This window comes from Schistocerca serialis, chromosome 4 (assembly GCF_023864345.2).
Source record: "Schistocerca serialis cubense isolate TAMUIC-IGC-003099 chromosome 4, iqSchSeri2.2, whole genome shotgun sequence".
Taxonomy (NCBI): domain Eukaryota; kingdom Metazoa; phylum Arthropoda; class Insecta; order Orthoptera; family Acrididae; genus Schistocerca; species Schistocerca serialis.
Window position 1 is genome coordinate 892,248,749 of NC_064641.1, and position 144,179 is coordinate 892,392,927.

The window sequence follows — 144,179 nt, forward strand, 5'->3', positions numbered from 1 at the left end:
TTGAATATGGTCACGACACACTACAGATACGTAGAAAAACTCATAAAGTTTTGTTCGGCTGAAGCCGCACTTCAGGTTTCTGCCGCCAGAGCGCTCGAGAGCGCAGTGAGACAAAATGGCGACTGGAGCCGAGAAAGCGTATGTCGTGCTTGAAATGCACTCACATCAGTCAGTCATAACAGTGCAACGACACTTCAGGACGAAGTTCAACAAAGATCCACCAACTGCTAACTCCATTCGGCGATGGTATGAGCAGTTTAAAGCTTCTGGATGCCTCTGTAAGGGGAAATAAACGGGTCGGCCTGCAGTGAGCGAAGAAACGGTTGAACGCGTGCGTGCAAGTTTCACGCGTAGCCCGCGGAAGTCGACGAATAAAGCAAGCAGGGAGCTAAACGTACCACAGCCGACGGTTTGGAAAATCTTACGGAAAAGGCTAAAGCAGAAGCCTTACCGTTTACAATTGCTACAAGTCCTGACACCCGATGACAAAGTCAAACGCTTTGAATTTTCGGTGCGGTTGCAACAGCTCATGGAAGAGGATACGTTCAATGCGAAACTTGTTTTCAGTGATGAAGCAACATTTTTTTCTTAATGGTGAAGTGAACAGACACAATGTGCGAATCTGGGTGGTAGAGAATCCTCACGCATTCGTGCAGCAAATTCGCAATTCACCAAAAGTTAACGTGTTTTGTGCAGTCTCAGGGTTTAAAGTTTACGGCCCCTTTTTCTTCTGCGAAAAAAACTTTACAGGACACGTGTATCTGGACATGCTGGAAAATTGGCTCATGCCACAACTGGAGACCGACAGCGCCGACTTCATCTTTCAACAGGATGGTGCTCCACCGCACTTGCATCATGATGTTCGGCATTTCTTAAACAGGAGACTGGAAAACCGATGGATCGGTCGTGGTGGAGATCTTGATCAGCAATTCATGTGACGGTCTCCACTCTCTCCCGACTTAACCCCATGCGATTTCTTTCTGTGGGGTTATGTGAAAGATTCAGTGTTTAAACCTCCTCTACCAAGAAACGTGCCAGAACTGCGAGCTCGCATCAACGATGCTTTCGAACTCATTGATGGGGACATGCTGCGCCAAGTGTGGGAGGAACTTGATTATCGGCTTGCTGTCTGCCGAATCACTAAAGAGGCACATATCGAACATTTATGAATGCCTAAAAAAAACTTTTTGAGTTTTTGTATGTGTGTGCAAAGCATTGTGAAAATATCTCAAATAATAAAGTTATTGTAGAGCTGTGAAATCGCTTCAATCATTTGTAATAACCCTGTACGTATCTACATCTGTGGAATAGGGTTGAAAGACGGTGAAAACACGATTAGGCGACAGCGTATTGGACGTCCTAGCCTCATCACAGAACTTGTGGGTCGGAGGCACACGTGTTTCGTAACACTCCGTGCTCAACACGTTGTTGAACATGGGGCATCACACTAGACAACTCATAAGACTTCCAGTGTTGGCCCAACTAGACTGTTAATTACGGTAGTAGTGGGCACGGGATCTTCGCAGTTGGACCGTTAATTGATGGACACATGTCACCTAGTCGGATGACCCACGTTTCTTGTCACACCTGTCTGGGTACGATGTCATCGAGGCGAATGGCTGCTTGAAATATGCAGCATCCTACGGACTCATGCCACTGTGGACAGTGTTATGCTATGGAGAACATTCACCCGGATTCCACGGAATCTGTGGTAGTAATAGAAGGCACCATGAGAGCTGTCGACTTCGTGAATGATACTTTATTCCAAAGGTAGACCAAGAGTTAATAAGAAGGCTGTCATAACGTTTTAGAAATGGAGCGTAATCCAAAGCTTTATAATGAATGATTCCAGGCAAGCTACAGATAGTTTAATTATTAGAGCTTCTTCCTTGGTACACGCTTGTGTCGGCTATAGTGCCATCAACGAGAATAAACTGTGTAAGTAGGCTGTTTAGGTTTTCTTATTGGTAACGCCACATAGCGCTCTGTATGAAAAATCACTGGCTGTGCTGTGTACAGTCTGTGGCTAGTTTGCATTGTTGTCTGCCATTGTAGTGTTGGGCAGCTGGATGTTAACAGCGCGTAGCGTTGGGCAGTTGGAGGTGAGCCGCCAGCAGTGGTGGATGTTGGGAGAGAGATGGCGGAGTTTTGAAATTTGTAAGACTGGATGTCATGAACTGCTATATATATTATGACTATTAAGGTAAATACATCATTTGTTCTCTATCAAAATCTTTCATTTGCTAACTATACCTATCAGTAGTTAGTGCCTTCCGTAGTTTGAATCTTTTATTTAGCTGGCAGTAGTGGCGCTCGCTGTATTGCAATAGTTCAAGTAACCAAGATTTCTGTGAGGTAAGTGATTTGTGAAACGTATAGGTTAATGTTAGTCAGGGCCATTCTTTTGTAGGGATTTTTGAAAGTCAGATTGCGTTGCGCTAAAAACATTGTGTGTCAGTTGAAGCCCAGTCACGTGTATAAATTGTTCAAAGGGGACGTTTCAACTGTCAATCTAGCTGTTAAAAGCATTTCATGGAAATAATTCTACACAAACAGAGATTAGCGAACTATAACGATCTAGCAACAAACAGACGGTCGACAGTTTCGTCACTGGTGGAATACCATCGTCTATTACAATTAGACGTAAGTATATGTATGTAAACTGTCCCTTATGTACAACTTTCATAAACGTAATTAGAGTAAGTGACTATAACACCTACACGCTTACTTGACAATGGCGCTATAGCAGAAGCAAGGTTGTTGACTAAAGAAACTATTTGCATTCACTATAAAATATCTTTTTAGGACGTAATGACGTATTCTACGCCTCGGGCCTGGCCGAAAAGGAAATACTGACTTAACCAAAGATTTGTGTATGTAACGCCCTCGAGTTTTACTATTTAATTAACATATTAATTTGGAAAAATGACCGTGAGCATCGGACCCATAGCGCTGTGTTACAACCAGAAGTTTTAAATACGGGTGATAATAGCATTCTGGATTTACGGGCAAAAAATGAGAAACTTAGATACAGGGAAAATGTTGGCGATAACTAGAAGGCTGACGCGGGTATTGCTAATAATATAATATCCTATAGCACTGAACTGCATCACTTTAAGTATCATATAATAATAATAATAGAGATAATATCGATAATAATAATAATAATAATCACTCACAAACCGATTCGCAGGAACTACTGGACTGCAGTGGCTTTGAAATATTGCCAGAAAGATTTTCGAGAAAGTACTCAATCTAAGTACCAATATTAATAACCATCAAAATTATCTTTTGATTTCAAGTGAGGACTGAATTATCTTTTCATTTCAGATAATGACTGCTACTAATTTATAGCGATTGCTTGTGGATAAACTGATTAACCAGAAAGCTAGATCGTTAATCTGGCGTTCAATGAATCACTGCCTAAGAAAAAGTTTGTGCCTACAGAACTGTTGAGAAACTGCCCTTTAGAAATTGGTTTTGAACTTATATAAACTGTTGCAGTGAATGTCATGAACTTACTGGAAGTCTGGCATTTCCTCATTTTCTCCAGTAGTCTGTCCGTGTAATTGTCGCGCTAAAGACTCCATTGTGACAGCCCACGGATCTGTGGTTGGCCACCAATATTTACATTTATCCAGCGTGCTTTCCTCTGAGCACCACAGACATATTAACGTATGCTGCTTCACTCACAAACTAACAGCTAGGGCATGCTGCTGCTCTACCTTTTTAGCAATGACAAATTCGTTAGCGTACTGTTGTGATTCAAGAATTTCCGCATAGTTTCTAGAACCACTCGCCCTTCCACCTTCTCGAACACACGATATTTTAGATTTGAGGGGGAGGAAGAAACCCAATATATTGCGCGTCACCTTTCTATGTGTGCAGGTTTGAAGTCCGTCGTGAGAAGACTGTAGACACGGCGGTCGAACGGCACCGACAAGTACTTGACGGTCGATCCATGGAAGTCGTAGTGAAAGCACACGGAAGAACCAAGGAACTTTTGTGTTATTCTGTGCTGTTTTGTAATTGTGACTATTTTTAGTGACAAGAGGACAGTTGAGAAGACTTTTAAGTAACTCTTAACACAGACTTGCTAGAGGCATGGCATGCTTGTGATTTCTGTGGCTGTTAAACCAACTCTGTTGTAAATGTATCGTGATTGTGTCTAACGTGAGACAACACGGGTGACTCACAAGAAGTCGAATATTTATGTCAGAAATGATAATTTTGTTCTTTGTGGAAGTTGAAACATACCGAGAGTGAACTAAAAGTATTCTTCAAGTACCTACTTATTTCACGAGTAAAGATAGAGTTTTATATGTTCCTTTAACTAGCATCATTCTTCGGAGAAGAAGTTTTTAGAGACGGCTATCCAGAGAAAAAGATCGGCTGTGCATATCAAGCAAGTCGACTCGTGCAAAAGAAGTGGGAAGGTTGCAAGCCAACTTCACACATTCTTGTCGTCAAAAACGTTAGAGTATCCAGTATACTTAACTTTGTCGTATCAACAAAACTGTTTACACACAGACGACCCCAACATTTATTGGGTATTCATTTAACTAATTTTATGTAGAAACTAAAGAAAAGAACTGTTTGCAGTGAAGTGTCGAAAAAATTCATTTTCATGTATTCGTGAAAACACCTTTGAAATTGTGAAACAGTCGTACAAAGAAGTATATATAATGTATAAATGTATAAGTACAAAAATGGCTCAAATGGCTCTGAGCACTTAGGTCATCAGTCCCCTAGACTTAGAACTACTTAAACCTAAGGACATCACATACATCCATGCCCGAGGCATGATTCGAACCTGCGACCGTAGCGGTCGCGCGGTTCCAGACTGAAGCGCCTTTAACCGCGTGGCCACACCGGCCGGCCTGTATAAGTACAGTATCTAGATTAAGGAACATGAGCCTGAACAGTTTGTGTACGCTGGACGCACCACGATTTTGTAAATGTCTCTACGGCAACGCCTCTTCGTACCTTGTTTTTGCTTACAGCCGTTTGCACTTCGCAGTTGAAAGCTGGGAAAAGCGATGTCAAGTGCCAGGGATTTCCTTACGTTGACTCGACTGCAGGAATATCTTAGTTATAAAGAATAAGTGCATTAAAACTTTATGCTCAACGTGGCATTTTTTCACGTATCTCAATGTTTGTGATGTCATATTCCTTGAAGTAGGTGCAGTGCAATGCTATACGTAAACTCAGCGGAATACGTGGATACTGCAGCGAAATACATCACCAATAGAGTTAATAACAAAGAAGTAATAAATTTAAACATCATACACGACGCGGCAGTTTCTTCAGGATATCAGTGTTTATGACGTCATGTCTTCCGGTCCACTTGTCATACAGTGATATAATTTTGTACGTACACTCAGCGGCATATGTGGGTACTGTATGGGAAAGATGTTGCGAATAGAGCTGGTTGGAAAGAAGTAATGAATTTAAATGTCATTCACCAAGCGACAGTTTTTCACGCATCTCGTTGTTTATGACGTCATATTACCAGACGTATGACAGATAGGTGGTTACTTATTGCGACAGAAATTTTTGCCTGACAATAAGGGATATGTGTACCAACTTTGACTGAAAACATTCCAGTGGTCTACGTGGAAGACTCGCACATACAGCTTCCTTTTTCATAACACTCATTTTATGAATTTGAACTTTTAAGAAAATATGTGATGTAAATAATAAGAAATAAAATTACAGTTGTGTGCAGACAAAAATTCAAAAACCACACAACGTGTCTGGTTACCTTCCATTAGTAACGTGGGTGCACTCAGCGACTGTGATATGACTTTCAAATGCTAAAGAACAGCAATCAGTCGTCCTTTTCTTGCAGGTTTCATTAGGCAAATCTAGATTTCAGCTAGTGCCTAGCCATTACCAATGCACCATTTCATAGTACCAATGCATGTTCTAGTACGTGGGGGGGGGGGGGGGGGGACTAGGCCCTAGCCGAAATCTAGATTTGCCAAATATAACCAGCAAGAAAAGGACGACTGATTGCTGTGCTCTATCATTTGAAACCCACACAGCTTGTTACCCGTGTCATTAACAGACTGCATTTCTTCTTACTTTCAGGGAATATTGTGTATACATCGAGATATTCGAAATGAAGTTCATTAAACAAAGTTGACGGATAAAAGAAAGAAAATTACGTTGTTCCTTTATGTCTTGAATGTGGGTGTATATTAAATGTGTGTCAATGTCCTGAATTTACTGTGCTTTACATACAAGGTGCGTCTAAAAAGTTCTCTGAATTTTCTCAGAAAATAAAAGAAACAAGAGTAACAGACAAAATCCTGTTACTGGAGTTCAAATTAATCACCATTGGCTACAACACACTTCTGATATCGGTTGTGAAGCTGTTGCAAACTATCACCAAACGCTTCTTGTGGTATCGGTGGAAGCACCGTGGTGACACGTTGTTGTGTATCAACTTCATTACAGGAGATGGGAGCTGTCCAGAGGACAGTCAGCGGCGTGGTGTCCATCGCTTTGTCCGCCTCCCTCGAGAAGAAATTTATCCTGTAGCACGGTCTTGCTGTCGAGAAAGACGATCAACATCGTCTTATTGTTCTATTCTGTAATCCAACCTTTTGGGTCGGTGGACAGGACGACGAACGCCACGTCACTGACTTCCGCTCGGTATCTGTATCGTGCTAGAAGCTCCTGACTTCATCTTCTGTAACAAAGCGGATATCTAACGACACGTGACCAAGGTGCTCCCGGGAATTCCAGAAGAAGAGTTTGCTGGCGGATTCTAACAGCTTTGCAAGAGATGTCAGATGTATGTTGTAGCTAATGGTGACTACCTCGAAGCCGACTGCAGTTATTCCGTTTATAACAGTTGTTTCCTTTATTTTATGAGACCGTCTTCAGGCGCAGCTTGTATTTCAAACATATTTGTACTAAGACAATACTGCTGTCAGTGTTTGGTGCTAGAAACACGTTCATATTAAGCTCGCTACTGGCTTGTTTGCGGACGCATATTTATTGGAAGATAAGCCTTCCACACAGTCGAGTCACAAGCCTGAATAAGCACCTTTTGCAATGCGCACGTGCAGGAAGAAAGTCAGTGCCGTTCTGGAAGGTATCGACAGGGATGTGGAGCCATGCGGACTCCAGTGCTGTAGCCTGAAGCGCTAGGGTGGTCGGTTGACGGTGCTCGCTGCAAACAGCTCGATCGAGCTGGCCCCACAGGTTCGCGACTAGGTCTAAATGCGGGGTGTTCGGCGGCAAGGGGAGTACGTCAAACTCAACCTAGTGGTCTACGAACGAAGCGCCTGCGCTCGGAGCTGTGTGAAACATTGCACTGTCCTGCTTCTAAATGCAATCGTGCTGAGCAAAAACAAACTGCATGTTACAGTTTTAAAAATGGCTGTCTCTCAGCAACCGTGTATGTTTCAGCATAGGACCCACACAGCCAACCGGTTGCAAGGCATACTTGCCAAAGGTTTGAACGTGTTTAATTAGCTCTTGATATGAGCAAATGTGCTAGAAACTTTGATCATTGCTTTGTCGCAATGTAACTTTACTGTGTCTTAAAATTTCATTCTGGTGATGACATCCTTTTAGGTGTCGAATCCTACATCTACATCGATACTCTGCAAATCAAATTTAAGTGCATGGCAGAGGGTTCATATAACCACCTTCACAATTCTCTATTATTTCAATCTCGTAAAGCGCGCGGAAAGAATGAACCCCTACATCTTTCCGTGTGAGCCCTGATTTCCCTTATTTTATCGTGGTGATCGTTCCGCCCTGTGTAGGTCGGTGTCAACAAAATTTTTTCCCATTCGGAGGAGAAAGTTAGTGATTGGAATTTCGTGGGAAGATTCCGTCGCAACGAAAAACGCCTTTCTTTTAATGATTTCCAGCCCAAATCCCGTATCATTTCTGTGACACTCTCTCCGATATTTCGCGACAATACAAAATTTGCTGCCTTTCGTTGAACTTTTTCGATCTACTCCGTCAGTCCTACCTGGTAAGGATCCCACACCGCGCAGCAGTATTCTAAAAGAGAACGGATAAGCGTAGTGTAGGCAGTCTCCTTAGTAGGTCTGTCCTGCGAATAAAACACAGCCTTTGGTTAGCCTTCCCCACAACATTTCACTTCGTCTTCTTTTGTGAAGCCATTTATTTGGGAAGGCTGTGTTTAGTAAATCCGCTTTTGCAGCACTGTCTTCGATAGTATCTCCATTGTTATCGCGCAGAGAAGGCATAGTTTTTTGCCATGTGGAAACTGCTATAGGTGTCTCGCATTCAACTCCGCGCTAAGTTTCGAGCTTCTGTAAAGGATCGCCAATCTTGGAGATTTTGCGTCTGTTTAAATTTGGCATGTTTGTTTCGTTGTTTCTGCAACAGTGTTCTAACCCGTTTTGTATACCAAGGAGGACCAGCTCCGTCGTTTGTTAATTTATTTGGTATAAATCTCTCAATTTCTGCCGATAATATTTCTTTGAGTGCAAGCCACATCTGGTCTACACTTATATTATTAATTTGGAATGAGTGGAGATTGTCTCTCAGGAAGGTGTTAAGTGAATTCTTATCTGCTTTTTTGGATAGGTCAGTTACCAAACAGTTATTTGTAATCGGTTGGTTGTGTGATTCCTAAGCTGAAACGATGTAAGTGTGGACCTTGTCCCCAAGGATAGGTGCATATTTATGTTGATCCACTGTGCCTTGCAGAATGACAAGATCAAACACGGAATGCCCCACGGAGTGGGCCCTTCCGACGACTGTTGCGGGGTGTTCGCTTTTAGACATTTCACACCGTACACGCCAAGGGCCATCTGTACAACGGGGCACAAAAAGTGATCCATCTGAGAAGGCCACCTGTCGGCGCCCAGTGGTCGTGCATTTGCGGCACTGGCGTGCAAAGTCCAGCATTCGTCGCCGATGAACAGTACTCTGCGTGGGTGCGTGAACCAGGCGTCTGCTGCGAAGGCCCACACGCAGCAACGTTCGTTGAGGAGACACTGTCAGTAGCCCCTTGATTCATCTGGCCAGTCAGCTGTTCAACAATTCCACTTCTATTCCACTGCACACATCTGCTGAAACATTGTTGGCCCCTGTCATCTATGGTTCGCGGTGCACCACACTTATCACAGCGTCGGTTTTAGATACCGCCATTTTGCCATGCACGGTATGTTTTATCCACGGCGCCACGGGAACTGTTTACAAACCTACGCGTTTCATAAATGCTTCCATCCTTGGCCGGAAAGCCAATGATAAGGATCTTTTGGTTGTGAGATAAATTGATCTTTTATCCGCCGCCCCATGTCACGCTTTATATACTCTCGCCGGCCGGAGTGGCCGAGCGGTTCTAGGCGCATCAGTCTGGAATCGCGCAACCGCTACGGTCGCAGGTTCGAATCCTGCCTCGGGAATGGATGTGTGTGATGTCCTTAGATTAGTTAGGCTTAAGTAGTTCTAAATGGAAACCCAGTTCTAACCAAAGAGGGGAAAGCAGAAAGGTGGAAGGAGTAAATAGAGGGTTTATACAAGGGCGATGTACTTGAGGACAATATTATAGAAATGGAAGAGGATGTAGATGAAGATGAAATGGGAGATGCGATACTGCGTGAAGAGTTTGACAAAGCACTAAAAGACCTGAGTCGAAACAAGGCCCAAGGAGTAGACAACATTCCGTTAGAACTACTGACGGGCTTGGGAGAGCCAGTCCTGATAAAACTCTACCATCTGGTGAGCAAGATGTATGAAACAGGCGAAATACCCTCAGACATCAAAACAATATAAAAATTCCAATCCCAAAGAAAGCAGGTGTTGACAGATGTGAAAATTATCGAACTATCAATTTAATAAGTCACAGCTGCAAAATACTAACGCGAATTCTTTACAGACGAGTGGAAGAACTGGTAGAAGCCGACCTCGGGGAACGTCAGTTTGGATTCCGTAGAAATGTTGGAACACGTGAGGCAATACTGACCCTATGACTTATCTTAGAAGAAAGATTAAGGAAAGGCAAACCTACGTTTCTAGAGAAAGCTTTTGACAATGTTCACCGGAATACTCTCTTTCAAATTCTAAAGGTGGCAGGCGTAAAATACAGGGAGCGAAAGACTATTTACAATTTTTCAGCAACCAGATGGCAGTTATAAGGGTCGAGGGACATGAAAGGGAAGCAGTGATTGGAAAGGGAATGAGACAGGGTTGTAGCCTATCCCCGATGTTATTCAATCTGTTTATTGAGCAAGCAATAAAGGAAGCAAAAGAAAAATTCGGAGTAGGTATTAAAATCCATGGAGAAGAACTAAAAACTTTGAGGTTCGCCGATGACATTGTAATTCTGTCAGAGACAGCAAAGGACTTGGAAGAGCAGTTGAACGGAATGGACAGTCTCTTGAATGGAGGATATAAGATGAACATCAACAAAAGCAAAACGAGGATAATGGAATGTAGTCGAATTAAGTCGGGTGATGCTGAGGGAATTAGATTAGGAAATGAGACACTTAAAGTAGTAAAGGAGTTTTGCTATTTGGGGGCAAAATAACTGATGATGGTCGAAGTAGAGAAGATATAAAATGTATACTGGCAATGGCAAGGAAAGTGTTTTTGAAGAAGAGAAATTTGTTAACATCGAGTATAGATTTAAGTGTCAGGAAGTCGTTTCTGAAAGTATTTGTATGAAATGTAGCCATGCATGGAAGTGAAACGTGGACTATAAATAGTATGGACATGAAGAGAATAGAAGCTTTAGAAATGTGGTGCTACAGATGAATGTTGAAGATTAGATGGGTAGATCACATAACTAATGAGGAGTTATTGAATGGAATTAGGGAGAAGAGGAGTTTGTGGCACAACTTGGCAAAAAGAAGGGACCGGTTGGTAGGACATGTTCTGAGGCATTATGGGATCACAAATTTAGCATAGGATGGCAGCGTGGAGGGTAAAAATCGTAGTGGGAGACCAAGAGATGAGGTTCAGAAGGATGTAGGTTGTAGTAAGTGCTGGGAGATGAAGAAGCTTGCACAGGATAGAGTAGCATGGAGAGCTGCATCAAACCAGTCTGAGGACTGAAGACCACAGCAACAACAACAACAAGTTCTGGGGGACTGATGACCTCAGCAGTTAAGTCCCATTGTGCTCAGAGGCATATACCCTCCAGTGCTAGTGCATCTGTCAGTGGTTATTGCACGTAGACATCAGACATCGGGGATTGTCACATTAATGTGACTGGACCGATTATTACCAGACACTTTCGTCCTCGGTGTAACAACGTATAGTAGCTACAATCGGTATTTTGATTTTGAAAGAGTCTTAGTTTTCTCCGTTGCCAAGGTGTTCTGGACCGGCCAGTGCGTGCCCTCTGCCCACGAGAGTCCCACGCCTGAGTTCGGCCACATATGGTGCTCCGTGTTTTGCGAGTCCCCGCTCTGCGGCGAGCCGGCGGCCGGGCGGCCAGGCGCCGGCCGCCGAAGGTCCCCCGGCGGCGCAGCCTCGCCTTGTTCTCTGGCTCTGGCTGTGCCTCGCTTCCCGGCTTCTTTTTGGCAGCACAAAAAGCGGCCCTGGAACGGGACTGAGTCACGGCGCGCCGCCGGCCGGGCGTCCCGTTGCGTCGACATCTGGGTCGCCAGCGCCGCTCCTGCGCCAGCCGCGAGCCGGCAGTCCGGCAGTCCGGCAGTCCGCTCCAAATGTGGCCGCCGCCGGCTGGTCGCTGCTGCTGCGGCGCCGCCTGTTCGCTGTCAGCAGCGGGCCCGCCTGCAAAGTGTTTGTGCGCCTCTGTTCCCTGGAGCCGTGTATACACTAGGCCAGAGTTTCCAATCCTTCCTTAGCACATTACCTCTGAGTGCAATTAGGGATTGGCTAATAAACTCCCCCCTTCCCCGTCCCGCCGTCTGTTGCCCTCCCCTCTCCAACCACATTGTTACCTGCTTTCGCATATAACTAAACATTTTTAAAATGATGAAAGATGAATGATATTTGAAACTTCCTGGCAGATTAAAACTGTGTGCCGGACCGAGACTCGTACTCGGGACCTTTGCGAAGTGCGAGTCTCGGTACAGGAAAAAGTTTTAATTTTACAGTGAACACATAGTGTGTCGTGGGACTATCACTCTGTTTTTAAAATCATTGAAAAGCCACTCTTCAGAATGCTGAAATCGGTCATCTAGTAAACGACATTGAAGCGATCGTGGCATTTCAATTATTTTAAAAGTTTTAATTTGCCAATACGTTTCAGCGCACACTGCTCTGAAAAGTGAAAATCTCATTCTGGAAACATCCCTCACGCAGTGGCTAAGCCATGTCTCCGCAATATCCTTTCTTCCAGGAGTGCTAGTTCCGCAAGGGTCGCAGGAAAGTTTCTGTGAAATTTGGAAGGTAGGAGACGAGATACTGGCAGAAGTAAAGCTGTGAGGATGGGGCGTGAGATGTGCTTGGCTAGCTCAGACGATAGAACACTTGCTTGCAAAACGCAAAGGTCCCGAGTTCGATTCTCGGTCTGGCACACAGTTTTAATCTTCAGGAAGTTTCATATCCCCGCACACTCGGCTGGAGAGTGAAAATCTCATTCTGGAAACATCCTCCAAGTCGTGGCCAATCCATGTCTCCTCAGTATCCTTTCTTCCAGGAGTGCTAGTTCTGCAAGTTTTGCAGAGCTTCTGTGAGTTTTGGAAAGTGGGAGACGAGATACTGGCAGAAGTAAAGCTTGTGAGGAGGACCGTGAGTTGCGCTCGGGTAGCTTAGGCCGCAGGCACGGTAGCTCAGGGTTTTCGGTCAGAGACTTAAGACGCCGTCTGTAATAAAAGAAAAGTGAGTTATTGGAACGACAATGAACTTGAACAAGTGTCATGGGACGTCCGCCGCTGACAAATAGAACGAACAATGACGAACAAAATTAGATCAACACAAAACAGACGGTAGAGCACTTTCCCGCGAAAAGCGAAGGTACAGAGTTCGAGAGTCTCGGTCCGGCACACAGTTTTAATCTGCCAAGAAGTTTCATATCAGTGCACACTCGGCTGCAGAGGTAGAATCTCATTGTGGAAATGAACGATATTTATTTCTTGACGGTATTTTTGTTCTGTCGTTGCAACTATAAGAATGCTTGCGTTTGACACTGATAATTTTGCAGAACAACCGAAATTCTAACGCAGAAAAACAACGATGTGCTAGCAGACGGCATTTACCGATGTAAGCGAGAAATCAAGCGAAAATCACTGTAAGTGCAACTCAACATATTTTTAACGAACAATTTTTCGACCTTAAAGCAAATCAAAATGTAAATAACTTGATTACAGACCACTGATGATGGTTTACCTCAATAAAGCGAAACTCATCTGATGAAAAAATCACGCATTTTTTCCCTCAAGAATTGCAAACTAAGGACAATATAGCCACACAAATAATGAATTCAATGATATTTAGTTTGTGTGTGTGTGTGTGTGCTTGTGTGTGTGTGTGTGTGTGTGTGTGTGTGTGTGTGTGTGTCTGTGAGTGAGTGGGTGTATGTGGGATGGGGGAGGGTGGAGGTGGCTGGTTTTAGAATGAATGACGAGGGAATTATGGTGCACTGCAATTGCTGCCCACAACTCCTTCTCAGATAGGAAAGCTAACTATAGCACAGTGAGGGCAGACACTTGTTACAAAACACTTCTCCTGCATTACTCCTCTCCACTGTGGTACTAGCTTGAGCTGCACACTCCAGCCAAACTTAAAATCAAACGAATCCAGATGCGTGCGCTGTAGTTATTGTTCGTGAATCACTTGAGTGCTGCACTCCTTACTTCTAATCTGGCAGAAGCTGGAAGACTTCAAGCTGTTAATCCATTTGTCTGACCACAGCAAGTAATACTAATGGTAACAATAATACTGTGTGCAGCACTATAGTAGCCCTTATGTAGTTACTGCTGTGTCGTTCTCTCGAGTAATTCATTTATCTGCTTCGAAGCGAGTAATGAAGCAATTTCTGGACTACTGGAGGTGTTATCTACAACTTGGAGAAGACATTTTCTTGAGATATTTGCCATTTGTTATGCATATGTCAGCGATGTGAGGGACAAAGCACAACATATTTGTGTAGTAGATGGACTATGTCAGGAATCTGTAACCTCCGTCGCATTAATGCTACTAGTTGAGAAAAAGTTATTGATATCTTATAAAATCAGTATTACAGTCTTACAAAATTGAGGTATTAGTAATGACCCTTTGAAAATAACTGAATTTCGTGACTCAAACAAAATCGAATCGTTTAGCTTTTACCCCTCATAAAATTTCCTTTTACCCCTCAGGGAGTATTTACCCCCACGTTGGGAACCAGTACACTAGTCCAAAGAATGAGCTAACAGGTTCATTGGCTGAGATTTACTTAGTTTGTACAGGTGGAAAATCGGAGCCAAGGAAGCTTTGGCCTTGGTTGTGGTTCTGCCAACTGGCCGTAACGTCAGAGCGTTGGCGGTTGCCTGGCCTCGGCACCTCTCTCCTAGTGTGGACGCCGGGTCGAATGTTCGTTGGTTAACTAGCGATTTGTTGCGTCTTTAGAACGGATGTATTTAACTTTTTCAGGACAACCAAATGTCACACTTGATATGTTTTGTTTTGGCGCGCTTCGCTCTTTAATATATATAACAAGAGCATTATCAGGAATACTGGACTCTGCAGTTTAATATCCAGTAGTTGGTTCTCAAATTAAAGAGCGGAACCCATCACAAAAACATACTTCCGGCTGTCCTGAAAAACTTAAACAGTCGCTATTTACACTGCAGGCAATGCCTGCTCTCGCTAAGGGTGTGTATTTATTGTGTTTAAAAACACTGGAATGTAGAGGTGAATATGGAGAAAGGCTTAAAACTGCTAGAGTTTTATCGTGAACGGGAATGCTTGTCGGCCTCTACGAACTGACATTATAAAAACAAACTGGAAAGTTTAGGCGCTTTGAGAGGGAATAAATAAGCCGTTAGAACGCAACGTGCACAATGTGGAAAAGAAAATACAGTCTGTAATGATATATTTGCTCCGTGAACGACAAATAGATGCAAACAAAACTGGGAGTAAATATTGATCTTTCTGCTGCAGGTGTCATCTTTGGAAATTGTAGGGCGTACACAATTCAATAATTTGAATTCTGTAGCTTACATTCGGAGAAAAAATATGAAATAGCCCACATTCAAAGTCAGCTTTAAGGTAGCCATTAATTTTGTCCCACCACACTGCTCCATATCATTTGAATGAGAGGTCGTCGACCACCGTTGTTTGTTCTCATTCTTTTTCTGATGATCAGCTTCTTGTAGTAAAATAAATGCTGCCCATGCCACGACTGCTAAATCTTGCACTTCAAAAAAATGGTTCAAATGGCTCAGAGCACTAAGGGACTTAACATCTGTGGTCATCAAACACCTAGAACTTAGAACTACTTAAACCTAACTAACCTAAGGACACCACACACTTCCATGCCCGAGGCAGGATTCGAACTTGCGACCGTAGCAGTCGCGCGGCTCCGGACTGTGCGCCTAGAACCGCGAGACCACCGCGGCCGGCCTCTTGCACTTCCCTCACAATATCGACCGGTGAAATTGTAATTAAAACACTACTTTATAAGAGTTATGAACCGTCCCCTTAGAAAAGTTTATGAATTACTGTGCTGATAAACCTCATACATTATTTGATTTTCAAACAGCTGAGCAGAACTGGACGTAATCGGACATTTCTCTCTTTACTTATTCTGATCAACACTAAACTGACACACAATATTTTTAGTGCAACGCAATCTGACTTTCAATAATCTCTACAAAAGAATGGCCCTGACTAACAGTAACCTATACCTTTCATGAATCACTTCTCTCACAAAAATCTTCGTTACTCGAACTACTGCAATACAGCGAGCGCCAATACTGCCAGCTAAATAAAAGATTCTAACTACTGAAGGCACTAACTACTGATAGGCGTGCTTAGCAAATGAAAGATTTTGATAGAGAACAAACAATGTATTTACCTTAATAGTGATATATATATATATATATATATATATATATATATATATATATATATATATCTCAGTTCATGATATACAATATTACAAATTTACTCTTTCTGGTGGACACACGTCCAGATCGTCCGCTCTCAAAATTCTGCCATCTCTCTCCCCACATCCACCACTGCTGGCGGCTCACCTCCAACTGCCAACCAGCCACAGACTGCACACAGCACAGCCAGTGATTTTCATACAGAGCGCTAGGTGACGTTACCAACATAAAAACCTAAACAGCCTACTTACAGAGTGACAAAACGGATGCAATGTCTGCAAGTACCAGAGCCACTTCGATTCCACATGGCCGAATCACTTGGCCCCAAGTCCATTTAGCGCTAAGGACGTTTCCAACGCCAATTTATTGGTGACTTAACGCTCGACTGAATCCAGTGTCTGCCGTTCATTTTTCGAGTTTGCACGCGCCTTAAGATGTGCGGTGAGAAATACACTGCCGGGAGAAACGATGCCAAGCCTTCAAGGCGTCCCCCCTCCCAACATCCCTCCCTTCCTCCCACCCGTCCACCTGTTATGGAGCATAGCTCTGTGGCCCTTATTTTTTATCCAGAGGGCATATCATTTAATTGGATGAATTTTTACGGAGTTTTAACATTAAGATTATGTTCCTTCCACCTTCCGAGATTAGGGCATTACTCGGCTCTATGAAAGATGACTTGGGGCTTAGGAAAACCGGAGTATGCAAAATTTCGTGTCAGTGTGGGAAGGCTTACATCGGCCATTCGACTCACACAATTCTAGACAGGTGCGTGCAACATCGCCGAAAACATCGGCGGCAACAGAGCGTTGTTTAAACGAGGAACACGGGACTATGACTCACCTCGGAAGATGTTCTCCGTAGTTGAGAACGAAACGTCAGGGAGAAGAAGTTCTACAGATCGACCACGGCAACTTAGCCCGGGAGTGTTTACTGATGGGGACTATGATAGTTGTCAACACTTTCGGTTTTTGGAACAGTGTTTATAAAGAGGCATTTGAAACTACGTTGGCAGACGTGGAATCCGGTACTATTCAGTATCAAAACAGAACGTTTTTCGGTACGGCCAGTCTGTTTTCGAAAATAGTCTCTGAGTGCGAGATATCGTTGACGCTGGTGTTCTACTAGGGCGGCGTCACCTGTCCAGTCTTAGAGGGCAGCAACTTTGGCGGGCTGCGCATGGGCCGTGCAACGTGCGGAGGCCTGTATAGGACGTCCATTTGCAACCCTGGCATCAGTTCTCAGCGGGACTCAGCAGTATAAGCAGCGTTCTCCTGAAGATGGTAAGTAGGCTGTTTAGATTTTCTTATTGGTAACGCCACGTAGCGCTCTGTATGAAAATCACTGGCTGTGCTGTGTGCAGTCTGTGGCTGGGTGGCATAGTTGGAATACTCGCCATTGTAGCGTTAGGCAGTTGACTGTTAACAGAGCGTAGCATTGCGCAGTTGGAGGTGAGACGCCAGCAGTGGTGGATGTGGGGAGAGAAATGGCGGAGATTTGAAATTTGTAAGACTGGATGTCATGAACTGCTATATATATTATGACTTTTGAGCACTATTAAGGTAAATACATTGTTTGTTCTCTGTTAAAATCTTTCATTTGCTAACTATGCCTATCAGTAGTTAGTGGCTTCCGTAGTTTGAATCTTTTATTTAGCTGGCAGTAGTGGCGCTCGCTGTATTGCAGTAGTTCGAGTTACCAAGATTTTTGTGAGGTAACTGATTTGTGAAGCATATAGGTTAATGTTAGTCAGGGCCATTTTTCTGTAGGGATTTCTGAAGGTCAGATTGCGTTGCGCTAAAAACATATTGTGTGTCAGTTTAAGCACAGTCATGTATAATTTTTCTAAGGGGACGTTTCATATGTCGACCCTTAGCCGAGGGTACCTCACTGGAATCTTCTGATTTTTTTCTTGTAGTTTGTGTAATTAGTGCAGCCTTTGTTTATTGCTAGCGCGTAATTGTAGAGAGGATTTCCTTTGCAGTTGTAGTTTTTCATTCTTGTACAGTAAAACAGTTGTGGCATGCATGTAGATTTGCACCAAGTATTTCGCAGCTGTGCTTGCAATTAACGAGATACTATTTTCAATGTTATGTTAATGTGTTTTCTTATTTTGCTCTTCAAATTGTATTTTTCTGTGTTGTCGTGTGAAATATTGTGACAATAATGGCGTGTGAAAATCGTAATACTAGGCTCCAAAGTAAACTGAGAAATGACAGTGAAGACGAAAGCAGTGTGTTAGCGCCACCATGTAATGAATTAACTAATGTTCAAAGTAGTAATTTGGTAACTGTGCCTAGGGAAATGGAGCGGGCTGCACATAATGGTGTAGGCAGTGAAACAATTAGTGAACAGAGAAGCATTATCGATCGATCGGTCGGCAACAGCTCGCCTCAGGATTCCGAAATGACAGGACACAATCTTGCAAATACTGTAGATTCAGGTTTTGCGTCCTCACAGTTTTCTCAAATAAATCAAGACACATTTTCTGCTTTTCAAAATGCGAATATTGCCAGTTCAAATGCACTGCGGAATAGCACTGAAGAACATGTTTCAGATACCAGTGCACTGTTATTATAGTTAATGCAACAAATGGGACAAAGGGTACAAAAGTTAGACACAACGCTTGAACAAAATCAGAAACAAATGGGACAAGATCTTCAAAAGTTAGACACAATGGAACAACACCAGAGACAAACACAGCAACAGTTAGACACAATGGAACAAAATCTTCGGAAGTTAGGCACCACACTTGAACAAACACGTGAAGATTTAACTACTGAGTTACACAACATTGAATCGAAATGTCAAAAAGTCTGTAATGACGTAAAAACACAAATTTGTGAGCATTTCCAACCTTTTTTTTTTTTTTTTTTTTTTTTTTTTTTGCGTCATGAAAATGCATTACAGAATCAGGAAGCAGCCATAAAAGAACTGCAAACTATTGTTCATGAAAATCACGACACCTTGCAAGCTAAAATTGACTCAATTGCATCTACCGATTCGGTTACGCAACTTGCAAAACCTCAGGAAAACTTAAAGGACACAGTAGATACGATTTCAACACAAATGGACACTCTGAAACTTGGTTCAGGAAAACACACAGAGGAAATAATTTCACTATCGGATAAAGTAGCCGAACTTTCAGATCAGTTCACTAACTTATCGACAAAGGTAGATGATGATCTGAATGACACAAAACCGGTAGTCTTTAATGACACAGAAGAGTGCAAACAAATTAGAAATTCAAACAAAATCAGAATCAAATTAATACGCAACACCAAAGAGAAATCCGGGAAGTACAAGATCAGCTGACACAGGTAATACAAGAATTACGTCTTTCAGAGGACACTCGCGCCCCAATACGGGAAGAGGGACATAGAAATACGGAACAGCCACAAAATAATAACACAGGGCATTTGGGAAATTATGAAAGAAATTGGCAAGGTGCACGGAATTTTGAAATGGAACCGCCGAAACGACGTAGCAATGACCGATATGCGACTCGCCGACATGATGATTTTGACTATAAGCTGTTCATTACTACAAGTAAATTTAAAACATTTAAGAATTCTGGCAACGACATTCATCCACAAGCGTGGCTTCATCAATTCTATCATTGTTTTCCTCCCAACTGGTCATTAGAGCACAGATTAGAATTTATGTGTGGCTATTTAGAGAATGAACCTGCTGTAAGAATGCGATCGGTCATTCACGATTGCCACAGTGAAGGAGAATTTTATCATGCCTTCCTCTCAGCATATTGGTCTCAAGCTACACAAGACCGAGTAAAACATAGCATCATAATGATGAAACATTTCGAACAATCTGAATTTTCCAGTCTTGTGAAATATTTTGAAGATATGTTGCACAAGAATCAGTACCTGTCAAACCCATACAGCCCCTCAGAACTCATCCACATTTGCTTAATCAAATTACCTGAACATTTACGACATATTACTTTGGCAGGACGTTGCAAAGACGACATTGAAGCTTTTCAGGGACTCTTACAAGAATTAGAAATTGACACTGACAATCGCGGAACGCGAAAACAGGAACACAACAATTACAGGTCACATCCGTTGCAATTCCACGATGAAAGAAATAATAACTGGGGACGACAAGGCTATTCTCACAACACAAATCGTGACCAAAACAGATATCACCCGTATGACAACCGTTGGCAGAGTAGTAATAATTACAGGGAAAGATCACCTCTCCGTGGTAGTAACTATCACAGAGACAATCAGAGAAACAGAAAATTTTGGAACCAAAATAATTATTATCAAGGGAGACAGAATAACTTTAGACGCAACGGTCCAGCGTGCAGTTACGATTCAGGGAGAAGTTCTCCACCACGTGACCGACAAGAAAGAAACTATGGAATCTACCGACATGACGACAGACGATATGATCGTAACGACAGACCTGAATTGCATCAGAACTGGCGGGATTCAAACAGAGCAGGGCCCTCTCGACATGGTGAATTTGTAGACGTTAGGTCTCCAAATGCCAATAACGACGCACGCCAACAAAGAGACAGCAGAAAATGACTCGCACCGCAGGCAGCCACGTGCGTCCGCTGGCTTCGAGAAAAATAAGACGCTATCCTTGAGAAAAATGTTAGCATTCCTTACCGACGTACGCAACATGATAATTGCGTTGAAGTTGAAACTCTGCGTACTAGGAGGAGTAAAGGATTGCACCACATTTCACATGTAAAACCGTTTATTGAGAGATAATCTGCTTTTTAACTTGGTCTTTGCCATAAAATGTTTCACTTCACGCTACTAGTATAATTTGTCACACTGAGAAACTGTTAACATGTAACAATGTTTGAAGTTAAATATCCAATCAAGAACCAAGAGAACTTATGTAAACAGAAATTACGAATGCATTGTTATAGTGAACAGACGTCACAGTGTTATTGTGTGTGTGTACATTCTTGCTTGTTAGTTGCACGATTACGTAACGACTATAAGGCTTACATACTTAGAACATATACTGGTACTGCTAATGAGATTTTAATGCAACATTTTGGCTTACTTGAAAATAATTCTGGATTTAAAGTGCTTTCTGAGAGATACCAGATGACACAGTCGTTAGTTTATGTGACAGCTACATGACTTTATCACGACACTACTAATGAGTGACAATTTCAGTGTTGCTTTTGCAGTGTTTCTGTTTTATATCTGCACAGTTTTTCTGTATTATTCTGGAAAGTAAAACATGTTTTAGTAGTAACTTTTGTGGTATAGCTAGAATGAGACTGCCTTTTCCGTAGCACAACAATACGTTACAGCACAGTACTTTCTTCATCATGGCAATAAGCGTAATAACTGAGATAACTATACGCAAAGCATTTCACTTTTGTTTATCATGAGGTAAGTACATTGGCTTCTGCAGAACTTAGCTTTCGGAGCACAATAACTACGACACTTCCACAGAGATTATCTTACAGCAAGACGCACATTTAGCGCTACAGGACACGTATTTGAGTGATTAATTTTGCACTTAAATCATTTATTTTTAAAGATATTTGAAGTACAATGATACAAAGGTTTTCCGTGATACATTTCATTCCATTGCTGTAATCTGTAACACCTGAGGGTATAATTACATTAATTCTCAGGGGGGTACACGCTTACTTTGTGTACCATGTGTTTGGCAAGAACAAGGAGCCCTAGCTAATATGGTATTTGCTTATACAACTTTACACATCAGTACCATATTTCTCTAACACACAAATTACACAGCTATCTGATAATTTAACTGAGAGTTAAACATTTTTTCTACTACATCAGTGACACATGTTTAAGCAATTACACAGTTGGGTAACTTCACACTTATGAAACTGTGTTTTGTCTGTACTTTGTGAACTGTTCATATTTTTTTTGGAACCATTGTGATACTACGAGAGCCTTGAATGATGTATTTGGTATGGGATCATGATTTTTAAAGTACGTTTGATGTAGATGACACTTTTGACATGAGCAGAGAATTTTTTTAGGGTTTGAAATTATTGAAGGAAGCTACAACGATTTTGAGATTTGGTTGAGGTTTTATGATGTTATGATGATGATGTGTATTTCGCTGTTGCAGTATGTTTATAATCAATAAGCTGATGCTATATGAGGAATTTGATTATGCTACATCTTTATTAGGATGAAATATTGAAGAAGTGTCGACGAATATGTATATGTGTAATAAACTAAGGAATAAGAAGTAGTGGTTAGGGACTCTGACTTGTGAAAAAGGATGATGGAAACCAAGAATCGTACTTCAAAGAGTTATGAAATGTGTGTAAATGCGTGAATGTATCACAACGCCGACGAAAATTTTTTGGACACTATTATATTTATAGGATTTTGCTTCTACACATTTGCAACGCAAATTCTCGACCTGTGAATTTTTTTATATGAGACTGTCACTGTAATGCAAACTGGTGTCGTAAATGTTTCAATAAGAAAGTTAAGTGACCACCTTCACGTAATGAGTCGTGGGTACTCAGCTGCACGACAGTCGCCTGGAAAAAAGCCATTAGTGTGTGCCTTTCAGAGGAACAGGTGGAAAAAAAAAAGAGAGACCATTATCCCTGCTATTGACATTGCTTTGTAGAAAGCATCGCAAATACTACACGCTCAAACTTGAAAACATATGGTTACACTGTGGAGCTCTTAATTTATGATATTTACTGAAATGCCTAATGAAATGACGAGAAATATTTTATATCTATACACTTGATTATGACTACTGTCTTTCTAGTTGAGAGATTTTTTTTACTACCTTATGAAATGCCATATGGCTAATGAATAATGTTTCATGCCTTCCTTTGTACATATTTGCTCATTTTGTTTAATATCTAGTTTCTAGCTGCACTGCAACATTGGTTAAAATAAAATTTAATAAATGTACTAATACCACTATTTTCTGTCTACAGACCCAGTAAAGAATACGTTTATGATATACTTTCATAGAAAAGGGAGCACAAATAAACATTTCCTTTCAGAGGAATTGCATAAATAATTTTTTTAATGACTTGGTATTCTTGCAGAGTAAGTTTTTGTGATGCATCACTCTAGTGTTAACATGTGACATAGGTATTAAACATGGCCATTTTTACTGTAATATTTTTTTCTGCTTGAGCTATGTCATGTTTAGATATAAGTTATTGCATTTGCTGCTGCTGTTTGCCAGACATAGTGCTACTGAATTTTAATGTTTGTTACTCTGCTAAGCTAGTTTACTACTGATTTATTTTTCTTGTTTGCTGCACATTCCCTTATATTAGTTGTAATATTGCAATTGCTTTGCTAATTTCTATAATGCTGCTTGCTTTGCAAATCTGCAATTTTTGTCATTGCTGTTTGCGTTAGTTGTTTTGTGCTGCTGCATTGCCTCATCCCTTAGTTTAGCATCTGAGCTCAGTAGATTTAAGTTAGCTTAAGAGGGGTAGACTATATAAGAGAATGAGTTGCGATGAATTGGAAGAAATGCATTGGGAAGTTTTACAAACAAAGTACAGAAAGCAGGTATAGATAGCACTTTGTGAAATAATGAAGAACGAAGGGAGATCTCCAAGAAGTAAAGAAAGTTTTGTTTGCAAGACACTGCAGTAAAACAAACCCTGTCCTTTCCTTTCCTGTTATTCTGCTATGTGTTTGTGTACTCTTGTATATTTGTGTTTTTCCTGTCTTTATGTGTTTAGCTGATACGAGTTATGTTGTAGAATTTTTCTAATAGTGTTTAGCTGATACGAGTTATGTTGTAGAATTTTTCTAATAATATGTTATTTTCTTTGTAAAGATTTTTAGACATTATTTATTCTGTTTTGTTTTAATGCTCATGTGTGAAGTTGATGTTTCAAAAGTTATTCTGATCTTTTATGTTTTTATTTATGTCATAATTCCTTTAACACTGATGTATAAGTTTATTTCTATCGTTTTGTAAAGCCTGTATTACCACAAATGTTATCTGTATTATTATGGTTTTAATGATGTATTTTGTACCTTTGTTATTGTATTCTTATGTTATAAAATTGTAATTGACACCAGTTCATCAAATTAAGTAACTTGTAAGTTACATTTCACTGCACACATTTCTGTTGGTCATAGTATATGGACAATATGTGAGAAGTAGGGACTGATAGTGTTTGCACATGTGTTAATAATTCAGCAAGGGACTGGTTAACAGCATTGCTGGTTCTAAGGACAAAAAAAAAAAAAACTTTGTGAGTGCACAAGTGGTGGTTTATGGACTTGCTATATTCTCCACAAGACTCTTCGATGGTGATTGTGCACCTGCACAGTCGCAACAGATGGCTGCTGGCCGTCTCTACATGGACTACTGTGGGTCTGCATCTTTGATGGCCCACCAATACCATTATTTCTACAAGGACTGCAGTGGGTCTGCACCTCTGGTGGCCCACCAATACCATAATCTCTACCAGGACTACAGTGAGTCTGCTCTGTGATGACCTACTTTCCAATATTCTTCAAAACTCCGACTGACTGTGCTGTGGGTTTGCTCTGTTGTGGACCATTCCCTGTCTGCATGTCAAGAGTCAGCACTGTCTTTCTGTTGGAAGGACAACACTACTTCTTCAAGACTACATTGAAATCCACTACTTCCATGTGCATTTTCTTTTACTGCTCAGACTTTCAGGAAAAAAAACTGCAATTTTACTGTGATGAATGATCAGGACTGTCTTTATGGACTGTGAGAAAATTTTAGCTTTTGACTAACATTGTATCAATAAGTGTGTGCATATGATTGCTTTGTTATTGTAATTGTCAAAAAATTTTAACAAATATGTATTGGCCAGTGCCTAAAACAATTTGTAAAATTTTTTGTAGGGAGCATGGGGGCTATGTAAGTAGGCCGTTTAGGTTTTCTTATTGGTAACACCACGTAGCGCTCTGTATGAAAATCACTGGCTGTGCTGTGTGCAGTCTGTGGCTGGTTGGCATTGCTGGAATACTCACCATTGTAGCGTTGGGCAGTTGGCTGTCAACAGCGCGTAGCATTGCGCAGTTGGAGGTGAGCCGCCAGCAGTGGTGGATGTGGGGAGAGAAATGGCGGAGTTTTGAAATTTGTAAGACTGGATGTCATGAACTGCTATATATATTATGACTTTTGAGCACTATTAAGGTAAATACATTGTTTGTTCTCTATTAAAATCTTTCATTTGTTAACTATGCCTATCAGTAGTTAGTAGCTTCCGTAGTTTGAATCTTTTATTTAGCTGGCAGTAGTGGCGCTTGCTGTATTGCAGTAGTTCGAGTAACCAAGATTTTTGTGAGGTAAGTGATTTGTGAAACATATAGGTTAATGTTAGTCAGGGCCATTCTTATGTAGGGATTTTTGAAAGTCAGATTGCGTTGCGCTAAAAATATTGTGTGTCAGGATAAGCACAGTCATGTACAATTTTTCTAAGGGGACGTTTCACAGTCTTGGAGGGCAGCAACTTTGGCGGGCTGCGCATGGGCCGTGCACCGTGCGGAGGCCTGTATAGGACGTCCATTTGCAACCCTGGCATCAGTTCTCAGCGGGACTCAGCAGTATAAGCAGCGTTCTCCTGAAGATGGCGAACAGTTGGTTCGCAGAAATATTCAATCTAGTTGATTTTAGGATCCGGTAGCTAAACCGATGAGATTTTCATCTCGTGAGCTTTTTGGCCAGGGCAGTTGTACACGACAAGGAGCATGTTGCATAGGAACAGTCGCATATGGGCGTGCATTATCCTGCTGAAAAAGCAGGAGGTAGCGGGGATAACAGCCGGCGCAATGTAATGGGCACTGGTTACATATGCCAGCGGAAACATCAAATGTAAACATGTCAGATCATAACGAGAGAAAGGAGTCAGGTTTCGTATGCAAGACGGCCCGTGTGCGTGACACAAAGCAGCCAAACAGGATATCGGGGCAGTTAGCGCTTTCCAAAGCAGCTGGACGCTTCTTCGAGGCTGGTCAAAGACGCCAGCATGTAGTACGTTTGACATATCGCAAACAACGCCGTGTGTTGAGGTCAACTGAATAATAGAAAACTTTCCAAAGCGCGTAATGGAAGAAACCGAATACAGTTTAGAGAGATAATCAATCATTAAAGCAACCGCCCGTCGAGGAAAGGGTCCAAGAGAATGTTCCAGAAAGAGAGCGATAGGAAAAAGAGACATGAAGCGGTGAGTATTGAGTATTATCAGAACCCAGCATCCAGACAGTAGTGACGCTCCGTAGCAGCATCTGCTGGAGCAGTAAACACTTCAACTACCAGAAGATGGTGGTAGACTCTCGTGGACAAACGGTAACTGCAAGCGAGGTTGCGTTTTACAATAGTCATTCTAATAGTGCTGTCTCAAAGAGCTAGAATAACGGAATTTCAGGAATCGCTGGAACAGGTTACTACTTGGTACTTGCCTCTTATACGGTAGCCAAAGTGACGTGTGAGTATTAGTGAAGAAGTTTACAATGTTGATGCTTGATTAGTTAGGCCAGGTGGCTGGTAGTTATCACATTGATTCAAATGGCTCTGAGCACTATGGGACTTTACATCTGAGGTGATAAATCCCCTAGAACTTAGAACTACTTAAACCTAACTAACCTAAGGACAACACACACATCTATGCCCGAGGCAGGATTCGAACCCGCGACCGTAGCGGTCGCGCGGTTCCAGACTGAAGCGCCTAGAACTGCTCGGCCACACCGGCCGGCGGTAGTTAGCATACCGAATAACAGTCAAGCCCTCGTCTCTGACAGAAATCCTTTCTGGTAATTACTGAAAGCATCTGACATTCTGATAAGAAGTCTCGGTCCTACACCTCAGTAAGTAAATGTGTTTTACAACAATAAATTGATTAAAGAAAGAATAATATCTTGCTACTCCAACAAATCTTTCCTGCAAACTCCATCAGAGTTACCAGGTTTCTGTAACCTAGTCCCCTACATCGTAGGAAATTTCCACCATCTCACCTCTGCTACAATAGTTAATAAGAAAGCAAACTAAACCCACAATGTCGTTAACGCCCTGATGGCGCGACGCAGGGGCGCGAAACTTATGCTGGGACTCAACAGTATACGTGTGCGTCGATCACTCACATACAGACACAATATACTCTCATCACTGAAGACAACGAACATCATTGCACTCTCCAGTCAATTATTTCGCGACGCCAGAGTAGCCTTGCTTGGCGGTGTCGTGGTGTCGTTGTTTACCTGGCCAGAGGCACGCGTGATCATAACCCTGCTGCAAGCAGGCGGCTCCTATTGGTCCCTGATGACGCAGCAGGTGCGTCATGCGTTCGGATTTCGTCCGTGGATGACGTTCGGTAGGCCTCCACTGCTCGCGCAATGCGTCGATCCTGACTTGCTTCTGTACTGCGTGGAAATCCAGAATGTGGTCTACAGGTGTGGGAATGTTCTGCAGACCGCTGTTCAAAGCAGCGACACACTGCCGTTACACTGTGCCCACCATGTGCAGTAGTGCTTCGCCACGTCCGTCCAGCATCCCGCAGCCCCACTATGCGAAACCGTTTAGATGGCTGCTTAGCAGGAGTACGTATTCACTCGTAGGGGCGGCTGTACCCTACAACGAACGTTGCAAACACTTGTTCACCTCGAAATTCGGCACAGTCACTACTTGCAGAGTGAAAACAGGGGACGTACACATTGGCATCCTCAGCGCCATCTGACGGCCGATGAGCGTGAAAAATGAATCACTGACATTACATTCTATCAGTACCCTGGTGTCTTGTCCGCCCGGTTAGCCGTGCGTTAGACCAAACGGCTTTCCAGATAGGGAAGGAGCGCCTGGTCCCCGGCACGAATCCGCCCGGCGGACTTGTGTCGAGGTCCGGTGAACCGGCCAGTCTGTGGATGGTTTTCAGGCGGTTTTCCATCTGCCTCGGCGAATGCGGGCTGGTTCCCCTTATTCCGCCTCAGCTACACTATACCCCGATTGCTGCGCAAACAATTTCTCCGCGTACGCGTACACGGTACACCACCATTACTCTATCACGCAAACATAGCGGTTACGCTCGCCTGGTGTGAGACGTTCGCTGGGTGGCAGTGGGGGGGGGGGGGGGGGGGGGGGGGGGCGTCCACTGAGGGCCGACTCGCACAATAACCTTGAAATAGTGGTACGATGTGGGGCAGCGGAGGGCTGAAGTGGACTGCGGTAGTCGTCGTGGGGTTGTGGACCACTGCGGCTGCGGCGGGGACGGAGCCTCTCCGTCGTTTCTAGGTCCCCGGTTAACATACAATACAATACAATACCCTGGTGTCACTTCTTTAGTACCAGCAGCATAATAAGTCTGATAACGACGTGATTATTAGAGTAGATGCACCAAATAGCTGCTTACAATAAGTAACCTTTATTTACGACAAACTGTTTCGACTTTATCGCCATTTTAAAGTACGTCCACATTGACGTAACGTCCGTATTACGTCGTTAGTGGACTTCCTTATAACTGTAACTCTTTTAATAAGATGCTAAATGATGTTAATATGTTGAAAATAAAATGTTAATTCCCATATAACAGTAGTTTGACAGTTCCACTCTTACGACGCTATTACTTATTATAAGCAGCTAGTTTGCGCATCTACTCTAACAATCCTTTTTAGCGTGTTGCGTTCTTATCCTGGCGGTGTAAAGTGTGTACCACAGTCATTATGAAGTAATCAGTGATGAAATAGGCCTACAGCGAACGGGTGATTATCTGCAAAACTGTACCCAAGCTAGACAGCACTTTTAGCAACTGGCGGTATAACATAACTTCCCATCTATGGCGCAATTTTCGAGAGTTAAATTCCCTCTCATAATTCAGGTATATCTTTAATTTTGTGAATGCAGGCATTCTCAGAGAATTTTATTGACGGAATCTTCTCGGAGCATCGATGGAATTTTGGTGTAGTGTCGTCGCAACCTTCCGATGAGTTTCCCACACGTCTGCTTCATGTGAACTTCTACTAATCCACAATACAACTCCTCGACTCGGGTGATAACCCGAGAAGATTTCATCACTCTCTTTGCTGAAATAAGAATCAGTTGAGGCACGTGAATTTTAGTGTACGACTGACACATTTACTGCACTGTATGCTCTCGGCAATTCTGTTAAAATATTTCAAGTAGTCCAAAATTTTACTTACCTTAACTTTTCATTGTGTTCAAACGCAAATCAGTTAAAACGATAAAAGCCTCTTTAAATGCGTGTTCACCCAAAACTTTGCAATGATGACGCCAAAAGTATCAAAAAAGGTGTAACACTTAAATTACACTCCTGGAAATGGAAAAAAGAACACATTGACACCGGTGTGTCAGACCCACCATACTTGCTCCGGACACTGCGAGAGGGCTGTACAAGCAATGATCACACGCACGGCACAGCGGACACACCAGGAACCGCGGCGTTGGCCGTCGAATGGCGCTAGCTGCGCAGCATTTGTGCACCGCCGCCGTCAGTGTCAGCCAGTTTGCCGTGGCATACGGAGCTCCATCGCAGTCTTTAACACTGGTAGCATGCCGCGACAGCGTGGACGTGAACCGTATGTGCAGTTGACGGACTTTGAGCGAGGGCGTATAGTGGGCATGCGGGAGGCCGGGTGGACGTACCGCCGAATTGCTCAACACGTGGGGCGTGAGGTCTCCACAGTACATCGATGTTGTCGCCAGTGGTCGGCGGAAGGTGCACGTGCCCGTCGACCTGGGACCGGACCGCAGCGACGCACGGATGCACGCCAAGACCGTAGGATCCTACGCAGTGCCGTAGGGGACCGCACCGCCACTTCCCAGCAAATTAGGGACACTGTTGCTCCTGGGGTATCGGCGAGGACCATTCGCAACCGTCTCCATGAAGCTGGGCTACGGTCTCGCACACCGTTAGGCCGTCTTCCGCTCACGCCCCAACATCGTGCAGCCCGCCTTCAGTGGTGTCGCGACAGGCGTGAATGGAGGGACGAATGGAGACGTGTCGTCTTCAGCGATGAGAGTCGCTTCTGCCTTGGTGCCAATGATGGTCGTATGCGTGTTTGGCGCCGTGCAGGTGAGCGCCACAATCAGGACTACATACGACCGAGGCACACAGGGCCAACACCCGGCATCATGGTGTGGGGAGCGATCTCCTACACTGGCCGTACACCACTGGTGATCGTCGAGGGGACACTGAATAGTGCACGGTACATCCAAACCGTCATCGAACCCATCGTTCTACCATTCCTAGACCGGCAAGGGAACTTGCTGTTCCAACAGGACAATGCACGTCCGCATGTATCCCGTGCCACCCAACGTGCTCTAGAAGGTGTAAGTCAACTACCCTGGCCAGCAAGATCTCCGGATCTGTCCCCCATTGAGCATGTTTGGGACTGGATGAAGCGTCGTCTCACGCGGTCTGCACGTCCAGCACGAACGCTGGTCCAACTGAGGCGCCAGGTGGAAATGGCATGGCAAGCCGTTCCACAGGACTACATCCAGCATCTCTACGATCGTCTCCATGGGAGAATAGCAGCCTGCATTGCTGCGAAAGGTGGATATACACTGTACTAGTGCCGACATTGTGCATGCTCTGTTGCCTGTGTCTATGTGCCTGTGGTTCTGTCAGTGTGATCATGTGATGTATCTGACCCCAGGAATGTGTCAATAAAGTTTCCCCTTCCTGGGACAATGAATTCACGGTGTTCTTATTTCAATTTCCAGGAGTGTACATTGTGACTTTACTCCGTGAAGTTCTCGACGCTCAGAGAGTTTAACTTTGTACGCGGAGCCTATTTAAAGGCAAACTTAGTGCAGTTTTTAGAAAACTGTAAACCAAATTTCACAGCGACTTAAAAAGGAGTAAAACTAGAAAACAGTGATACACAATAGCCAGAAATGTTATTTCAGTTGCCGGCCGATGTGGCTGAGCGGTTCTAGGCGCTTCAGTCTGTAACCGCGCGACCGCTACGGTCGCAGGTTCGAATCCTGCCTCGGGCATGGATGTGTTTGATGTTCTTAGGTTAGTTCGGTTTAAGTAGTTCTAAGTTCTAGGGGACTGATGACCTCAGCTGTTAAGTCCTATAGTGCTCAGAGCCGTTTTTATTTTAGTTAACAATTACTTTAATGTCCTTGAATAGGTAAAAACCATGGTTCTGTTTTATGTTGTGGGAATTTCGGTGTGCACCAACAGTTAATATGCCCAAGAAAATTTTTATATAGACTCAAATTTTCTAATTAAGTTGTTTCATTAATGTATTTATCGACTAAAAATATACATTTTTTGAAACAAAATTAAATAAATAAAATCATGTCTGCTTGACACTTACTTATTTACAGAATTAGGTTCAAATGGCTCTGAGCACTATGGGACTTAACTTCTGAGGTCATCAGTCCCCTGGAACTTTGAATTACTTAAACCTAACCTAACCTAAGGACATCACACACATCCATGCCCGAGGCAGGATTCGAACCTGCGACCGTAGCGGTCGCGTGGTTCCAGACTGTAGCGCCTAGAACTGCTCGGCCACACCGGCCGGCACAGAATTAGGTTTTTAAAGTCGAGCATTCTGTAAATTAACAACTTTGAATAATGGTTATTTTTCAAAGATAGATTTTTAAAAAAAGACGAAATGCTCTGTTAGAAAATCAGGTTCCCTCCGTCCAAATTAAGTATGTCAACCTTAAAAAAATTATTTGTAGGGTGTGCGTGGTTTTAACAAATCGTAAATTTCGAATATATCTGAAAAATAAATACAATACAATGTTTTAGATAACTCATTAAATTGTTGTTTTAAGAAATTTTTTACTTGCAGCCGGTCATCGTCACTACACTCCACGATATTTCGTGCCAGTCATCCCCAGGTGACCTATGGAAAACTGACTGTCTTCGTTAGCCTTCGATGGCTCGCCAGAGGGTGACTGGCAGATGCCAAGTCAAAATATCAAGGACTGTAGTTGACGACAACCGGTTGCAAGGCTGAATTTTTTTCGAACGCTCAGCTGACAGGGAAGATTTTAAACGCAGTTACAACGTTGTTATCAGCAGGGTGTAAAATACAGGGTGTTTCAAAAACATGTATACACACTTTGAGCTGTCATAGACAATTTATTTCCCGTTCTACAAGGTTAAATATCTGTGAGAAAGTAATGTTATGTTTCTTCGAGGGGTGGCAGCAGTGGCAAGGAAGTAACTGCAACATGGCGGACGTGCGTTTGAGCTTTGAAGCGCGGAAGCAGATAATTAAGCGGTACAGGAAGTTTGAGAATGTAGCTGCGGTCGAAGACAGTGGAGAAGTGAGTATGGTACAGAACCACCTTCTAGGTTAACAATTACACGTCTACGAGACAAATTCGAAATTCATGGAGCAGTGTGTGATGTGCATAAAGGTTTATCAGGGCGACCTCGTACAGCTACAAGTGATGATTCCACAACAGCGGTCTTGGAACTGTTTCAGCGTTCGCCTCAAAAATCTTCAAGGCAAGCGGCACGTGGGAGTAATGTAAGAGCTTGTAGTGTGCTACGCATTCTGAAGAAATGCAAGTTCCGTGTGTACATTCCAAGGCTGGTGCAATAGCTAAGTGACGACGATCCAGATCGAAGGTTAGAATTTTGTGAATGGGTTCAGGAGATGGTGAGACGTGAACCGGGATTTATGGGTAGCGTAATTTGTTCTGATGAAGCCCAATTCAAACTCAATGGAACTGTCAATAGGCACAATTGTGTGTACTGGGCTGAAGATAATCCTCACATTACAGTTGAAAAGGCTGTGAATTTGCCTGGTGTAAATTTGTGGTGTGGTTTGTCTGTAAGGGGATTCATTGGGCCTTCCCGCTTCGAAGGTACTGTTACTGGAGAAACGTACCTAACAATGCTTGCTGACTCCATATTCTCTGCCATTCGTGCATTATACGGTAATGATGAGTTTTATTTCCAACAAGATGGCGCCCCGCCGCACTATCGTAGCGACGTACGGGGATACCTGGATCACAATGTGCCAGGCCAGTGGATAGGACGCAGGGGACCAATCGAGTTTCCTGCTCGCTCTCCATACCTCACGCCGCTGGATTTCTTCTTATGGGGCACAGTAAAAGATGAGGTGTACAAACGTAAACCACGTAACCTGGACACACTTTGGAATGAGATTCAGGCGGTGTGCGCACAAATCTCATTGGACACTTTGGTACGATGTACGGAATCAGTGGTGACTCGTACTCAGAAATGTATTGATGCTGAAGGCCACCAGTTTGAAAATTAATCACGTTTGCAAAGTACATTTATTTTTACAATTGGACTTTAAGCTTCCCATTTCCCGAAATTTAACATTGTAGAACGGGAAATAAATTTTCTATGACGCTTCAAAGTGTGTATACATTTTTTGACGCACCCTGTATATACTGAGTAATAAAATGTAGAAAAATAAGAACTTAGGTAATTCATATACTGTATGTTGTACGACTCTTCGTGGTACTCAGGTAGTGGTTGTGATGGGTGCTGGAAGTCTATTATCTGTTTGCTTATTAGAAAAGGAGAAAATGTGTTACGAAACGACTTTTGACAAATTTAGTTGATACTTACGTAATTAGTAAGGCCAAAATTGGGCTACTCCCAGAGTGTAGAATCACACAGTACTCAATAGTAGGGCAAGCAGCCATTAAAAGTAGTGCACGAATAGCTGTGAAAAAAAGGACGGTAAACGAAGGGCAGAGACAGTTCTGACAAGGGAACCTCCCCATCGCACCCCCCTCAGATTTAGTTATATGTTGGCACAGTGGATAGACCTTGAAAAACTGAACACAGATCAATCGAGAAAACAGGAAGAAGTTGTGTGGAACTACGAAAAAATAAGCAAAATGTACAAACAAGTAGTTCATGTACAAGATAGGCAACATCAAGGAAAATATGGGCTCAGGAGTGTCGTGGTCCCGTGGTTAGCGTCAGCAGTTGTAGAGGGAGAGGTCCTTGGTTCAAGCCTTCCTTCCAGTGAAAAGTTTAACTTTTTTATTTTCAGTTTATGTGACAAACTCTTATGTTTTCATCACTTTTTTGGGAGTGATTATCACATCCACAAGAAAACCTAGATCGGTCAAGGTAGAAGAATCTTTTTACCCATTCGCTAAGTGTACAAGTTAGGTGGGTCGACAACATATTCCTGTCATGTGACGCACATACCGTCACCAGTGTCGCGTAGAATATATCAGAAGTGTTTTCCTGTGGAGGAAACGGTTGACCTATGACCTTGCGATCAAATGTTTTCGGTTCCCATTGGAGAAGCACGTCCTTTCGTCTACTAATCACACGGCTTTGCGGTGCGGTCGCAAAACACAGACACTAAACTTATTGCAGTGAACAGTGACGTCAATGAACGAACGGACAGATCATAACTTTGCGAAAATAAAGACAATAAATTTTTTACGCGAAGGGAGACTTGAACCGAGGACCTCTCGTTCTCCAGTTGCTCACGGTAGCCACGGGACCACGGCGTTCCGGAGTTTACACTATCCTTGATATTGCCTATCTTGCACATGGACTACTCAGTTTGTATATTTTGCTTATTTTTTTCATAGTTCCACACAACTTCTTCCTGTTTTCCGAGGCCTATCCACTGTGCCAATTTATAACTAAATCTGATGGGGGTGCGATGGGGAGGTTCCCTTGTGAGTGGCGTAAGGAAAGTTCTCCGTATCATCGTCGTCACAGGAGGAAGACGACGAGGATTGAACTGATACTGAAATTCTTGGTAAGATGCTTAGAAAGCATCGCTCCTGCGAAACGCAACTCGCCCTTTTTTCACATGATATCTTGCGAACCATGGATGAAGGGTATCAGACGGATGCCATATTCCTTGACTAACGGAAAGCGTTTGACTCGGTGCCCCACTGCAGACTCCTAACTAAGGTACGAGCATATGGGATTGGTTCCCAAGTATGTGAGTGGCTCGAAGACTTGTTGAGTAACAGAACCCAGTACGTTGTCCTCGATGGTGAGTGTTCATCGGAGGTGAGGGTATCATCTGGAGTGCCCCAGGGAAGTGTAGTAAGTCCGCTGTTGTTTTCTGTCTACATAAATGATCTTTTGGATAGGGTGGATAGCAATGTGCGGCTGTTTGCTGATGATGCTGTGGTGTACGGGAAGGTGTCGTCGTTGAGTGACTGTAGGAGAATACAAGATTACTTGGACAGGATTTGTGATTGGTATAAAGAATGGCAGCTAACTCTAAATATAGATAAATATAAATTAATACAGATGAACAGGAAAAAGAATCCTGTAATGTTTGAATACTCCATTAGTAGTGTAGCGCTTGCCACAGTCACGTGGTCGTAAGATTGCAGTCATATGAAGCGGGACAAGCATGTAATGGCAGTTGTGGGGAAGGCGGATAGTCGTCTTCGGTTCATTGGTAGAATTTTGGGAAGATGTGGTTCATCTGTAAAGGAGACCGCTTATAAAACACTAATACGACCTATTCTTAAGTACTGCTCGAGCGTTTGGGATTCCTATCAGGTCGGATTGAGGGAGGACATAGAAGCATTTCAGAGCCGGGCTGCTAGATTTGTTACTGGTACGTTTGATCATCACGCGAGTGTTACGGAAATGCTTCAGGAACTCGGGTGGGCGTCTCTAGAGGAAAGGAGGCGTTCTTTTCGTGAATCGCTACTGAGGAAATTTAGAGAACCAGCATTTGAGGCTGACTGCAGTACAATTTTACTGCCGCCAACTTACATTTCGCGGTAAGACCACAAAGATAAGATAAGAGAGATTAGGGCTCGTACAGAGCCAAATAGGCAGTCATTTTTCCCTCGTTCTGTTTGGGAGTGGAACAGGGAGAGAAGATGCTAGTTGTGGTACGAGTTTCCCTCCGTGACGCACCGTATGGTGGATTGCGGAGTATGTATGTAGATGTAGATGTAGATGTTGGAACTCAGGCTACAGACAGACGACAGCTATGAAAGTCTCCAGTGCACTGTTTAAAACTAGAATGAGTCTGAATAGAATATGGTCGTTAGACTGTAACCTCTGATCACTAAGAATTTCTGTGTTACGTTCAGAACTAGTTGCCAACCAGCCCTTGTTCATGAAAAGATATCGCTGTTGCAGACAGTACAGAAGCAGTTCCTCTAGCTGCCTCTAACACAACACATTACAGTAATGAACTTCGAGTGCTCTGAGAAGTCGAGAAATATAATCGAAGGAGAGGAGATCACGACTCCTCTGTTCCGTCAGAAACAGTCTGGAAAGCTTGTAGCGGTGTTGCAGAGTAGCTTGTGCTGAGAAACAGCTATTAAATTTTTAAAAAATCGACACGTTGCGCTGTTTCCGAGTCAATTAGCATTAAAGTTAGCCAGTGAGATAGTTGCACGAACTAATTCAAGCGGTTTCCCAAAGACGGTGTCTCCAAACGTGTTCTTCGAATGGTTTTCTAAAACCGAACAGGAAAGCGATACAGAAATTGGACATGGAACGGGAATAAGGATCGAACCCGACCCAAAAACTGGGCTGTCTCACGCACTGTCATCTACGCAGTGACAACAACTGGCACTAATTGTGTCTGGCGGGCTGCTTGAATTCGCGCGCAAGGGCCTTGTTGTCTAACTTCAATGCTAACGAAATCGAAAGCGAAGTAACGTATCATTTTTTTTTCCTTAACAATATTTCTCAGCGCAACCTACCCTGCAACACATTAAAAAGCTTTTCAGGCTGTTTCTGACCAACCTGTATACTGGAGTTTGTCTGAAGCAAGAACAGCGAAGTTGCTTACTTGAAGAACTAAACAGTGTAGAAGCCATTTCAGCCCCGTTCCTTTAATTAATTCACCCAATAAAATCAAGTATTTCAGAGTAGAAGAAGACTCTCTATTCCCTAACATCTCCGAAGCCTTGAGAACCCTGCTACTGAACGTACTGTCTACATTAAACTGCTGCATAACACACCAGCCAAAACAGCTGGTCAGTGTAAACCTAATTTTGAGTACGCTGTACCGTCATTGTGACTTTGGAAGTTAAACTGCAGTGATAGTTGAACGCGAGTCTAGGCAGGCGCTGAACTGTCCCTGCAGCTGTTTACGTTCCTATTGAGGAAGCTTTGATGACGACACCCACTCCTTTATGTAACACGCTCAGCGGCTTCGTGTATCGGTATTCTGCGGACTTACCGGGAACATTTCACTGCACTGACGTGCATTACCGCACCAACATAGCCGCTGTTCAATAAACAACCGAACGTGAGTGGGCTAGGATCGAAGGTTCTATTTGTGGCCTGTGTTGTGGTTTCGTGTGGAATGAATTTAGCTTCTGGGCACGTTTCCACCAAGTATAGCACAAAGGCTCCCAAACAAGACAGCGTCTATTTTCGAACAGTCTAGAGAAAACTCACTGGATTGGCATTCCTTGGGGAAAAAGGAAGGAATACCAGAGTTCAGAGTTTGGTCGATAGTAAGGTCATTGCAGACAGTGAAATAATTGTACGCAATCTACAGTTCGCCGTATGTAAAATTTGTGTCTGAGTCATGTTATTGTTTTATTCATTTCCATCCAGGCATGTTTTTTCTTACGGTGTTCCGGCGCTGTTTTAGAGAATATACCTGTTCTGCAACTGATGGTGGGGGCGTTCGCATGTGATAACAAATCAGTTTTACTGCTACCATATTTAGTATGCACCCAATCGTTTCGTTACCTTCAGGCGCAGTTTCTGATATGCTGAAACAGTCAGTGAACATGTCCCAGATTCATCCATGCTCTTAGGCGGTCGGCGATCGGAAAAAAACATTAATTTATTCAAGATTGTATTCTACAAAATTCTGAAGCTGACCAAAATGAAGGATACTGATTCATAACTAGCAATTAAAAATTAATACCATATCTGCATTTGAAAGTTGCAACAAAAACTCAAACTTCTGCTAGATTCAATACTTTTATTCAGATGAAATATAGCAACGAACACACACTGATATGACAATAAAAGCTGTCATTGAAATTTAGTACAGATGCTATATAGAAAGTACATTTTGAATTAATTACAGTTTCGTGTCAACTTTATTTCGTGATGCCGAAACTACACCTGAACTAGCAAAATAAAGACATGTGGAACACTGAGATGGGAAATGATGATTACATCTGAAGACTTAGCTTGTTCTTAAAAAATTTATCAATTGCTAAATCCTTCGAATTCATATATAATATTCTGTTTCTGTTCCCAACAGTCAGTAAAATGAATAACGGAATCTCAGGTACGCAGAAAGAGATATCGGTCTCGATGAGACAGATTCGATGACACACCTAATTCGTAGATCTGAAAACAATAGATGGTGCAGCAGTACATCTAGAAACTGAGATGTTCTGATCATGCAGTAGGTTACAGGTGGAGATCCAAAGTTTGGTTATGTTGTGTCACAGTTTATCACTGCCTACTTCTTGTCCAAGAGATATGATTTCAACCATTCTGCGGCGTTTCCTGTTACATCGTGATAACCTAATTTACTAGAAAGGATATTTTAAGATAGTGAAGACAGCGAAGTATAAGATGGATATGCAATAAAGATACTTTTTTCTTTATTTCTTTAAAGAGCCTACCTTTAGTCATTCTCATAATGTTGATGGTCCTTCTTAAAACAGCCTCCTTTGTATTCGATGCACTTGTCGCAGCGTTTCTGCCAGTCTGGAAAGACTTGCTGGAAACAATTTTTTGAAACGCCTCCTCACCCTACACTGCTGCTTCTGATGATGTATAATGCCTCCCACGAAGTTGTTTCTTCTTGTTAGGAAATAGAAAAAAGTCACAAGGGGCTAAGTCCAGATTATAGGGAGGGTGAGCTATGCACTTCACAGTGACTGATTTGCAAGATATTTAGTAACAACATTTGCAAATTGCGGCCGTGCATTATCGTGTTGTAGCATTCAACCTGTTTCATGGAAGTGTATGCTGTGTTTTGTGACTGATAAGGACTTGCATATTTTTCAGGACATTCCTGTAATATTGCCCAGTTATTGATGAGTGCTGGTTCCAACATGCAGATAAACTATTCCATGAATATCAAGAGGTGAGATGACCAGCAGAAGCAACCACTTTTGTTCTTTTGGGCTTTTCTCATGAAGGAGATTTCCACACTGAGCTTCGCAGTTTGCCCTCAGGATGACGTAGAGTAGTTTCATCAGTAGTGATTGCCTTTGAAACAAACTCCCGATATTCCTCTAATAGCAACTTCAATTACAAGTAGACCTACACCAGAATGTCCTTCTGTTAAGGACTCAAGAGTTTTGGAAATGGCGCACAAACAAGTTTTATGTTTAATTTCAGAATAAAAACAGTCTTGGTTGTGAAATTATTTAATATCAACGACGCCTTTCATCCTTTTGGGGATCATCATATTGTGTAAAAGTAGCTGGATATGTAACCCATCCATCGTATGATGATGCCCCAAAAGGGTGAAACAGGTCATTTACATGAAATAATTTCGTAACCAAGACCGTTTTTATTCAGGAATAATTCGAAATTGGTTGTATAACACCCTGTCACTAGGGGTCGGAATAATTGTTATGTTTAACTTTTCTGTCAACAGCTTGTGGGTAACATCCTATCAAATTTTCTGTATTTCAGAAAGTTTTTGCAAGGTTATTCACCGAACTTCTGTGATGATGACGGAGCAGTGTTGATGTTTTCTTCCGTAAGGACATTAACTGGAGACCCATCTGAAACTGATCGTCTCTTCACTTTACAAAATGTAAACCATATTGTGTAGGCCTCAGCTGAAGATTTGTTGAGACAAAAGCAGGATTCCAAAGCCGCATATTGTTGGTCCCGCTTCACCTCCATTGTTACTGTTGGCGATACTGACCTTGTCTCAGCTCGCCCACCTCTCAAGCGCGGGGGTCAGGAGCGGCAGCGATCAAACGATTATGGTATGTTGGTTACACATTAAGCTAACAGAACATCGTAACACTAGATTCTAGCGAGACAATTTATGACCGTAAGGAAATCATGATCATTGGGTGGCCTCAGCTGAAGTTTGTTGAGACAAAAGTAGAATTTCAAAGCCGCGTATTGTTCATCGCATGTCACCTCCATTGTTGCGGTAGGCAATACTGAACATACCTCATTTTTGCCGCCTCTCACAAACGGGGATCAGAAGTGCCAACAATCAGATCAGTACGGGTGACGGTTAAGACCCCCGTAAAACTCCAACATACTGTCAAACATTAACTAAACTTGCCAAATGTTAGACGGTATACGGTGCTATTTGATGTGTTTGTTAAGCATAGATCATGTTCGAAGTGTTTGCCAGAAATTTTGACTGACGGAAACTCTGACAAGATTGCGGGCGTTATTTGTGACGATGTTTCGCCACATATGTTTAGGGAAAAATAGTTTTATTACAATATATCTTGTTATATCGTGAGCTTCCACGACCACGGAAACTACAGTCAAGTATAAAACCAAAATAGCACTGACAATTACCAGTTTCTCGCAGCGATATATTATGCATGAAAAGGTTTTGAAAAAGTCAATATTTACGTATACAGTCACATACAAGCGGAATTAAATAAAAGAAATCGAAGTTCTCCGGTTCTTCCACGGACGATGTGGGCTGTGTTTGTGCGTTGTGATATTCTAATGAAGTGTCTTAGAGGAAGAAGTATGAAAGGTCTCTGTTGGATTCCTTTCATGTTAATCTCTTAAATCTGTTGTCATTTACGGCATAAATTCTTCTTCTAAATTTACTGTGGTGTTTCTGACTATCTGGGAGGAGACTGAGCAGTGAAACGTGTTACTTTTACACATAAACAAGAACGATCTTTCACACTACTACATTTTAAAACACAGTTTATATGTAATTCATATCACACAGTCTCATACGGAACCTACATCCGCTTTCTTTTATATACTGTATATGATAAAATACTGTCATCCCCCTTCCCTTCTGTGTGAGAGGATGAATGAGCAAATGTATTTGTAGTTGCATGCTGGATGGTAGCAGACAAGCCTGTCTGCTAGAGTACAGTAGGACCAACGTCGGAACAGGTAGCTACGCTTTCTAAAAGCAGAGAGGTTTCTATGCTTAGTATGGTCCTGTCCGTCCGTTGTCATGTTGGTATAGGAAGCTGCCTCTCTGGTCACTTCCGTTTGTATTTGAGAAGCACGCTCGGTAGGAGCGCAGGTCAGTCTGTCCCCGGCGAGCCAATTGAGGATGTAACAACACAAGGGGCGTGGAGCCTTTTGACACATACTGTCCAGAGAAACTGGCAGACTTCAACGACGCCTATCACCATTTCCTGGCGGATGCCCACTGTCAAGCGACAGTAAATCATAGTTCAATATTCTCTGGTTGCTAAGGGTGGCACAAAGAAGAGCCCTTAAGTGTCATCCTTGCCCAGGAATATCGACCTGGCGTGTCGAACGAGGATACCGCATGAAGTTGACAACACAAACATGGAACCAAATCGAGATGTACGTGATACGGGCCACCAAGAGAAACTTCATGGGAGGGCAGAGACGGCGGGATGGCACGCAACAGATGGACAAAAATCCCTACTGACAGCTGTGGCGACGAAACCCAACCCCCCTCCCCTCCCCTTATATTGTGCCACCGAACAGTGGAACTACTGAGTGTGTCAGTAACAGTGATTATACGGTTCTTAGTTCAATGCATATACGTGTGTTTCTGTCACAGAAACGTTGACTCGTGTGTTTTGCAGGGGTTCGATTTATTGGTGTTTATTAGACTCACTCTTGTATTTTGCAGGTGTTCTATTTATTGATTTTTTTTAGACTTTGACTCTTGTATTTTGCAGGTGTTTTATTTATTGGTGTTTTTTTTACACGTTGACTATTGTACTTTCAGAGCTGTTTTATTTATCAATGTTTGTTTTTGTGTGATGTATTAGAGTTGTGATATTTTGTTTCGTAAATTCATTCCTGTGGCATTGCTTCGTTTATCAGTCAGATAGCTTTTCATTCTCATTGGACTGTGATCGATTAGCCTTTTCATGGGGCATATTTATAGTGCGGAACCCCATAAGGGTAACAATCACATAATTAATTGCGGTTTCAGTATAACGACACAGTGATCATTGTTTGCTAATTAACTGAAATATAGCAGAGTGATTAAATTAGTGCCACAAAGTTATTTTAATTCTACAAATTATTAGTTTTATAAGATATAGAAGTTTTTTGTGATAACCACTTTGTAAAACATGTTTTTTCTCTTATCATTTTTTTTTTGCTTTTGCGGATTGTGCATTGTAATGTTCTGCTTTTTAATACTGATGTCATTTTCATGTTCTTTTTTAATTGCTGTGCCACCTTTGCTATTTTCATAAATTTTACTTCTTAATAAACAGTCATAAATTTTCCTGTGATCAGTTGGCTCTTGCAATGAGCAAATACTGGTGAACTCCATAAGGGTAACAACCAGAAATTGTTTTCATATTAATGACACAGGAACCATTGTTTTTACTTGCTGACCGAATTAGGTCTACACAATCTTTTAAATAGGTGTCACAGATTTTTTTTCTCTTACAGATTGGTAGATTCTATAGATGTGTTGAAATTATTGTGTTTTAGCAAGTAGCTGGTGACCTTTTGCCTCTTCTTTACATTTTTGGTTTAAGTTGGGTGTGAGAAGCCTGCTTGGGAATGTCCTAGCATGGCCAGAAAATTCCCTGCACAGTCTTTTCCTGGAGCGATGGGGTTATGAAAGGTCTGTGTTGGATTCCTTTCATGTTAATCTCTTAAATCTGTTGTCATTTACGGCATAAATTCTTCTTCTAAATTTACTGTGGTGTTTCTGACTATGTGGGAGGAGACTGAGCAGTGAAATGTGTTACTTTTACACATAAACAAGAACGATCTGTCTCACCACCACACTTTAAAACACAGTTTATATGTAATTCATGTCACACAGTCTCATACGGAACCTACATCCGCTTTCTTTTATATACTGTATATGATAAAATACTGTCATCCCTCTTCCCTTCTGTGTGAGAGGATGAATGAGCAAATGTATTTGTAGTTGCATGCTGGGTGGTAACAGACAAGCCTGTCTGTTAGAGAACAGTAGGACAAACGTCGGAACAGGTAGCTACGCTTTCTAAAAGCAGAGAGGTTTCTATGCTTAGTATGGTCCTGTCCGTCCGTTGTCATGTTGGTATAGGAAGCTGCCTCTCTGGTCACTTCCGTTTGTATTTGGGAAGCATGCTCGGTAGGAGCGCAGGTCAGTCTGTCCCCGGCGAGCGTATGAAGTGGTAAGATCTCCGGCTATGCACGTGTCTGCTAAGTCCGTAGGACAATGGATTTCTTAAGTTCAGCCTAACTGAAAATTTAATCACCTTTATTTCAGGTTTAGCTCTAAAATATCTAATGTTATCTTAAATTGCAACGCAGTGTAATTCGCGTGTGAAGTAGTTCAGAATATCTTCCAGTAGTTGCTTTGTCACTACTTTGTGAGTAAAGTGGAACCACGTGTTGATCAGAAACTCTAACTAAGATCATCAAACTTAAATGCGAATGCTCGTGTGATTATAACATCTCGACTTGATAATATTTTTCAATATAGCAACTTTTCTTTATGTTCAACCCACGTGGGGTGTACTTTGTGAGACCAGTACCACGTGCTTATACAATTGTTTGACCCATCAGGTTAATAGTAAGACGATAGTAACCAGTTCGAGGTTTTTCTTTTGTAAATTGCTTTTCGATCTAATTTATTTTAATTATCAAAATTATTGTGGAGTTACACACTCTGTGTAAACCAAGTTGACCATGTGAAGCATGTGGTGTAATCATCAAAGTAGCCCTCAGCTATTCTTTTCGGGAAGATTTCACAGAGAGTTACTATGAATTTAGTATACCAGTGTGTGGTAATTACATGATGGACAGGATTGCGCTACGAACGTAACTTCTTTGGGTGAAAATTGAATCGGTTGGTTGTGGTTAATTTCCTCTTGCATATGTTTCAACGTTCTTTGTGTGTTGTTTTATTGAATGCAGTGTTGTATGCAGTCTTCCAATCTTGACTCCATATCTAATGTGTACCGTAAGATTATAAACTCACATTTTCACAGTCCTAAATAAGGCACCAGCTTAGTTATGATTCAAGTTTAATATGCTGAAATTTCAATGATCAATGTTAAAATAAATTTCCAAATGTAAACTGATTTATTTCATTTTATTTAAATTCTCTTTTATATATATATATATATATATATATATATATATATATATATATATATATATCACCGGTTGTCGAATGACTATTAACAGATTATAATTAATGTTAGTCTGGTTGGGAATTTGGTAAGCTAGACTGGATACTTGGTGAAACAGTTGCTCAGTAATGCAAGGTTAACTTCCCCAGACAGCTCACAGCTTTTAACCCGCTTTTATTGTCTATCAGCACCGCTTTCATAGCAAATTAATGCAACAACGTTACAAGTAGAAGAGAATAATTTTTCACATACGTGCGCTTTCCTTTTTAATGTGAGGGCGAAGTAACGGTAAACAAGTTATAGAACATTTTACTGTCCATTCGCAGAAAGTTGATGTAATCATCAGGTTATGAATATAGCGTTTCCATTAGCAGGTTTTCAATTGTATATTTCTTTCTTGTTTTAAACCATTGGCTGGACCAACGTGTTGTTTTCTTCCTCTTTAAACACAGTGCCGGAGTCATTGTTGTTGTTTTTGTGGTCTTCAGTCCGAAGAATGGTTTGATGCAACTCTCCAGGCTACTAAATATGCTTTATCTGCATTTGTAGCCATTCCAGCTAGCACCAAAATGCAGTATAAATCAAAGGCTTCTGCTTCGAACGTAAGGCTAAAATGACAAGCTTCCTTTGTACATGTACGGGTTTGTTTGACACAACCGTGGCAAGATAAGAATCAACTTGCCTGATAAGTTTACTCCTTTAGGAGGGAGGGATTTAAAAAAAATTCATTATTCATTCGCAAAATGTTGATATAATCATCGGCTTCTGAAGGTAATATTTCATTTAGCAGGTATTCGTTGGCAAATCTCTCATTTAAAGCCATTCCCTGGACCACAGTCTTGTTTTCTTCTCCTTCAAACACAGTGCCGAAGTCAATACCAGGACTAGTTTGCGTTTGTGGCCGTTCTCGCTATTGTCGAAATACTTACGAAGACGGACAGCGTCTGCTTCAAAGTGAGGTCAAACTGACAAACGTTGCTTGAACGTGTACGGGTTTGCTTGGCAAACACGTTTGATCATTTACGTAGGGCTTTACATTAGGCTAATCTTCTTTCTTCTTCTTCTTCTTCTTCTTCTTCTCTTCTCCTCAGCGATCACAGGCCGTGTAGATCACGCGCTGCATCAACTATCTGCTTCCACCGCCCTCTGTCTCTCACAGTCTCTCTGCACCCTGCGGAAATTCGTAATGCTGGGATGTCCTTCTCTGTCATCTTTCCACCCTGCACGAGGTCGGCCCAGTGGTCTTGTTGCCCGGAGAGTTCCTTCAAATGCTCTTCTGGTGATCCTGTTGTTTTCCATTCTGGCCACATGTTCAGCCCATTGCAGTCTCCTACTTTTTAATTTCTGGATGATAGTGGGTTGCTCCATTAGCTGATAAACTCCATTGTTCTTTCGAATTCTCCATAAGCCATTCTCCAACACAGGTCCCCAGATTTCGATAATACAGGGTGACACACGGGAGACGGACGATTTTTAATGAAATAACACTCAGCCAACGCAGGCTGGAGTGGCCGAGCGGTTCTAGGTGCTACGGTCTGGAACCGCGCCACCGCTGCGGACGCAGGTTCGAATCCTGAACGGGCATGGATGTGTGTGGTGTCCTTAGGTTAGTTAGGTTTAAGTAGTTCGAAGTTCTAGGGGACTGATGACCTCAGAAGTTACGTCCCATAGTGCTCAGAGCCATTTTTTACTCAGCCATCTTTAAAGTTAATGCATGTTTATTTACACAAAATCAAAACTCATTATTTGCGATTTTAGTTAACAAAGTTATTTCAAATGGTTCAAATGGCTCTGAGCACTATAGCGCCTAGAATCGCTCGGCCACTTCGGCCGGCAGCAAAGTTATTTGTGGAAAATAATGTCTTCTCAGAATCCTCCATCACACGGACTAAAATCTCTGCAGGGATGGCAACAATTTCTTGAATGACTGCAATTTCGTGGTTTGTGGTTATAGACACAGTTCTTAAGGTACCCCCACAGAAAAAAGTCACATACTGACGAGTCGGGAGACCTGAGAGGCCAAGGAACATTGCCAAAACATGAGATAATCCGGCCACGAAACACGCGTCTAAGAAATGTCATTGAAGAGCTTGCGGTGTGCGATGTTGCCCCATCCCGCTGGAACCAAACGCGTTTTAAAGGGATTCGTCGTCTTCTTAGTTCTGGTTTCAAGAATGTTTCAGGCATAGGAATGTAACGAACCGAATTAACAGTAACTGTGGCCCCGTTCTCTTAAAAAAAATAAGGTCCAATAATGCCAACAGAGCCAAGAGCACACCAGACTGTTACTTTTTCTGAGTGTAGAGGACGCTGGTGGATAAGGTGTGGATGCTCTGGAGCCCAGTAGCGTAGGTTTTGCTTATTCGCGGTACTGTTTAAATGAAAATGAGCTTCATTGCTCATCAATAAAATTTCATTTTCATTCGATCCCAAAATCACTTGCGTTCTGTAATGCAAGTACAGCAAAATCAGTTTCCTTAAGTTGTTGGACAATGGGCATTTTATAGGGATGGAATTTTAATTCTTTATGCAAAATTCGTCTAACCGATTCACGATTGATTCGTAACTCACTAGCACGACGTCTAGCTGACCGTCCTGGGCTTCTGACTGCCGCTTGCCTTACCCATTAAACATTTTATGGTGTCGTTACTCTGCGTCTCGGGCCAGGATGCTTTTTATCCAGTAATTTTCCAGTTGATCTGATGTTTTCTACCCATCTGAGGATTGTGTTACGGCTCGGAACAGCTCCATGTCGATCGACATTAAACGGCGCACGAAACAATCGCTGCGTAGCAATAGTAGACTCACCACTTTTCACGAAACTGTCGTAGACAAACACTCGACGTTGCAAGTCCCACTGCTCCATAGTGACTGAGTAAATGAAATGGCGTCTTGTGTGGATCAGAACTATTCCCGCCACGACCGCCTCCCACCACCGCGCCCTCACAAGGGAACCTCCCAATCGCACCCCCCTCAGATTTAATTATAAGTTGGCACAGTGGATAGGCCTTGAAAAACTGAACACAGATCAATCGAGAAAACAGGAAGAAGTTGTGTGGAACTATGAAAAAAATTAGTAAAATATACAAACTGAGAAGTCTATGCGAAGATAGGCAACATCAAGGACACTGAGACTCAAGCAGTGCCGTGGTCCCGTGGTTAACATGAGCAGCTACAGAACGAGAGGTCATAGGTTCAAGTGCTGTCTGCCTTCGGCAGGGCAACAGAGCGGACGCTTACGTGTTGACTTCGTGCGGCGCGCGAGCTCGCCTTGTTTACTTTCTGACGGCCGTTGCTTAAGTGCCGGCTTACCTTCTACGATCCATGGCGAACCGTTACCGTAAATCAACACTCCGATTTACTTTCTGCAACGATTATGCCCGACCCAAAGCACTCGAGGTGGAGCGTTTTCTGCGAGAGGAAGTGAAGATCCCGGCGACCGATATTATCGGCATACATTTGTCCATCGTGAGCAGCACGGTCTATGTGAAAATCATTAACGACGCGGCGTGCGAACGCATACTACGTGAGACCAAACAGGGGCTCCACTTCTGTCGCGCTGATGGCAATGTGGGGGAGATAACCGTCGACCACGCAGGCTTAGGTATGCGAACGATACGCATTTTCGAATTGCCATTCGAACTTCCAGCTGAGGAAGTCGTCGCGGCACTACGCCCATACGGCACAGTCCACGGCCACACTGCGGAGAAGTGGACACAGTTTCGGACGTATCCTGTCCTGAACGGGGTCCGACAGGTCACCATAGATCTCCGAAGCCACGTCCCGTCCTACTTACAGATCGGCGGATGCCGTGCCATAATTATATACGATGGCCAGCCTCGGACCTGTTCCGGGTGCGGCAAAGAAGACCACCTTAGATCCGAATGCCTACAACGGCGTATTACGCAACTTCCAGCTGCCGAAAAACCACCCACGTCGCAACCTACGGTGCTACCGGTGACCTATGTAGCTGCTCTGGCTTCTCCTACCACTTTGCAACGTCGCCCGGTCACCACAAACGACGCCACCAACGAGCCCGACCAGACACCGACGGAGAGCGCCTCGGACGACCCGCCGCCTCGGCCGGCCATTGACGCCGCTCCGAAGATGCCGGCGCATCCCGACGCTGACCCTGGCCTCGGAAACACGATGGAGATCGACTCGCTCATCGTTCCTACAGCGGCCTTTCTGCCAGAACGACGCGACTCCCTTCCGTCGTCGGACACGGAGGGTCGCACGTGGAAACAACGTTCCCCGAAACGTCGCAAGCGAAGATGTCGCACCGTTTCCGGCCAAGAGGAGACTTTACAAGTCGAGGAGGACGTACCCGTCGACCAGCACGAGGCCTCAGAACCCGCTACTGCTGACGAAGACGTAATGAGCGCGGAGACATCTATCGGTGTGCCTGCGCCCCGTGCTGACGCTGAACTAAATCATGAACGTCTCACAGGCGACACTACACCACGCACAATTACAACATCTTCTGCAGACAAAATGAACGATACACCAGTTTCCGCTTCCACGGCGTGGCACGAGCAGGTCACGGAGCAGGAGCCGTTGCGGGACCCTGCGCCGTCACGGCCGCACCACTAATCATACTCTCCCCAGACTCCCCTGCGGCCCAACGGGATAACGTTCCTCTGCGACGCCCACACCCTTGCGCGGACGGCGGAGTGGACCAGCCTGCAGCAATCCGACACCAGGCCTACCGGATAGCAACCATCAACACCAACAACATCCGTTCCAGGGTGAAAATCCGCCTTATGCAGGAGATGTTCTGGGCTTCGGATATTGATTTCGCCCTTCTGCAGGAAGTTCACTTGGCTAGTCTCCCGTTCACTTGGCTAGTCGCTTCCGCGAGTGATCCTATAGGCCGCGGGGTGGCCATCTACGTCCGCCACGGGATTTCTGTGACCGATGTCGCCTTCCTTCCATCAGCTCGGGGCATGGCACTCACTGCCATGGGGACACGCATCATTAATGTCTACGCTCCCTCAGGCACCGACCGACGGCATGAAAGAGCCCAGTTTTATTCCGAGGAAATTGCTCCCCTGTTTTTAGGGCGTTATGACCATTGCCTACTAGGAGGTGACTTTAACTGCGTTCTGCATCCTAAAGATCAGATTCCCCACTATACTACATGCCAGGAGCTACGTATAGTGGTGCGAGACCTCCTGGCCATACCTTTCTTACAAGTCATTCCGCAAGCCGACTAGACAGGATATATGTATCACAAACTGTTAGATCTGCGATACGGGGCGCCGAACGCTGGCCGCTGGCTTTTTCCGACCATTGCGCTTACATCTGTACGGTCCTCCTTCCGCCGCAATCGGTATGGCGCAGACGTGCGCCATGGAAACTCAATACCTCACACTTGCATGACCTGGCGTGTCGCCAACAAGTCACTGAAACGTGGACAGCCTGCGAACGACGCCTTCCCCGCTACCACTCGACATTGACATGGTGGTTGGACTGCGCCAAGCCGGCGATCCGGAGGACACCGATGAGATAGGGGAAGGACATGGCCGACTGGCATCGCACCACTGTTGACTTCTATTACGCGATTCTCCGAGATCTGGATGCTCAACCGCCAACCCCGGACAACCAGTTGGAACGGCAAAGAACTAAGGCGAAGATAATTGCGCTGGCACGCCGGAAACTGCAAGGGGTCGTGATACGGACGCGGCGCCACGATCACGCGGATTTAGAAATTCCATCCATGCATGATATAGTGTCCGACAAACGAAGGCGTCGTCGGCAGATCATCAGCACTCTGACCACGCCTCATGGAACGCAGGTGACCACTCAGAATGACATCGTCCGCGCATTCGTCGAGCACTACCGTCGTACTTATAGTGATGACGACGCTGAAACTGCAGCACACGACTCCATTTTGAATTACGTCACGCGCACCCTCCCCCACACGGAGGCGGATGCTTTGACAGTGGCGGTCACGCTAGACGAAGTCAACAACGCAATCGCCAAGGGTGCAGTCAACAGATCGCCCGGCATTGACGGCTTACCGATTGAGTTTTACCGTACCTTTCGGGACCTCATGGCCCCACGGTGGACGACTACGTATCAAGAACTGATAACATCTGACCAAGCAATCCCACCCGCCTTTGCTGAGGGCATCACTACACCAGTCCACAAACCAGCCCGTGGTTCGATGGTCACGAGTTACAGACCGCTCACCCTCCTCAATGCCGATTACAAGATTTTCGCGCGCTTATTGGCAATGCGGCTCCGAACTACACTCCCTCATATCCTCTCGCCAGAGCAAACGACGCCTGCCGGACAGATTAACATACCGACTGCCACAGGGGAATGCCGCGACTTAATTGCGATAGCGGCGGCCTGCAGGCTCCGGGCGGCGGTCGTCGCTATAGACTTCGACAGCGCCTTCGATAAAGTGCGTCATCGTTTCCTGTTTTCGGTGGCAGCCCGAATGGGCATCCCCCCTCCGTTTCTCGACGTCATCCGGCGTCTTTACGACAGTGCCAGTTCACGTGTCCAAGTCAATGGACATATAGCAGGGCCGGTACCTATCTGCCGTTCGATACGGCAGGGGTGCGCCCTCTCTACCCTCCTGTATGCTATTGCCCTTGAGCCCCTTATTGGGGGCTTGACGACCAAGCTCTCTGGCCTCACCCTACGCCAACACACTTTTCGCTGTCGGGCATATGCTGATGACCTCCTCCTCCTCATTCGCTCCGGCTCTGAGATTCGGGATGTCCTCGAATTGATTACCCGTTATGGGGCTGCCGCTGGCAGTGCCATGAATGTCGCCAAATCTTCTGCAATGCACATTGGACGATGCCTCCAGGAGGGTGAAGTGGCACCACTGCCGCTTGTGCGGACTTTCCGGTACCTGGGCATTACCTTTACCCCCACGGTCACACGCACGGCGGCAACGAATTTCCGTCGCCTGTTACACGTCATCCGCAACGACGTCCGCCAGAACCTCTTGCGCCGCCAGGACACACTTCAAAGGGTTGCGTTTATTAATCTTTATGTGGCATCAAAATTGGTTCACATCGCGCAAGTTCTCCCTCTGCCAACTGCAATTGGGCGCAACCTTCAGGCGGCTTTTGGCTATCATCTCACGGCTGGTTCAATGTTTAAAGTCCGTTATGAGACACTTACCCTGCCCTCACGGTATGGTGGCGTCGGGCTCGTCAATGTCCGTATGCGAGCTGCAGCCTTGTACATGAGTACCATGAGAAAACAGTGGATGGGCCAGGGTACATCTCTAACACCGCAGCTTGCTTGAGGTCCTCCTACCTGCTTCCACCTCACCACCAGTGTCTGTCGGCCATATCGTGCCTCATTTGTCCCATATTTCGACCTTCTTCGTCGACTACAGTTACATACATACCAGGCTCCCAGATACACGCCCACCTAGGACTAAGGATTTTTACAGCCTGTTGCTGCGCTGTGTTCCCCGGAATGTGATGGAGACCAAACACCCCTCCATCCAGTGGCCCATAGTGTGGACTACCGTCCACCAGCCCTTCCTCCCTACGAACGTCCGGGCACTGTGGTATCACATAGTCAACAGGAAATTTGCCACGAAGCAGCGCCTGCACAACATTGGCTTGTCAGAATCCCCTCTTTGTCTCCTCTGCCAGCAACTGGACACTGATGAACATCGTCTGACATGCGCCTTATCGCAAGATGTATGGCGCTTCGTGCAGCAAATCATTGCCTGCTATCTCTGGGTGCCACCAGACACAGTCGAGCCTCGAATGTTTCTATACCCGGAGGAACGACATTTTCCCGCCGCCAAATGTCATGCTATTACGTGGGTCACAGGGTGGGCGGTCGCTTATCTCTTTCATGAGGGACCTAAATCCCGCCTCGACTTCTGGACCTATTTACGAATAGCCCATGCAGCTCTCGAAAACACGCCACGTTACCGAACATTATTTGCTAACTATCTTCGAGCGGTCTTTGTTAGACCTCCACTGAGTTGGGGGGTGCCTGGCACAGAGGGCACCCACCCCTCCTCCCCCGGCGGTGTCTGAGTTTCAACCGCCTACGATCTATTCTACTTCTGACCTCCGCGGATGGGAGAGCGCGTCGCAGATTGCGCGGATTTTATTTCTTTTTGCTTTTCCTTTTTCCTTTCTTTTTCTTTGCCCAGAATTTATATTTCTTTTCTCTTTCGCATATATGTTCCCATAATTTCATGCTATTAGTGAATACTACAAAAACACATGCAAATAAATAAATAACAACGCCTTCCACTACTGTTGATTCCTGTTTCTCCCACTTCCCTAAGCACCACAGGCTCGGTGGTGGTGAGGGGGACACTGTGGCCAGGCCTCAGGTTTCGACCCCTGCCCACTTTGCCCCCCGAGCCCCCACCGGTCCACTACAAAATAAAAAAATAAGAAAAAAAGTAAAAAAATAAAAAAGTTGGCAATAAAAAGTTGGTAGAGCACTTGCCCGCGAAAGGCAAAGGTCAAAAAAAAAGTCTTCCCTCGAGTGAAAAGTTTAATTTTTTAATTTTCAGTTTATGTGATAAACTCTTATGTTTTCATCACTTTTTTGGGAGTGATTATCACATCCACAAGAATACCTAAATCGGGCAAGGTAGAAGAATCTTTTTACCCATTCGCTAAGTGTACAAGTCAGGTGGGTCGACAACATATTCCTGTCATGTGACGCACATGCCGTCACCAGTGTCGTATAGAATATATCAGACGTGTTTACCCGTGGAGGAATCGGTTGACCTATGACCTTGCGATCAAATGCTTTCGGTTCCCATTGCACGTCCTTTCGTCTACTAATCGCACGGTTTTGCGGTGCGGTCGCAAAACACAGACACTAAATTTATTGCAGTGAACAGAGTCGTCAATGAACGAACGGACAGATCATAACTTTGCGAAAATAAAGAAAGTAAAATTTTCGGTCGAGGGAAGACTTGAACCCAGGACTCCTCGTTCCGAAGCTACTCACGCTAACCACGGGACCACGGCGTTCCTGAACTAACGTTCCCCTTGATGTTGCTTTATCTTCCAAATGGACTACTCAGTTTCTATATTTTACTGATTTTTTTCACGGTTCCACACAACTTCTTGCTGTTTTCTCGATTGATCTGTGTTCAGTTTTTCAAGGCCTATCCACTGTGCCAACTTATAACTAAATCTGAGGGAGGTGCGATGGGGAGGTTCCCTTGTCAGTACTACGCAGTTAAAAACCGTCCGTCTCCCGTGTGTCACCCTGCAGTATATCATAAAATTAATTTCTAGTGCGAGAAATTATAAGTCATCCTTCTTTGAATAGGCCTCTTACGTGGTCTGTTATAGTGCAGTGTTCTGCCCTTGAAAGCGCTCGGCCAGCAACATGTGTTCCGTTCAGAAATAATAACACTCTGGGAAAAGGTGTTTTTCACCAACGTAGAGTTGAGGAGTCCCAGGCGGAGGCGGCGGCGGAGAGCTGCCGTGATTTGCACAGGCGCTGCCCGACCGCCGCAGGTGTCTGTGTTGGGAGTCAGTGGGAGGGGTGGATGAGGAGTGATGTTGGAGGGGGCAGCGCCACAGCTAGCGTGAATGGGCCGGCCCCGGCTGTCATAATAGCGGCGGCCGCGGCATTCAGCGCCACAAAGCGCCGCTGCCGCCTTTGTCCGCAGGTGGCCGCCGTTCGCTTTCTTCCTTTTAATTTCCCAGCTGCTAAAAAGCTCATTTGACTTTTAGAAGAGCTAATAACGCCGGGCCGGGCCGTACAGCCGCCGCTGCTTCAAACACTCCTTCCCCCCCCCCCCCCACCCACCACCCACCCCCTATCCCGGCAGCCGCCTAATCTTCCTACAACATCGCCAACCTGCGACAAATTTTTAATTAAACACCTCGTCCTGAGTTGTTTATCTTCCGGAGCGACTACGAACGAGCATTACAGTTTATAGCCCATGGTGAAGAAAAGCGTCGTCTCATTATAATTCAGATATTCGCGCGGCTGTGCCGAAAGGAAAGACGATGTAATTGTTCTGTTATCCCTTACACAGCTTGATCCACACTCCTAAAGTCATACAGATGGCAGAGGCTCCAGAATCTGAGATGAGGAACCAAAAGTGGGAAATTAAGAGAGCCATTCGAAAAGTAAGGTCCGATCGGTCGCGCAGCCGAAACTTCTTCAAAATTAAAAAATATTTTATTTGCACCAGTTAGATACACCTATCGGCTACTTCTCTACATAGTCACCGCTTCGACTTGAGACATCTGCCGTAGCATCGTGCTAACTTACCGTTACCGTCTTCATTTTTTTGCTTCACATTGATCGTTGAATTTGTTCGTGGCGGACGTCCGATGACACCCGTTAAGGTTGTTCGTTGATCCATCCACTCGGTTTTTTTATCTTTTTTTTTTTAATTAGAGAGGGTAGCTGAACCCTCTGACCGAACACGCTGAGCTACTGTGCCGGCTGTCTTCATAGAAGGCAGCCGCTTGTGCTTTCCTCCAATTCTCTACTCTGATCTGCAGTTCGTTGTGTGCCAAAATGTCTCCGTAGCCAACAGCTCTTGTGAGCAGCAACTAAACTCACGGGGAACCAGTTACTGGCTGCAGTGCGGGTGATCAAACACTTTCCATCGAAAACGCTGCAGGAGCATCTTCATTGCCCTGCAGAGTGCGGCCAATAATTGTGTTGAAGAAGGAAACGCATAACACTTATGTGGGCTGCATGACATTAGGCGAAGTCTCTCAGCACGCACACCTACTTGCCGGGAGACACTATTTCCTAGGCATCTTTACGTGCTCAATGTGTGCTCACAACTGAAAAGAAGAACGTGAAGCGATCGACAGGCATACCAGATACACTGCCCAAAACACCTGTGTAAAGCTTCATCGTTGTTTAAATTTCGCGACCGATCTGACCTTGCTTTCCGGGTAGCCCTAGTATTACCATTCTATTGACATGCACACATCACATACCAGCTGTAACTACGGGTTACTTTTAGGTCACAGTTTATTTTACTTGCACTAGGCGTTTCAGAGATTTTAACCTGAAGCATCAAGTGGATTTATCTGCTTTTATGCGAGATGGGTGTTGGAAAACATGCAGGGAGCGACACTTTTGCAGAGGGGCATTTCTGGCTCTTGTTAGACAAGTGGCTTTTCGTAACTAGCACAGAGATACACAAATAATTTGTTTCCTCTGTAGCAGTATAGCATTACATGCTGCAGTCTATGACACACACTACGAAGATTTACTTTTAATGTATCGAGAATGAGTTTTTCACTCTGCAGCGGAGTACACGCTGAAATGAAAGTCCTTGGGAGGTTAAAACTGTCTGCCAGCCTCGGACTCGAATCAGGTACCTTCGCCTTTCGCAGGTAAACGCTCTACCGTTCGGGCTACTCAAAAACACAAAGCCCGTCGTCAGAGTTTCATTTCCGGCAGTACCTGACCACCTACCTTCAAAACTTTACAGACGTTCTCCTGCGGAACTTGCACGACTAATACTCGTGGAAGGAAGGATATTGTGGGTACATAGCTTAGCCGATATCCTTTCTTCCAGAAGTACTAGGAGAAGAGCATTTATCTGCGAAAGGGAAGGTACCGGATTCGAGTCCTGGTCCAACAGACAGCTTCCTTTTTCATGTATATTGCGACCAGTCACGTTTTATGATACTTCATTGTTTTATTTGCCAGTTTCAGGTTCAGAAGACATCTAGGTTGGGTTGTATGTGACAGTTTGGTTGTGAGATGGTGAAGCCATCGAATGTGAAAGGAAAAAATCATGGTACTGATGACCGACTGATGTATAGCTCAGCCCAAAATCTAAGTTAGGATGGAATGTCAAGAACGTAGGAAAAGAGAGATTGCTACTCACCGAGAAGAAAACAGTTCAAGTTGCAGACAGGCACAATTAAAAGATTCTTACATGAAGCTTTCGGCCACTGCCTTTTGCTGATAAAGACTGTGGCCGAAAGCTTACTGTGTCTTTTAATAGCGCCTGTCTGTAACTGAAAGTGGCTTCTTTATGGTAGGTAGCAACCTCTCTTTTCCTATATTATTGACATTCCTACATGGAGTTTCCATTTTCGGTTGGAATGTGATAGTTTGGATCTGAATTGGAAAATCCATCGAACGTGAACGCAAACGCCAGGTTTTGATTCATTGGGAGAGTCCTTAGAAAATGTAGTCCATCAACAAAGGAGCTGGCTTACAAAACACTCGTTCGACCTATACGTGAGTATTGCTCATCGGTGTGCGATCCGTACCAGATCGGGTTGACAGAGGAGATAGAGAAGATCCAGAGAAGAGCGGCGCCACACACCGTTGGGTGGCTTGCGGAGTAAAAATGTTGATGTAGATGTAGAAAAAAAACTTCCTGTCGTGTCTTGGGTTCCACAGAATTGTCAACACTCTCCATATCCGCACAACTTTCGCGAACTCGACGAGACGTACGTGTTGTTTTTACGGGTTTGGCGAGTAACTTTGATTAGCACCAAAAGACAAAAACAAAACACTATTTAAGTACATTACTGGAAGTTTTTATTACAAAGATAAACAAGAATACAAATTCAGAAATGACTCCAGTGATCAGGGGCTCTCTTTTGTGTTGTTCAGATGATTCAAATGGCTCTGAACACTATGGGACTTAACATCTGAGGTCATCAGTCCCCTGGAACTTAGAACTACTTAAACCTAACTAGCCTAAGGACATCACACACATTCATGCCCGAGGCAGCATTCGAACCGGCGACCGTAGCAGTCTCGCAGCTCCGGACTGAAGCGCCTAGAACCGCACGGCCACCGCGGCCGGCTTTTTGTGTTGTGTTGCATAATGTAAAATAATACATACACTTTGTAAATACATAAATAAGGAGAGATACATTATAGAATCTAATAAGTGCAAAGAGCACATAAAATAATAATGCTGCCAAAGGTGTCAAGAACAAAAGACTGTGGGCGTGTTTGGGTCCATAGATGAACAGAAGCGTAAATGGAAACATCTCCAGCGGCTGACCCCGAACTGATTCCGAAACGAACGTCTTGATTTCCATTATCTGCTACCATATTTATCCGACAGCAGAAGTACTGATTTGCATTAGTTGCCATCTTCTTTTTCCACAGCGAATATGATGATTCCCGTTATTGGATACAGCGACGAACGTCTGTAAACCGGAGCCACTAGACGCAGATTTCCCGTGGGGTCTACAGGGAGCCGAGAGTTCGCGAAATGTGGTGGAAAACCTGATTAGTGTGACGTCACAAGTTCGTTGCATGGTCCACATATATCATTGGCCTCGATTTGAAACCGTGTGACGTCACGCTCCTGCGTGGGAGCATGCGGAGAGGAACCCTTACAGCATTTGGTAGCGAGCCATAGTGTGTCTCGGGAATTTATGGAAGCTACAATCCCCTTCAAAATATCTACTACAGATGGGAACGAAACGTTGTTTTCCTCCCAGAAATTTAGTCGAGCATGATATAACAGCTAGGAACACTTCAATAAGTACGAAGCCTCCAACCTTGAGAATTCAGATTGTACAGTCTTTGTGAACAATCTCCGTGTAATTTTTTTTTATCCATTATGAATTGGTTGTTGAAAGCCTATGGCTGCAAAAAAATTGTTTTCTTTCTTAGAAAGCAGTATTTTCCGATGTCTTTCCATATTATTGTATATCTATTTTCAGCTCGACTAATCTCAGAAAATAAACCAGTAAGACTGACAGAGGAAGTAGAGCTGTTCCAAAGAAGAGCAGCTCGTTTCGTTACACCGTCATCTAGTAGGTGCGAGAGCGTCACGGAGTGTGTGATTCAGCTTTAAAGGAGACTGAATGAAGGACGCTAGTGCGACCTACTCTTGAGTACTGCTCGAGACTTTGGAATCCGCACCAGGTCGTGTTACAGGAATACATCGAGACAGTTCAGGGACGGGCTGCCTGGTTTCTTACGGGTGGATTCGAACAACGTCCAGCCATTACGGCGATACTTTGCGAAAGGGACGTTCTTTTCGAGGAACTCTGTTCAGAAAGTTTGGAGAACCGACATTTGAAGCTGACTGCAGAACGATTCTACTGCCGCCAAAGACATTGCGCATAAGGACCATGAAGATAAGATTCGAGGAATTAGTGCTCATACAGAGGCATATAGATAGTCGTTTTTTCCTCGCTCTATTTGCAAGTGTAAGAGGTAAGAAAATTATTAGTAGTGGTACAGGCTACCCTCCGCCATGCACCTCACGGTGTGTTCAGCGTGGATGTAGATTGAGAGATGCTCAGTCAGCTCCAGTGGTACACGCTATTCGAGAGGCGTTCTGCACGTCCTGTGGTTTGCTGTTAGAGCGTGCGTTTCTAGAAGAATCAAACAGTGTATTGCTTCCTCCTGGGTACACCTAGCGGAAAGATCACCAAGGTAAAATTGCGGAGATTCAAGTTTATACGGAGGCTTAGCAACAACCATTCTTCATGCGAGTCATGGAACATGAGAAGGGGGGGGGGGGGGGGAGGACGGTGACAGTGGTAGACAAAGTACCCTCTACCCCACACCACAAGGTGGCGTGCGGAATGTAGATGTAGTTGTAAATATAGATTTCTTCTCAGTAGTGTTCTTTATAGGATAGGTCCATCTATTGTCTGGGCTATTCTAGCCGAAAAGCCAGTCGTACAAACCAATACGAAGCGAAGAAGTGGAGGTCTGGTGCTTTCGCCTACCTGGTTATGGAACACCTGCAGTTATTCCTGGGAGCCGGGCGTTGCCGGATGCAGACGCGCCGCCGGCCCGCGAGTTTGGACAGCCCTGACATACCTGGCGGCGCCAGCGAGGCGGCGCGCCCGCTCTCCATGGGAACAGCAAGTGTCCCATTATGGGATGCAGCCTACCTGCGCCACGGCACGGCGCCAAGGCGAGGCCGAGGCCGAGGCCGGGGCCGGGCCGCACAAAAACGCCCACGGACCGAGAAGGAGAGCCGCCAGGTTCAAAAGGTTGCTGCGCCGCCCGCGTCGACACCCACGACCGCCGGCCTTATTCGCACGTGCGCGTTATTCACTGTGCGCCGCCCGCCAGGGGTGTACGACCGCGAAGAGGCTTTGCTACCAGGCGGCGGGCTGCGCGCGCCAGGCGTGGCGTGCATTGCACGTTGCACGTTCGGCTACTGGGTGCGCACGAAGAACAACGAGATGGAGACCGTCTGTCAAAATTTCTTAAAAATAACGAAAGGAAACTACTTTTTGCTAGAAATATGAAATCTTTCGCCTTAAAAATTTATGGAGGTACGTTCTGTCTTTGAACTAAAAGAAAGGCAGTTTCTTTTTAACCATACACATTTCGCTTTTTTAATTTGTAAAGCATTTTCAGTCGCATGTAATACATGTTTGTCTGTATCTATATATAATAAATGTATTACTTACTAGTTTAAGTATCTTAATGTGTTACATTTTCTCATGTTATTCTCGTGTTTCTGAGATTAGAAACAAATTTTGTGGCATTAGTTTTGTGGAGCTGAATCATCGTCTGGTGTGAAGTGCGTGATCTTATAGGACAACAATCCAAGGATTTCCACCCAATAATATCTAAACAGCAGACTCTGTGCACAATTTATTAAATGGCCAATACTAAACTCTTTTAAATAACAACAAATTCATATAACTTACAGAACTTAACAAATGGTTAAAAGAATGAGCTTTAAAAGGAATAACGGCGGCTTGCATTTAGAGTTTACCCAAGAGACAAAATCCAATAATAAGTTAACTTGGCAAAACAACTTAAGATCATTTACAAAAAACCTTCAGAATGATGACACTTGGCCCCATAAAATAAATTTCTTCTGCAAGAACAAATTGCAATGGTGCTTTAAAAGATGTTCCTCCACAGACCAAGATCCAATAATAAGTTAACTTGGCATTACAATTTAAAATCATTTATATAAAAAAACTTTGAGAAAGATAATGGCACTTGGCACCATAAAATCAAAGAAGCGCAACCCACACCAATAAACATAACAACAAAATAATAATCTGATACAACCAAGGGGCAAGGGCAACTCCCAACCCAATCAAGAACGAGCGACCTCTCAACACTTCGGAGCCTTCCCACTAGAAACGGCCCCCGAAATAAACCGCTGAGAGCTCCCCGACATGCCTCCCACAACTGCCCATCACTTACGCACCTGGGTTATGTTCTGTAACACACGACAGATAATATCAACACAAGATAAAATACAAAAATCAAATAACAATATAACATCCCGACAGCACATGATATCCACGGCCCGTTAACTCGGGCGCTCTTAATATGTGCCGGAAGCCAACATATACAAATCTTAATAAACAATTCTCGCTTCTTAAAACAAAACAATAAAAGGCAAACGCACATGGATAGTCAAACGACGGTCTTAGAAGTGCGTTAACGATACCAAACGCGACTATTCCTCCAAGTTGATAATAACACAGTGAGGTAAAAATACAAAACATACCACTAAATGCTGTTACACAAACCAAAATGACGAGATCGTGTTGTTCAGGTCCCAGTAGACCACATATACCAAGCAGCAGTAATTCACTATGCATATACTGTCCAAAACCGCCTTTCTTAGGCAGACTTTACGTAACACATGAAATGGCAAATATACCATACATGAACGCAACTCTGGGCAGGTATCAGTGACCACCTATGTGAATTCCTTCAAAAAGGAACAAACAGGCACCACCAAAGGTAACGCTGAGCAGACCGGGTGGACAACGACCCACTCAGCGGGATAACCAAAACATACTCCAGTTGAGCAAATAAATTGGTACCAACAAATATCCTAACGTGCCACACACACACAGCAAAAACTTCCAACAAAGCCGTCCCACATAAGAATGAAGTTCAGAAACCGCTGTTGGAGCTTACATCGGAAAATCTGACGAGCCAACCGAGCCCACGCCCTAATCTGGCAGAAGACTCCAAAATTCGGCAACTGACTCCAAAATTCGGCAACTAGTTGTCTCTGGACCAGAGTATCACAGGACCGCACCGGACTTCCACGTCAGACAGGCAGGCAGAACAAGTACGCCGACTCCAATTAATCACCACCGCATGGCCAGCACAGCGGCGAGTCGCCTCCTCCCCAGACCACTCTGCTCATATTGCGAGGCACTTCAGCGCTAGTCACCAGGTTAGGCAGAGCGAACTACACGTTCCGTGCAGTCCCCGGAAAACGACTACCGTCTCGCTTTCCGCCGGCCACCGCAAACACTTCCAGCGACGTAATAGCAAATCACCACCGGAGCGCCACCCGCACCAGAACAGCGAACTATAATCGATTATAGCGCGCGCTCTAAACGAGATCACAGGATAGCGGCGCGCGCCGTATCATGGTGTTTCTTACAATTTCCATTGTCCCTAGTCCATGTGTGTCGTCGTGGAGATGTGTTTACTTGGTCGTCATACTACAGATGGCCGATTTGCAGCGTTTGTTTCGCCCACATTTATGACATTTCACTTGCACTTTTCACTGTGCGATGAACGTGTGTGCATTTACAGTGTGTAGAGTTGCCTACTGTCGCTGCGTGTTTGTTCTTCAGTTATACTCGTATGAATGTGTGGTTTCTGTTCTTCCGGATACATTCGAAAGAACAAGCACCATGTATTCATATAACTGAATGCCCTCGATGGGCAGTGAATCCACTATCTTCAGTTCGGGTGGACAGTTACATCGACAACCTGCGGGAATCTCATAGTAACGAGCGTGTAGGGGACAGCAGGTAGCTGGCCCTAGGTGGGAATGTGCCCCGGTCTAGAGGCGTACCGATTACAGACCACCATAAACTCTGTACACGTGTGGCGCAGAGGTCAACGTAGCCGCCTAGTAACGCCGTGGTTTCGAATCTCGGTATAATACACATTTTCACATGTCACCGCTGATTCAGCTTTAAGTCCCGGTGCAGCTGACGTCAACAGTCCATTCCCTTTACTTCCTTTTCTTATACATGCACGTGTTTAATTAACATAATGTTGATGTCTCGTCTTTCATCTCTAGTTGTCTTATATTTCAGCTTCTTGTTGTTTTAGTGGCTAAGAAGCTTAGTAAGTTATTGCTTGTATTGATTCGGTCATTAATTGAATTGTGCTGTATGGAACTGGGGACCTACAACGACAGAGAGGCTTCGTCCCTGCCGTAGCCCTCAGTGGCTCACAAACACCACAACAGGCTACAGCAGTCTACTCACACCACCGCCGCCCCACACCGAACCCAGGGTTATTGCGCAGTTCGGCCCCCAGCGGACTTCCCCGGGAACGTCTCACACCGAACGAGTGTAACCCCAATGTTTGCGTGGGAGAGTAATTATGGTGTACGCGTACGCGCAGAAAGTATCTGTACTATAACAGATGTAGTGGCGGAGGACATACGGTGCCATATGTAATTTTATTTATGATCGAAACAGGCTTATGTCTGTTGCAGTTATTTTATTTATTTGCTGTCGTAATGTGGAAATGGAGCAATTTATCTTATGTCCAAAAGGGCATGATTGTTGACATTTGGGAAAGTGTGGAAGCACTTCCGAAACGACTAGGTCTTTAAACTGCAGGCGTACGTCTGTGGTCGAAGTATTCCACGCATGGAAAAACCGGCGCTGAAGCAACTATGGTGCACTATGGGTGACAGGGGAGAACCATTGCTGCAGAAATGTGTATGAGACAATAGATGTGAAACTGCCGAGCAACTCACTGCCTTGATGAACCAAGGGGCTACCAACAGTTTCTCTTCAATGACCGTACAACACATGTTGCTGAGTACTGTCCTCTGCAGCGGACGCCTGGTTCATGCAACCATGCTCTTCATTGGCACGCGTGCTGGAATCTCCTAGCCAATTCGGCAACTGGATATCCACTGAGTGGCGACACATTGCCTTTTCAGGTGACAGATGGACGTTGGCATGTACGGCGTGAAGCGTCTGAAAGCAAACACCGCGCAATAAAAGTCACAGAGGTACACGAGGAGGGAGTGTTACGGCCTGGGGATTTTTTTTTTGGTACATATCCTGTGTGATCTCGTCGTCCTGGAAGGCACAACGGATCAACAGAAGTATGGATCTATACTTGGGACTCACGTCCACCCCAACATGCAATTTGATTTTCCTTGGAACGATGGCATCTGCCAGCAGGACAACGCACATTTCAGACAGCTCGCAGTATACGTCGATGGATCTAGAAGCACCAAGATTAGTTTATCGTACTCCCCGTGGCCACCAAACACCCTCGATTTAAACCCAATTGAGAATGTATGGGACCACGTCGATCGCGCTGTTCGCACCATAGGTCCTCAGCCGAGAAACCTTGTTCAGCTCGCAACCGAACACACCGACTCCACATGTGACCGATTCACCTTTGTATTTTAAATGTCCAGGTCGCGGGTAATAGAACTGTTTTTTAACATTATGTACCAGGGAAACGAATACTTTTTAACTACGACCGTGAAAATATTTTGCTGTATTGCCAGTTAATATTGCTTAAAATGGAATTAATAATGTGCAGAGTAAATTTTTTGTTTCTCCAGAAGGCAAAATTTCATGTTGGCGCCAGCCACGGTGGCCGAGCGGTTCTAGGCGCTTCAGTCCGGAACTGCGTGACTGCTACGGTCGCAGGTTCGAATCCTGCCTTGGCCATGGATGTGTGTGATGTCCTTATGTTAGTTAGGTTTAAGTAGTTCTAAGTTCTAGGGGACTGATGACCTCAGCAGTTAAGTCTCATAGTGCTCAGAGCCATTTGAACCATGTTGGCCGCACTGTGGAAAGTGCACTTGGTTGGCGGTCGAATTTACGACACCACAATCGTTTATCGCTAGCTGCCATTACTGCCTGATAAAAGAGAATTTTCGTCTCTTCTGCGCTCCCTATGTGCCGCTTCTCATAAAAATACAGCCTTTAGTTGGCCTGGTAGAGCATTTTCATTACAACCGCATAACATTTCACCGTTTTCACTAACATTAATAACAATAAAAAAAATTTGACGCATATTATCCAACAGAATACGATTATTAGCAAGGCACCTATTTAGGATTTAAAATTCGTTCCAAAGCGAGGTGTGCATAATGGGGCTCGATTTTCACAACTGGTACACCACAAAAGTTATTAGAGACGCAACACTTTATATAGCCTATCCGGATTTGATCTTATCCGTACCCCCATAGCAAGCAGCTTACAACAGATCCACTGAAAGAAAAACTTTATTTACGAAGATGGTCGCCAGCTCTGAAGCAGCAATTTAAATACCTTCTTTCAGTTTATGTTTTTGAATGTGCCAGAAGTAAATTTATCTTAATGACTCATTTAGCAACAATTTTACTTGGAAACAAAACTGAGGTGGACTGAGATATTCTTACACGGCTTAATGGCTGCCACCCTTACCTAGAATAATTTCGGAAAGTTAATATTCTGCTAAAGCAAATTTAAAGGTAGGAAATCTCGTAAAATTGATCTTTACAACGACATATCAAAGTGACCTTGCTTATTATCTCTTCAAAATGAAGGTAAGTAATTACTCTAGGAAATGGCTTTTATCTCTTCAAAATGAAGGTAAGCAATTATTCTAGGAAATGATTTTTGTACGACACTGAAAAATTGTCACAACAACAAAATTAATTAATTTTGATTACACAGAATTTACAAAAGGGACAGGAAACTTTGGATTCTTATGTGACTCTGGGACAACGATTATAACAAATACTTTCAACAAAACTATATTAAAACTTTGGCAAACTATGTGGTTGACTGTAGTATCACGAAACACTCCTAAATATGATTAATACGAAACAGTCTTGCCTTAATGGTTGCAGTCGTATCGATGTTTAATTTGTTGCTTGCTCAACGAAAATTTGAATAGCCTTTCACGTCTACAGTGATAAAATTGATTTACAACCACCATGCACATGCGTTCCGTTTCCTGACACAAAATAAACTGGAGACGACTTCAGGAACTATAAGCCACTGTCGCACAAAATACTAAGCACTTTCACACCGAATGTTTACTGTTTAAGCCTCACATCGTAATCTGAGGCTTAAACATTCCAAAATACGCAATGCCAAGATTAGATTGCAGCTGCCTCAGACTTTCCGTTCTTTTCCTCCCTTGCAGTACTCGCGTCAAGGTCATCCAAAAGACTGGCAGTCGAAAACCCATAGTGGATTTCCTCCCTTTATGATTTCAATTTGTTTGAATGAATAGCATGTTCTACTACCCTTAGAATATTACAATCAGTACATTTATAAATTACATTAATTTCCATATTTTGTTTTCCAAAAAATTATTAATGTTCTTGAACCGTGGCAGTCTCATGTTATGCGTTGGATTAAACCTTGATTGCTATTCTGTGTTTAGTCTCCCGCGGTTATCGCGATTATGCTGTTACCCTCTCTCTCCGCAAGTGGCAGCAGCGGTGTGTATCGATATTCGCACCTTGTACTATCTTTGACCTGGCGCTTATATTTTCCGGCTGTGCTGTGTGCGAGCAGTTGGTCAGTTGGCGTGGAGCAGCGAGGAAATCTCCGCGGCGCGTAGTTTGGCCGAGGCCGCTGGCGGCGTCCACGCGCGGTCGGGGTGTGTGGTGCTGTTCCCATTGCTACGAGGTCCGTGGCTCACCGATCCTGGACACGAAAGTTGAGTTTTGACTTAATCTACCGGAAAATCACGACTCTTCACATTGTGTCGTTTGGATTTCGTTGTCGGCTGTTGGGTCATTCCCGCGAGCAACAACGGTGTGTTTTCAAGTTGGCAAATTTTAGCCACCCTCCTGTGTTTAACTGTACTTGGTAATTTTGAATTGAAGTACACCAGCGGAATCTTCTGCCTTGTGTCCGTTAATGTCCCAGTTACCTGCCATGGCCGTTGACGTAAATTGAGGCGGTGTATTTTCCTCATCGTGTTGTCGATGTCCAGCACGGTGTGTAGTTTGACAGCTCAATATATGTTTGGTTGTGGGCGCCAATATCTTCCACGTTGTTCCATTGAACTCCATGATGTGTGCTGGTCTGGTGGAGTGGAAGTTATCTTGTCGGTGGGTCCGTTGACTGTCGTTTGGGTTGTCGTCGCATCGAGAATGGTTGGACTGACTACCTGTCTCACCGAAGCGAGTGTTAGAGTTTGAATTCCAGGCCGACCCTTGGAAACTTCTGAGCGCCATTCAGTGTACTGTCTTTTCTTATTTGTTCTTGTTGTTTGTATTTGTATGGCTTCTAGCCAGTTTTTAAATTAAGGTTTTCTTCCCTTAAGGCGTAAAATGGTTTGGCCCTTCAGCCTAATTTAAAGAACTGTTTTAAGGCAAGGCCTTTGACCTTTTAAAAATGCACAGCATATAAACCATAGTTATAGGTGTATGAAACTCTAGAATTTATTTAATTTATGAAAAACTGAATGAACTGTTACATTTTAAATTTCATGTATATAAAAAACTCAAAGTTTTTAGTTAATTATCTCAATTTTTACCACAGTTTTTTAATAGATTTGGAAAATCTAGATTTTGATACACCTGTAAGTATTGTTTGTATGCTGTGCAAAATTCATCGAAGAATCTCTCTTACTTAGGAAGAAAAGTGTACCTATAGCAACAAATGCAGCCAGTAGTAAGTGAAAAAACTGATGAAATTTCACATGTAAAAAAAGGTATTTTGCTACGTTTTTGAACTTCCACTGCCATGAGTGTGAGTCTACAATTCTTCCTGGTCATGGTGACAAAGTTTTATGAATTTATTTGTGTTGTGTACATAGTTCCGCGTAGTCAGCCCGTACACAACTTTCCCGCTAGAGCGCGCCCCGCTAAGCACAACAGCGCAGGCGCAGCGCTCGTCCGTCTCTGCACTACGAGATGGCGCTGTCATAGAGACAGACCAAATTCTGCTTCCGCCGATCCGCGTATTAATATGTAACGCAGCCAGTGAGATTGCTGCTAACATAGAACATTTTCTCCTCGCGCATCACACTCGCGCAGTGATACCTGAACGCGCGAGGTATTATAACGAGTGTACAGACTTCCGATTAGTCAGTCTGCATCAGTCTGCATTTGTCTGCATCAGTCTGCATTTGTCTGCACTAGTCTATACCAGTCTACATTTGTCTGTACCAGTCTATAGTCAAGTTTCAGTCTGCGCCTAATAAGATTATCATATTCCTGTACATAGACATGAAGAGAAATGTATAGACACTTTGTCAAGTATCAGAGATACGTGAGAATAAGATTAACGTACCAAGACCAAAGGAACTTCAGATTGTCAGTTGTAAACAGCATCCAGAAACAAGTTACGTAATGTCTATATTTGCCCGCATCTCGTGGTCGTGCGGTAGCGTTCTCGCTTCCCACGCCCGGGTTCCCGGGTTCGATTCCCGGCGGGGTCAGGGATTTTCTCTGCCTCGTGATGGCTGGGTGTTGTGTGATGTCCTTAGGTTAGTTAGGTTTAAGTAGTTCTAAGTTCTAGGGGACTGATGACCGTAGATGTTAAGTCCCATAGTGCTCAGAGCCATTTGAACCATTTTTTGTCTATATTTGTTATTATTTTAATAAATGTGTGCGAAAATTAATCAAGTTCTGTTTAAAGTTGGTCACCGTCAATCTGCTACTCTAAGCGTGCAAGTGGCATTTCTATCGTCTGACCTAACGGCAGAAGATAAACACGCCACGATAAGACCACGAGACATATTGCTGACACTCGCCTACTTCGTTAGAGCGACAAGTCAAATAATCTGAGGTGTGTGTACCGAAGGTCTTACAGTACGAACACCACAATTTGTAAAAGTATAGACACTAGAAATTAAAATGTCCTGTTGCGCCTCTCCTGCTCCAAGTCGGCCCATTTGACGTCCTAGCCCCCTTAATCTCACAACTGTACACCGTTAAGGTTTTAACTCTGTTTCAGACGACATCACGCATTTAAAGGGAGCTCGAGCCATTATGTAAAGTGGGAATGTCGTTCTCCTTCGACACGGTGTTGGCAGCCAGCCGAGAGCTGATTAAGCTGACCGTTCTGCAAGTAGCTGTCGGAATTCCAGTCCAGCCACGGAAATTACGAAGAGCATCGACGGTGACCTCATAGGTGTTCGACCTCGGAGAAGCTGCCAGCAGGTGGCGGCGCCGGTGACGTGTGTCCTCCGGGGACCGGCTGGGACGGATGCAAGCGGCGCCACGGGGGCAGCGGATGGCGCGAAGGAGATGACAGGAGATACTCCGGAGCGGCGGCCGGTCCAGCTCCATTACGGATTTTCGATTAGAGGTTCGCCAGCGCCGGCCTGTTGACTCAAGGGCGGCCGCCGCAGGCGCCGGCGATACCATCTGCCCGCGGAAGCGCGAGAAACCGGCCTTTTCGCGGCGCCGTATGCGTAATTGGACGGCCCGTGGCACGCCGCCGTAAAACACTTCCATAAGAGGACGCGGGGCCGATGCTATCTGGCCGGACTCGGCCGGTCGCCGCGGGCATACCCGCTGTTTGCATAGGCGCGAGGGGGCGGCGTCCGCGCCGACGAATCTAATTGAAACCGGTGCGCCGAGTAATTACCTCGGCGCCCTCTAACGATCTTAATAGCGATCGGCGCCGCGCTATCCGAATAAGCCGAGCAATTTTCCCCGTACGGAAGCCGGACCGGCGCGCGCTCTCCCGGCCCGGACACAATAACCGCGCCCTCTTCTCTCGCGCTGATTAGTTCCAGTCGCAGATACAGAACGCTATTACGGCCGGCAGAATGGCCGCTTGTCCCCGCCGCCAGGGGTCGAACCGCTTCTCTGCCCGCAGCCGGGCCCGCCTGGTATTTACCAGCGGTGAGTTGCGTGGGTGCGAGTCATGTAACAATGGCATAGCGAGCGATTACCTCTCGTTATCCTTCGAGGTATTATACACGCCGTTTAGTTTTGTTGCAGGAGGTCTGTCGTACTTGCAGTTAATCTAGCGAGGCGTCTATATACAGGCGGCGGCGCGTTACTTCATCACCTCGTACAACTTTTGACTCATTGACGATTTTTACAGTCTGTTTTCATCTGGACCAGTACTGACCAGTGACACGCAAAATAAAGCCAGAACGTTTTCAAAATCTCATAGAGCATGAGAGATTGCAGGGCACTCTCACTTCTGATTCGGTGTAGAGAATACGATCTACGGCGATTTGACTTCATACATCGTGATGAAATTGTGGGTAGCAGTTTATGGTCTTGTTTGCGTGCTCTAGGGTGATAAATACAGTAAGCTTTACCTGCGTTCAAAGGAACTGGGTGCCGACTTAAACGACTGCAGTAAAAGTACAGCATTGGTGGGGCGACGAAGCGCGTTTTTTCTAGAGAACGATGAAGAGACATTTCCAGATGGCCCTGTACCGTGGTCGTATTGTGCAGAAACACATAAGCTTGGCGCCACGGACAGGGCCAGACGTCCAGGTATATGGCCTAGTGCCGAAAAGTCGCCGACAACGCATTGTAGGCCTTGTTAGTGAGCAAGCCACCAAAAGAAATGTAAACATTCCGCAAATGTCCTTGGGACAGGAAAACTGTCGCCCAGACATGCAGACTCTGTTTAAAAACATCTTTTATCAATGCGAGTTGATGGCTGTTCCCTGCAAGCTTTGAAATGGACACAACAGGGGAGATAACAAGCTGTTTATGGAGGGCTGTGCTTCCACCCTGTATGGTGTTAGCAAAAGACAGGCAAACGTGAGTGAAAGAGGCCGTGAAGCTGAATTTTTTTCCTTTTTCTGCCAATTAACTTTAAGTCTCTGATTGGTCAAATCGGTTTGCAGTGCGAAGACCATTCACCGAGCTTGGAATGCCAGGCTCCAGCTCGTGATTGGCTTGTGCGAAATTGAGGGAAGTCAAAAAAGAGAAAGATGCTTTTGGAACTGAGCTGAGGAGGCAACACAGAGAAAGGGAGATAGTGACTCTTGTACAAGTCTCTTGTACTGGCGCTTCGCTAGAAAAGAACTGCAGGTCTCTACCTAAACGGTGAGACTTGCATCCTTTGCTAGGGTGCGACTTAGAGCCTGTGCCAGTCACCTTCTGAACCGTCAGACGTACTGCTTATATCATCACAGTCACAACGAGTGATGTGTGGGTGTACTTATTTGTCTTGAGTATGCCGTCTATACATTTGACGTATTCCGACATGCACAGTCGTGGCACGGAGTCAAATTGGTTTGGCCGACCAGCAAACGGGTCCACCTGCACACTGGAATCCGTCGGGGTTTCAGAGGCTCTTAGGGAAGTACCTGCCTTCTGAATTAACCGAACGCAAGACCACGTACTTGCATTTTTTGGGAACGCGCTTAACAGATTGGCGCCGTCCATGACTTCAGTCGCTGAACGGATTGTAGTGTGGCGCCTTGACCAGTAGGATGGTAAAGTATTCGCTGTTTGCAAAGTAGGGCTATAATATCTATTTCTCAGCAAAGTGTTCTTTCGAAACATATTTTTCCTTTTTTTGTATGGTAGAATAAAGATTCTTGGTGGTGGCGTAGTTTGATGTCATAACCTGAATTCATGCGTATGCAGTGAGATAGAGCGACTAGTGTTCTAGTTAGTGTCGTGTGTCGATCCCCAGCAGATCACTTTGTCCGCCATAGATCCCATTTTAGTAAGGCTTTTGTTAAATAAATATTTTGTATGATGTTTGTTTAATAATTTTGCTGTCTTGTCTTGCTGAAGATCAATAAATCGATTGTGAATTATACTACATCTTCTCCCTGAGTTCTGATTAACAGTTCCTTCGCACTTTTATGGCAGTCTAGATCAGAAACATAAGGAGTAGCTTTACGATTTGGTGTCCACTGCATGGATCTTTTACTTCATCAACCGTAATCTTCTTTCAAGCATCGCAGTACAGGTATAATGATAGATTTTTTAAAACGAAGATATGACATTTTTCGCCTTGGAATAACATGTATGTGTGAGACAAATTCAATCATAAGTTGTCATGGGTATATTTGGTAAGTAACAGCAAGGAACTGATCCCACTTCCTGAATAAAGAAGTAGCACCCCACCCGTTGCTTGTCCGATTTTGCCTGTGACAAACAACTTACAGAGAAATTGGGAGTGGAACTGTACGCAAAAATGGATAACGCTAGATTTAAATGTGGCCCTGTCACCCCTAATTAATCTGCGGTGGTAGTGTTGACGATAAATCACACCTATTTTTCCTTCCAAACATTAACGACCACGAACACTTAGCGTGTTTAATGACATCAAACACATGCACAAATATTAAAAATAAGCATTAGGGTAAATTCAGGATAAGCTACTGAAAGTAAAGGCTCTACTGAATCACAATAATTTTATCATAACCTTCAGATCAATGCTGAATAAAACACAATGAACAATTTACAAAGTACCCTCCTAACTGGCAATAGAGTGAGCTGTCACAAAATCGGTACAAGACGGGATCTCTCATAAACTGGCTGACCAGCTAACATCGACACAAACGCAAAATACGAAGAACCACTACACTCCAAAGTACCGTGAAACCTCTGTGGAAATAGCAATTGCAGTTGATCCAACTATTTAACGTTACTCCTAACGCAGGCCGAAGCGGGAGCGATCTCACCGTAATATTCCTGTCGTAGCGGCGCTTTCCGACGGTGACGGCGCGGCCGTGCGGTCGGCGTGTGGCGTCTCGGAAGATACAATCTTACAGTATTCGAACAACAGACTGCTGTCCGTAAACTTCTCTGATTGCGACAATGTTTCCGTGAGCAATGAGATGGCGCGCTAACGTCCTTTCAGAACGAAAGACCAAGAGGCGAGACGCCTTGGCTAACGTCCTCTCAGTACGACAGCCCAGAACGTTGGACAACTACAGAGAGTCGAGCAAGATCGCTCTTCACCTCTGTTTTCCCACCTCAACTTTTACCGAGCGAATCACATCACTAGAAGCTCTCAAAATACCCAGTTTGCCAGTGCCGACCAATGTACGGCCTGGGAATAGAACTCTTTTCCACAATTCTTTTATTTCTACAAAATTTCACGAGTAAACTCCGCCCACTCCGGCTGGGAAGAACCACAGCTGTGGGCAATAACACGTTTACTGGAAGTTTTTTCCCAAGAGACCACTCGAGATTTTCTCAGCAAGATTCCCCGTCGTAGCGAACACAGACTCCTGCATTGAAAGTTTTGTTCTTCGGAACTCCTGGCCTGCCCCACTTGAGTTACTCGAAGGTGTAGAATTAGTGGGACATAGGCGAGAGCACGCACAGGAAAGCCCGTCCAGCTATCCACTGCTCTGTTTTGGAAAAGCCGGCCGGGGTGGCCAAGCAGTTCTAGGCGCTACAGTCTGGAACCGCGCGACCGCTAAGGTCGCAGGTTCGAATCCTGCCTCGGGCATGGGTATGTGTGTGATGTCCTTAGGTTAGTTAGGTTTAAGTAGTTCTAAGTTCTATGGGACTGATGACCTCAGAAGTTAAGTCCCATAGTGTTCAGAGCCATTTGAACTATTTTTTGTTTTGGTAAACACTTCAAAACCTGCAGCCGCGCGTCCTTCAGAGTTTGTCGGCCGCTGTGGCCTCTCTAAACGGATTACAGAACTTCCCCAGTTCACCATTCATAACGTCAGGCTGTGGCCTTCGGAGGCTAGCTGGGGACGTAGCCGAGTTCTGTCTCGCATACTGCCTCTCCGCAAAGTCTTATAGCTACAAAATCGCAGAATTCTCGCTGTATTACCTAGCCAGCGTGTCGATGCGTTTCCACATAGATTTCCTACACCGTAATTTAGAGTATTACTCCAACAAACAACTACTTATCTACAGAGCGATTGCGCCATTGTCAGTCGTTAAATGGACTCATGTAAGGTGCAAAACCGTTGCCACCTTACAAAGAAACAAAACTTTTGCGATTTCTGACAATGACATGGATTTTTTTTTTGGAGATGATGAAGGACTCGGATGACCAGCCGAACAGTGTGTATAGTGTCTCGAGAAAAGGTAGTAGCATGAATATTAACATTAGCAAGACAAACATAATACAAAATTCTTGTTGCTTTTCGTCTCGAGATGTTCGGCAGACTTCTGTTCAACATTTCTTAGAACTTCCGCCAATACGAGTGGCTGGCATTGTCGAAGCTTCACCATTTATTGCTGGTTCCAGAGTAAAGGGTAGATTGAAACTCCGATAATACCAGCCACTCGTGATGGCTAAGCGTCAGATTAATCGTTAACAAACATAGTTCGAAGATCGCGATACAAGAAGTGTACACGAGAGCATTAAATTTGTGAAAGGTTTTCTCTATTTATTTTTATCCGATTTCGCAGAACACTAAAATTCATTATAACAAAAACTGCGATCTAATATTAACTACAGAGAATTTCACGCTTTACAAGTCCAATGTTCAGCCGGGAGAATGGCTGCTTCCCCGCCTCAGGGTTATCTTGGGTTACTGCTGACCAGCAAGTATTCACAGTCTTGTCCTGTTCCACATTCACTGAATTCGTCGTCATTCATATTCTTCACTCTAGTCTTGCACCTTCTCACCCTTGTTTCCTAACTGTTGATGGTCCTCTAGGTTCCATATTGGAGGCGGTAGCCTGATAGTAGCTTCTCTTTTGGCGTCCATAACCCTCCTGGAGACTGAAGTCTAGTGGAACACTTTTCCATAAACAGCGTGCTGTCTCAAACACTCTGTGGGTTCGAGAGTTCTGAGATAGGTATAGCGTGTGATACCGTCTCTTTCTGATCCCCACAATTCTTTCAGCTACCATCTATACGATCGTCCCTCAGAATATACGTGCAGTAGTTGGATGTTGCAATGACATCTTGTATCGACCCACCAATTGCTGCATTCTGACAGGCTGACATCAACTACTGTAGCTTTTATTCTCTTTGCAACAATCCTGGAGTGACTTATTAACGAGCATTATGCGAAAAAAACCTCCGAAACTTAAACGGCAATTTCTTTTGTGTAGCTCCAAGAAACTAACTCACCATTTGATGATTGTTGACGACTGCGGTGGAGGCTACTTTAGTGGTTAATTTCTGTGCGTTATTTCACTAAAGGGTAGATTTTAACGTGCTCGAAAATCTTTGCGAGTGCATCCGCCAAAAGAATACAAAAATGTGTCTACACTCACTACCTTCCTGATCGTTTCGTACGCTCTTGGCATGTCCTCTCGAAGGCTGTATCTGCTGATTACCAACTGCGGCCCAAATCAGACAGGACGAACGTGTGAACGCCTCATCGTTATCTCGAAGCCGTAAAGTGTGGTGTGATGCCGTTCTTTTTTCTCGAAATCCTACTCCAGTATAAAAGGAAACGGCTTGATTTAATAGCGCCCCGTTTCCTTGGGTAACGTTACTGGTGACGTTACCGCAGAAAAATGGACCAGTCCGAATCCTTGAGGCAACCGGAATCACGAAAAGCCAGTTTGCTTACTCTGGCCTTCAGTCGTCGCGAAGCAAGTGCCAAATCTGTGAAATATGTCTCGAGTGCCCGTAACTTAAGTAACAAGCCTAGCATATTTTCGCTTTACTACTATGCGGAGGACGTGAGGATGTGGTTGGACAAAAAATCTTTTACTGAGTGTAATTATACAGTAATTCAGCAGTAATCCGCAGAAACGATCGTAGAGGTCATCTTGAGGGATAATACTGCATGCTATTCCCACCTGAGCGAAAACGTATTCAATAATGTAGACAAGAACAAACATTTATATCAATGGCTACGAAGTCTTTCGCGACGTATTTCCTGAGTAAAAATTTCTCGGTGTACATGCCGCGTCAAATCAGGATAAATCTACGAGCTATTGTCCAAGAAAGTAAGACACGATGCCGGCCACATACAAGAAGAGGACCAACACATAGCGCGGCTTCCTTTTTGCGGTGCTACAACGAGCAAGATAGCCAGAGTCCTGAAGAGGCAAGGAATAAAACCAGTTTTCCGACCACCTAGGAAAATTAAGGAAATGTTGAGACCAGTCAAAGATAGTCTCGGCTTAAGAGTGCCGGGAATTTATACTATTCCTTGCGAATGCGGCAAGAATTACGTGGGCCAGTCTGTAAGAACCGTTGCCGACCGCTGCATCGAGCACCAACGCCACCTGAAATACAGGTATTTGGAAAAATCAGCGGTGGCTGAACATAGCCTGCTTAACAAGCATAAGATTTTATTTGAAGAAACCAGAGTAATAGCTCACACATCGAATTACTGGGACTCTGTGATCCGGGAAGCAGTCGAAATTAGACTTAGCGATAATAACTTTAATAGAGACAACGGCTGTGCACTTAGCAACACTTGGAAGAGTGCACTGGATAAAGAAAAATCGCAGAGAAAAACTTCTCGCACTTTACCTCCTGATTTAAGGGATGGCGCTGCAAGCAACGCGGGATAGCAACTACATCTATGGAAGTAGAGGGCACCACTTCGCTACGCGCCATATCGCTGACGTATTCCAGCCGATAAGAAGCCGTCTTTTGCATATAAAAGTGGGAACTTCGCTAGTTCACGACAGTCAGTTTTAGCCCTGACGACGACCATGGAGGTAGTGGTCGAAAGCTCGGAGATTTATCCTGATTTGACGCGGCATGTACACCGAGAAATTTTTACTCATTTATATCAATGCATGGTGTCTATTCTTGCGGAGATGCCTTAAAGGACAGACATTCGAGGGTTGGATTCCCTCTCTTCTTCATCGAGGAGTTTCACTGCCTGGGCTACTCTCAGGGTGCGCCTTCGACGTGGAAGATTCCTGCCGTGTCGTCTGCTTGCCGCCGCCGCCGCCGCCGCCGCCGCCGCTTGGTCGCCGCCTTCCGGTCCTCGCCGCCGCCGACGCCGTCGCCGCCTGCCGGGGCTCGCCGCCCCCGCCTGGTCGCCGCCTGCCGGTGCTCGCCGCCGCCGCCGCCGCCTGCTGATCGCCGCCGACGCCGCTGCCGCCGCCGCCGCCGCCGTCGCCGCCTGCCGGTGCTCGCCGCCGCCGCCGCCGCCGCCGCCGCCGCCATCCGGTGCCGCCTGGTCGCCGCCATCGCCGCCGTCCTGACCCTGGTCTACGGCCGTCTTCGTCTTCATCCGTCTTCGTCTTTGTCTGTCCCCAGTTTCTGTCCTCTCCTCTTCGTTCTGTTCGTTCTTGTTTCTCTCTCCCGTCATGTCCGCCCCCACCACCACTGTCACTACTACCACCACCGCCATTGTCTATACCTCCCCTTCCGCCGCCTCCACCACTATAACTTGGTGTGCCCAGTCCCACCCCCCTCCTTCCATTCCACCTCTCCTCACTCTCCCTTCACCCTCTATCTTTGTCGCCCCCTCTCCCGCTTCTTCCTCCCGCTCCTCTCGTTCTGATCCCTTCCCCCCACTCCCCCAGCCTGTCACTGCAGCTCCAGCTCGGGTGGTGGCCCGTCGGGCCACTGTCCACGCCCAGCTCTCCCCGTCACCTTCGCCATCACCGCCGCCACTGCCACCGTCATCGTCATCGTCGCCGTCGCCTTCACCGTCACCGTCACCATCTCCGGCGCCGACTCCGGCCCCGGGACCTGCCCCTCCCCGCCACATTCCCATTGTTCCCATCCCCCACACCTCCTCCACCGCCGTCAAGCGCCCCGGTGGCACCCCTGCTTCCTCTGCTTCCAAAAAGGCTGCGCCTCGTCCTCCTTCCCCCACCCATGATGCCATGGAAGTCTCCCCGCCTGTCCCTGCCCCCTCATCCTCCTCCTCTCCCCCTTCCTCCTACCGCTACCTCCTCTCCCGTCCTGATCCCTCTCTCCTTGAAGCCCGGAACCTCACCCTCTTCCTTCGCCAGCATTGTCCTGGTGCCCCCATCTCCCTCCTCACTCCTCGCCGAGATTCTGTTCTCATCTCCTCCCCCAGCCCAACCCTCCATACTGACATCCTCTCCCGTCTCCCCATCACCCGTTTTGGTCCCAATGCCTCCCTTACCCCTGCTCCTTCTCCATCTCCTACCCGCCAACCCCAACCCCCGCGTCGCCCGCTGACCCTCACCGCCGTGATCACGCGGCTCAGTCCGTCGATCACGGAGGAGGAGGTGTTGGCGGAGCTCCAGGCCCATCCCACGCTGGAGGTGCGGGCGGTCCGCCGCATTTTCAACTCGGCCGGCCCCACCCGCCTTATGCGGGTTTTCTCTGAAGACGCCCCCTCCATTGACCGTCTCCTGAAGGAGGGTGCCCTCCTCTTCCACCAGCGGCACAAGGTCGACCCTTCCCGTTCCCCTCCTCAATCCCTGCGCTGCCAGAGGTGTCTGCGCTATAATGCGCACCCCACAGCTGAGTGCCGCGAGGCCCCCACCTGCCCGCATTGTCGGCAGGCGCACTTCCTCCGGCAGTGCCCTAACCTCCAATCCCCTCCCTCCTGTAATACCTGCAATCTCCCTCATCCCACCTACTCCCAAAAGTGTAAAGCCCGACCCCCTCCAACCACTCCTGAACTCACCATACCTGTCCGTCCTCTGGACGCCCCCACCCCTCCTGGCAATTCCCTTCATCCCCCACCCACCGCTGAGGACATCATCAGGTTCCTCACCATCGTCCTCCAGAATGTTCATCCCTTTCAGCGCCCTCACACCCTCCAGCAGATCTCCCTTGCTGCCCGTTCCATCTTCCAACTCAAGATGTACGCCACCTACTCCAACAACCAGGCCCATTTCACCTTCTCCCGTCTTGACACCCTCGTTTAAATCCCAGTCATGGCGCGACAGCAACGTATCCTTTTCAACAACATCCGCTCCCTTCCCGCCAACAAAAACCTGTTCCTGCACACCCTTGCCACCCACCGCGTGGATGCCTTCCTCCTCAATGAAACCTTCCTGCAACCCCACCACACAGTCCACACTTCGCCCTACCTCCTCCACCGCTCCGATAATCCCCTCCCGATTGCGCGTGGCGGAGTTGCCATTGGTCACCACCGCCAGATCCCCGTTCGGCTCCAACCTCTCCTTCCCGACCCCACCGAACACCTGATCCTTAGTCTCTTCTTCCCCGGCCTTACTGTTACCTGCGCCACCATCTATGTCCGCCCCAACGCTCCTATTCCCTTCGACTTCCTCTCCCACGTCGATCGTACCTTTTCCTCCTACGTGATCGCCGCCGACCTCAACATCCATAGTCGTTCCGCTGCCCAGTTACGGCGATGGCATCGGTTCCTCTCCACCCTTCAAGGTGACCTCGTCCCCATCCCCCGGCATACCCATCCTGAATCCAACTCCACTCCTGATGTTATCCTCTCCTCCCCCAACCTCCTTGGCCGCATAACGGTGGATGTTTTGGAGCCTATTGGTAGCGACCATCTCCCTGTCCTCCTCACCGTTTCAGACGGTCGTCGCCCTCGCCCCGACCCTCGTACTGACCCTCCATCTAAGTATGTCCACGACTATTCCCGAGCCGACTGGAATGCCTACCGGGATACCCTTTCCACCCAGGTCGATAGCCACCCTCTCACCTACCACCACCCTGACGATGTCACCCATGCCGCCTCCTTTCTCCAGCGGACCTTGTCTGAGGCCGTGGAGGCCCATGTTCCTACTGTCGCCATCCACCCCCACCGTCCTACCTTACCCCCACAGGCCGTTCTCCTCCTCCGTGAATCCCATCATCTCTACCGTGCCTTCCTCCGCACGCGTGACCCGGACACACTACGACGCCACCGGCAACTCCAGCGACACGTTCGTAATTTGCTCGCGGCTAAGAAACGCCGGGACTGGCGACAGACCTGCACCCGTTTAAATGCAACCCTACCAATCAACTCGTCCAAGTTCTGGTCAGCCTTCCGTCGCCTTACCGGAACTAAACCCTCCCCCTATTATCCTCTTCTCCATGATGATCACCCTTTCCCTGACTCCCTTAGTAAGGCCAATCACTTTGCCTCCTACCTCTCCGATGTATTTTCCGTCCCCGATGATCCCCAGTTCGATTACTCCCTCTTCCCAGATATCCGCGATCGAACTGACACCTCTTCCCCTCCCCTCGCTCCTGGCTTCCAGTACTTGGACAACATTACACACACGGAACTCAATGCCCCTATCACTACACAGGATCTCATTGCTACACTCCGCACAAAACGCAACACCGCTCCTGGTCACGATCGTGCCCCCTACCGTCACCTTCGTGAAGCTCCTGTCTCTTTCCTCTCCACCCTGGCCAGGCTCTACAATGTAGTCCTGTCCACCGGTTACTACCCCGACCTGCAGAAAACCTCCCGTATCCTCATGTTCCTTAAACCTGGCAAACCGCCGTCCGCCGTCTCCTCCTACCGTCCCATCAGCCTTACCTCGGTCTTCAGCAAGGTCCTAGAATCTATCCTCACCCGCCGCATCCACCAGCATCTCCGCCAGCACCGCCTCCTTCCCGTCACCCAGTGTGGCTTTCGGCCATCCTTCTCTTCCGACGATCTTCTCCTTCACCTCACTCATCTCCTTTCCGAACAGCTTAATTCCCGTCGCTCCGCCATCTTCCTCTCACTTGACCTCGAACGCGCTTATGACCGCGTCTGGCATTCCGGTCTCCTCTTCAAGCTCCAAACCTTTGCCCTTCCCATTAACTACGTCCGTCTGATCGGTTCCTTTCTCTCCCGCCGTCCTTCCTATGTCACCATCCATAACACCGATTCCTACACCTTTTTCCCCTCCGCCGGTGTGCCCCAAGGCTCCGTCCTCTCCCCCCTTCTGTACCTTTTGTACACGGCGGACATGCCGCCGCCGTCGCCCCCCGTCCACCTCCTCCAGTTTGCCGATGACACCGCCTTCCTCGCCCTTGCCCCCACCCTGCAACGCTCCCAACGCCTTCTCCAATCCCATCTTGACCGGTTCACCGCTTGGTGCCACCAGTGGTTGCTCAAGGTCAATCCCTCCAAAACCCAGGCGATCATTGTAGGCAAAACCACCCCTTCCTTCCGCCTCCTTGATTTCTATCTCACCGTCTATGGCCGTCCTATCGCCCTCACTCCCACCCTTAAGTACCTTGGCGTCACTCTCGACCGTCGCCTCTCCTGGACTCCCCATCTCCAGACAATCCAAGCCAAGGCACGTTCCCGACTCCGTCTCCTCAAGCTCCTTTCCGGCCGCACGTGGGGTCTGGACCCCTCCACAATCCTCCACACCTATAAATCCCTCGTCCGCCCTATCCTTTGTTACGCCCATCCAGCCTGGATCTCCGCCCCCCCTACCTTCTATAAATCCCTCCAAATCCTTGAACGCCATGCTCTCCGCCTTGCCTGTCGCATCCGTCTCCCCTCCCCCACGCGGATCCTGTATGATCTCATCCCCTTCCCCCACCTCCTCCTTTTCCTTGAAAGGATACGTATCCTGTACACCTCACGTAAACTTGATCCTCCTCACCCGCTCATTTCCCCGATCCTCTCCCACCCCCGCCCGCTGCCGCGCCTGTATTCTCACGTCCCACCCGGTCTCCATCTCTCCACCCTCCATACCCTCTCCCAAGGTGGCTTCCGCCAGCTCCCTCTCCCTGATGATGTCCTCGTCCCCTCCATCTACCCCTCCTATCAACTTTGACCCTGCCCCGCCCCCCACTTCCCGTGTCCTTTCCTTTCGGCACCCTCCCTCCCTTCTCTTCTCTTCCCTTCTTTTTCCATCTCCCTGTCCCCTCCCTTCCCCCTCTTCCCCCGGGCTTCCTCTCCCCCTTCCTCCCTCCCCCCTATCTCCCCTGCCCGTGGCATCTCTGCTCTCCCCTCTCGCTCTCCCACTCCCCTTCCTCCTCCTCCTCTCTTGGCAGGTCCCCGGACTCGCACACGTATAGTGAACATTCGCGCGCCGGAGATCGTCGCCTTTTGTGTCTCGTGTGTGTGACGTCGTATAGTGTTTTTGGTGTCCGCCTTCCCACTCCTACGTTCACTTGTGCCGTCGGACTCATCAGTGTTTTGTGCGCCGTGCCGACGTGTTTTCAGTGTTGTTATCGTCACATGTGAACGACTCCGTGTTTTTTATGTCTCTGTGACCTCTCTCTTTTGCCCGTCACTTTGCTCATTGTCATTCACCATGTTTTATACTCTTGTAAAACGCTATGGCTGAAGAGCGGCGTAGTGTGCCGCTGCCAGCCTACCTGAGTTGTACAGGTTTTAAAATAACAATAAAGTAAAAAAAAAAGGACAGACACCATGGATTTATACAATTGATTCGGCTCGATGGCCGGTGAACCCACAACCTTCAGAGCGGGTGCACATTTACGTTTGTCCTCCAGTGAGAATCTAAAATTAGCGAGCATGAGGACATGGATGGGACTGCAGATAGGTGGCCCAGGGAGGGAGTGTCAGTCGACCAGGGAGCGTGTCAAGATAGACAGCGCATTTACGTTAACACGGTGCCGGCGGCGCAGTGCATAACGGAATTCTCTAGTTAGCTGGATGTCCTAGGTTCGTGTCTCAGTCCGGCAGACATTTTCGCTCGTTGCTGCTGATTCCTCATAAAGTCCTGACGAACCTGATGTCAACAATTCCTTTCCTTACCTTTCCTTTCTCCCCCCCCCCCCCCCCCGCCCCAACTCACCATTAGATTACATAAGAACAAACATTGCATTCTTCCTTTGCTCTGTGTGTTGTAATATGCCAGTCAGTGACTTTGATCATCTTGTGAGAGCTGTGGTAGATCTATATTTACGCGCACATACTCTGCAAGTCGATGTACAGTGCACGGCACAGGATACTTTAAATGAATACCTGTGTGTGTGTGTATGTGTGTGTGTGTGTGTGTGTGTGTGTGTGTGTGTGTGTGTGTGTGTGTGTGTTGTATCTATACATATGTAAATTAAATACCATCACAGTGCTTTCTGTTACTACGTTTACGCTAACCTCAGGAACCAACGTAACGATTGTGATATGATTTTTGCTAGTAGATAAACTTGTTCAGGAGGAAGATTAGTGTGTATGATTTATAAATGTATCAAGTAAAATGAGCTATGCTGAATTAAAGTCCCTCACCTCTCTGAAAACAGTGACAGTGCCATACAGCAGTGAATGGCATAACTCCTTTGAATGCTTAAGGCCAGTCGACAGCAGTGCTAAGTCGGCACGAGTTACTGTTAGCATTATGCCATCTCTAACTGCTGACGATTTTCTATGGTCTGCGCAAGAAAATGCCAGAAACGTTCACTCAGAAAATGTTTGAATTTTAATTGTAACTGTATGTAGTGGCCTGTAAACAAAATTACTGAAATGCCAGACAAGTCGTACAGCCCTAAATGCTTAAAGCACGAAGCTGGGTCCCTCGACCTAGAGAAAGAATATGACTGTGTACAACATATTAACAGTGTCAATTCCCATATCTTCATAACCACTGCCGATATGCCCCAAGGCTCCATCTTCTCTCCTTTACTTCATCTCCTCTATACTCCCAGTATGCTCAAACGACCTCCACCAGTCCACCTCTTTCACATTCCTGATGTAACCTCCTTCCTCATGCTTACTCTACCGCCTGGTGTAACAAATGGCTTCTCAAGATCAGCACTCTCAAAACCCAGCCAATAATTGCAGCTCCCTTGTTCCACCTCCATAACTTCTATATTACCATTTACCTGTCCAGTCAACTAATGCACTGAAATACAGTGGATTAAGCACCATCCAACAGAAAGCTCACAACAGACTAAAACTACTGAATGTCCAAACTGCCCAAACTTCGGTATTGCACCCCTTCACTGTCCTCCACACCTAAAAAACCTTGATTCGATCCAACCTCACCTATCAGTCCCTCCACATTCTTGAACCTAATGCACTCTGCCTCATTTTCCGTATCCGTTTACTCCCAGCCCCCCCCCTCCCCCACCCCACCCCCAAATGGATCCTTTACCATTTCATTTCTCCTCATCCGCTTTCAACATGTTCGAAGGACCTACACCATCCTCAAACTCTACTCCAATAATCATATTTTGCACCCTCTGATTTCCGACATTAGTACGCTGCCGCGCATCCACCGACACGTCCCACCAGCCCTACATCTGCATAACCTCGACATCCTCTCCTAACGAAATCTCAACCAGCTCTTCTTCCAGACCCCAAATTCTGAACCAACGTTTCTCCACCCCATTATCTATAAAATCAACCCACCCAGTCCTCCTCATCAGTGCTCCATTCACTTGCCTCCCCATATTTTGCTATCCCTTTTCTCCTTTTCCCTTTCTATTCCTACTCCGTTTTTCCTCAACTACTTCCCCCTTCCTGTCTACCAACAACCACTCTCATTCCATCAATACTGCACAACAGATCTCCATTCTTATAGGCCTACCCTTTTTCCCTCGTCTCCTCCTCAACACCCAATCTTTTTCCCCTCCAACAATCGTAGCCAGGACAGATTCATCCAGTTTTAATGACAGTGAAGTGCTTGTTTTTAAAGTCAGTGTAGGAAATAGTGCTTTAAATGTGCTCTTATTGTTTCTCGTTTTACGTTGTAACTATTCCTTTTCTTACATTATCAACGAAGGAAGTCAGTTATCTTATAAACAAAACGTTTCATTAATTTCACCTGTAAATCTTTGTAATCTGCCTGCAAATATCTCATCTTTATGTTAGTGTTCTTTCTTCGTGGTCAGTACTACACGTCCCTTGGCTGAAGAACACGTTGGATGTACCGCTGCCACCCTCCACCCCCCCCCCTCCCAAAATAACTGTAAGGTGGCTATAATTTTGCACCTTACAAACACCCATCCACATACTTTGCCGTGATTTACAAACACAATGAGGTATCATGTGATAGGTTGTACATCGTATATGTGAATATATAAAGGAGACTGAGATTGTCACATACGCCTTGTAAATAACTGTTAACGCTTATTGCATGAAAGGTGACAGAGTGTCTTTATTATCATACTAGTAGAGGTTGGAACGACAGTGGAAATGAAACGGCAGGCAGAACTCAAGCTCTGGGTGGAAGGCCCACACAGGTGTTGGTCCTGCTTAAACACAGGAGGCAGCAAGACAGACGTCATGGCTCCTGAGTTCTAGAGCACAATAAGGTGACGGCCTGCCGCTATTGTAGCCAGACGGGAAGCATAACCGGATAATAGTTCCAAACTTTGCAAATCTTGGACGTAGGTGAGAGGAACGAAGATGCGGCACCTCGGAAACCACACAGGCTGGACTGTTTCCAAGAATTTTTACAAAGAAGCGTACCATTTGAAACGTCCCCTTTGAACAATTATACATGACTGTGCTTAAACTGACACACAATATTTTGTTAGCGCAACGCAATCTGACTTTCAAAATTCCCTACAAAAGAATGGCCCTGACTAACATTAAACTATACCTTTCACAAATCACTTACCTCACAAAAATCTTCGCTGCTCAAGCTACTGCAATACAGCAAGCGCCACTACTGCCAGCTAAATAAAAGATTCAAACTATGGAAGGCAATAACTACTGATAGGGATAGTTAGCAAATGAAAGATATTAATAGAGAACAAACAATGTATTTACCTTGATATCATCATATATAAATATAGCAGTTCATGACAAATTTCAAAACTCCGCCATCTCTCTCCCCACATCCACCACTGCTGGCGGCTCACCTCCAACTGCGTAACGCTACGCGCTGTTCACATCCAGCTGCCTAACACTACAATGGCGAGTATTACAACAATGCAAAGCAGCCACAGACTGCACACAGCACAGCCAGTGATTTTCATACAGAGGTGGCGTTACCAATAAAAAAAACCTAAACAGCCTACTTACATAGCCCCCATGCTCCCCACAAAAAATTTTACAAATTGGATTGGGCAATGGCCAATACAGATTTGAAAAAAAAATTTCATAATTACAATAACAAAGAAATCAAATGCACACACTTATTGATACAATGTTGGTCAAAAGCTAAAAATTTCTCACAGTCCATAAAGACAGTCCAGATTGTTCATCACAGTAAAAATGCAGAGTTTTTCTCAAAGTCTGAGCAGTAAAAGAAAATGCACACAGAAGTAGTGGATTTCCATGCAGTCTTGAAGAAGTAGTGTTGTCCTTCCAACGGAAAGACAGTGCTGGCTCTTGACATGCATAAAGGTAATGGGCCACAACAGAGCAATCCCACAGCAGAGTCAGTCGAAATTTTGAAGAGTATTGGTAGGTAGGTCATCACAGAGCAGACCCACTGTAGTCCTGGTAGATATTACGGTATTGATGGGCCACCAGAGGTGCAGACCCACTGCAATCCTTGTAGAAATAATGGTATTAATGGATCATCAAAGGTGTAGACCCACTGTAGTCCTTGTAGAGGTAGCCAGCAGCCATCTGTTGTGACTGTGCAGATGCACAATCACCATTGAAGAGTCTTGTGGATAATATAGCAAGTCCATAAACCACCACTTGTGCAGTCACAAAGTTTTCGGAACTGTCCTTAGAACCAACAATGCTGTTATCCAGTCCCTTGCTGAATTATTAACACACGTGCAAACACTAACAGTCCCTACTTCTCACATATTGTCCATATACTATGACCAACAGAAACGTGTGCAGTGAAATGTAACTTACAAGTTAATAATAAGATGAACTGGTGTCAATTACAATTTTATAACATGAGAATACAATTACAAAGGTACAAAATACACCATTAAAGAACATAACAATACAGATAACATTTGTAGTAAAACAGGCGTTACAAAAGAATAGAAATAGACATATACGTCAGTGTTACAGGAATTACGACATGAGTACATACATAAAAGATCAGAATAACTTTCGAAACATCAACTTCACACATGAGCATTAACACAGAACAGAATAAATAATGTCTAAACAACTTTACAAAGTAAATAACACATTATTAATGCCAATTGTATTTGAGGATAACAGTATTCCTCATCATAGTGAATGTAACTTAGTATTAGAAGAGAAAAAAGTTCTATGAAACAGTACACAGAGACAGGAAGAAAACAAATACACAAGGGTACACAAACATATAGTGGGATAACACAAAAGGGAAAGGACAGGGTTTGTTTTACTGCAGTATTTTGCATGGAGATCTCCCTTTGTTCATCATTATTCCCAAAAAGTCCTATCTAAGCCTGCGTTCTGTATTCTGTTCATATTTCTTTCAAAATAATTATTTCTGATTGTACAATACTCATTTGGGCCCAAATCTTTTTCATATAACTTCGCAATGCATTCTTTACCTATTCTCCATAGTCAGTTTCTTATATAGTCTACCCCCTCTTAAGCTAACTTAAATGTACTGAGCTCAGATGCTAAACTAAGGGACGAGGCAATGCAGCAGCACATAAAACAATTAATATAAACAGCAATAAAAAAAATGGAAAATCGCAAAGCAAGCTACAGTAAATCTAAATTACCAAGCAATTCAACATTACAACTAATATGAGGCAATGCGCAGCAAACAAAAAAATAAATCTGGCTTAGCAGAGTAACACAAATTAAAATTCAGTAGCACTATGCCTGGCAAGCAGCAGCAGAAAATGAAATACCTAAACATGACATAGCTCAAGCAGAAAAAATAGTACACTAAAGATAACAATGCAGATAAGGGAAATGTATAATCACATCTTAATGTCTAAGTAATTAAAGTGGTGCACCACAACAACTTATTGTAAAAGAAATATTACCATGTACTTGAAAAGAATATTATGTATGCAGTTACTGTTACTAGTCCCTTCTTATTATTCTTTCCTTTCCAAGTGCTCCTTTTTTGAAGAATGTGGATCACAAAATTATTATTTAATAGATCTGTTTACAGAAAGTGTTCACATTAGCAAATGCATTTAATTTTATTTTATGAAACCAATGCTGCAACACAGCTGGAAAACAGATGTCAAATGAAATAAGCAATTACGCAAACCAAAGCATAAAAACATCATTCAATAGCTATGTGGCATTTCGTAAGTCAGTAGCTCTCAACTCTCGTAGAAAGACACTTGTCATTATCAGGTTTGCAGATGTAAGAATATTTCCCATCAATTCATAAGCATTTCAGTAAATATCATAAATTAAGAGCTCCACAGTGTAATCATATGTTTTCAAGTTCGACCGTGTCGTTTTTGCGATGCTTTCTACAAAGGAACGTCAATAGCGAGGATAATGGCCTCCCCTTTTTTTTTTCTACCTGTGCCGCTGAAAGGCTAATGGCTTTTTTCCGGGCGGCTGTCGCCCAGGTGGGTGCCCGCGACGCATTACGTGCAGGTGGTCACTTAACTTTCTTACGGAAATATTTACGGCAGCAGTTTCCGCTACAGTGACAGTCTCACATAAAAATATTTTACAGGTCAAGAATTAGCGTTGCAAATCTGTAGAAAGAAAATCCTATAAATATAAGTGTCCAAATAAAATATTCGTCAGCATTGTGATACAGTCACGCATTTACGCACATTTCATAACTCTTAAAGTACGATTCTTGGTTTCCAACATACTTCTTATTCCTCATATACGGTAGCATCATCTTATTGATCATAAACATATCTCAACAGCATAGTACACATTGTTGTCGTAATAATAACATCATAACACCTCAGTCAAATCTCAAAAACGTCGTAGCTTTCTGCAATAATTTCAAAACCTAAAAAAATTCTCTGCTCATTTCAATAGTGTCATCTACCTCAAACGTACTTTAAAATCATGCTCCCTTACCAAATACATCATTCAACGCTCTCATAGTATCACAATGATTCCGAAAAAATATGAACAGTTTACAAAGTACAGACAAAATACAGTTTCATAAGTGTGAAGTTACCCAACTGTGTATTGCGTAAACATGTGTCACTGATGTAATAAAAAAAATGTTTATCTCTCAGTTAAATGATCAGATAGCTGTGTAATTTGTGTGTTAGAGAAATATGGTATCGATGTGTAGAGTTGTATAAGCAAATACCATATTAGCTAGGGTTCCTTGTGGTTGCCACACACATGGTACACAAAGTAAGCGTGTACCCCCATGAGGATTAATGTAATTATACCCTCAGGTGTTACAGATTACAGCAATGGAATGAAATGTATCACGGAAAACTTTCTTTGTAATTCAAAAATCTTTAAAAATAAATGTTTTAAGTACAAAATTAATCACTCAAATACGTGTACTGTAGCGCTAAATGTGCGTCTTGTTGCAACATAATCTGTGTGGAAGTGTCGTAGTTATCGTCCTCCGAAAGCTAAGTTCTGCAGAATCCAATGTACGTACCTCATGATAAACAAAAGTGAAATGCTTTGCGTAGAGATATCTTAGTTATTACGCTTATTGTTGTGATGATGAAAGTACTGTGCTGTAACGTATTGTTGTGCTATGGAAAAAGCTGTCTCCTTGTAGCTATACCACAAAAGTTACTAATAAAACATGTTTTGCTTTCCAGAAGAATTCAGAAAAACTGTGCAGATATAAAACAGATATAGCGCAAAAGCAATAATATAAATTGTGTCACTCATTAGTAGCGTCGTGATATAATCATGTAGCTGTCAAATAAACTAACCACTGTGTCATATGGTATCTCTCAGAAAGTACTTTAAATCCAGAATGTATTTTCAAGTAAACCAAAATTTTGCATTATAAACTCATTAGCAGTACCCGTATGTGTCCTAAGTATGTAAGCCTGATAGTCGTTACGTAATTGTGCAACTAACAAGCAAGCATGTACAAATACAACACTGTGTCGTCTGTTCACTATAACAATGCATTCGTAATTTCTATTTAAAAATGTTCCCTGGGTTCTAGACTGGATATTTAACTTCAAACATTGTTGCATGTTAACAGTTTCTTAAGTCTGACAAAGCAGACTAGAAATGTGAAGTGAAAAGTTATATGGCAAAGACAAAGTTAAAAAGCAGATTATCTTTTAATAAACGGTTTTACATGTGAAATCTGGTGTAAACCTTTACTCTTCATAGTACTCAGAGTTTGAACTTGAATGCAATTGTCATGCGGTATACGTCGGTAAAGAATACTGGAATTTTTCTCAAGGTTAGCGTCTATGTTATTTTTCTCTGAGCCAGCCGGCGCACGTGGGTGCCTGCAGCGCGAGTCATTGTCTGTCTCTTTGTTGGCGCGCGTTGTTATTGGGATTAGGAGACCTAACTTCTACAAATTCACGTTGTCGAAAGGGCCCTGCTCTGTTTGAATCCCGCCAGTTCTGATGCAATTCAGGTCTGTCGTTACGAATATATCGTCTGTCGTCATGTCGGTAGATTCCGTAGTTTCTTCCTTGTCTGTCACGTGGTGGAGAGTTTCTCCCTGAATCGTAACTGTGCCCTGAACTGTTGCGTCTGAAGTTATTCTGCCTCCCTTGATAATAATTGTTTTGGTTCCCATATTGTCTGTTTCTCTGACTGTCTCTGTGATAGTCATTACTACGGAAATGCGATCTTTCTCTGTAACTATTATTACTCTGCCAGCGGTTGTCATATGGGTGGTGTCTGTTTTGGTCACGATTTGCATTGTAAGAATAGCCTTTTCGTGTCCAGTTATTGTTTCTGTCATCACGGAATTGTGACGTATGTGACCTGTGGTGATTGTTTTCCTGTTTTCGCATCCGGCGACTGTCTGTGTCAATTTCTAATTCTTGTAGGAGTCCCTGAAAAGCTTCAATGTCGTCTTTGCAACGTCCTGCCAAAATAATATGTCGTAAATGTTCAGGTAATTTGATTAAGCAAATGCGGATGAGTTCTGAGGGGCTGTATGGGTTTGTCAGGTACTGATTCTTGTGCAACATGTCTTCAAAATATTTGAGAAGACTGGAAAATTCAGATTGTTCAAAGTGTTTCATCATCATGATGCTATGTTTTACTCGGTCTTGTGTAGCTTGTGACCAATATGCTGAGAGGAACGCATGGTAAAATTCTCCTTCACTGTGACAATCGTGAATTACCGATCGCATTCTTACAGCTGGTTCATTCTCCAAGTAGCCACACATAAATTCTAATCTGTGTTCTAACGACCAGTTGGGAGGAAAACAATGCGAGAATTGATGGAGCTATGCTTGTGGATGAATGTCGTTGCCAGAATTCTTAAATGTTTTGAATTTACGTGTAGTAATGAACAGCTTATAGTGAAAATCATCATGTCGGCGAGTCGCATATCGGTCATTGTTACGTCGTGTCGGTCGTTCCATCTCAAAATTCGGTGCACATTGCCAATTTCTTTCATAATTTCCGAAATGCGCTGTGTTATTATTTTGTGGCTGTTCCGTATTTCTATGTCCCTCTTCCCGTATTGGGGTGCGAGTGTCCTCTGAAATACGTAATTCTTGTACTACTTGTGCCAACTGATCTTGCACTTCCCGGATTTCTCTTTTGTACTGTGTATTGATTTGATTTTGATTTTGTTTGAATTTTCTAATTTCTACATACTCTTCAGTGTCAGTGAAGGCTACAGGTGTTGTGTCATTCAGATCATCATCTACCTTTGTAGATAAGTTAGTGAACTGATCTGAAAGTTCGGATACTTTATCCGATAGTGAAATTATTTCCTCTGTATGTTTTTCTGAACCAAGTTTCAGAGTATCTACTGTGTCCTTTAAGTTTTCCTGAGTTTTAGCAAATTGCGTAACCGAATCGGTAGATGCAACTGAGTCAATTTTAGCTTGCAAGGTGTCGTGATTTTCATGAACAATGGTTTGCAGTTCTTTTATGGCTGCTCCGTGATTCTGTAATACATTTTCAAGCCGCGAAAAAATGGGTTGAAAATGCTCACAAATTTGTGTTTTTACGTCATTACAGACTTTTTGACACTTCGATTCAATGTTATGTAACTCACTAGTTAAATCTTCACGTGTTTGTTCAAGTGTGGTGTCTAACTTTTGAAGATTTTGTCCCATTGCGTCTAACTGTTGCTGTGTTTGTCTCTGGTGTTGTTCCATTGTGTCTAACTTTTTAAGATTTTGTTCCACTGTGTCTAACTTTTTAAGATTTTGTCCCATTTGTATCTGATTTTGTTCCATTTGTTGCATTAATTGCAATAATAATGTATTAGTGTCTGGAATCTGTTTCTCTACGCTTTTCGGCAGTGCATTTGCACCGGCAACATTCACATTTTGACAAGCAGAAAATGTGTCTTGACTTATTTGAGAAAACGGTGATGACCCAAAACCTGAATCTACAGTATTTGCGAAATTGTGTCCTGTCATTTCGGATTCCTGAGGCGAGCTGTTGCCGACCGGTCGATCGATAATGCTTCCCTGTTCACTAATTGTTTCACTGCCTACACCATTATTTGCAGCCCGCTCCATTTCCCTATGCACACTTACCAAATTACTATTTTGAACATTAGTTAATTCATTACTCGGTGGCGCTAACACACTGCTTTCGTCTTCACTGTCATTTCTCAGTTTACTTTGGAGCCTAGTATTACGTTTTTCACACGCCATTATTGTCACAATATTTCACACGATAACACAGAAAAACACAATTTGAAGAGCAAAAATAGGGGAACACATTAACATAGCACTGAAAATAATATCTAGTTAATTGCAGCTGCGAAATACTTGGTGCAAATCTACATGCATGCCACAACTGTTTTACTGTACAACAATGAAAGACTGCAACTACAAAGGAGATTTTCTCTAGAATTACGCGCTAACAATAAACAATAGCTACACTAATTACACAAACCTACAAGAAAAAATCAGAAGATTCCAGTGAGGTATCCTCGGCTAAGGGTCGACATATGAAACGTCCCCTTTGAACAATTATACATGACTGTGCTTAAACTGACACACAATATTTTGTTAGCGCAACGCAATCTGACTTTCAAAATTCCCTACAAAAGAATGGCCCTGACTAACATTAAACTATACCTTTCACAAATCACTTACCTCACAAAAATCTTCGCTGCTCAAGCTACTGCAATACAGCAAGCGCCACTACTGCCAGCTAAATAAAAGATTCAAACTATGGAAGGCAATAACTACTGATAGGGATAGTTAGCAAATGAAAGATATTAATAGAGAACAAACAATGTATTTACCTTGATATCATCATATATAAATATAGCAGTTCATGACAAATTTCAAAACTCCGCCATCTCTCTCCCCACATCCACAACTGCTGGCGGCTCACCTCCAACTGCGCAACGCTACGCGCTGTTCACATCCAGCTGCCTAACACTACAATGGCGAGTATTACAACAATGCAAAGCAGCCACAGACTGCACACAGCACAGCCAGTGATTTTCATACAGAGGTGGCGTTACCAATAAAAAAACCTAAACAGCCTACTTACACATTGTACGAGTATAGCTTTTTCCTCGCAAATTTTCTGCGTTGGACGACAAAAAACTAAAGTATGGTTGGTCGGCATTCGTAAGAATCTGTGGAGAGGGAGAATATACCGTGGTTTCGGGAATATTATTCATTTTCGGAATTACCATGGTGGGGAGCTGGGCCTTGCTGGGAAGCAGCGTTGGAGAGACGTGGTCTTCCGTTGTGTGAGCCAGTGTGTGACGGCAGCTCGATATCAGCTTTGTTGGTAGAGACGGACTTGCTGTCTTTGCTCTCAGGAGAGTTTATAGTTAGAACAGTTAGTCACTGTACTGTTGCGTACCTATACGATTCTGGACTTCACCTCTGCGTAGGAAGTCGTCGTTGAGTACGCAGCGTTCAGTAATTGAGAGCACTTCGTCTGCCTATACTTACGTTGAGATGTTATCTGAACTCCGTCCTTGTGGCTGCGAGTTCGCATTTCTCGTCTGTAGAACACAGACAAGAGGAGGCAGTACTAGAGCATATAAGTCAGAGGACCGCCTTCTGCTGACCTGGTGTTTGAAAGAGTTTATTTGTGGCTGGAGTTCTTCCATCGTCGCAGACGAGTATGAGAACCGTCACTTCGACGCACTGGACGCAGTACATACGGTGATAACGCAAATTGCTTCGGCTTATTACGGCTATGAAATCTAAACAGATGTGATCACGTTAGTTTACTTACACTAAGGTTCCACACCACGGTAGGTCATCTTTGAAAGTAGTGTCTTCTAGTGTTTGGTACATAGATGATGTCAGTCATTTCGCTTTACTGATATTAGATTGCGCAGTCATAATAAGGGGCACAATTGGGCATTTGATTAGTAAATTTGCTTAAGAAATATAAACTTTGTAATATAAAGGATTTTTTTGATCTACAATAAATATATAAGCACGACCAACGTTTATCATCTAGTGGGATTAGTTGTCTTAATCATTCATTTATGTTTAGGTTGTAATTTATATGTTAAAGTCCATTAATAGATCCTAAGATTTTACCGTTGCGCACATTCACTTTACACCCACCAGGAGTAACATCTTGGATAACAATAAAGAGACAACTCTACTGCGGAAAAAGCCATTATTTAGTGATAAACGACTCTCCCTACGTCTCTATAAGCGTCCTATTCTCATTTGTGTGACTCTAATTCCAAAGAATTACAGTGTGGCAGCAGAAGTGTCACGCTCTCTTTCTTGACCGTTGATAAAAATTTACCCAACATATTTTCGCGAAAACTAATGCACAATTCTTTCAAAGATTCCTATTTTCATCCCCCAAGTATCTCTGTACAGCCCTATTAGTATCCTAAGTGCGCTTTTCACGGTTAATTCATTGTTTGTGTCGTGCCTATCAGCCAAACATTCCAAATTCTGTGAAAGTAGAATTGCATTCGCTGGCGTCTCGTGTGCAGTTTCAACTGCAGATGCGCTACACCTTCTGAGGGCCGTTACAAAAAATCTGTATTCCGTTCGCTCTCCCTAATACTAATTTTAAATGTTCGTCACATTCTCTATAACTGTCATCACGCTCTCGTACGCGATTTCCAAAGCAGGTGCGCTGCACCTTCCGGAAACCCTTTTAAATAATCTATCTTTCGTCGGCCATCTCCAATACTGATTTTAACAGTTCACCCATTTCCTAGCAATATGATCGTCTTGCAGGAAAATTGCATCTTCCTCACACCGTACGAACGGCAACAGAATCGGCTGGATGGCGTTCTACGTGTACTAATTTGTATGCACTTGTGACAGAAATGAGTATATGTGGTACCAGACGCAGAAGTAAACCCCTTTGTGATTCATTTTCTTTATAACATTTTTCATGAGTTGTATGAAAGTCATTTTGCATTAAAACATAATGAAAATCTACAGTCTCTGCCACCTACAGTACTAACTGAAGGATAGGTGCTGAACTAATACGACGGGAATGTTGAGTAATATTTTTATTAAGGGAATAGAAGTTTTTGAAATGAAAGAGTGCTGAGGATTAGGTAAGTAGATCAAGCAACTAATGAGGAACTGTTGAACGGAATTGAGGAGGCAAGTAGTTTGCGGCACAATTTGAGTAAAAGTAGGGATAAGTTAATAGGACAGATTCTGAGACACCAAGCGATCACCAGTTTAGTATTGGAGGGAAGTTTGATTTGGGGGAGGGGGGGGGGGGGGGGCTGGCTGGCTCTGAGCACTATGGGACTTAACATCTATGGTCATCAGTCCCCTAGAACTTAGAACTACTTAAACCTAACTAACCTAAGGACAGCACACAACACCCAGTCATCACGAGGCAGAGAAAATCCCTGACCCCGCCGGGAATCGAACCCGGGAACCCGGGCGCGGGAAGCGAGAACGCTACCGCACGACCACGAGCTGCGGACAAGGGGGGGGGGGGGGGGGAGGGGAGAGATGGTGATGAAAATCTTAGAGGGAGCCAGGGGATAATGCAGTAAGCATATTCAAAGGGATGTAGGTCGCAGTAATTGTTCGCAGACGAAGAGGCTTGCGCAGGAGTGCTTCATCAAAACAGTCCTCCCACTCAAGACCACAACAATAACATACGAGTATAGTGTTTTGTACTTGTCATACATAACAGTTATAGCAACGTTGGCGATACACTGAGGGGAGAAAAGTCCGTCGATGGCGATATACATATATACAGATGGAGGTAGTGTCACGCACACAAGATACACAATGACAGTGGATTGGTGAAGGTGCCATTTGTACTCAGGTGATTCATGTGAGAAGGTTTGCGACGTGGTTATGGCCGCACGACGAGAGTGAGCAGACTTTGAACGCGGAATGGAGCTAGACGCATGGGACATTCCATTTCGGAAATCGTTAGCGAATTCAGCATCCCGAGATCCACAGTCTCAAGAGTGTGCCGAGAACACCAAACTTCAGTCATTGCCTCTCACCGCGGGCAACACTGTGTAACGTGCGCGTGGGGCACACGATACTCATTAAAGCCTGTACTATGATAAGTGAATGGGGTTCACCTTACAAGACAGGATTTTTGTACAGATATTGACCGCGTGTACCTGAATGGTGGCAAGCCCGCATCTCGTGGTCGTGTGGTAGCGTTCTCGCTTCCCACGCCCGGGTTCCCGGGTTCGATTCCCGGCGGGGTCAGGGATTTTCTCTGCCTCGTGATGGCTGGGTGTTGTATGCTGTCCTTAGGTTAGTTAGGTTTAAGTAGTTCTAAGTTCTAGGGGACTTATGACCACAGCAGTTGAGTCCCATAGTGCTCAGAGCCATTTGAACCATTTTTTTTGAATGGTGGCAGATCAAACTTACACTCACTCTGTAATAACAATGATCCGTCAAGTAAGTTCAAAATTCAATTACACGTCAGTATGGAACAAAAGTAACACTGAAGATGCTACCAATTTGATAATAATACGGTCGCCAGCCTAATTAGCCATTAACTGAGTTCCTTCCCTGTACAAGTTGGTGTATATTCATGCAAACCAACACGTAGTAACACTGCATAATATAGTAAATTTTAGAACCAGAAAATCTATTGAACTGATAGTTTCACGTTCTGTACTGATATGGAAAAACCATAAATACATAACACTACACTATAATGTATACTACAAAACTTCGTACTGTCTATTGATCTGATTAAAATCGGGCATAGGTTACTCTAGAAACAGCACTTTCGACTCACACACACAATGTCAATTTTGATAAAGATGAAACACTGATAAATTTTGGCTTTTGAATTGACTTTAACTTTTGCTGGTCAAATCAATTTAGAACACTTCAGAATTCAAATGAATAAAGAAAAGGGGGGGTTTCTGAAACTGTATAAAAAATGATTACTGATTTTATTATGCCTTCAAGATTTCCAGTATATGAGTTACTACTCCTTTTATCTTATTTGCTGCTTATTTAAATACCTTTATATCTGTCTCGAAATAATTAAACTTCATTACTAAATGAATATTAAAGTTATCTTCCAACTTTGTCAGACCTTCGTTATTCATTTACTGGTTCATTAACAAAACCGTTCTTAAGCACCATTCTAACTGTTGTGCACTGACAAGACAGCCAGTCCACAGTGACGGGTAACCGAAAGGCACGCACTTAAACTCACGCAGGCGGGCGTGAGGTCTGAAACAGGATACGTAATGAATGCTATAAAGAAAAGTACGTAGCTGCTGTAATACTTAACTTTAATCCACAATTGGTGAACATTGGTCTTGTTACTGTACATGCTTCATTAGATACATAGCAAAGGATAAATGGCGCCTTGCTAGGTCGTAGCCATTGACTTAGCTGAAGGCTATTCTAACTATCTTCTCTGCAAATAAACGAGGCTTCGTCAGTGTTGCATCGCTAGCTAAGTCGTCCGTACAACTGGGGCGAGTGCTAGTAAGTCTCTCTAGACCTGCCGTGTGGCGGCGCTCGGTCTGCTGTCACTGATAGTGGCGACACGCGGGTCCGACGTATACTAATGGACCGCGGCCGATTTAAAGCTACCACCTAGTAAGTGTGGTGTCTGGCGGTGACACCACACTAACATAGCTAGGTCTGCAGGTAATTATTACTAACACAAACTTTAATTTTTCATCTCGGGACACTCGGATTGCACAACATTTGGAAAGGACCCTGTCTAGGTTAGTTGTGAGGATAATTAAATGATAGGAAAGTTTTGGTGAAATTTAAGTTGTTATTAAGTTGTTATTGAACAGTATGGAACAAAAGTAACACTGGTCCATACGAATACAGTACTAAAAGTTTCACCCTGTTCGTATCGATGCGGCGGTTGGCGGGCGGCGAGATGGCGAGGCACAGAGCACACATACAACCACAGCTATGGCTCTTGACGTATCGGCACTTAAATTCTTCTTAGCGTCGCAATACTTTTCCGTTTAGTGCCTATGGAATTTTGCCATGATGTATAGGCGCTGGAGCCTGCATCTCGTGGTCGTGCGGTAGCGTTCTCGCTTCCCACGCCCGGGTTCCCGGGTTCGATTCCCGGCGGGGTCAGGGATTTTCTCTGCCTCGTGATGGCTGGGTGTTGTGTGCTGTCCTTAGGTTAGTTAGGTTTAAGTAGTTCTAAGTTCTAGGGGACTTATGACCACAGCAGTTGAGTCCCATAGTGCTCAGAGCCATTTGAACCATATTTTTAGGCGCTGGAACGGCATACCCGAGGCTCAATGAAACTACGTCTTCCAGGAGAGCCTCCTCGCTCCAGAACGTGTTGCTCAAACCAATGCCAAACTCCAACTACTACTGCTGAGCCCGTTGTGCCGTGCAGCGCCCGTGCTCATTTTCCCGCGCTCGCCTGCCATCCACCTTTTACTGCTCCCTTACAGAGAGGGTATTCACCCGAGGTTTTGTATTCTACATATCCTAATACATTGCCTACGTATGGATCAGACGCACAGTTACAATTTTAAACATCTTACAATAGTCTCAACATTTGTTACATTTCAATTCTATTACAATATTGTTTGACATTTGACATAAACATTAATATTCACATTGAAAATTGTTTACAGTTTTCTTAACAAACAAGAAAACAAATGAATTCAGAACATCAATTACTCAAGTTTAACGAAAAATCAGATGGAAAAAAAAAAATTATTTATATGTTGTACGGTTGTTGCTTTTATTTTGCTATGAAAGCGGTACTGATAGGCAATAAAAGCGGGTTAAAAGCTGTGAGCTGTCTGGGGAAGTTAACCGTGCATAACTGCGCAACTGTTTCACCAGGTATCTAGTCTAGGTTTACCAAATTCCCAAACAGACTAACATTAATTATAATCTTTTAATAGTCATACAACAATCGGTAAATATATATATATATATATATATATATATATATATATATATATATAAAAGAGAATTTAAATAAAAAGAAAGAAATCAGTTTATATTTGGAGATTTATTTTAAGATTGATCCTTGAAATTTCAGCATATTAAACTCGATTCATAACTAAGCTGGTGCCTTTATTTAGGATTGTGAAAATGTGAGATTGTAATCTTACGGAACACATCAAATATGGAGCCAAGATTGGGAGACTGCATACAACACTGCATTCATAAAATAACACACGAAGAACGTTGAAAAATATACAAGAGGAAATTAACCACAACCAACCGATTCAATTTTCACCCAAAGAAATTATGTTCGTAGCACAATCCTGTCCGTCATGTAATTACCACACACTGGTATACCAAATTCATATTAACTCTTTGTGAAATCTTCCCAAAAAGAATAGCTGAGGGCTACTTTCATGATTACACCACATGCTTCACGTGGTCAACTTGGTTTACACAAAGCGTATAACTCCACAATAATTTTGATAATTAAAGTGAATTAGATCGAAAAGCAGTTTACAAAAGAAAAACCTCGAGCTGGTTACTAACGTCTTACTATTAACCTGATGGGTCAAACAGTTATATAAGCACGTGGTACTGGTCTCGCAAAGTACACCTCACGTGGGTTGAACATAAAGAAAAGTTGCTATATTGAAAAATATTGTCAAGACGAGACGTTATAATCACACAAGCATTCGCATTTAAGATTGATCTTAGTTAGAGTTACTGATCAACACGTGGTTCCACTTTACTCACGAAGTAGTGACAAAGCAACTACCGGAAAATAATCTTAACTTCACACGAGAATTACACTGCGCTGCAATTTAAGATAACATTAGATATTTTAGAGCTAAACCTGAAATAAAGGTGATTAAATTTTCAGTTAGGCTGAACTTAAGAAATCCATTGTCCTACGGACTTAGCAGACACGCGCTTAGCCGGAGATCTTACCACTTCAGACGCTCGCCACGGGCAGACTGACTGGTCCCTTCCTGAGGGGTGGCTCACAAATACAAACGGAAGTGGCCAGAGGGGCAGCTTCCTATACCAACATGACAAGGGACAGACAGGACCATACTAAGAATGGAAACCTCTCTGCTTTTAGAAAGCGTAGCTACCTGTTCCGACGTTGGTCCTACTGTTCTCTAGCAGACAGGCTTGTCTGCTACCCTCAAGCATGCAAGTAGAAATACATTTGCTCATTCATCCTCTCACACAGAAGGGAAGGGGGATGACAGTATCTTATCATATACAGTATATAAAAGAAAGCGGATGTAGTTTCCGTATGAGACTGTGTAAATGAATTACATATAAACTGTGTTTTAAAGTGTAGTAGTGTGACAGATCGTTCTTGTTTATGTGTAAAAGTAACACGTTCCACTACTCAGTCTCCTCCCAGATAGTCACAAACGCCACAGTAAATTTAGAAGAGGAATTTATGCCGTAAATGACAACAGATTTAAGAAATTAAACATGAAAGGAATCCAACAGAGACCTTTCAATGTACAATAGTACAGCGTTGTTGTTGTTGTTACAACTGTGACCAATGGCGTTCACTTAACGGCCGAGAGCAGCGGAGTTTGCGTGGATTTGCCAGCGCTAACAGACCAGCAACAATGCTTGTAAGCACAGAAATCAAAGTGGGGCGTACGACGAATGTATCAGTTGGGACAGTGCAGCGAAATATGGCGTTAATGGGCTGTGACAGCATGTGAGCGAGTCGAGTGCCCTTGCTAACAGCACGACTTAGCCTCCAGTGCCTCCAGTGCCTCTCCTGGGCTCGTGACAATTTCGGCTGGATCCTTGGTGGCCTGGAAACCATGGCCTGAGATGAGTCCCGATTTCAGTTGGTAAGAGCTGGTAGTGGGACTCGAGTGTGGCGCTGATCCCACCAAGTAATGGACCCAAGTTGTTAACAAGGCACTGGGGAAGCTGGAGGTGACGCCATAATGGTGTGGGCTGTATTTACAACTAATGGTCCGACTGAACCGATCATTGACTGGAAATGGCTATTTTCGGCTACCTGGAGACCATTTGCAGTCATTCATCGCTTCGTGAACCCAAGATACAATTTTTATGGATGACAGTGCATCATATCACCAAGCCACAAATGTTTGCGACTTGTTTCAGGAACATTCTGGACAATTTGAGCCACTGATCTGGGCACCCAGATCACCCAACATGAATCTCATCGAACAGTTTGGGACATAATTGAGAGCTCAGTTGGTGCACAAAATCCTGTACCGGCGACACTTTCACAATTATGAATGGGTACAGGGGCAGCGTGGCTCCTTATTTCTTCAGGGGCTTCCAGCGATTTGTTGAGTACATGCCACGTCGAGATTTTTCACCACGCCGGAGAACAGGTGGTCCAACACAATTTTATGAGGTATCCAGTGACTTTTGTCACTTAATTGTAATTTTTTTCTATTTTTCTATATAAAACAAAAATCAAAGCTATTTATGACTCTTCTATGTGAATGAGTAAGAATTACATACTAGCTACTGGCAAGTTACATTTTCGCAGTTGTACCGTGCAATAATTCAAAAATGGCTCTGAGCACTATGGGACTTAACAGCTGTGGTCATCAGTCCCCTAGAACTTAGAACTACTTAAACCTAACTAACCTAAAGACATCACACACATCCATGCCCGAGGCAGGATTCGAACCTGCGACCGTAGCAGTCGCGCGGTTCCGGACTGCGCGCCTAGAACCGCGAGACCACCGCGGCCGGCGTGCAATAATTGTTTAACATAAGTGTGTTATCATACAATGTAAGCTTTCACGGCCGGTATTGTCTTCACTTAAAACTTCCGGGCTGATAGGCCGTGGCCGAAGTATAAAACTCTCTCCTGACGTTTCGTCTCCGACTGCGGGAGACATCCTCGGAGGTAAAGCGGAGAACTGCGAAGAGAACTCGACGAAGCGCTGATTATATAGGCAGTACAGAGGGCGCCAGAGTCGATCACGTGGCGTCGGCTATGAGATTGTCTCTGGTAATGCCAACATTCTCGATTGAAAGTGATCGATCGTCACGCTTGCGGTGCAACGCTGTTGAACGTAGGAGGAATTGCCGCCTGGGTCACACGGATTAATCGGCCGTAGCGGAACATGTTTACCAGGAAGGTGATCATGAAATAAAATTCAGCGAGACGAGCGTCATATCAAAAGCCTCACATTATTATGCACGCTTGTATAGAGAGGCTATCGAGATTGATAAACATCGTAATAATTTTAACAGGAAAGACGAAGGTGTTAAACTGGATAAAATTTGGATATCAGCGTTGCACCGCAAGCGTGACGATCGATCAAGGCTTCAATCTCATAGCCGACGCCACGTGATCGACTGTGGCGCCCTCTGTACTGCCTATATAATCAGCGCTTCGTCGAGTTCTCTTCGCAGTTCGCCGCTTTACCTCCGAGGATGTCTCCCGCAGTCGGAGACGAAACGTCAGGAGAGAGTTTTATACTTCGACCACGGCCTATCAGCCCGGAAGTTTTAAGTGAAGATAAGTGTGTTACTCTACTACAGGTGTATTGTTATAAGTCACAGCAACCGAACGCTATATTGTGGTGTGGTATTCGATACTTAAGACATGCAGTTTACACTGGTCTTACTACAGAGGAAGCGCGTCGAAGTAAATTTCTACGTAATAAATTCCTCCTTTCACGTCGTTGGTACTACCTGCACCTTGCCAGTCCATAAACTCAGAAGCCTTGAATAATGTTTGCATGGTAGGAGTGCTGAGAGGACTAAGGTATTTGGAGAAGTAATAAATATTCAGCAAGGTGACGAGATTTTAGCTAACGACACACCAGCGCAAGCCGTCTCGGCTCAGTCCCGTGCTAATGAGCTTGTCGCTGCAGCGGGTACACGCAACTCGCACGTGACGTACAGCTGCATCGCAGGTGTTAATTCCACTCGCAAGCGATCTCGAGGCACCTCGACGGCAGCTGTCCTAGTAGCGTCCCGGCTGCGGGCGGCGCCCGGACCATTAATTCCAGCGCGCTGGCCTCAGGGCAGCCTGTTCCAGGCGTCGAGAGCATGATCTCGCAGCTCGTGTCAGCAACGGGTCGGGTGGTTCATCTGATTTACACAGCAGGCTACTTGTTGGCAGTGGTAACTGCTGCGCAGCCGTCAACAGCCGTGACGGAACTGGCTGCCCCGGCATAGGAGGAAAGGCCACCCGCCTACGTGGAGCGCCCGCTGTCGCACGCCTGTACGCTGGCGCTCGACGAGGAAGCAGCGGGTTCGAATCTTGGTGGTGACATATGGCTGACTAGTGGAGGCGAGGTGGTGGCGTGAAGTTCCTGATCACCAGGATAGACCGTACCGTGTTAGATACACGTCGCAAAAAAATGGAAACATTAAAAAATAATAAATGTAGAGTAATGAAATTGCGGGAATACATTTTTCTAGATATATTTAAATGATTAACATTGCAAGTTCACAGATTAATGTAAGCGCGAATGAAGCTGTTGTAAATGGGAAATACTGCTACATTAATAATCGAGCGTGCATTCATTGTGCTGTACTGGTGCCGGATTTATTTATTTACTTATTTATTGCCAAATTATAGACCTGTTACCTGATGTTTAAAACAGGTCGTACATCTTACAATTTTCGTCTTTCATCATTTTACAGTTTTATTTCCTTTTGTTTTATCTACAACATTTACAAAGAATGATTCAAAATAACAATAATTTGAGGTTTAAATATAAATAAAATTTTGTTGTTTTTAAGAAGAATATAAAACGAAGATAGGATAGATGAGAGATTTGTTAGTACCATCACCGAGTGTGACTGACGGTGAATACCTCGGAATGGTTTCATCGAGCCGTTGACCGCCTGTCACACACACGTACACACACAAATGGTTATTAGTAGAGAAATAATGTTTATTATCCCATTTGTTACTAATCCTATGTATTAACTACATTAGGTGCGCATCCATGTACAGCATTTGGTGTTTTCTTGGCTAGATTGCCAGCAATTTGCTTATTTACTGTCACATCTCAGCTGTGGGTATCGCTGTCCATCCTCTGGAGATTTCTGTTACGCTGCACATAGGCATGTCTGTGGTGTAGTGTCCGCATATACTCTTCGTGTGTTGTTTTTGAAATACTGTTTGTCAGTGCGTTTAATTGTGCCCATTGTTCTTCGTCTCTTATTTCTGTGTATATATCTATGTCTGTATCTGTGTAATATAAGTGTAGTGTATGTCTATTGTTCGCGTATTGCCCGCAGAAAAAGACAGTGTGTTCTGGGGAACCTTCTTCCCCGCATGTGCCTGTAGCTGTCTGCCTCAGACTCACGCGGTTTAAGTGCGTGGGATAAGGTCCGTGCCAGGTTAAGAAATGTACCATACCGCGGCTGGGATCGATATGTCTCATTCTCAACCGCTCCCTTACGTCAGGAAGGAAGTCGTGCAGTCTACGTCCCTTATCACTAACATCCCACTCACCTTGCCATGTATCCAAACGCCAACTTTTAAGGTGACGTATCGTCTCTATGGGCACACCGGTTATTGTGTGTACCTTATCTAGTCTCCCCACCTTTAACCAGTACCTTGCAGCTCTGTATTTGATCGTGATATCTATGGGGCATATTCCGAGCACCACACACAGTGCATCCGCTGAGGTGGTACCGAAGGCTCCAGATAGCCTAAGTAGGACACTTCTCTGCCCTCGTCTGACGGATGCTTTGTTGGTGACCACGTTCAGTCTATGTGCCCCACGTGCTAGCTGCAAAGCTGAGTACTGATTCGAAGAGCGCACAGTGGTATGTACGTATGACTGGTAGAGGTAGTCTGTATTGGTTTGAATTTAGCCTCACCAGTTTGTGGAGTATTTTTTCTGCTTTGTCTGTTGTTAGCCTTATGTGTTCGTGGAAATTCAATTTTTCATCTATGTGTACCCCAAGATAGCGCGTAATGCGTGCTCGTTTGATGTTTGTGTCCCCAATTTTAACCGAAGGATTCCTTTGGAGTGATCCTTTCAGTAAAGTATATGTTGTTTTGTTTTCGGCTATCCTGAGTTTGTTGTTGTGACACCACTGAGTAATTGTTTGTAGTAATCCACTGGCTTTCTCTTCTAACTGGGATCTGTTGTTTGCAGTGACTACAACTAATAGGTCATTTGCGTAGGCGACAATTCCGTCTGACCTGTCATCCCTATCCAGAATTTGTAGGAGGGGTTCGATTGTTATGTCCCAGAAGATGGGACCGCAGATCGACCCTTGAGGACAGCCTTTGGTAATTCTTTTAATTACTTTCCGGCTGTCCATCTGCCATTCGACTACTCGGTCTTTACAGTAGTCCAGAAAACTGTTGTACAGTGATTGCGGTAACTCCAGATGTCTTAGCCTCTGAAACAGTGCTGGCCACCAAAGATTATCAAATGCTCCGGCAATGTCAATCATTATTGCCATGGCGTATTTCTGTTTAGTGGTGTTAACTATGTGCAGGGCCTGGTTGATGGCATCATCTACTGATCTGCCAGATCTGAAGCCGAACTGGTGTTGGCTCATACCCCTTAGAGCTCTGTGTGTTTGCAGGCTCTTACACCGTAGCTTCTCCTGAATCTTTGCTAGGGTGTTTATTGGACATATTGGTCTGTAAGTTTTTGGATCTGAAGGATCCCTGTCCGCTGATTTCTTAATAATGACTGCTTTGGAGGTTTTCCATACTGTAGGTACCCTGCCCAGCCGTAAGGCATCGTTCAGTAACGTTGTTAGGAACGGGGTGATCTGCGGTGCTAGTTTTTTCAGTGTTTCCGAGTGGATACCGTCTGGTCAAGGTGCTTTTTTGTTTTTGAGCTCTGAGATTGCTAGCGCAACCTCTTCTTGCGCAAAAGGACAGGTGACAGTTGCAGTGTTGTATGGTATGTGTAGGTTTTCTCTTAGTGTTGCATGATATTGTGTGTCTGTATCGATAACGTCGTCAGGGAGCAGTTTATACAGCAGAAACTCCGCTGTATTCCTCCATCCCCTCGTCATCGTGCCGTCATCCTGCCTTAGCGTTCCCAGAACTAGTGGGGTTTTTATCTTCTCTGTCAATATTTTGTATGGTTCCCCCCATATATTTTGCTCTGTTTGTGTTGTTACAAATAGCTCCCATTGTTGACTACGCGTGTTGTATAGGGTCTGTCTGTATCTGCCTTGTGCATGCCTATATGCTTCAAGTCTTATTCGTCGGTCCCTATCTGCTATCGCCCTTTGATATAATTTTCGTTTGCGTCTTGCGTCTTGTTTGAGTCTCGTAAGTTCGTTGGTCCATGGTACTGGTGACCAATTTGTGTTCTTTGTTGTCGGTATTGATGTGTTTTGTGCATGTTGTATCACCTGTGTTAACTTGTGTGCTCTATAATCGATACTTCCATTGATGTTTTCTAGATCGTGTCGTTGGATAATTTCCATTAATTTGTTCCAGTCTGCTTTGTGCAACAGCAAGTGTCTGGTGTGTGATTTGGTCATTGTGTTCTGAGTGTGAGTTAGTGTGTATGTTATGACATTATGATCACTACTGGTTATGTTGTCGTGTACAGTCCAGTTTGTTACGTATGTCATTGCTGTATTATTTGCTAGCGTGAAGTCCATATTACTGCGCGTACCATCGAACCCTGCGTATGTTGGTATAGGTCCTTCGGTATTCATTACATGTAATTGTGTTTCTTGTATTAAATCGGTGATTATGCATCCTCTGTCATCTGTTCTGTCTGAGTTCCAGAGGGTCAATCTGGAATTAATGTCAGCACTTATCACTAATTTTTTGCCTCTGGCATACATTACTAGGTCTCTGATGTAGTCTGCATACGGCTGTATTTGATGGCTGTTTTGGACGTACATGGATGCAATAACCCATGTGACGTTCCCGTTAGCTATCTCTATGGTAACCAAGTGTTGATTGCATAACTGTGTTACCTTAACTATGTTATAAGTTCTATTTAGAATTGCTATTGCAGCCTTAGAGTCATTGCTGCCTGTTATTGTGGTAGCATGTTTTGGTAGACATATCAGTTACCCGTTTCTGTTATAGGGTTCTTGTAAGCACATATGTCTGCCTGCAAGTCTTGTGCTACAGGAAACGACGCGTTTCGGTCTTTTGGGGCGTCATCAGATTAGTCTAGGGGTGTAAAATGACAATATGAGACGGCCGGTGTGGCCGAGCGGTTCTAGGCGCTTCAGTCTGGAACCGCGCATCCGCTACGGTCGCAGGTTCGAATCTTGCCTCGGGCGTGGATGTGTGTGATGTCATTAGATTAGTTAGGTATAAGCAGATCTAAGTTCTAGGGGACTGATGACCTCAGATGTTATGCCCCAAAGCACTCAGTCATTTGAACCACTTTTATATATATATATATATATATATATATATATATATATATATATATATATATATATATATATATATGAGGCATACGCAGGTTAAAATGGGGAAATATAGTTAATATAAACACACAAATGAGGCAAAGTTTCAGACTGTGGAGCCATCTCTATAGTTGACCGTAACTGTGAACGTACGTAAAAAATTTATGTGGAAAACCAACATTCGCCCACTAATAAGCACATACGGCATTAAGACAAAATTTTATAAGGAAACATCGACCTATCGTCATGAGATGAATAATATCATTACGGAAGCTGGAACCGGGAATATAATGCCAAATATAACTACAGTGTCTACTGTACATGAAAACTATGACAAACAAAGGAAAATATAAGAAATCTTACGTAACACAGAGCCAACCGCATTCCGGCGTACACAGCATGGAGTGTTGCATACAGCTGAGAAATAGCAGATAATGCGGTGGAGAAGAGGATATACGCCAGCTCTCCAAGGCGACCACACAAACGTAGAGCTGTAGAGACGAGATTATACGACCGTACGGGCAGACGTTAAAGGTAGAGGGAGTTGGCTAACCAAGGTGCTTACAAAAAGCGATTGTATAACTGAATTACATATGCAGATGATAAATTAGGTAGAACAGTGAATTATTAAATTGGATTTTAGTGTAAGAATGTTAAGCAAATAGCTGCAGAAACACAAAATTATTGCGGGTAACAAGATATCTATAAAGAGCAAAATTTTTAAAACCTGTCAGGTAGTAAAAATTAAAACGATGCTAAAGCATTAGTCAGGCCGAGAAAACTAGTTAAAAGATGAGGGAGAAAAATGTAGCGTCGCATTCATAATAAAAGCTATAGGTGGATTGGAATGGTGGGTACCATAATACTCTATCATAATAAGACTAGCTTCTGCTAACCTATTGATCGTTCAATAAAATACATTTTTCTCTTCCGGAGGGTTTCAGAATTTCAGTTTCTATATTTTCAATGAACTATGTCCGGCCTGATCACCAGACTTTGCGCCAGCCTTCTGTATTAAATTCCAAGCCTCTCCACGGTGTCTCTTGTAGTGAGGGCATGCCATGTTACTGATACTCTTCTACAATGATAAGGTACGTGCTGGCGCCGAGATCCATCCTCTAGCCTTCACTCTCATCGCCACATAACATAAACACATCACTAAAATTTCACAAGCACGCATCACAACCACGATACTTGCGAGGTGCCAGGGCTAGCAGTGTATTTAACACTAAATTCTTCTAGAATCTTCAAATGGAAATGATGCTCTAAGCCACCCGTTTCTAACTCCGACTTTTGCTGTTGCACATGGATTAAGAAGAAACGCGAACTGACTCTAATCGACCCTGCAGGTGGAGTACAAAAGAGTCTGGCACCATCAATAATTTAATTTGATGTCAATTAATTTGATAAATAAGTTTCATTAACGTGGTGAGAAATGAGAGGGTTGCTCTACCGATCTACAGAATGAAAGTTCTGTACAAAATAACAATTTGACTTGTTATGACTAAGCTCAAAATAATAAACACAATACATGAAACATTTACAATATGTCAAATTGGATACTCAAATAAATGCTGTGAAGGTGAGGTTGTCCATAAACTAGATTGTGCCAATTCCTTGCAACTCAAATCCTGAGAGAAACACCCAGCCAACCCAACATTAGTTCCTGCTACAGTAGTGAGAACCCAGAGAATGATCACCCAAGACAGAACTAAGTTAGAAAAGACGAACAGGCGCGCTCTGCTGAGTTCTGATTATCACCTAGCAAAAATTCCCTAATCTGGCGGTGCTGTGGACATACATTACCAAGCTGTCTTCTTAACTGCAAGGACACGATCTGGCGCACCAGAGGCGATGGTTGGTTCTTCGACGTCCCGTCATGGTGGTGATAATGTCGCGAGTATAGCCCGAAACAAATTATCCTGGTCTGGTTGTTCCAGACTGAAGACTTCCTAGCAATACAAATGTGCCTCTGAGGGAGACGAAGAAACGCCCGCCACACAATCACTGACGGTACAGTGATTGATTTTAACAAGCGAAGTCACACAGTGATTCTGATACAGCCAACTTTAACCAAAACTTCTCAATTGCCAACTGTACTCAGAAAGTTACGTTGAAGTCGAAACTTCAGCAACTCCATCAAACAGTTACAATTAAATGAATGTATATTAGACAGCCAACGGATAGCAGGCTGTCCAGAGCAGCGAGAGCTCAGTCCTGTAACCTACTCCGACCGAAATGCGAGAGCCGACTCTCTCAAGAGTACCCGTACAAGCCGAACATAGAACATTGTCGCCCCCACGACAGTGGCTGTGCTTAAACGTTCCAATCAGCAACTTGAAAACCGGCGGAAAACTCCACTCTATTGCCGACGCAGTACTATTCCACCAATGGAGATACTTGGCGCCAATGTCTGCGCCGATTTTGCTATGTCACGGAGGTATTCCCTGGGCAAGCCAATCACAGTTATGATATTGCAGGAAACGCGGGAATTTGCCTGCCAAAACTGCCTGGGAACACAAGTCATTCCCCACGCCTCGCTGGTAGGCCGCCAGAAAGTGTTTTCACTAAGTTTCTGCAAAGTTACGAAATCTCTAGCCCAGCCACTTCGTCAGGACCCTGTGGGCGTGTAGCCCCTGCTCTTATGACAATATTGGCATCTGGAAAGCATGCACTCGACTCCCTCACACCCGTCGGCTTAACCCTCTCAAGATCAGAAGACCCCGCCTGTCACCGGACTACCCGGGTGACGAGAGACGCTGCGTGGGAAGTCCGCGTGTGAAGGAATAGCGACTTTTCACCGCATGCTATTAGAGAGGAAAATCGTAAGATAGAAATATGAGAGGGGGCTCACTCCACCTCTCACATTCAGCAGTTGCACGTAAGACTCCACTCTCACACTTCACGAAGAAATGGTACCGATATATCTGAAAGCAGAATACATTTGCTGTTTATTATCTGAAACTATCCATTGTGGCTCTCCGACCAAAAATACTTTCTGTTTGCTGAAGACTTCGAAGGAACACAGCATATATACATGAAGTCAACTGCCATGATAGAGGGATAATTGACAGACCACTCTCAGCCAGACACGGCAGAGCGAACGCGCAGCCGTTGGCCCATCTCTTGGCAGCAGGAGTATGCAAGTGGCAGGTCCCACCACATCGCTCAAGAAACCGGCGAGGTGTCCCTAAGGAGTAGGCAGAATGGCCAGCGAAGGGGGGAACTGCTGAATCTAAAACGAAACAAACATTCTACTGCTACTCATAATGCATTTTAATTATAGTGTTGACTACTGACATATACAATGGACAGTGGTTCTAGAGCAACAGTAGTAGTAGACATAGTTAGATGTCATAGTGGGTGTAATTTAAATATCAGAAAAAGATTTGGTAGCTACAATTAGCATTCTTCCAGCTTTCGTAGATTCGTTAGTTGCCAACAGACAATGATGAGCCGAAACATGAAGATCTCCTCTGTAATAGTGTATTAGTCCACCTTTGGGCCACGGAGAACCTGCTTGGAAGTTAAGGGTCACCAGATTTTTTATTCCTGTAAATTACTTGTTTGTGGTTTGTGAAAGCGACAGTGTTGTCCTATAGCGTCACAGATGTGCTACATGATGTTCATGCCAGGTAAAGCCAGCAGCCAAGGCATCAACCGAGGTTCTCTATCGTGCTCCTCAAGCAACTGTTGCACGATTCTGGGATTGCACCACCGACGTTATCTTGCTGGAAGATGCCATCGCCGTCGTGGAAGACATCAGTTATAAAGATATGGTGCCTTAGATTACTATCGTAGGCCCCCTGGACGCCCAGATGATTGTCCAACATAGCATATACTGCCCCACCGGTCTGTGTCCGTCGCGCGGTGCATGTTCCGTACAGATGTTCGTCTGGGTGACGGCGTATCCGTTGACGACCGTTGAACTAATTGTAAGTAGGCTGTTTATGTTTTCTCTGTGTAAGTAGGCTGTTTATGTTTTCTTATTGGCAATGTTACGTAGCGCTCAATATGAAAATCACTGGCTGTTCTGTGTGCAGTCTGTGGCTGCTTTGCATTGTTGTAATACTCGCCATTGTAGTGTTAGGCAGCTGGCTGTGAACAGCGCGTAGCGTTGCGCAGTTGGAGGTGAGCTGCCAGCAGTGGTGGATGTGGGGAGAGAGATGGCGGAGATTTGTAATTTGTCATGAACTGCTATATTTATATATGATGATATCAAGGTAAATACATTGTTTGTTCTCTATTAATATCTTTCATTTGCTAACTATCCCTATCAGTAGTTAGTGCCTTCCATAGTTTGAATCTTTTATTTAGCTGGCAGTAGTGGTGCTCGCTGTATTGCAGTAGCTTGAGCAGCGAAGATTTTTGTGAGGTAAGTGATTTGTGAAAGGTATAGTTTAATGTTAGTCAGGGCCATTCTTTTGTAGGGAATTTTGAAAGTCAGATTGCGTTGCGCTAACAAAATATTGTGTGTCAGTTTAAGGACAGTCATGTAAAATTGTTCAAAGGGGACGTTTCATATGGCGACCCTGCCAGGATACCTCACTGGAATCTTCTGATTTTTCTTGTAGTTTGTGTAATTAGTGTAGATTTTGTTTATTGCTAGTGCGTAATTGTAGAGAGAATCTCCTTTGTAGTTGTAGCCTTTCATTGTTGTACAGTAAAACAGTTGTGGCATGCATGTAGATTTGCACCAAGTATTTCGCAGCTGCAGTTAACTAGATATTATTTTCAGTGCTATGTTAATGTGTGCTCTTATTTTTGATCTTCAAATTGTGTTTTTCTGTGTTGTCGTGTGAAATACTGTGACAATAATGGCGTGTGAAAAACGTAATACTAGGCTCCAAAGTAAACTGAGAAATGACAGTGAAAATGAAAGCAGTGTGTTAGCGCCGCAGAGTAATGAATTAACTAATGTTCAAAGTAGTAATTTGGTAATTGCGCATAGGGAAATGGAGCGGGCGGCAAACAATGGTGTAGACAGTGAAACAGGTAGTGAACAGGGAAGCGTTATCGATCGATTGGTCGGCAACAGCTCGCCTCAGGAATCGCGAATGACAGAACACAATATCGCAAATACTGTAGATTCAGGTTTTGGGTCATCACCGTTTTCTCAAATAAGTCAAGACACACTTTCTGCTTGTCAAAATGTGAATGTTGTCGGTGCAAATGCACTGCCGAAAAGCGTAGAGAAACAGATTCCAGACACTAATACATTATTATTGCAATTAATGCAACAAATGGAACAAAATCAGAGACAAATGGGACAAAATCTTAAAAAGTTAGACACAATGGAACAACACCAGAGACAAACACAGCAACAGTTAGACGCAATGGAACAAAATCTTCACACCACGCTTGAACAAACACGTGAAGATTTAACTACTGAGTTACATAACATTGAATCGAAATGTCAAAAAGTCTGTAATGACGTAAAAACACAAATTTGTGAGCATTTTCAACCTATTTTTTCGCGGCATGAAAATGTATTACAGAATCACGAAGCAGCCATAAAAGAACTGCAAACCATTGTTCATGAAAATCACGACACCTTGCAAGCTAAAATTGACTCAGTTGCATCTACCGATTCGGTTACCCAACTTGCAAAAACTCAGGAAAACTTAAAGGACGCAGTAGATACTCTGAAACTTGGTTCAGAAAAACATACAGAGGAAATAATTTCACTATCGGATAAAGTAGCTGAACTTTCAGATCAGTTCACTAACTTATCTACAAAGGTAGATGATGATCTGAATGACACAAGACCTGTAGCCTTCACTGACACTGAAGAGTGCGAACAAATTAGGAAATTCAAACAAAATCAGAATCAGATTAATACGCAACACCAAAGAGAAATCCGGGAAGTACAAGATCAGCTGACACAGTTAATACAAGAATTACGTATTTCAGAGGATACTCGCGCCCCAATACGGGAAGAGGGACACAGAAATACGGAACAGCCACAAAATAATAACACAGGGCATTTCGGAAGTTATGAAAGAAATTGGCAATGTGCACCGAATTTTGAGATGGAACGGCCGACACGACCTAACAATGACCGATATGCGACTCGACGACATGATGATTTTGACTATAAGCTGTTCATTACTACACGTAAATTCAAAACATTTAAGAATTCTGGCAACGACATTCATCCACAAGCATGGCTCCATCAATTCTCTCATTGTTTTCCTCCCAACTGGTCATTGGAGCACAGATTAGAATTTATGTGTGGCTACTTAGAGAATGAACCAGCTGTAAGAATGCGATCGGTCATTCACGATTGCCACAGTGAAGGAGAATTTTACCATGCCTTCCTCTCAGCATATTGGTCTCAAGCCACACAAGACCGCGTAAAACATGGCATCATAATGATTAAACATTTCGAACAATCTGAATTCTCCAGTCTTGTGAAATATTTTGAAGACATGTTGCACAAGAATCAGTACCTGTCAAACCCATACAGCCCCTCAGAACTCATCCGCATTTGCTTAATCAAATTACCTGAACATTTACGGCATATTATTTTAGCAGGACGTTGCAAAGACGACATTGAAGCTTTTCAGGGACTGTTACAAGAACTAGAAATTGACACTGATAATCGTGGAACGCGAAAACAAGGACACAACAATTACAGGTCACATCCGTCACAATTCCGTGACGACAGAAACAATAACCGGACACGACTGGTCTATTCTTACAACGCAAATAGTGACCAAAATAGACACCACCCGTACGACAACCGTTGGCAGAGTAATAATAGTTACAGAGAAAGATCGCATTTCCGTAGTAATGACTATCACAGAGACAATCAGAGAAACAGACAATATGGGAACCAAAACAAGTATTATCAAGGGAGGCAGAATAACTTCAGACGCAACAGTTCGGCGCAGAGCTACGATTCAGGGAGAAATTCTCCACCACATGACCGACAAACAAGAAACTATGTGAACTACCGACAAAACGACAGACGTGAATTTCATCAGAACTGGCGGGATTCTAACAGAGCTGGGCCCTCTCGGCAAGGCGAATTTGTAGAAGTTAGGTCTCCTAATCCCAATAACAACGCGCGCCAACAAAGAGACAGACAATGACTCGCGCCGCAGGCTCCCACGTGCGCCGGCTGGCTCAGAGAAAAATAACATTGACGCTAACCCTGTGAAAAATTCCAGTATTCTTTACCGACGTATACTGCATGATAATTGCGTTCAAGCTGAAATTCTGAGTACTTTGAAGAGTAAAAGATTGTACCACATTTCACATGTAAAACCGATTATTGAAAGATAATCTGCTTTTTAACTTTGTCTTTGTCATAAAATTTTTCGCTTCACATTACTAATATGCTTTGTCAGACTTAGAATCTGTTAACATACAACAATGTTTGAAGTTAAATATCCAATCAAGAACCAAGAGAACTTATTTAAACAGAAATGACGAATGCATTGTTATAGTGAACAGACGTCACATTGTTATTGTGTGTGTACATTCTTGCTTGTTTGTTGCACGATTACATAACGACTATAAGGCTCACATACTTAGAACATTTACCAGTACTGCCAATGAGATTTTAATGCAACATTTTGGTTTATTTGAAAATACATTCTGGGTTTAAAGTACTTTCTGTGAGATACCAGAGGACACAGTGGTTAGTTTATGTGACAGCTACACGATGTTATCACGACGCTACTAATGAGTGACAATTTACAATGTTGCTTTTGCAGTGTATCTGTTTTATATCTGCACAGTTTTCTGAATTCTTCTAGGAAGAAAAACAGGTTTTAGTAGTAACTTTTGTGGCATAGCTACAATAAGATTGCCTTTTCCATAGCACAACAATACGTTACAGCACAGTACTTTCTTCATCATGGCAATAAGCGTAATAACTAAGATATCTATACGCAAAGCATTTCTATTTTGTGTATTATGAGGTAAGTACATTGACTTATGCAGAACTTAGCTTTCGGAGGACGATAACTACGACACTTCCACACAGATTATGTTGCAACAAGACGCACATTTAGCGGTACAGTACACGTATTTGAGTGATTAATTTTGTACTTAAAACATTTATTTTTAAAGATTTTTGAATTACAAAGAAAGTTTTCCGTGATACATTTCATTGCATTGCTGTAATCTGTAACACCTGAGGGTATAATTACATTAATCCTCAGGGGGGTACACGCTTGCTTTGTGTACCATGTGTTTGGCAAGCACAAGGAGCCCTAGCTAATATGGTATTTGCTTATACAACTTTACACATCGGTACCATATTTCTCTAACACAGAATTACACAGCTATCTGATTATTTGACAGAGAAACAAACATTCTTTTTACTATGTCAGTGACACATGTTTACGCAATTACACAGTTGGATAACTTCACACTTATGAAATTGTATTTTGTCTGTACTTTGTGAAATGCTCATATTTTTTCGGAACCATTGTGATACTATGAGAGCTTTGAATGATGTATTTGGTATGGGATCATGATTTTTAAAGTACGTTTGAGGCAGATGACACTTTTGACATGAGCAGAGAATTTTTTTAGGTTTTGAAATTATTGCAGAAAGCTACGACGTTTTTGAGATTTGACTGAGGTGTTATGATATTTTTTACGACGACGATGTGTATTATGCTGCTGAGGTATGTTTATGATTAATAAGCTGATGCTATATAAGGAATTTGGTTATGCTATGTATTTATTATGATGAAATATTGAAGTGTCGTCGCAAGGTTGACGTGTCGACGAATATAAATATATGTAATAAGGTAAGGAGTAATGAATAGTGATTAGGGACTCTGACTTATGGAAAAGGATGTTGGAAACCAAGAATCGTACATTAGAATTATGAAATGTGTGTACATGTGTGAATCATGTGTGAATGTATCACAATGCCACTGAAAATTTTTTTGGACACTGTTATATTCATAGGATTTTGTTTCTACACATTTGCAAAGTAAATTTTCGACCTGTGAAATCTTGTATATATGACTGTCACTGTAGCGGAAACTGCTGTTGTAAATATTTCTGTACGACAGTTAAGTGACCACCTGCACATAATGCGTCGTGGGCACCCAGGTGTGTCAGACGCCTGGAGAACAAGCCATTAGTGTGAGTGCCTTGTCAGAAGCACAGGTAGAAAAAAAAAGAAAGGGAAGGCCATTGTCCGCGCTACTGACATTTCCTTGTTGAAAGCATACTGTGGAGCTCGTAATTTATGATATTTACTGAAATGCCTAATGAAACGATGAGAAACATTTCACAGCTATTGCCTTGCTAGTTAAGAAAAATGCCATATGGCTTGCTTTATGTATTTATTTACACATTTTGTTTAATATCAAGTTTCTAGCTGCACTGCAGCATTGGTTAAAATAAAATTTTATAGATGTACTAATATAAATATTTTCTGTCTACAGATCGAGTATATAATAATTTTTTTCAAAAAAATGAGGGAGCACAAAGCGACATTTACCTTCACAGGAACTGCATTCATAATTTTCTTTTCAAGTACTTGGTAATTTCTTTTGTAGAATAAATTGTGATGCATCACTCTAATGTTAAGATGTGACATAGGTATTAGACATGGCCATTTTAGTGTAATATTTTTTCTGCTTGCGCTATGTCATGTTTAGGTATAAGTTGCTGCTGTTTGCCAGGCATAGTGTTATTGAATTTGACTTTTGCTAATTTATACTGTAGCTTGCTTTGCAATTTTCCATTTTTTTCATTGCTGTTTATAATAATTGTTTTACGTGCTGCTGCATTGCCTCGTCCCTTAGTTTAGCATCTGAGCTCAGTAGATTTAAGTTAGCTTAAGAGGGGGTAGACTATATGAGAAACTGACTATGGAGAATAGGTAAAGAATGCATTGCGAAGTTATATAAAAAGGATTTCGGCCCAAATGAGTATTGTACAATCAGAAATAATTATTTTGAAAGAAATATGAACAGAATACAGAAAGCATGCTTGGATAAGATTTTTTTGGTGGAAGCAAAGGTTGAAATAAGACGAAAGATCTATGGAATGAAGTTTTGGGATGGACTGCAGTACCAAATGTTACACTGAAAACGAACCCTGTCCTTTCCTTTTGTGTTATCCCAGTATGTGTTTGTGTACCCTTGTGTATTTGTTTTCTTCCTGTCTCTGTGTAGTTTCATAGAATTTTTTTCTCTTTTAATATTAAGCTACATTCACTATGATGAGGAATACTGTTATCCTCAAATATAGTTGGCATTAATAATATGTTATTTACTTTGTAAAGATGTTAGAAATTATTCATTCTGTTTAAGTGCTCATGTATAAAGTTGATGTTCCAAAAGTTATTCTGCTATTTTATGTATCTACTTATGTCATAATTCCTGTAACACAGATGTATATGTCTATTTCTATTCTTTTGTAAAGCCTGTTTTGCTACAAATGTTATCTGTATTGTTATGTTCTTTAATGATGTATTCTGTACCTTTGTTATTGTATTCTCATGTTATAAAATTGTAATTGACACCAGTTTATCAAACTAAGTAACATGTAAGCATTCATTTCACTGCACACATTTCCGTTGGTCATAGTATATGGACAATATGTGAGAAGTAGGGACTGTTAGTGTTTGCACGTGTGTTAGTAACTCAGCAAGGGACTGGATAACAGCACTGCTGGTTCTAAGGACAATTTCAAAAACTTTGTGAGTGCACAAGTGGTGGTTATGGACTTGCTACATTATCCGCAAGACTCTTCAATGGTGATTGTGCACCTGCACAGTCACAACAGATGGCTGCTGACCATCTCTACAAGGACTGCAGTGGGTCTGCATCTTTGATGACCCACCAGTACCATTATCTCTACAAGGACTACAGTGGGTCTACATCTTTGATGATCCATCGATACCATTATTTCTACAAGGACTGCAGTGGGTCTGCACCTCTGGTGGCCCACCAATATCGTAATCTCTACCAGGACTACGGTGGGTCTGCTCTGTGATGACCTACCTACCAATATTCATCAAAACTTCGACTGACTCTGCAGTGGGTTTGCTCTGTTGTGACCCAATACTTGTCTGCATGTCGAGAGTCAGCACTGTCTTTCCGTTGGAAGGACAACACTACTTCTTCAAGACAGCATGGAAATCCACTACTTCTGTGTGCATTTGCTTTTACTGCTCAGACTTTGAGAAAAACACTGCTATTCTACTGTAATGAATGATCAGGACTATCTTTATGGACTGTGAGAAAATTTTAGCTTTTGATCAACATTGTATCAATAAGTGTGTGCATTTGATTTCTTTGTTATTGTAATTATGAAAAATTTTATCAAATCATTATTGGCCACTGCCCAAAAAAAATTTTGTAAAATTTTTTGTGGGGAGCATGGGGGCTATGTAAGTAGGCTGTTTATGTTTTCTCTATGTAAGTAGGCTGTTTATGTTTTCTTATTGGCAATGTTACGTAGCGCTCAATATGAAAATCACTGGCTGTGCTGTGTGCAGTCTGTGGCTGCTTTGCATTGTTGTAATACTCGCCATTGTAGTGTTAGGCAGCTGGCTGTGAACAGCGCGTAGCGTTGCGCAGTTGGAGGTGAGCCGCCAGCAGTGGTGGATGTGGGGAGAGAGATGGCGGAGATTTGTAATTTGTCATGAACTGCTATATTTATATATGATGATATCAAGGTAAATACATTGTTTGTTCTCTATTAATATCTTTCATTTGCTAACTGTCCCTATCAGTAGTTAGTGCCTTCCATAGTTTGAATCTTTTATTTAGCTGGCAGTAGTGGCGCCTTCTGTATTGCAGTAGCTTGAGCAGCGAAGATTTTTGTGAGGTAAGTGATTTGTGAAAGGTATAGTTTAATGTTAGTCAGGGCCATTCTTTTGTAGGGAATTTTGAAAGTCAGATTGCGTTGCGCTAACAAAATATTGTGTGTCAGTTTAAGGACAGTCATGTAAAATTGTTCAAAGGGGACGTTTCATAATGTAATAAAAAACATGGCCTCTGATTCGTCTCCAATGATCCACAGTCCAGTGTCGATGCTCTGTGTCCACTACTATCGTAATCGACGATGTCGTCGGATTCTGCCGTGCTATTGTAGTCCCACTACAACTTGCTCATGAAGCCGTTAACACATTCAAAACGTATTTGAAAGTCGAAAAACTGGATATGTCACCCAACTATGACAGAATATGTGCGGTTGTGTTCTGAAATACAGGGAGTAACGTGTGTAAGTGCTGACATTTCTATTGGTGACTAAGGACTGTGTCCTGAACAACATTACGCACTTATTTACGTCATTTGCAGACTAATAATTGTAACTATGTCAAGTCGTATGATTTTAGGTTGGGTAGTACCTGCAAGTATAATATATGTGGCAAGAACAAGCCATTAATGTGTTGAAATGTTGAAGCGTAGACGCAAAATGGTTCGCCTATACTGACATGGGCGGTCCACTTAGTGGTGCAGTTACGACCATGTAGAAAACATCAGGTCGTAAAATTTATGATGTGTCTGTGTGAAGACTGTTTGACACAGGGAAATAACAACCAACACGCTGATCTGCGTAAGTATTAAGATACTACATTTAAAAATATCTGCACTTATGCCGGTTACTCCCTGTAGATTAAAAAACCCAGAACTGTGAAGAATAAAGTTCATCAAGGAAAAAGAAAAGCAAACAGTGAGTGCAACGTAGCTGACGTTTTAGTAGGTGTAACACACTGCTCCACATGTCATTATATGGCAGCTTGAACATGCAAGTCAAAGGAGTTTTCTGGAATACTACATTCCAACGAATTTCACCCATTCGACATTTCTCTCGATCAACGGTTTGATGACAACGACTTTCGGAATCGTGACGCGGCGTTTCTGCGCAGTATTCTGTTTACAGATGAAGTATCGTTTATAAGTCATGAGCGAATCAAACTATACACAACTGGTCAGATGAAAACGGACTCTGGTCCAGGGAAGTGGGTAAACAACGACCTTGGTCTTTCAGTTTAATGTGGCAGGCTCAACAATAAACCCACCAATCGTCTCTGAGTTGCGTGTTCATCTACATTTGGTACAGCATTACATAAGTTGGCGGCAGATGTGCTCCTGACAGCGGCTCAGGGGTTGTGACGTTCTCTCGTTAGCAGTTTGTCAAGTTCCACACATGTTAACGCCATCGTACTGCTTTTCGAAGGTTCTTTCCGATAGTACAGAAATTTACACATAACTCCATTAAAATGAATGGATCTCTTTGTCTGATACGATGTATGTTAAAAATAAGCTCATCAGAAAGTTCGCCATATTGTCCACTCTAATTTAACGAAAACTACACCTCTGGAAACTTCCCGATAGTGGATATATTTTGTGTGATCCATCTAAACTGTCTGGCCCTATTTTTTGCTACACTTGAACGGCAGTGTGCGTGTGGTTCGAAGATCTCTCGACCTGTCACGTCTCACTTGACAGTGGGGCACGTCAGTTCATATCTCTCACCGGGAGAAAATATGGAGGAACCCACTCTGAACATGTGCATTTGTGTTTCTTCACTAAAGGCTCCCACTAGGCTACCTGTGGAAACACAGACTACCACATCATCACTCAGGAATCGTTTCACAGTGTGTTGTCTCGTCCTCTCAGCATCCACGGCGTCGCTCGAAGCGACCCGCGGCAACTGCCGGAAACCATAAGAGTCGCCAGCCACATTTTGACTCACGAATCAGAGTTGTCTCTACTCGCATAGAGGCCACAGATAAACTATAGCGGTACCACACAATTGGAAACAATAACATTAAGACCCACAGGAGTAGACCCTAGGAGAATCTACCCAAACCTAGAATTCGCTATGCAGCTTTCCCGCCTGGAGCAGCCGGCCATCGTCACTACAGCACTTCGGCACGTCGTGCGCGTAGGGCATAAATACGGAAGAGGGGTCACTTTCTCCACAATGGAGGCTGTAGACAGAATACAGCTGAGGTCAATGAACCTTCCCACTGATTTCGGAGCCCTGCGTGACTTACTTAAAAAAGTGTTTGAAAGGAGAGGGGAAAAATTCGTGCTAGACGAAATATACGCACAGTCTGTCCTGGCCAATGGGCGGATAGCATCAAACTGGAACAAACCTTGGCCCGAATGTAATTTTCATACATATTTCCCATAATGCCACCGAAAGTTGTAATCGGACAAATTAACACCCACAATAGTCGCCTTGTCATGCAGGAGCTGCGAAGAATAGTGGAGGAGCTGAGACTGGACGTAATCTGTCTACAGGAGCCATACTCTCGAGCTGGGCAAATCCCCTTCATGTCAGCCTCCTGGCAAGTCATTTCCAACGGGGAAGAACCCCAAGCAGTAGTATTCATCACAAATAAAGGGCTAAGAGCAACAACAATAACACAGTTGTCAAACAGCCACTGTAATGTGGTGGAATTACAAACGCCTCTCGGCCTGGTCTTCATAGTAAATATGTACTTCAAGTACGGTGGGAACTTTGAGGACCACCTAGATCATCTTGCGGAAACTACCACGGTATTACAAGGCAAAAGGGTCATTATCACGGCAGATATGAATGCTAAATCCCCCCTATGGTACAGCGGCACCAGAGACGCAAATGGCGGAAAGGCTGAGGAGTTTACCATGGCCCAGCAGCTTGTTGTGGCCAACAAACCAGGAAATCCCCCCACCTATACAGGTGGAGGCGGTTTAGGGACCAACATCGACGTCACCCTGGCCACATCCAACATCAGCAGTAACATACATAATTGGAGAGTTAAGGACCAAGTCACCACAAGTGACCACAATTTAATTGTTTTTCAACTCAGCCAAGAAGAGTGCCGCTGGGATCTGGGGTGGGAAATACAATACAACTATAATAAAACCAACTGGGAACGTCTGGCTCGAGAGTGTAGTATTCCTCCATTGCCCGAGGGTGACCTGGACGTGGATAGGTACGCCGAGGAACTGGTGGGATCAGTGGTTAGGGCGGTAAAAGCTGCTGTTCCAACTAGGAGAAGGGCCGTAGCGGCCTCTCCATCCCCATGGACTGCTGACCTCGAACGTCTGCGCCAGTCTGTCTGACGGGCGAGGAGGTATTACTAGCGATGTGCCATCTGGCCCGAAAAACAATACTGGTTGCAGCAATATAGAGAAGCAAAGGAAGCATTCCAGAAGGAATTAAAACAGGTTAGAATGAGTAGCTGGGAGGATTATGTACTTAAACAACTCGAAACTGACCCGTGGGGAATTCCCTACAAGTTGGTCAGGGAGAAGATAAGGTCCCCGGCGGTCCTCTCCACTCTCAGAGAGGCTGGAAGAACTACAGAGTCCTGGCGGGAGACCGCTGAGGTCCTCCTGAGGACTCTGCTTCCAGATGATGAGGAAGACGGAGAAACAGAGACCCAGCAGCAAATCCGTAGGGCAGACCAGCAGGAGTACACCAACAACACCCGGGTGTACCCTTTCTCTGAAGAAGAAATTGCTGTACAAATAAAATCGCTAAAAAAGGGGAAAGCACCAGGGCCAGATGGTATAGTAGCGGAGGTGGTACAGTTCCTCGCCCCACAGCTGATAGCACCTCTTACAGGGTTATACAATGAATGTCTCAGGACAGGTAAATTCCCAAAGATCTGGAAAAGGGCAAATATGGTCATTATTAAGAAGGGCAAGGACAAAGATCCTATGGAGCCAAAGTCCTATAGACCGATATGTCTCCTAGACATCATGGGGAAACTGTTAGAGAAGCTGTTGGCTGACAGGCTGACTGCACACAGAACTTTGTGCGGGATGAGCGATAGGCAATTCGGCTTTCGGCCGGGGCGATCGGCGTCTGACGCAATCGCCCTGGCGGCTGAGGTCTGTGGCTCTGCCCCGCACAAATACGTGGTTGGCATCATGGTGGACATCAGTGGCGCCTTTGACAACCTGTGGTGGCCCTCGCTCTTCTCCCGCCTGCGTGAGAAGGAGTGCCCAGGGCCCCTCTACGGTTGTCTCAGGAGCTATTGCATGGACAGGGAGGTCTGGTTATCATCGCCTAGCGACAAAATAAGCAAGACCATTACGAAGGGGTGTCCCCAGGGCTCCGTACTGGGGCCACTCTTTTGGGACGTAAATGTAGAGCCATTGTTAGAAAACCTACAACTCTGCGAGGACGTGCTAGACGTGATAGCCTACGCGGACGACCTCCTCCTGTTCGTCGGCGGCCGTAGCCGAGAAGAACTTGAACCAAAAGTAGAAAGGGCAATCAACATACTTGCTGAATGGTGTCAACAAGCCAAAATGAAAGTTGCACCAAATAAGTCAACATACCTTCTCTTAAAAGGCAGCCTGGTTAGGAATCCCACAGTAAGAATTGATGGAATTCCAGTTCTTCGGCGTCGCGAAGCGCGATACCTTGGAGTAATAATTGATGAAAAATGGAACTACACATCTCATATCGAAACCATTACACTACGAGCAATAGAAACCTTAAACAACCTCATCAATATTGGTCATAAAAGATTCCACCTGCCACCAGCTCTCATCAAATTATATCATAACAGCATCCTTTCATCAATAGTAGGTTATGCGTGTGGGGTCTGGGCCCACAGGCTCACGAGGGTGATGCCGGCCATGGACGTGAGAAGGGTGCAAAGAAACATGATAATGCGGTCTGTAGGTGCCTACAGAACGACACCTGGAGGGGGCCTATTGGTGTTAATGGGATTATGCCCGTTAGACATAAAAATAAGGGAACAGGCCGCATGGTACTGGGTGACTAAGGGTAAAATAGATAAGACAAGGGACATATTAGGGGTTCAGGTAGGAAACAAACCTGCCATAAAAATAAGAGGGGAAGAGTTATGGCAAATATCTTGGGAGAACGAAGAAGCTGGCAGGAGGGTCTTTCAGTTGCTGCCAAACATCAAGGAACGACTTGGGATGACCTACTTCGAGCCAAGCAGGGGACTATTTCACTTTCTCACGGGACATGGACCATATCCGACATACTTATGTCGGTTTGGAAAAAGAGCTACACCAGCGTGTGACTGTGGCGTTCAGGATGGAACACCGGAACACATCATATATAACTGCCCGTTATATGATGATGTGGCGCATGACCTGCGATCGCAATTACCAGATCACGACACTTATGCCCTGATACGACGTGCCGATACCTTTAGTATCCTTAATAAATTGGCAAACGAGGGATCACATAAGGTTTTGCGAGAATTCCTAAGAAATCAAGAAAGATGATATCGACCCGGATTAGACTGAGATGTACTCGCCATACCGCCGGGTGCGGAGCGGGCCAGTCTCCCTTGACTGGAATCCGCCGCACTACTGGACCGGGCCAGCGAGTGCATCTCCCACCAGGCTACGACAATTGCACTCAACTTAGACATAGAACCAATATCATTAGTAGGAGTAGTAAACTTAGAACACTAACAACACTAACAAATAGGGACTGCAGCGAAAAAACAGACTTGGCCAGCCCAGTGCCAGGGGCACGCTCACATGGGTTTAGCTCAGTGAGCAGGCCTTACAATAGTAGGTTTGTAACACCAACTGGCACACCTGTAATCGCTGCAGAATATAACAGAATAGTAGGATAGTCTAACAGATTAACCTTGTCCATAAGTTAGCCAGTTAGAATACTAAAAAAGTAGAACTTGCTGTATTAGAAGTAGTATAATACACTCCTGGAAATGGAAAAAAGAACACATTGACACCGGTGTGTCAGACCCACCATACTTGCTCCGGACACTGCGAGAGGCCTGTACAAGCAATGATCACACGCACGGCACAGCGGACACACCAGGAACCGCGGTGTTGGCCGTCGAATGGCGCTAGCTACGCAGCATTTGTGCACCGCCGCCGTCAGTGTCAGCCAGTTTGCCGTGGCATACGGAGCTCCATCGCAGTCTTTAACACTGGTAGCATGCCGCGACAGCGTGGACTTGAACCGTATGTGCAGTTGACGGACTTTGAGCGAGGGCGTATAGTGGGCATGCGGGAGGCCGGGTGGACGTACCGCCGAATTGCTCAACACGTGGGGCGTGAGGTCTCCACAGTACATCGATGTTGTCGCCAGTGGTCGGCGGAAGGTGCACGTGCCCGTCGACCTGGGACCGGACCGCAGCGACGCACGGATGCACGCCAAGACCGTAGGATCCTACGCAGTGCCGTAGGGGACCGCACCGCCACTTCCCAGCAAATTAGGGACACTGTTGCTCCTGGGGTATCGGCGAGGACCATTCGCAACCGTCTCCATGAAGCTGGGCTACGGTCCCGCACACCGTTAGGCCGTCTTCCGCTCACGCCCCAACATCGTGCAGCCCGCCTCCAGTGGTGTCGCGACAGGCGTGAATGGAGGGACGAATGGAGACGTGTCGTCTTCAGCGATGAGAGTCGCTTCTGCCTTGGTGCCAATGATGGTCGTATGCGTGTTTGGCGCCGTGCAGGTGAGCGCCACAATCAGGACTGCATACGACCGAGGCACACAGGGCCAACATCCGGCATCATGGTGTGGGGAGCGATCTCCTACACTGGCCGTACACAACTGGTGATCGTCGAGGGGACACTGAATAGTGCACGGTACATCCAAACCGTCATCGAACCCATCGTTCTACCATTCCTAGACCGGCAAGGGAACTTGCTGTTCCAACAGGACAATGCACGTCCGCATGTATCCCGTGCCACCCAACGTGCTCTAGAAGGTGTAAGTCAACTACCCTGGCCAGCAAGATCTCCGGATCTGTCCCCCATTGAGCATGTTTGGGACTGGATGAAGCGTCGTCTCACGCGGTCTGCACGTCCAGCACGAACGCTGGTCCAACTGAGGCGCCAGGTGGAAATGGCATGGCAAGCCGTTCCACAGGACTACATCCAGCATCTCTACGATCGTCTCCATGGGAGAATAGCAGCCTGCATTGCTGCGAAAGGTGGATATACACTGTACTAGTGCCGACATAGTGCATGCTCTGTTGCCTGTGTCTATGTGCCTGTGGTTCTGTCAGTGTGATCATGTGATGTATCTGACCCCAGGAATGTGTCAATAAAGTTTCCCCTTCCTGGGACAATGAATTCACGGTGTTCTTATTTCAATTTCCAGGAGTGTACATAGACCCACTAATTATTAAGGTGGTGGGATATCTTTTGTATTCTCATAGAGTTTAAAAAAAAAAAACTATAGCGGTCAAACAAGTTTCAGAACACAAAATCAGCAACATTGGCGATCTTTCATAGAAGCTAGAAATTTGACGCTGACTTCCATGCGAGATGCTTATAATAGTTTCCACAACGAAACTTTGTGTCGAAACCTGACAGATAATCCGAAGAGATTCTAGTGGAATGTAAGGTATGCTAGCGGCAAGACACAATCATTGCCTTCTCTGCGCGATAACAATGGAAATGCTATCGACGACAGGAGAGTTACTAAACACAACCTTCCGAAATTCCTTCACCAGAGTAGACGAAGTAAATATTCCAGAATTCGAATCAAAACCGCTGCCAACACGAGTAACTAAGAGCTAGATGTCCTCTTAGTAGTGAAGCAACTTAAATCACATAATAAAAGAAGGTATTCCGGGGTCATTACGGTCTGGGACATGTTTTCGTGACACAATGGATCAACACAAGTAGACATGTAACCATTGGGACCATGTCCACCTCTACAAGCAGTCTGATTTTTCCTCGGGACGACAGCAACTACCAGCAGGTCTTTGCAAGGTGTCACACTCCTCTCAGTGTACGTGCGTGATTCAGAGAGCACCAGGATAAGTTTGCCGTTCTGGATACCGAAGTCCCAGGACTGAAATCCAATCGAGAATCTGAGGTACTACCTCGATCGGACTATTTGCAGCATAGATCCTGAGCCGAGAAATCTATTACAGCTGACATGGCACTGGAGTCGGCATGCCTCCACATGCCCGTCCAGAACCTGACTGATACTCTTTCTGCACGTCTCGCAGCAGTCCTTGGTGCAGAAGGTGGTTATTCAGGCTTTTAACAGGTGGTCACATTAATGTCATAGGACAGTATACGATTATACGATTGCAGGACATTCACTGGAAGCTGTTTCACCATAAAATGCCTGGCAGTGTGTGCACGGACCGATTGAAAATGGAATGAGCACATGCAACGAGGCACGGGTAACGCCGATGCCAGGTTGAGGTTAATCGGAAGAATCCTTAGGAAATGTGGTGTACCCACGAAAGAGACAGATTACAATACCATTGAAACTTCCTGGCAGATTAAAACTGTGCGCCGGACCGAGACTCGAACTCGGGACCTTTGCCTTCGCGGACAAGTGCTCTACCAACTGAGCTACCCAACACGACTCACGCCCCGCCCTCACATCTCGTCTCCTACCTTCCACACTTCACAGAAGCTGTTCTGCGGACCTTGCAGAACTAGCACTCCTTTCTTCCAGAGTGCTATTTCAGCAAGATTCGCAGAAGAGGTTCTGTGAAGTTTGGAAGGTAGGAGACGAGATGCTGGCAGAATTGATGCTGTGAGGATGGGTCGTGAGTGGTGCTTGGGTAGCTCAGTTAGTAGAGCGCTTGCTCGCGAAAGGCAAAGGTCCCGAGTTCGAGTCTCGGTCCGGCACACAGTTTTCATCTGCCAGGAAGTTTCAAATCAGCGCACACTCCGCGGCAGAGTGAAAATCTCATTCTGGATACAGTACCATTGTTCGGCTAATAGTTGAGTATTGCTCGTCAATCTGAGATTCGTACCAGATAGGACTGACAGAGAAAATAGAGAAGATCCGAAGAAGAGCAGCATGTTTCGTTAAAGGTCCATTTAGCAAGAGCGATAGCGTCCCGTTCATGTTCCGCCAACTGCAGTTCAAGAGAGGCTTTCTACATCTCGCTGCGCGGGATTAGCCGAGCGGTCTGGGGCGCTGCAGTTATGGACTGTGCGGCTGGTCCTGGCGGAGGTTCGAGTCCTCCCTCTGGCATGGATGTGTGTGTTCGTCCTTAGGATAATTTAGGTTAAGTAGTGTGTAAGCTTAGGGACTGATGACCGTAGCAGTTAAGTCCCATAATATTTCAAACACATTTTTTCTATGCCTACTGAATATGTTTGCTACACGTGTTCCTATGAAAACAAATATTAATAATCATTTCTTCCTTACCGTACCAACACCACCTTTTTTTTTTGTTAGTTCACTTTCCTTGATACCCCTTGTAATGGTACTTGAATTACGCAACCATTACGGCACCTCACCTCAACCTCTCGATACCAGCAATATTCTACTGTGTTTCTGTAAAGTAGTTAACATATTTCTGAGACAACATTCAGATTTGATTTCATTAATGTAGAGGTACTTTGGTACGTCGATATGTTTATATTGTAATGATATTATTCTTAAGTGTATTCTTTCTTTTGTTACTGTAATCTTTGACGTACTTGTAACTCTGATTTTTGGGCGCGTAAGCAGTTATTAGAAAGTCAAGTCTTGGTCGTCAAGTTGAAAAGACGCAAATTGTAGTCAGTTTATGAAATGTGAACTTTAACAGTGAGGAAGATATTTTCAAGTATGTTTTATATTGTGAAGTGATATTGCAACAAAAGTAATAAAATAGAAGTGTCACTTAAATTCGGAGTGCTGATTACTTTTTTTACATCACCATTGTCTTAACTTGCAAAAGTTTAATCATCAAGAATGGTTTGTGAAACACATCTATAAAACTTTTGAATATCGCAGAATAACACCTAGACCTTTTTGCATCCGAGCTTGGAATCATCACTATAGAGCCATGAATTCACAACGAGACCAAAGTGGGAAACACGAAAAGATGAGTGCCTAGTTTATCCATTATTTCATGAAATGACTTTATTAACTGTGCTCTAATGACACCAGCCACATAATATAACTTTGTTGTTGCCCGAAAATGCAATATTTAGCAGCGTGAGCAACACTTCAAATCATAATTAATTTTTAACCTTTGTTGTGGTAGGGTTGTTAGAAGCTGTTTCAGCATAAAATACCTAGCAGTATGTGTACGGACAGATTTAAAGTTGAATGACCACATGCAATGAGACAAAGGTAACGCCGATGCCAGACTGAGGTTAATCGGCAGAATCCTTAGGAAATGCAGTCTACCCACAAAAGAGACAGATTACATTTAAACTTCCTTTCAGATTAAAACAGTGCGCCGGACCGAGACTCGAAATCGGGACCTTTGCCTTTCGCGGGCAAGTGCTCCACCAACTGAGCTACCCAAGCACGATTCACGACCCATCCTCACAGCTTCAATTCGGCCAGTACCTTGTCTCTTACCTTCCAAACTTCACAGAAGCTCTTCTGCGAACCTTGCAGAGCTAGCACTCCTTTCTTCGTGGAGTTGGTAGAGCACTTGCTCGCGAAAGGCAAAAGTCCCGAGTTCGAGTCGCTGTCCGGCACAGAGTTTTAATCTGCCAGGAAGTTTCATATCAGCGCACACTCCGCTGTAGAGTGAAAATCTCATGCTGGATACAGTACCATTGTTCGGCTAATAGTTGAGTATTGCTCGTCAGTCTGAGATCCGTACCAGATAGGACTGGCACAGAATATAGAGAAGATCCAAATAAGAGCAGCATATTTCGTTCAAGGTTCATTCAGCAAGAGCGCTGCGTCCCGTAGATGTTCCGCCAATTACAGTGCAAGAGAGGCTTTCTTCACCTCAGAGTTGTTTATAGATAAAGTTCCAAAAAAAAAAAAAAAATGGTTCAGAAGGCTCTGAGCACTATGGGATTTAACTGCTGAGGTCATCAGTCCCCTAGAACTTAGAACTACTTAAACCTAACTACCCTAAGGACATCACACACATCCAAGCCCGTGGCAGGATTCGAACCTGCGAGCGTAGCGGTAGCGCAGTTCCAGACTGTAGGGCCTAGAATCGCTCGGCCACTCCGACCGGCTGTTAAAGTTCCGAGAGTGTACGTTTGTAGAAGAGTGAACCACATATTGCTTCCTATTACGTATAGAAGTCGAAAACGACCATGAAGATAAAATAGAGACTAGAACAGGAAATGGGAAGGTCGTGACGTTGGTACACAAATTGCCTTTTGTCACAGACCGTAAGGTGGATTTCAGAGTATAGATGTAAATGTGGGCCAACTCTGTGCGTACTGAATATGTTTGCTGCAGGTGTTCCCATGAAAACAAAGATTAATAATAATTTTTTCCTTAGCGTACCAACACCACTTTTTTTTTGGTTCACTTTGCTTTGATACCCCTGAAAACGAAATAAGAGTTCAAATTTCAAGCACAGTGGTGGTGTTAGTTTGCAGGGAAGTCTGCTGTAAATACTGACATTAACAACACTCTTTTTGTTGTGACGCCATATCGCTACGCCCTTTGAGGCATATGTTGAACGAAGTTGTTGCCTGCGGAGCAGACACGCCGTCACACGAGTTGATACAGCTTACGACAGCCGGTGGGCCCCGGGAATCGGTCGTAACTGTCGTAGAGGGGAGAGATACCGGAGAAGATATAAAGGAGGCAAATAAGAAGCAGGTTGCCCACGGGAGGCATAAACAATTAAGCTCGCCGGCGGCCAGAGAGGTTTAATTTTAGCCGGGATCCAGGACCGGCCGCCTTTATCTTTATAGAGTGGCGGCCCGGGCCCCGCTATCGCTGCCGGGAGAGCGACGTCGCCCGGTTTATTGTCCATTGTGCGCGGGCGGGCGCGCGCGCTGCCCCACGCCACCACGACCGCATTCCTGCGGCGCCGCGTGGCGCCAGCGGCTGGCGACTGGCGACTGGCGCGCCATTACGTTTTACGGCGCTACGCTGCGCTGCGGTGCGACGCCCGGGGGACGCTTATCGATAGCTCGCTCGCCGCGGCGGGCTCGATACGGCCGGCGAGTGGCTCTGGCCGAGGCTGAGATTACCTAATGGGGGTGAAGTACCGATGTGAGCTCTCGCCCGTGAGCGCAGGCGGAGGAGGGAAGAGTGACGCGTCTGGAGAAACACGCGGGGAGGGCCTCCTCCAGAACGCTGCTTGGTCTCGTAAAAACACTCCCGACCACCGTGGCTCTTGTCGTGGGAGGCAAGGAGGTAGTCTTGGCCAAGGATTCGAGTGATGCAGGAGCCGCTACTAAGGTCGCTACAAGGGGGGCGTCCATTCATTACGTGGACTCGAAATGGGAGGAAGGTGTCCGGAAAAATCCCACCAGTTCTCATTTGAAGGGGGGGCAGTGAAAATCTGACGTGTAATATTAGCAATTTTCGCCTCACAAACATTAATATACGCTCAATAGTAAACGCCTGATGGTCTTAAGTTATCGAACAATTGTAAAGTAAAAGAAATTTATTCTTTATCTTTGCCGTTCTTGCGCGGTGCCTGTAAATCTCTACGTACATGTATCGATTAATGATATAAAAAGGAATTCTGTTGTTTCAAGACAAATGAAGCTTTGGGCGCCTCACCTTTTACTATTTGTATTCCATGAAAGGCGGACGCGGACTTGCTGCGTTCCGCATCGGTATTTTATATTTTATGTGAAAATATTCAGTTAATATGCTAATTGTTATTTTTCCAATCAGAAAACATTTAGTTTCTTGTAACTGATTACTAACAGACAGCATCAAGAGGACGTTTTTACTGTTATGTGTAAAGTATGTAACCACAATGGTCGTCTATTGTAATTTAATGTGAAAAGGTACGTAGCATTAAAAAAAACGTGTGTGGAAGATAAGTGTGCTTATTTTAGTAAATTAACCTTGATGATTTCCATCTCCTTATTTACTTGAATGATAATTATTTTGTGTTAGTTCATCACCAGAAATTACGACCACGCTGATGGGCCGAACGCAGCATGAGGCAGAAGGAACACTATCGTTTTCCTATTACTTCTGAATCAACACTTTTTTTTAATTGTGTAGTGTTGCATTTTTTTTTTAAGTCTATAAATCTTCTGGTCTCTTAGTGTTGTTCCGGGTATGACTACATCGCGACTATAAAAATGCACAGAAATGATAATGTTTCTTCCGAATGATCTCAAATTAATCAATCTGCTGCTCTTATTCAGGTATTTAATGATCAACTTATGTTATTAAAATAGTGTAATCAATCCCTGATTCTGTTGCCAAAATATTCACTTTTTCGACGTTTTTTTCAAAAAAAAAAAACATTCTTTTTCTTTTCTCCCTCTAAGAGCAACGCTACAGACGTCAACTTACTAGTTCAGAAAAGATACGAGGCCTGTTCAGAAAGTAAGCTCCGATTGATTGCCAAATTGAAACCACAGTGAACATAAGAAATGTTTTACTTGTAACAATTAGCTACACCTTTCAGCTACTTCTCTACGTAGTCGCCGTTCTGACTTAGACTTTTGTCATAGCGTTGTACCAACTTTTCAATAGCCTCATCATAGAAGGCAGCCGCCAGTGCTTTCCGCCAATTCTCCACGCTGGCCTACACCTCGTTGTCTGTGTCAAAATGTTGTCTTCAAAGACAGCGGTTCACGTGACCAGAGATGAAACTCAGGGGGAGACAATTGCGGACTGTATTGCGGGTAATCTCACATTCCCATTTGAAAACGATGCAGGATCATCTTCATTGCCCCTGCAGAATGCGGCTGAGAATTGTCTTGAAGAAGAAACAGCACGACAGTTATGTAATGTTAGCTGCATTGCTTCAGGCGAAATTTCTCACCAGGCCCTCGTACTTGGCGGCAGGTACTATTTTCTAGACATCTTTACGCACTCACTGCGAGCTCAGAAATGAGAAGAGCGACGTGATGCTAACTGGGGTTATACTAGAGACACTACCCAACACATCTGTGCAAAGCTTTATCGGATTTTCATAGTCGTTTCCATTTCGCGACCGATCGGAGCTTACTTTCTGAACGCCCCTCGTACATTATTATGAAGGATAACATTTTGTCTTATATTAGTAATGCAAAGCGTAGACAAAATTTATCTGCCCACAAGTCCGTATGGGCGCTCTGCACTGAACTGAATGCTTCACACTTGTAGACGCCCGGCATTCACCAATTTGAAACAAGTGCCTCACAAATAGCAGATTTCATTCGGGTAGTTAGTTCCCTGCCGTCGAAATCAGTCAGTGAGTCAGTCGTGACATTCCGCGACGCATATAAAACCGATATTATTGAGTTCGGCATTAATTTTTACCAAAAGGTTTACAGTGCATTGTTAAACGGCAAACCGAAGATTCGAAACACATATGCGAGCAAGACATTAATCGTTTGTGGGTGCGTGTTCCTAACCTGCCCAATAATCCTACCGCGGATGCAGCGCGGAATCCCAATCACGTGTCGTGTCTGGTGTATGTGCTCGTCACTGTGAGGTGTGGCCTATGTTAAAGGCAGACGGAAAACTGAGTTGCTCGACCGGAGTCCATTCCACTACAGTAGCTATGGAATTGCTTTTAATTGCTTATGCTCTCGCATGAGCTTGCTATACTTGTTCATCAGATCAGAAAGCATCGGACAACGGAGTCCAAACTGATGTCATGACACCCAGAAAGCTATCGATAACGTTACTCAGCGTTTCACAGTAAACAGAATGCGTGCATAACGGGTATCCGAACAGATACGTAATTGCATTGAAGAGTTCCAAGCAAACAGAAAGGACGCATATGAGAAAATGTACCACCACAGCTTGTAATGGTACTTGAATTACGTAGCCATTACGGTTCCTCACCTGAACCTCCCGATACCAGTAATATTCTACTGTATTTCTGTTAACTACTTAACATATTTCTGAGATAACATTCAGATTTGATTTCACGTTTGATACATCGATATGTTTATATTGCAATGATATTATTCTTATGTATATTCTTTCTTTTGTCACTATGATCTTTGACGTACTTGTAACTCTGATTTTTGGGCGCGTAAGCGACAGTCAGTTAGTAGTTGAGTTGTTAGAGAGTTGGACCTTGAAAAAGTCAAGTCTTGGACGTCATGTTGGAAAGGTGCATATTGTCGTTGGCTTATAAAATGTGAGGAAGATGTTTTAAAGTATGTTTTTTATTGTGAAGTGATGTTTTGTGTGTCACGTGATATTGCAATAAAAGCAATTAAAAGGAAGTGTAACTTAAATTCGGAGTGCTGATTATTTTTTTACATCACCATTGTGCTAACTTTGAAAGGCTTAATCTTGAAGAATGTTCTGTGAAGCGCATCTACAAAACTTTTGAATATAGCGGAATAAAACCTAGGCCTCTTTGCATCCGAGCTTGGAATCATAACCACCTAGATTTTCAACGATTGAGCCATGATTTTACGACGAGACCAGCGTGGGAAACACAAAAGATGAGTGCCTAGATTTTTGATTATTACATGAAATGAGTTTATTAACTGTGCTCTAATGACACCTGCCACATAATATGACTGTTGGTGCCCGAAAATGCAGTATTTAGCAGCGTGAGCAACACCACAATCGTTATTAAATGCTGACCTTTGTTGTGGTAGGGCTGTTAGAAGCTGTATCTGGAGAACGCCTATATTCTATCACTCGATTAGTTTTCCGCCATCCTCACGCCCCAGTACGGTCAAACATTATTTGATTTCCTTGGCGCATTAACTGTGGGTCGGTGTCAATTATCAACTCATGGTGAAAGCTACCCCACGTGTGCTAGTAACAAGGATCCCACAGTAAATGAGCCAAGGAAATCAAGTACTCTTTTGGCAGTGGTTGCGCCTGAGGATGGCGGCAATGTACTTGTCTTGCGATAGAATAAAGCCGTTCTGAAGATACAACTGTGGTGCTACCTTTTCTCTTATATATCATCTTCGGAAGTCCCTCGTCCATGCAGTAAGATGGGTATCCCTGAATAGAAAGTTTGTAGTTCTTAAGAGGTATCGCCAGAAGTGAAACGTGTAGGCATAAATGAAGCGAAACCTCAGTGTTGTGTAACAGGTCGGCTACCACTTGTGCTATCTCGCAGTTACGTAGCACTCAACTCTGATAGCGTCATGAGGACGTTTGTGGACGACTGCTTCATACACAGGGAGTTGAAGTGAATAGGGAATTTTTACGAAATACAGAGAGGCTTGCAAATAGTGGTGTAAAGACTGACTACTGCCGTCCATGTAAAAGTACACTGATTTATTATTATTATCGTATTCGTCAATTACAGTAATACACATTTAGCAAAATAAAGAAATATATATATATATAAATAAACATGTGAAACCATATACACTACACAAGTTTTAAAATGGCTCAGACTACACTCGGATGTTGATGGACTTGATCCAGCGGAGTGCCTCGTGGGATGCTTGATGGAGCTTCTCAGTGCCACCAGGGAGGCGTCTGATTGGACATTCATTCACAATGTGGCTCATTGTTTGGGTGTCACCACAGTCACACACACTGTCACTTGAAAAGCTCCACTTGTGCATGTTGTATTTGCACATAACCTCTTCAGTCCGATATCTGTTTAACTGCACCCACACCTCCCTCGGTTGGTGGAAGCCTGGAACTGGAACTGTTGGGTTGTCTACAAGTTCTTGGTTTCGGGTTCTTGTAGCTTGCCACTCACGTTTCCACTCTGCGTCCCGGTCGAATCCTGTGGATAGCATTTGGACTCCCATTTCATATGCTGGTCTTCTAGATTTGAGGCGTTTCCTGGGCTGTGATAGCAAATCGCCATGAAGAGGGATCGAGTTGTTTTCAGAAAATTGCTGTCAGAGGTTGTAAAGAGCAGCCTTTCGACGGAGGTCTGGTGGACAGATGTTTGAAAACACTGGTAGCCAGCAGGTAGTTGTAGACCTGACTGTACCACTAATTACTCTCATAACTGAGTTCAGCTGGACGTCTACTTTCACTTCGTGGGCGCTTCGGAGCCAAACTGGTGCACAGTATTCTGCTGCAGAGTATAGCAGTGCAAGGGATGCTCCTCGGAGGACTGATGTGGTTGCTCCCCATGTACTGCCTGCCAGCTTTCTCACACAAGGTTCACTCGTGTTTGTAACTTCTTGGCCAAGCTGGAAAGGTGTTTTTTGTATGTTAAAGTTCTGTCCAGAGTGACTCCCAGGTATTTTGGGCTTTCGTTGTATCTGACTGTGCCAAGTGGGCCGAACTGTGGACTGATCTTTGCTGATGAAAGGTGATTAGAGAGGAAGAACAGGCTTACCTCGGTTCTAGAAAAATTTGGTTTCAGTCGCCATGTCTCAAAATACTCATTAAGTTCAGTAAGGCTGTTCGTTAGGTGTTCTTCACATTCAGAAAGAAAATCGCCTGGTCATCTGCATATTGAAATTTTCGGCAGGTCAGCTGCATAGAGGTTGAATAGCACTGGAGCAAGAACGGAACCCTGAGGTAATCTGCCATTGAGTGCATGCCATCTGCTTTTCCCTTCTCCTTGATGTACTTTAAACCGCCTATTGATTAGCATGTTGGTTAAGAGGTTGCCTAGAGTTTTGCAAGGTATTGCTCTCAAAAATTTCAATAATAGGCCCTCGTGCCACACCGTGTCATAAGCTGCTGTCAGGTCAATGAACACTACTCCAGTTTGTAGTGTAATAAATATGTAATGTACTGAATCGACTGTGAGAAAGCTAAGTGGCAAAGACGTTATCTGAGAGACTCTATGATAATTATATCGTTGACTCGGAATATTACTCTCTCTGTGGTTTACTCGTAACTAAGGGTAACTAGAGTTTTCTGTTCCCTTCTTTTGATGTTATGTGGAGAATTGTGCAAGAGACACAATAAACCGTCATTATTTCATGAGAACGAAGGTGAGCGTTACGACCTTTATTAGGCGTACAGTCTTGAACCGCGCTACCGCTACGGTCACATTTTCGAATCCTGCCTCGGGCGTGGGTGTGTGTGATGTCCTTAGGTTAGTTAGGCTTAAGTAGTTTTAAGTTCTAGTGGACTGATGACCACTGAAGTTAAGTCCCATAGTGATCAGAGCCATTTGAACCATTTTTGACCTTTATTAGTATTTTTGGGAGTATTGAAATAGCAGAATTGTTTCAGACTGAACGCGACGTGTACGGGAAGAGACGTGGACAACAGCACTCGGACCTGCAATCTCATGTATGCATAGTTGCTAAAATATCCAGCCGTCTCTCCGAAGACTCTTCATACGCGCAACACACAGTAATTCTTTTAACAGCACTATCAGAGACAATTTTATCACGTTGTTACGACCTTTTACTACGAGCATAATACATCGACAACAGACAAACAAAAAATAGACAAACACATAAAAGAATCTATCACAAGTTTTAAGTTTCTTTTGGTATCCAGATACTATGTGAGTAGTCAAGGAGAGCACTTGTTCACAGCAGCTTCTCTAAGGTCTGAATCCAGCTTGTTCAGGCGGTATCATAGCATTAATTTGATCTTGTATTCGCTTTGAATCATTCTTTCCAATAGCTTGCAAGCACAGCTAAGTAGAGATATTGGACGGAAGTGTTCTGTAGCTGTTTCCTTTTTCCCTGGCTTTTTGATAGCGATAATTTTTGCTCTTCAAAATTTTTGTGTAATGCTGCTGTGCAAAGAATTTCGTTAAAAAGGCTAACCAGCCAATTTTCTACATTTTTTGTGCTTAATGGCTGTCTCCAGTTCAGATGATGAGCCAAAATTAATATCCTGCTGGACGACGCCATCGCCGCCGACGAGGCGAGCTTCAAGCATAAAGAGAAGCAGGTGGTTCGCAATGATTTGGTTAGTAGTCTACAGGTGCCACGGCGCCTTCGATTACTACCACAGATCCCATGGAATTCCACATCATAATACTCCTCCCTAGACCCTCCTCCCCCTCCCCATCCCACCACGACCTGCGTCCACGGCGAGGGTCATGTTTCACGTTTCGATCAACCGTTTGCCTGGATGATGACACATCAGGACATGACCATCCATCCGCTGCAACAAGAAACGCGATTTATCCCACCAGGTGACACATTTGCACTGATCGACGGTCCAGTCTCGACGATGTCGTGTTCGTTGCAATTGTAATAAATGATGTCACTGCGACACGTGAAAACTCACAGGGAACTGGTCTTCTGCTGCAACATACTCTCTGTTCAATAACGTGCGCTAAACGGTGTGCTCTGAAACATATGTGTCTGTGCCAGCATTGTAATCTGTAGTCAGATCAGCCTGCTTCACAGAAGGGGGAAGCATCCGACTTCCAAGTTCTGTGACGGGTCTTGAAGGTCCAACACCTGCTCGCCTATTCGTGCTTTCAGAGTCCTTCAACCACTTTCCACATATACTCACTACCACAGCGCGCCTACAGCAGACCAGCGTCGCCGTTTCCGAGATTTAAGCTCCCAGACGCCAGGTCACAACAACCTGCCCTTTGTCAATGTCACTTGTCGTCTTCAGTCCAGAACACATACTAAAATTACTAATGATCTACCAGTGTGTTAACAGCATTGTGTCAATGCGCGTTAACTATTAACATGATGAATGAAACTCAAAGAACTTTTTGAGACAATGGGGGAATCATATATTATACCTCAGGACTTACGCAGGACAATTAAGTACACAAATCCTCAACATCAGTTTGCTGTATTTAAAAAATCATATATATTACACGTATTCTTCTTATTTGCTGCACATTTCAAGATATTTCAAAATACACTCTTGCTATCTGCACTTTCTACGGTTGTAAGTAAATAATTAAAGATATTTAAACAAAATTACAATTCCAAAATTTTTAAAAAATGGAATACATATGCTGATATTGTAGACGTAGACTCAAAGAAAACTTCTGACAATGTTGGCTGGAATACTCTCTTTCAAATTCTGAAGGTGGCAGGGACAAAATTCAGGGAGCGAAAGGCTATTTACAATTTGTGCAGAAACCAGATGGCAGTTATTAGAGTCGAGGGGCATGAAAGGGAAGCAGTGGTTGGGAAGGGAGTGAGACAGGGTTGTAGCCTGTCCCCGACGTTACTTAATCTGTATATTGAGCAAGCAGTAAAGGAAACAATAGAAAAATTCGGAGTAGGAATTAAAATCCATAGAGAAGAAATAAAAACTTTGAGGTTCACGGATGACATTGTAATTCTGTCAGAGACAACAAAAGACGTGGAAGAGCAGCTGAACGGAATGGACAGTGTCTTGAAAGGAGGATATAAGATGAATATCAACAAAAGCAAACCGAGGATAATGGAATGTAGTCGAATTAAATCAGGTGATGGTATTAGATTAGGAAATGAGACACTTAAAGTAGTAAATGAGTTTTGCTATTTGGGGAGCAAAATAACTTATGATTGTTGAAGTAGAGAGGATATAAAATGTAGACTGGCAATGGCAAGGAAAGCGTTTCTGAAGAAGAGTAATTTGTTTACATCAAGTATAGATTTAAGTGTCAGGAAGTCGCTTCTGAAAGTATTTGTATGGAGTGTGGCCATGTATGGAAGTGAAACGTGGATGATAAATAGTTTGGACACGAAGAGAATACAAGTTTTCGAAATGTGGTGCTACAGAAAAATACTTAAGATTAGATGGGTAGATCACATAACTAATGAGGAGATATTGAATAGAATTAGGGAGAAGAGAAATTTGTGGCACACCGTGAATAGAAGAAGGGATCAGTTGGTAGGACATGTACTGAAGCATCAAGGGATCACCAATGTAGTATTGGAGGGCAGCGTGGAGGGTAAAAATCGTAGAGGGAGACCAAGAGATGAATACACTAAACAGATTCAGAAGGATGTAGGTTGCAGTAGGTACTGGGAGATGAAGCAGCTTGCACAGAATAGAGTAACATGGAGAGCTGCATCAAACCAGTCTCAGGACTGAAGACCACAACAACAACAACAACATGCTGATATTGCTGTTGCTAGATTAGCCAACTTTCAGAGGTGGTAGTATGGACCAAAACAAGAAAAAATGTCCAGTAAACATTCCTACCTTAAGAGCTGTGAGCAATTATTTAATAGAGAGATGTGTTTCACAGTAGCGAAGATGAACTGTGAGCAGTTAATTAATAGAAGAGATGTGTTTCACAGTAGTGAAGATGAAGAAGTCGTCGTTCTTCCTCAGGTATGCAATTTAGAGCCCATATCTACTGGATATTTTTTCCTTGTTTTGGACCATACTGCCACCTCTGAAGGTTGGATACCCTACAATCAGTGTCAGAGGGGTCAGAACGGTTTTCGCTTATTTATTTCGACTCGTCTGTTACCTTTACAGGGATCCTTGGCTCATATTGATACATTTATCCGTCTCCATCATCCATCATCACGAAGCCACTCTGTATATACACCCATTTCCAGGCTCCAGTGCCTATAACTTTGACGCTCTGCAGCATCATTGGATGACGTTTCCGGACATGGGTTCCTGTGTAAAACTTGATCTACTAACTTCTCTCTACAGCCTCTAGAAGTTTGTAACTTGAATTGCGGAACACCCTTTAAATCCGTTATAACGTTAATTTATAGTTAACTATTACTTGAGGAATGTCTGTACATCTGTAATAAGTTATTAAGTCACTTGTAATTTGAGAAAGGTATGCGTTTACCGTTACTTCGCTGAAACATGCTGTGCATTTGCAGAAGCAGAAGTTTGAAATCAGTGCTTCCACTTCCTGGTTCTAGGCAGAAAGACGAACAAGTGAGCTGTGGCAAAGACGTTGTGTATTGTAGATAATACCACGGCTCATAAAACGTTCAACGGTGTTCGCACCTGAGCAAATAATAAAATCTTGAAGTAGCATGTATGATACATCAGGACTGAAGAGGACGTCAGAGGATTTCCCAATTTGTGGCCATAATCGTCGCTTTAAAGATTTCCCATACGCCTCTGCTTCGCTTAAATACATATCCTGACAAAATGTGTGTCGTCCACAAGGGGAGGACGAAACGGAACGAAACTTCACGGACTGACGGGTATGTGATGTAATTTCAGTGTCTACAATATCCAATAAATTTACAAAGAAATTGATAGTATGAGTCCACGTATCAGTCTGATGTTGCACTCTATCAGGCTTTGACAAGCGCGCTGATTCAGCATGTCGTAAGGCTGTTGTGCTCTCTCCAGCTCAGCTGCACAGTACACCTGTCCTGTTTGTTATGTCAACATATGCCAGACAGGTGGATATTGCCCTAAACGACACATGCAGACTTATAACAGACTGAGGTCAACTGCAGTCGAATGGTTCTACCACCTCGCAGGAACTGCACCACCTACGGTTCGAAGAGAAATAGCAGCATACAGGGAAAGAACGAAACTGGAGCAGGGAAAAACGCATCCAATGCATAGGAAAGAACCCTACCCACAACGACTGAGGTCTAGGGAAAGTTTCCTCACAACATCGAAGTAACTAAGAGCCACTGATGAAGAAGACAGGCTGCAACATCCCATCCTCCTGGTTGGAAAAGCTTTTCAGAACCGTTACTCCCTGGTCATGAGGAGAATTAGCCGGACTGGAAGTCCTTGAAGAGGCTGACATCAGGAGCGGGCAGATCGCGGGTTAACCTGGTAAAACGGGGTTACAACGAAGAGACCAGCTTGGACTGTCGCAGTACCAATGTCTAGCATATCAAGGACTACTTACAAAAGTTGTGGGCCAGCTTGCTTAAGGAGAGAAACCCAGTGTGACTGTGACGAAGACCAGACTGTTCAGCTCACGCTTCAGTGCCAATTGTGTCCAGGCACCTGCACAGGACTTCAACAGGCAACGGAAAATGCACTGCAAGTGGCCCAGTTTTGGTCAAAGATGATAGAAACTGTGTGGATTTGTCAAAAATTGTGTGAACTGTATTTTATGTACACTGCTGGCCACCGTAAATGCAACACCCTGAAGGAAGCATCCGAATCAAGTGAAATTTACAGCATGGGTTTGCAGCGATGAGATATGCAACTGATTAGAATTTCAGCGCAGACGCACATCACGCGCGCCTGTGGCGCCATCTCATAGCGCCATTTAAGGCTTGGCGATTTCGACGAGTGTACGTTCGGCACGTGTGTTTACCTTGTGGTTGTTTCACAATACGATCAGTTATGCCTCGTAGACAACAGCGAACATCGTTTGATCAAGTATCCGAGTTCGACAGAGGAAGGATAGTGGCTTACCGAGATTGTGCATTATCATACAGAGAAATCGCTAGTCATGTTGGACGAAACCAAACAACTGTAATGCGGATATGTGACAAAAAAATGGTTCAAATGGCTCTGAGCACTATGGGACTTAACATCTATGGTCATCAGTCCCCTAGAACTTAGAACTACTTAAACCTAACTAACCTAAGGACATCACACACATCCATGCCCGAGGCAGGATTCGAACCTGCGACCGTAGCAGTCGCACGGCACCGGACTGAGCGCCTAGAACTGCTAGACCACCGCGGCCGGCCGGGATATGTGACAGTTGGATGCAGGAGGGTACGACGGACCGACGTGGTCGATCGCATTCACCTCGGTGCACCACTGCACGTGCTGATAGGCAAATTGTGCGCATGGCAGTGACGGATCGCTCAGTGACATCCCGAACCATAGCACAGCACATTTCGTCTGTAACGCATCATCCAGTGTCTGCGCGTACCATTCGACGCCGTTTACAGCAGAGTGGTCTGTCCGCAAGACGTCCATTGCTTCGTCTAGCATTGACGCAGAACCACAGACATCTCCGTCGCCAATGGTGTGATGACAGACGGATGTGGACGGTAGAATGGAATGACGTTGTCTTTACTGACGAGGCACGCTTCTGTCTGCAGCACCACGATGGTCGGATTCGAGTGTGGAGACACCGTGGAGAGAGGATGCTGGACAGCTGCATTATGCACCGCCACACTGGTATTGCACCGGATATTATGGTATGGGGCGGTATTGGATATTACTCTCGCACGCCTCTAGTACGCATTGCCGGTACTTTAAATAGCCGGCACTACATATCCGAGGTGCTGGAGCCAGTTGTCCTTCCTTACCTTCAGGGCTCGACCACAGCCATATTTCAACAGGATAATGCGCGACCACACGTGGCACGCATTCTCCAAAGGTTCTTCGTCAATAACCAGATTGAATTGCTTCCCTGGCCGGCTCGCTCTCCGGATCTTTCGCCAATAGAAAACATGTGGTCCATGGTTGCTCAACGAGTGACCCAGATTACATCCCCAGCTGCCACACCAGATGATCTTTGGCAACGTGTGGAAGCTGCTTGGGCTGCTGTACCCCAGGAACACATCCAACGTCTCTTTGACTCAATGCCGAGACGTGTGGCAGCGGTGATCTCCAACAATGACGGCTACTCTGGCTAGCGATTCTGGCAGGAACCACATGTCACAGACGTCTGTAAACGTAATCATTTGATACTTGGTCAACATGTTATCTACAAAATAAATTTTGTTGTGCTATCTCTTGTCTTTCTCGGTGTTGCATTTACGGTGGCCAGCAGTGTATGTTTCTGACACGAGACTAATAATAATTCTCTCCTTAAGCAAGCTGGCCCACAAATTTTGCAAGTCGTCCTTGATATCCCAGACATTGGTACTGCGAGAGTCCAAGTTGCTCCCACCGATGTTCTATCGGGCACGGATTTGGAGTTCATATTAGTCTCTGTAGTAACTCAACATCACGCGAGAAGTTCGTAGAGGCAAGTGCGATATTAGGACGTGCAATGGCAACATGATACTGTTGCGTGAGAGGCAATGCATGATAGTGCATGACATCCTTTCCATGCAGTTGTGCCGTCAGAGTTCCCTCAGTCACTACCACCCGTGACCTGAAGCCACTACAATCGATTGCTCCTAACACCATGAGGCCAGGCGTAACCGCACAGTTCTTCTCCAAAACGTTGAAAACCTCTGCTCGGGTCGCCGACATACCCGCCGACAATCGTTTTGTGGCGTATTATGCAGAACCACGATTCCTCGCTGAACTCAATGCGAGTCAGTTCATCAGCAGGTTATGCATTTCCGGTCACGGCACCGTTCCAAACGGAGTTGCGGTGTTAACAGCAGCCTACGAGCAGGCCACAGTAATCTCCTAGTCCTGCTGCTGCTGGTCTCCTACCAATGGTGCAGGGGACACAAGAACGTTGTAGGGTGCATATCACATGATCTCACATGTCAGGTGCACAAGTGAAGAGGTTACGACGTACTTGGTGCACGCGAGGTTGACACTCTAAGGTGAACCTGTAACGCAACTGGTCTTCCCTCTCGTGTTTCAAGTGAAATTTTATTGTTACCTTTGTAACGTATTACTATTCTTAAGACGTTTCTCATCGAGCCATATACGTTATCTCGCATTTCTAGTTGCTTCTCTAACACAAATAATGATAAAAATTTAAAAATTCAGGATCGCCACCAGCTCAAGCCCTTCCTAACCATTTACAGAAAAATGGAGCTGGAAAATTACTTTCATAATTACTTCAATAATTTAATTACAAGTATGCAAATTTCTTTAAGTAGTCAGATAAATAGCACTCCACGTCGTGCATGAAGCAGCTTGATTAATTAAGGACTGCAAATCGTAGTAAGTGGGTAAGATCAACACCACAGAATTTATCTTTCACGTAGATTATTTATTGTATCTAAGTATTTGGTTGCACATCCTAACTACACATAACTGGTGCCTGACTAGAAATATTTAAGTATGAATTACGTGAGAATGTAACAGAGCACAGTTTTACTAAAGTAAGAAGAAACACAGAAAGTTGGGGTTGGAGACAATGATACTATCATCTCCTTTGTATGCATACCATAAAAATATCTCAGTGAGATTAGCATTAAGATTCTACGCATGCACTATTCTGGACAGTGATTTAACCAATCCACGAGGTTGTGCGATAATTTTTCAACATACTAACTGCGTCTGCTGCTTGCAAACGGCCGAACTAGAGCACGTGGTGCATTCCGAATCAAACTGTTGTGATACTTTTAGAAAGCGCACGAAAGAA